The following is a 144,179-nucleotide window of genomic DNA, read 5'->3' as shown; positions in this document are numbered from 1 at the left end:
ATTTTCCTTGCTTATCTTCTAATGGTTATGTTTTTTGTAAATATTTTTAAGTTCTTTTGCTCTTTCAAACATTTTATCGTATCGCCCCATTTGTCCATTTCTTCAATTACTTTGCATTCAAATTTAACTATTCCTCTCTCTTGCATTATCAGTTTCTCCTCTCAGTTCATTATTTAATACTTTGCATTTTCCTCTTCCCTTTTCAGTGTTTACATTTTTCCATCTGTTTCTTCTTTCCTCCATTTTTCTTATCATTCCATTTGTAATCCATGGCTTCTTAATTCATTTCCCTTCCACAAAACCTATCTCGTCAGCGGCTGTTTCATATATCAAGTTTTTCAGTTGAGTCCATTTTCATTAACATCACTAGTCTCTTCAGATATATCTTCTTTATTTCTTATTTTATTCTCCGATTCTTCTCTAAATTTCTTACCCGCATCTCCTTTGAATTTTTCTAGGTTCAACCTTTTCTTGCTTTTACTTTTGTTTATTTTCTTAAATCATGTTCTTAATTCCATAACAAGTAAATTATGGTCTGAATCAATATCAGCTCCTGAATATGTTGATATCCATTTTAACACTGTTTCGATACCTTTTTTGTATTAATATATAATCAATCTGGTATCTTACGATATCTACTGGCATTTTCCATATATATCTTCTTCTTTTTGGAGGTTTGAACCAAGTGTTACTAATAATTAGTTTGTATCTTTTAAAACTCTATAAGTCTTTCGCCTCTCTCATTCCTTTTTCCAAGGTCATATCTTCCTGTTATTCTCTTCTCTACCTTTTCTCCTACCACCGCATTCTAGTCTCCCAAGTGGTACACATTTTAGTTCTGTCTTCCTCCATTCTCTCTTCTATTCGATTATATATCTCTTCTACTTCATTTTCACCATGGTCACTTGTGGGCATATATATCTGTATAATCACTATGTCCACAGGCTTTGCTTTTAGTTTAATCATAATCACCCTGTCACTTTTATATATTGTTTTTCTACTGAATTTTTAACCTTCTGTTATGGAGTAGTACTTCAACACAAGTACTTCAATGGAGTAGTACTTCAACACAAGTACTACTCCATTTTTCCCTCGTGTTCTACAGGAATATATAATTCTATAACCATCACTTTCAAAATCTCCTATCTTCCTATCTAACTTCAATTAGACCAACCACATCGAATTTATTCCTCTCCATTTCTTTCTTCAAGTTCTCTAATTTACCAGCTCTCAATGTTGTTCTTACATTCCAAGTTGCCACTCGTATAGTTTCTATCTTATTCTCTCTTGAAAGACTTATTTTATTCCTATTTTCCTCAATACTTGGGATCCCATCCTCATTGTATAAGTGATATTGAACATTAAAATCTTCACATCGACACAATTGTTGAAGTACTTTTTTCTGCTCTCTGAAGTTTTATTTTTCTCAGAACGTGTTTGTTTTATCATAAAAGCATACAACACGACCATCTGGGGAGCACTGCAGTGGTACATTACCGAGCATCTGAGTAACCATACGGCATCTGTTATATGCTTTTCTGGAGTCTTCAACTCTCTGAAGGTCAGTAACTCGAAACACACCATTCAATCCATCTCCTTGACAGTCTACCTACTTCCTCCCTCTTTATCCAAAACTTTATATTCTATTACTGTTTTGAGGAGTTCTCCTTACATCATTTCAATGTATATAAAGTATTTCAACTTTCTTCTGTCAACATCTTAAGGAACCTTAAAATACCGCCGATCCTTTCTATCACCCATCCTTTTGTCTGGCTTTTGGTATATATGATATCCTCAACAGCCTTCTGTAAGAGCACATCTCAAAAAAAACAGCTTCTTTTCCTATCAGACTTCTTTAAGTTCCAAGTCTCTCATCCATAAGTCGCATTTGGAAAAATAGCTGCATCCACAATCCTCAACTTTGTTCCTATACAGATTGATCCATCCTTCCGTATTTCAGACAAGTGTCTGACTGTTGTTTTAGCCATTCGTAATCTTCTAAACTCTTCTGAATAGCAATTCGTCTCATAATAATGGATTTCAGGTACTCGAACTTACTGTCTTCCTCAATTCTTTCTCCATTAAGGTAGATTTGTTTCTCATAAGCTTTTATCTGTATTTCATTTTCTTCGACGAAGAGAGAGAGAGAGAGAGAGAATATAAAATATTTAAAAATAACTATTGTTACTGTATGTATATTGCAAATACAAAAGCTATTTATCATTTGTCTTGGCCATTTGTCGATAAATCTATTCTCTGGCTGTAGTTTCACTGAAATTTGTTGTTTAGCGTCCCATTGAAGATAATTGGCAAGAGAGAGAGATATATATCATAGTTATACATTACAATAACGCTCGTGGCTGGATACAATCCAATAAAATTCTGGATCAGAGACAAACACAATAAGTTCGGTTTTGGTTTCATTCAAACTAATTACATTATCAAAGTGCTATTGATAATTAAGAATTATTAAGAATTTTGTAAACCAATCCGACTGGCGTTTCAAAATCTTTAAGAAACGTAAACAGTTTCTTTGGCTTTTGTAGGCTGCTACTTATATAAATTTATTTATATATGTAGCAGCCTACAAAACGCAAGTCATTACAATATATTATATTGATTTATTTCTAGTGTCTTACGTTCCGACGACAGAGGCTGTCTACTTTACAAAAAGTGCCTTTTCTGCGATTCGCCTCCACCACATTTTTCCCATTAAATGTCATCCCAGGATATTGTTTTATCACTTTTAATCGTGTCTGTAGTAACAATCCGTTTTTGTTTCTGAATATATTAGTATTCTATAAGAGTTGATCAGTAAATGTTATTTGCTCACTTCTCTAAACCTCATTGATTGACTGAGTTTCTTGTTACTCACTGATAAACAAGGTCTTTTTAAGGCCAAGGTAATTTAGTATATTTACATTTATCAATGTTGTTATTTCTCAAGCTTGACTTTTTTTGTTTTGGGAAAACAAACCTGGTTTGCTAGTTTGATAAAAGAATATCTTAGACACTCTATTCGAGATACAGCATGGTTTCAACTCAGCTTCGTTTAAAATGTTTATTCACACTTGAAATTAGCTTTATGTGAAGGACAAAGATAATTATGAATGCCATCTGTGATGTGAGTGTGTGCGTGCATGTGTGGAAATTTCATATTTTCTGTTTATCTGATTATCTGTCTTTGGAAAAAAAAAAACTAACCGGATTCGATCGATCATCTAGCTACTTACTTTTCCTGTTTAGGTAATTTAAGAATACTTGGATAAGATCATTTCCTTACTAATTGAAGCAGATCATGAAAACACGTAACCTAGCAAAAGTGACTACATGATTATTACAAGAAAGTATAAGTTACCTTTAACAATAATACGATTTTTACTAATGTATCACAGAACTAATAATAGACAGAAGATGTGAAGTTCATGTAGGATATCTTGCCACGGAACTTCATATCTTCTGTCTATTATTAGTTCTGTGATGCTTAACCGAGGATCATAATATTCTTAAAGATAACTTATAGTTTCTTGTAATAAAGCACGTAGTCACTTTTACTAGGTCACGTGTTTTCTTGATCTGATAAGGAAATAAATGTACATTATCAGAATTACTAGGGTTTATAATGCCTTTCAATGTTGCAGTAGCTTTGTTGGAATCACGTGGCATGATTATGGGTATTAGGATAAAGGAATATATCATATTCTTTTATCCTAATACCCATGCCACTTTATCCTAATAAAGGAATATATCATATTCCTTTATCCTAATATACCCTTAATCATGCTACTTTATCCTAATAAAGGAATATATCATATTCCTTTATCCTAATATCCTTAATCAAGTATAAAATTACAAATTTTATTTAAAATATTTACTTCTCTTCATAAAATATAAAAATGAATATTTGTATCTTAAAACATACTAACAGCATTTATTGCTTTATAAGTTAGTAGTGCAGTTGCATGCCATTAAAATACATTTCGATACATTCAGCTCATGTTCTTGAATCGCATTTGCTTTTCTTTTATCAAACTGTGTTACGTTTCTTTATGGATAGAAATGCTATAAATTCTGGATAAGAGAAATTTCGTATGGGAAGTTTAGACTTAGAGAGAATTTGTGCAGCATCGAAACGAAGATGATTAACTGTCGCTGAAGTAATATTATGTCAACATTTATCCACTTCAGGGAAAAAATCCACAAGTTGAACTGTTTTAGGAATAATTAAAGGAATCCAACGATTTGGCCATGCCGTTATGATAACCATTAATGCCCACTTCTGCATTAAGACAACAATTAACTCACGTATTTTACCAAACATTAGAGCTATAAAACCAGTCTGTACTTTTAGGTGCCGTCTATACAATTCCCATGGTTTACGGTAAGCTTTCTAAAGCAACTGAACATATTCCTCTAAGAAACATGGGGTGTATTTTGATTAAGTCAATTATTCTTACCTATTTCGTACCTAACTATATGCTTAGAGCCTCTATAGCTCAATCTGTTTAGACGATGCCCAGGGCATTGTCCAAACAGATCTGAGTTCGAATCCCGTCTTAGATGCGAAGAACATTTATCAGAGCTTTTCAATTGTGATTTAGTTTGTGAGTCTCAGAGTGTTTTCTACAGGAAACTAGGATTTTGTCATCCGGCGAAAGAGGCAAACAGACTAGAATACAAAAATAAGGATTAACGCCCTATTCTATCGAATTTGGTTTCGAAGAGCCTACATGATACGATGTTGAGTCCGTTAAGGTGTTTAACATGTAAGCTTAAAACGGATATAACACCAATAGTCGATGCTGATGATATGCCAGTTGTAGCCCGCAGGAAGATTACTCGCATAAAGTGGAAATAAATTAATTATATCAAGCGGCTTTAGGAAACAAACTAAAACCACACAAAAATACTGCATTGTATAAAGTGAGTATTGAATGCAACATTATTTCAAAGCCGAATAGAGAAACTACAAGAGTTTCAGAAAAACTTCAAGGCTTCTATCTATATTCGGCATTAAACTCTTGAAGTTTTTCTGAAACTCTTGTAGTTTCTCTATTCGGCTTTGAAATAATGTTGCATTCAATACTCACTTTAATTCACTAAAAGTTTTAAGCGGATCCATCCGTAAGCAAAACTTTCATGACCGCTCTTGCAGTGTCTCTGAAACTCGTGTGGTTTCTCTATTCGGCTTTGAAATAATGTTGGATTTAATATCCACTTAATTTGAATAATTTTGCATTGCCGAAGTGAAGCCTTTTGGCTCTCTATTTCAGTACTGCATTGCGTTACTGCAAGTGTGGAATGTAGAGATGCCGAACTGATTACTGAATTTCTAACTTGACCTCTGTAGAGAAAACAGGTATCTTTTTCTTCTTTTGTCTTTTACAGAAAGCAACGGATAGCTGTCAGCGTCCTCTGGTATACCATACTAAACATTTTCATTTCTCCAACACGTCCTTCTTTCAAGAAAATACACAGTGGACGATCTACCGATTCATATGAAACAACTATTAAAAAAACAAAGGGATCTGATGCTATGCCGTTCTCTTCAGAGAAGAATTCGAAAACTTGTCATCCACTGACCAGAAGATAATATGCTTTTGCATTGTGCTTCTTTTCAATATTCCATCTGAAAAACCATAGAAAAAATACCACAAAATACATCTTATTTTTCTCCACTCTACTACCTTAAGAATGGCAACGTTTCCTATGTAAGCTTTTATAGAAATTCCCTCAAAGACTGATAAGCTTCGAACTGTACACACATTGACGGACTTCCCTCCTCAAATACCCAGAAGAAGACTAACTACAGATAAAAAAACCTCTTTCCTGCATAGTAGTCGAAGAGATATTAGAACAATTATCTGCACTTAGAATAACATGAAGAATACCTTGTACTTATCAATACACATCTAAGAAGGCACTCAGTCTACAACTATTTCGTTATCATAGGGAAGGCTTTATTTACAATTTTATCTCTGACACACACAGGAGAAGACACATCAAACTCTACTCTGAGCATTAAGCGACTTCTTCACACGCATCGTCGTCATCACCAGAGTGGGAATAACGATTTTAAATTGATCCCGTTCATTCCATGAACACTGGAATGAACGGGATCAATTCCTAACTGATCAGGATAACAGCATCGCAGTTCCCTTTGCGGTGTAGCAGCAAAGCGATCTGCAGAATAAAATAGAAACAAATTGCAAATGAACAAAGATTTTGTAAACGTGGCTTGTTTTTTGTTAGTTTGTTGAACCATGAAGATCTGTTACAGCATTAAAATTTAGGATTTTAGCAATCACTGCTTTGTAAACCCTCTGCCTGAATTCAGAGAAATTTATTGCCGAATTATCTGTGTAGAGGAGCATCGAGTAATAAGAAATATTTTATGTAAAACGTTATTTCTTTCTGGTTTTCCCTTTCAGTCGTTTCCAACCGTAGGTTACTTTGTAGGCATTGGCCACAAAGTATTCCTGGTGAGATTTTTGTTTACAGGACAGTTCACCATTGCTTTCTCCAACCCCCTAATTTTATCCGGGCTAGGGACCGGCATCTGGTTGTGATGTATTCATGACTCTAATCCATGTGTGTTCAGGGGCTGCTATGTCTATTCTGGGGGGATGAAAAATCCGAGTTTCCATGTGAAACTTGGGTTTTTTGTTTCTACCTCCGTATGAGACCGGCTAACTCATCTTTAGTCGAAAGACATCAGATAAAAGTTCCTCACGTCGTTGAAGGGAATCGAACCCAGGTCTTTACAACCAAAGGGCTTCGTCGACTGAGCTACAGAGACTCATGTTATTTCTTATTACTCTAAATTCCATTATATAAGACTGTTAATTTAAGTTGAAAAAAACAACTCTCTTCATTTTAGTTATTCCTGTGCGTTACGGCCATAAATCCCCTGGGATCATGCCGATTTTTTTCTTTCTGTTTCCTAAACAGCATTATGCATCATTTTTCCATGCACGATGTCTGCATATTTGGGACACGCATTTCATAATTCTGAAAATTATACATTGGTTTTTCTCTTTTCTTAGACTAGTAAATTCTATGCAGTTGATGGCCTCGTTTCATCGCACGCGATGTTACAAATTCGCTTCAGGCTTCTCTGTGAGCAAGGTCATTCGATAAATCTTAAATGGCATATAAAATTCTTGTTTCTGGTGAAAATACTCTGTTCTAAGTTGTTAACCTTGGAAGACAAAGAAATAAATTTTCCGATCTTACTTAACTTATGCGAGACGCATGCGCAGCTTCTAGTAGTAAAAATACTACACACGTAACCCGTTGATGGAATGTGTACGTCAATTTGTTAAACAAAATGATTTTTAATTAATAATGAGGAGCAATCATGTAAATATACAAAAACTTGTCGCTCGATCAAAAAGAGATTGGGAACGTTAAGGCAGTTATTCAAATGGCTAACGAAGTCTTTTCCGACAGCATGGTCGCCTCGATCCCCGGACGTCATTCCATGTGACTTTTGGCTGTGGGGTATTTGAATTGCGTTGTGTATGCTGATGGCGTTCAAAACTTGCAAGTCTTAAAAGAGAACAAAAAACGGGCTGTTATGAACAACCAATCCGACTCCTTACGCTCACCTGTAGAGCATGTCGCACACCGGATGCAATTTATTGTGCACAAGAAAGGTCAGCACATTGAAAATCGTGCACAAAAAATGTCAGCACATTGAGATGTGCACAAAAAAGGTCAGCACATTGAAAACTCACAGGAAATAATGTTTTATGAATAAAACATTATTTCCTGTGAGTTCAATCACTACATTAATTTCTGTATCTCTCGCAAGTTGTTGTTTTAGTTTAATTATTATTATTATTATTATCATTGTAACGTGCCACATATTCAGCTGGAATGAGTGACGCGGCTATCGCTAACGCCGGCGGAATGTTATTGTTCCATTTTATCTGCTTTTAACGTAATTATCCGCTTGTTTTCGGCTCCTCAAGTGCCAAAATTTCCCCTATCGGCGACATTTGGTACTAAATCGTTTTTTGCGGAAATCATCTCTCCCATACCTTCAAAAGTATCATTAAAAAATTTGCATCATACCGTTTATTGGTTTTTATGGCCACCCTGTGTGTGTGTGTGTGTGTGTGTGTGTGTGTGTGTGTGTGTGTGTGTGTGTGTGTGTGTGTGTGTGTGTGTGTGTGTGTGTGTGTGTGTGTGTGTGTGTGTGTGTGTGTGTGTGTGTGTGTGTGTGTGTGTGTGTGTGTGTGTGTGTGTGTTACAGTTTTAACTCTCCTAATTGCTACAGCTGAGCAATCCGAAGCAACAGAATAAACCTGGGAGTCTCAACCTCAGAACACATTCTCAAATGCCTAATTCATCATTTAAATCGATGTGCTACATATTTTTATATCACAAAATCACTAGTCTTTTCCTTCTCGTTCGTACCATAACTATGCATTTCTTACGAGTTTTAAAGAACGTGCAACTGTTTCTTATAATTTCAGCCAATTGTCGTAGTCGACAATTGATTTTTTGTCGGAAATTCCATAATATACGCACCCAGCTGATAGTGAAATATTTCAGGCCGTATTCTTGAACAAGTATGTTCAGGTATATATATTAAAGTGGCACGATGCCGTCTATGGTAAAAGCTTTTATGATACCATGTGTCAGGTGTTATTGACAATATGCTAGTGGATACTCTGTTCATTGAAAAATTGAGTGTCAGAGATGATTTCCAATAAACCATGTATAAAAATATAGAAGAAAAAATTCACTTTATTTAATATTGTAATTCTATGCAACCCGGCAAAAATAATTAAAACCGCAATTGGGTTTTTGATTTTAGTGGATCTGAACTTCGGGCAGAATCAGGGTAGATGGTTGTCTGTTCAAATTTACAAAGATTACAACATTCTACTATCATTTTTGGATGCAATCGAATTAACATACACCAAATTAATAATTACGTATTTAATTTGAAGTTTGAAATATTTCCTACTGAGTGCTGTTTTAAATGAAACAACCACAGGAGCCTCGGAAGTTAAACGGCTATCGACGATATTCTTCTTCCTGTAAGAACCAGATGCAAATCCCGTCTATGACATGAAAAAATTGTATAAGAACTTTTAACCTGAAAGAGAGTAAGTCAATTTGTCTTATATAAGGGCTGCAGCATTTTAATATTGGAAAATTAGTTTTCCATCCAACAGACAGACAAATCTTCCAGGGAATCGACGTTTTGTACACATAACAAACAACAGATAGGATTACAGATCCTTTCTTGATATTTATTTGATGCGCGTATTAAGCTAAACTTACATGACAGGTCGTTCCTACACGTTGAACATTACACTTTAAGAGGAAGATAACAATAAGGGGGGTACAGGTAGGGACAAACTACTTGATATCGAAATCGATTCCGGAATACGTTGAAAACGATATCGCAGAAAAATTGTCATTTAACATAATGACAGGTCTTTACGTGAGTAGCTTAACAATGTTACTACGAGTGACACACTAGTTCTCGTAAAGAGCAATAATGATCACAGCATTCGTCAGAGTAATTGAATACTAGACATGCTAAATAGTTCAAACCATATAATGCGCATTGTGTTTAATTATATGGAAAACCATCCAAAGAACCTGAATCACTATTTAACACTGTCCAAATCTTCAGTGAAGATATATGTGGAATTTGATCTTGAAGAATGCGCAACTCTACATAGAGGGAAAATAACAGACAACAAAGAATCTCACTTGCAGATGAAAAATCTTTGATGAAATTTTTTTCCAACAAATTTATACAGTTCGGAGTTTATCCCATCTTCTCCTGCTTATTTGCCATTTTTTATTTTATTTAGGTTGTCCTTTAATTCTTTCATTGTTATCGTATCATTTAAGATATTTTATAAGTTTCTGGAGTAATTATTTTTGATACCAGTATTATCGGTCCAAAGATCTATAAAATAATCCAAGAATTCTTTTACATCTATTTCAAAATTTATATTTGCAGTTTCTTTTATATCTATATATCTACATTCATGCGTTTTAGTATTTTATATGCATCGGGTCTTATTTTGTATGTCATTTTCTAGATATGATACAAATTTTCCCCAGCTTTCTCTGTGTCTCATTTTGGTTTCTCTTTTGCCTGTTACTCACTTTTTTATATTCAATTTCATCTTCTTGCTACTTAGCCATCTTTTGAAAGCCGGCTTTTTATTTTCAATTATGGTTTTTATTTCATTGTCCCATTTTTATGATTTTTTTGTGTGTTCCTAAACTTTCCTATCCTGCAGATGCTATAATTTCTTTTACATTATTCCATTCAATGTCTTCATTTGCTTGTATTTTTTCTAAGAAGTTATTAATCCTCTGTTGGTATAAATTTCTTGTACTTGAATCATTTAGAAATCTTACTTTGTGATTATATTTTGTTTCTCTAGTTTTTTTTTTTTTTTTGTATTTTTCCTAGCCAGTTTGATGGAAATCTTAGTTTTGCCTGTACTAAATAGTGATCTGTGTCGATTTCTAGCCCTCTTCTAACTTTAACGTCTAGGAAGAGGTTTGCCTGCTATTTCATTTGCTATAAAGTAGTCTATTATTGATTTTTGTCCTCTTGCACACCGCATATTTGTGTATATTTTTATGTTTGTAGAATGTATTCATTATTTTTAAATTATTATGTATTGTATAATCATTGAGTCGCTTTCCATTTGTGTTTACTGTTGGTTTTCGAAATATTTGTATATTATTGTTAATTTTTTTCATTCCTATTCTGGCCTTAAGATCTCCGACTGTAATTATATGGTCTGTTTTATTTAATTTTTCATATATTCCTTCGTAAAAGTAATCATTTTCTTCTTCTTTTCCTTCTTCAGGGGCATACGCTCCAGCAACTATTAAATTTTCTTTATTTAATTTTAATCGCACTTCTAATATTCTTTCATTCCAGTATGCATAATGAGTGATTTTTGCTTTAATTGATTTATGGATCCAAATCATTACACCAGCTTTTTCAAGTATTTGTTTGTCCACTCGACTATATATGAGATTGTAGTTAGCTGTTTCTTTTGTTCCTTTAAGTTTCTTTTTTCTTTCTGTGGGAACTGCAATTTCTATATTTTCGTCATTTAAAATTTTATCGAATTCTTCTTCTTTATGTGCTATGCTTTCAATGTTCCATGTAGCATATTTCACCACGTTTTTCTTTTTCCAAATTTTCTTAATCTTTTCCAGTTTGCGTTCGTTTCCCATGTTTTCTGTCCGGTTTGGATTTCGTTGAGACTTGAAAATAACTGGTGTTTCGAATATAAGAGCGGATACGCTAACCACTTGGCCAACCAGGCTGGCATAATGATGATGATGATGATGATGAATATTGTATCCATTGCTTATCTGTTCATTTTAATAGAATTTTCTGCTTTTATTAAGATGACATTCATCCCATAATAATGCCTGTGAAGGGTAAAACTCCATATATAAAAATGTATGAGAGAGTTTAAGCTGGACTTCCATTGCTTCAAAGTAGAAATAACATTTCGGAATATGTATTGAAAGGCATCGCAGTGAAAATATGGTTTTACGTGCTTGCTGTTGGTATACTAACAATAACAGTAAGAATGTAGAACCAGTGGAGTGATACACAGACATCATCCTAGCATAACTGGTATAACCTGGGCAAGAAACATCTCCGAAATTACAGAAGATAATTTATTTCAGTAAAGAACAAAGACAGGAAGGAAACGCCAAGTATTTAACAATAAACTGGAAGACAATGGAAGGTAATTCCAAGCAGTATTGAGATAAGATTTGTAAATATGAAATTAAAAGCATATTTATTTTTTATCTATGTCCGCATCGATAGTTACAAAAAATAATTATGCTAGGAATTTTACAATATAAAAACAAGAAGAAAATGAAATATAAAAGTCGATTTATGTGTTGCTGGAATCAAAGTACAAGGATAAGAATAAACATTAATGCTATTGCCAAATAACTTGACGAAAAGATACAATCAAAAAATAATAATCCCCAATTTACTGAAGTGTGTTAGACTCAATTATCTGTCAAGCCCAGGTATTTTGGCTTCTTTGAAACCTAATTTATTATGTAACAGGCCAGTTAAGGCCTATCACATAATAAATTAGGTTTTAAAGTCTTCCTATTTATATGGCTGCCAGTTACAGGTGTGTGAGTGTTTTTCTGTCCGGTTTGTCTCTTTTGCAGGATGAATAACCCAAGTTTCTGGGAGACTAAATCCAATCTTCCCTGTATGAGATTGTTTAACTCACCTTCAATTGAAAAAAAAATGGCTAGGTTCATCGCACCCTGCATGGCATTTCCAAACAAAATGAGGCGAAGCCGAAGAAATTAAGAAATCTCTGATAATCATAAAATTAATAATTATTTTTTTTCAAAATGACAACATTAAATATAATTTTACAAATAATCAAATATGTAATGTCATATACTATAAATATGCATAAATATTAATAATAATCCATTGATGCAAACCATACACAAATTCATTCATGGGGAGATATTTGGCCTTATAGCACCACGCTGGCCAGACGGGTTGGTGCCTCACAATAGTGCATAAGATGAAATAACACAGCAAAATAGGAAAGAATCACCCCTAGCCCTCGAATACTCTATAGTATTGGGGGAGGAGCAAGAAGAGAAGAAAGAAGCAAGGAAGGAAGAGGAGGGACCAGTCTACAGATAATATAACAGATGTATATTACATGAAGTAAGGCATGGTCCAGCATCAGGTACCTCGGGTTTGCCATGCCCGTACTCACTAAAGTGAGTCCTTGAGGATAGATTATGGGGGAGACCTTCATCCAGCAGTGGACAGAACCAGAAGGTTGAAGAAGAAGAAGAAGAAGAAGAAGAAGAAGAAGAAGAAGAAGAAGATACACAAATTGTATTTTCTGTTTAGTATAAATCTTTAAAAGTAATAATTTATTATTTCTTCTAAAGATTACTTCTATTTATTATTATTTTTTTCACAAAATTGATAAACAGTAAAAACAGGATATCTTTCAAACAACAATTTGACTGGTGATACAGAACAATTTACATTCTACCCAAGAATAGTGTGTCAGGGTGCGTCGTAAAATACGGACTGTTCCAAGTAATGCTGCTTTTTGTAGATCATATGTGGTCATTTCGTTAATGTTTAATTGTAAATAGTTGGATAGCTTCTTTGAAACTGCACCAAGTAGAATGGTTTGGTAGAACTATTGGAATGGTTTTGGTGTGTTTAAGCCACAGCCGGCCAACCTTCGATTGCCAGATCTCGATATTTAGTCATTTTTTCCATATCTTTGTTATTAATGTTGTTATCACTGGGTACTGCGATATCAATAATCCAAACTTGTCGATGTTCGATAATGTCACGTCTGTTCTGTTCCAAATGCTGATCGGTTTGTATTCTAAAGTCCCAGAGAATGTTTGCTGTTTCGTTTTCCAATACTATCTCTGTTTTGTGCTACCACCAGTTATCAGAAGTAGGGAAGCCATGTTTTTTGCATACATGCCAATGAATTATTTTGGCCACTTGATCAGGGCGGTATTTATAGTCAGTTTGAGCTATCTTGCTGCAGGCACTGATTAGATGTTCTACAGTCTCATCTTTCTGTTCGCATAATCTGCATTTGCTGTTATTATTGATGTTCAAAATTTTTGCTTTGATTGCATTAGTTTGTAATGCCTGTTCTTGAGCTGCTAGAATAAATCCTTCTGTTTCTTTTTTAATATATCCATACTGTGGCCATTGTCACGTCTTGTTCAACTCGATTTTGTTCTCAGTATCTCTAAGAAATTGGCCATGCAAAGGTTTATTTTTCCAGCGTACATATCAGTTATTTTGCTGTTCATTTTTGTAATCAGATTTGTTCCATGTTGCTTTTAGAAGGCCCTCTTATAATTGCTTGAAGCATTTGTTCAGAGCTATTGTCGATGTAACTTCTTAAATTAATTCTTCTTCTTCCACAGTCTGTCTCACTTCAGCAGACCCCGTCCACCTATTCTCCTCAGGTACAACCGATCAACATCACTTCGTGGATGTAATGAATGATGCACAGTCATTAATTTTCTAGTTTTGCGGTCCAATTTGTCGAGATTTTCTTTTGTCCATCTATTATGTCAGCTTTTTATCGGATCACTGGTAGTATAGTCCAAGAATTCATTACTCTATGTTTAATCCATTTAGTTTTGCTTTCAGAATATTTCTAACTCTTTTGGTGTATTCTGCTGTTGCCTGTCGTTTAACTTTCGAGTGGAGAATATCACTCGATTCTAATATTCCTAGATATTTATAGTATTCGTTAGCTGAAATTACATTTATATATTTTTCTTTATCAAAATTAAAATTGCTAACGTTTTCCTCGTGTAATAGATAAAATTGCTCATTTATGTAAACCAAATTCCATTTTGATTTGACTGAAAATACCAACTGTGTTCAATAAAGAATCTATTTGCTAGGCCGATTTTCCATATAGCTTCAAGTCATCCATACACAACAGATGGAAAATTTTAATATTACATTTAGGAATTTCATACCCAAGTTTTTTTGTTGTTGTTGTTCAGCATCATAGATAAAGGGAACAAAGAAATGTTGAAGATCAGTGAGAAGGAATTACCTTGTAAAATACCACGTTTAATGCTGATATCTCCGAATTGTTCATTATTCGTTATTAAAGTTGTTTTCCATGATTACAGAGCAGCAGCCAGAAACGAACGTATGTTTTTGCTAATTCCAAATATTTTAGTAATTTTAGGATCCTGGAGTGTGGGAAGGAATCGAATGCTTTCTTATAGTCTATCCATGCCATGTCGAAATTAGTTTTTCGTCTTTTTGAGTTTTTTAGAATCATTTAATTCATAAGGGTTTGACTTTTTATTCCTCTCGATGAAATTGTCTTTTTGTTCAATCAGATAAATCTAATTATCTGATTGAACAAGGCCCATAATTATCATATAAACAAAGGACCAGGAATCGCTGGTATAAAACCTAAAGATATAAAAGCAACATGCAATTCGTTTAAGTCCTATCCTACTAAAATTAATAAATAAAATATTTAAAACAGGACAGATACCAAGTATGCTAAAGAACGCCATAATCACACCCATATACAAACATGGAAAAAGAAATTTAATCAGCAATTACAGACCCATAGCAACATTACCAATTATCAATCAAATTATGGAGCGCATCATACTGAAGAAACTCACAGCACACTGAGATCTTTCATATTACCCCCAAAACACAATATGGCTTTCACAAAAATAAGGGAACAACATCTCCCTTGGAAGACTTTACAGACGTTGTTAATGCCGTCTTAGACAAAAACAAAATTGCCATGGTAGTCTTTATTGATCTAAATAAAGCATTCGATACACTTACACATCAAACCTTGTTAGAAAAACTGAGGCATCTTGGAATAGACGGGCCGCTTCACAGGTGGTTTAAAAACTACCTTCAAAATAGAAAGCATATCACACGTATCGGGTCAAACCGAAGCAGAGAGCTACCAGTAACCTGTGGAGTACCACAGGGAGCTGTACTCTCCCCAACTCTATCCAACATTTACACTCACGATGTTAATCAGTTACCACTCCAAGGTAAGATATTCCAATACGCAGACGATACAGCATTAATATCCATACATAATAACGCAAGCATAGCCCAAATAAATATGCAACATGACATAATTCTGCTCATAGACTGGCTAACCAAAAACTCTTTAGCGCAATATATATATTCAATAATCGTAATTATAGTATCTTTTATATAGGGTTATGCATCCCAATTTCCTTCATTCGGAATATCTCCAGGAATAAAGATAGATGAATAATTGCACTTTTTGTTTTGAATAATAAGACACTGTAGCTTAATTGGAAGAACAACAGAACATTGCACCCTTCGATTGGAAAAGACCTAGGTTCGGTTCTCGTCGTGACGAGGAATCCTTATATGGACCTTTTTAGTTCAAGGTGAGTTAACCGATCTCATACGGTGGTAGCAGGTTTTTTTCTCCCGGAAACTCGAGTTTTTTCATTCCGCGTACAGAGAAATCGACCTTCAGAACACACTTAATTTACAGACAAAAAATACTATTGTTGGTGGTGATGATGGACGATAGATGGCGTTGATGGTAATAGTGTCGTGGTTGGAGAATTAAATAGTAGTGGAGAGGATGAGATGTATTTTACGAAGTAGAGTAGTGTGCCCTCCCACGATGAGTCCTTGGACTCCCTAGAGGTGTCACGTAGTAATAATATTTTATAATATTTAATCTCTTGACGCAGCTTCGTCTACATTCATTTGTGTAAAAGCACGGTGTAGTTTCTTCTTTAATTTTGGGACTTGTCATTTCTTTCAACATTTTCAGTATTAATTTTTGAAAATAAATTTGACAAAGTGATCAGGCTCTACTTCACTTTTAAGCTCTATAGATGGTTATTTTTACGAACGTTCTTTTAATTATAATATACATTATGATTTTTATAACGGTGAGCAGTAACTTTCTGATATATGTCGCTTTTTCATCCTCATTTTTATCCTAATTGTGAGCTCATTTTTAATTGTTTGTAATTCAACTGTGTTCTGAATAATACGTTTATTATTTTTTTAATTTTCCAATGGTTTACACAAATAGCATTATTATTTCAGATATATGCCAGTTATTATTGTTTTTAATTTAATAAAGTTATTATTATTGTTTAAAGAAACATAATTGATCGAATTCCCCTAGACAGAATTGTTCTCAGTAATGATGAATAAAAGTTTAAAGTATGAGCTAGATAAAAAGAAAATGTTATGGAATTTATAACGTGTAAAAATAAAGGAACAGTCGTATGAGCAGTATAAGGAGCAGATAAACTAATAACTGTGATGAGGAAAGTGCAATCACATTATGAAAAAATTAACTGAACTGGTACAAAGAAATCCAAGAGAATTATTTTACTATCTGGCAAGAAGCAGGAAAACGGATCCTAGTGGGAAAAAAAATTTCTGCGGTACACAGAGAAAAGTGTCGAGTGCTGTGGAAATAGCTCAGTTATGGGTAATTAAATAATCATCTTCGAAAGGCTTACGTTTTTAACAAACTTTTTTTTTTGAAGTTGGGTTGATCTAGATAAAATGATACAAACGGTAGGGATATTAAGAAGTTATTAAACCTCTTAATATCCTTTGTTCTTAGTCAGTGAGTTTTTTGGCCTCATCTAGGACCATTCCAAATATAAGAGCGATATTCAGATAGCTGTAAGGATTTTAATTTGTATACTTTAATGGTTTGTTCTGAAATGAGGGAGATACCATGAAAGAAAGAGAAATTACAATTTCTTTGATGCTGAGGATTATTATTATTATTATTCATAATGAGCAATTTAGCAGCAAGTGGGAGAACGCACGCTATTTCGATTATCCCATATTTTAAGTTGTAAAGTACAGTTTTACTTCTGGATGAAAATTCAAAGTGTATCAATGAATTCCGTTCGTCATGCCGACGCATTGATGTAAAAACTGTACGTAACTGTTAAGTAATAAGTACGTTATAAGTTTGCAAAGCAGACAGTGGTCAGTCGCATGACACAAGAACAAAGGAAGTCGCCATTTTAGCAATCACACCAGGATTGCCAAACCCAGAAAGATGAAGTGCTATAAATGGCACAAAGACTTAACGTGGGAAGAAACCACATAACATGCAGGAACTGCCAGAAAAATATGCATTTTCTACTGCTGCTTGACTTAACCAAAGCTTTTCATACATTTGAACATGACATACTACTGACCGAACTCAACCCAATCGGGATAAGAGGAACACCGCATACCTGATTCAGGAAGTGTCTCTCAAAGAGAACACAAGTAACAAAAATAGGCACATGTTACAGACGGGGAATAAAAATAAAATACGGTGTCCCACAAGGCGCCATATTATCACCTACTCTCATCAACATATACATTAATGATCATTATAAACTGGCTACGCGAAGTCAAATATTTCAGTACGCAGATGACACGGCGCTACTAGCATCCCCACAGACTTCAACGCGGCTCTCTCCAAAGTACAACAAGACCGAAATGAAATCACAACATACTTCTACCAAAACTCAATTGGAATAAACTGCAGCAAGACACAATGTTAATAATATATAATCCGAGAATTATGATCCATCCCCGGACGACTATCCCTACGCTATCACATATACCGCTGCATTAACAACAAAAATACGTACTAATATCCCGAAATCAAACCCTTAACACATGCAAAACCTTGTTCTTCACATAGACGGTCACCGAAACATATAGAATACCTATATATTAAACTCTGCATCATCACAGCATCTTCCAATTAAAAGACATGATTCCATCTAACATTAAAAAAACTCCTATATCACGATATTTGTGAATATCTACTCAGGTACGGTAAAACGGTGTACGCAAACAGATCAGAGAGCCACGTAACAAAATTAGAAATATTTCATAGGAAAATTGTGTCTGTTGACACAATTTTCCTATGATTTGGAGACCTTGTACACAGCAGTTATTATCTGAACGGCTTATGGCGATACACAGAATCCTGAGCATTAAAAATCTGAGATACTACATAATGTTACTAAGGAATTACTTCAACATCACCTATCGAAACAACAGAAACACATATCGTATATAACGACTCAAACAACTCTCTACATCCCTACTCCCTTCAACAACTCATATGGTTGTTTGGTGAGATCTCATTATAAGGTGGTTAGCCCAATGCCTCCCGGTGTGTCCTATGTCTGTAGCTGCGTGTGTTCACAGGGCCGGTTTGCCTGCTTGCGTGATGAAAAATCCCAGATAAACTAGGGAGAAAAACCCTGCTGTCCACTCGCAAGACCGGCTAACTTGGCTATGGCTGAGAAAAGTCCTTAAGCTCCTCACGTCGGCGACGAGAATCGAACCTGGACACTCCTTCCCCAGGCATATGGTTGCGAAGCACATGGCCACTCAGCTAACCGCGAGGACAAAAATTATCATACTGAGAAAAGATATTCATTGTGTTCCGGCAATCCAGTTTTAGTGAAAGGTAAGAATAAAAGATTTTTTCTTTTCTTTTTTTTGCTATAAAAAAGAATGGATTCAGGTTTATTAATATAACAATTAATAAAGTTTTCAAAATCCCACTGAATAATGGTTTAGAGATTAGAATTTTAAGTTCCAGAGTTTCGAATTCCATCATTTTCATATCTTGAATTTGTTTTTTTTTTTGAATTTTTTCATTGTATGATTTTTCAAATGCAAAGAGTACTGAAGCATGTCCTCAACAGAAAATAAATTCGATTGAATTTGCAGTAAAAGAAGATCATTGATGCCAGAAATTATAATTTCAGCTACTCAGGAAACATATAAAAAGATTCCTTTTTCCTTTTTTTCTTACTAACCACGTGAACCCACTCAGTAGCTTTATATGCTCTAGTGCAGCCCACAGTTTGGAAGTAGATTTAAAATGGTTTAAGAAGTAGATTTTTTTATTTTAAAAGAAACGTATTTAACTTCTATTATTTAATATTTCTTTTTTGCTATTTTTTATATTTTAATGGAAAAATTCACATATTGGTGCTGTTCACAAACTTTGCTTCCTGCGTATTTCGGCACTTAATGAATATTAGTAAATATCGCTTATTCATATGTTTCATTTCAAAGCAGTGGTTAATTGTATTTACTTCGAATGCTCTCCAGGGAAGCTCCAAATCTTCCTGTCTCTTTCATCACGCGTTCGTAATCAGGGACTGTTGATATTGACTTTATATACATATCAAAACTCGTTTTATATTATCACTGTCATCCGAGCTAGTTTTCTATTACCAATAAAAGTTTCGCATATACTTCACACATGAAAAAAAGCTTAAATAAGTTCATGTGGGGAGATAGTAACTCGCTTGCAGTGGTAAACAACACGCGCTCCCTGACAGCCACTATACTGCAGAGGCAATAAAAACAAGTACTTTTATTATGCCAGTGAATAAGATATGAGGAGACTGTGTAATATATTTCTCAACAAATAGTGCAATTAGAGACAACTGGGATAAAAACACACTAATTAATGAATCACATGTCCCCTCATACAGAAACTATGCTGTATTGACTTAAACAAAACCATATGTTGCATGGGCAAACACAGTATCTAACTAAAAACTATTGTTGTTAATTAGATGTGTGTGAGTTCGATTTCCCAAGGCAGCAATAAAATTCAACGTGTTAAAATTCGTAAAAGTGTTAAAACTAAGTAGTTAGCTATGCTTTTATCTTTCAGTTGCACAATATTTTATTAATACCGCACCAATCATATGCACGTTTTAATAACCCCTTTGCTGTCTGTTTCGCGTTAGGCTTAATTACTGTAAAGGGAGAAAAGTCACAAAAGAGAAAAAATGTTCCTGGTTTGGGGATTCCCTTATTCAGGTAATATTCACTAATTTCATGTAATCAGTCTGTGGTGTGTCAGTATCGGTAAGTGGTGATATTAGTTGATCTATTCTACGTTAAAAAAAATTTAAACCTGAGATGGATAAGTGGCTGATAAAAAAAGCCCAAGAGCAATCAGAAGAAGCAGAAACAGACTCAAAAAAAAGGACAGTATTTCATATTTTACCAGAACAGCCCGCATCGTCTTCAGAACCAAACGGTGAGAGGCAAAAAATGTAATATATGCATTTGATTTTTGCAATATTCGCTGTGTATGTTTTGTATTGAATATAAATACAATACATATTATAATAATATATCTCTCTATTACGATTTTTTTCGAGGGGGGCCCGTGAAATATTTTAATTTTTGCAAAGGGGGCCCTGACATCCAGAAGTTTGGGAAGCACTGCTCTAGTGCGTGCAGTTAATATGCGATAAAAACTGGAAAACAATCAAAACCGATTTCGTTTTCGTAGGTTATAATTACACAGTCCAATACAATTTTTGCTGACTTTTATATGAGACTTGTTTTTTACTAATTTGGGTGCGCTGATTTCAAATATCAAACCCATGTTTCTCTATCACCAGGTTTTTCTCTATCTCTATCGTCAGGTTTTTCCTCTATGGCATTTTCGTTTTGCTAGTTTGTAAGTTTTTGATAGTTTTAAGGAGGCAGTACTATTCAGAGGATCAAAAAAATCAATTTTTTAATATTATTTTCTGAAAGTATGTACTTTTAAAAATCTGTTCCTAACTTTTTATCAAGAAATTTGAAAAATTCCCGAAGATATAGCCTATTATTCAAAGCGGTGCGCAGATCAGAATCGGAGCGCTCACTGCTCTCGGTTGTTAGTAAACGAATAAATGCGTAAGAACCTGCAACGGCACGTACTGGCGCTTTGAATGCGAGAGAGGCCGATAATTAGATACATAACTACTTAACAATATTCATTAAAAATTACAAGAATATTTATAAAAAAATAACAATTTTACTTACACCTGAGTTTCAGGGAATAAATTTTTGTTTGTAGCAATTTCTGCTGTGTGTTCTGTTTTGGCAATCCCTTTGAATACTTCAACAGTAGTCGGCCATCATGTGAGAATCCCATCTTCCTTGGTACCGATCTTCCATAGTTTTTAAGTCTTGATGAAATCTTTCGCCTTGTTCATCGCTTACAGCACCTAAATTCTCGGGAAATCTATCAAGATGACTGTATAGGAAATGAAGCTTTATGCTCAGGTTGCAACCTAGGCGCTGGAAATTTTCAAGCATTGTTTCCACTAGATCTTTGTAATTGCACGCTTTTTTGTTTCCAAGAAAATTATTCGCAACCATCGTAAATGAAGTCCAGGCCTCTTTCTCAATTTCGTTCATAGAGTTCATGAAATTTGAGTCTCTCATTAAAGTTCTAATTTGCGGTCATACTGCTTCATAAGACCTAGTTTGATGTGTAGAGGTGAAAAATGATTTTTTCTCTGTCGATTAAAGGTTGATTTATAACATTCTGTTCTCCAACATTTAAGGATATTCTAAGAGGCCAATGTTTCTGACTCCAGTGTTGGTTTCTAGCTCGACTATCCCAGAAGCATAGAAAACACGGAAACTTTGTATATCCTCTTTGAAAGCCAAGTAAAAAGTTCACCATTTTAAGTTCCACACAGATTATCCAGTTATGGTCTGTATATTTTAATAACCTCAGAACCTTTTTAATGTCCTCATATGGTTCCTTTAAGTGGACTGAATAGCCAATAGAAATTGAGCCATATACATTCCCATTGTGTAGTAAGACACACTTGAGACTTCTGCTTGAGCTGTCGATAAATAAACGCCACTCATTTGAATGATATTATACAACACTCATTTCAGTTAGTAAACCTGACACATTGTTACAGTAAAAAAACCCACGCTCGTGTTTAAAATATTGTACAACATTACTTTTCCTGTAATGATAAAAAGTTATCTTCGTATCTTGCTCCAGTAAGTTTTTTTTCATTTAATCTTGGAGCTAACAATTCCAGTGATTCCTTTGATAGGTCCAAATCTCTTACTAAGTCATTCAATTCCGCTTGAGTAAAACGTTGCGGTCCAGAACTAGAAATTAAATTTTCATTGTCGAAATCAACATCCGAGTCTTGCTCCTCAAGAACATCTGGCATATCCCGATCATGCTCGTTCTCAAGTAAAGGAAATCCTTTATAAATTGGCACGGCTATTTCATTGGAATGAGCAACTGGCCGAATTGCTGAGACGAGATTTGGATACACAATATTTTTCTTTTTCTTCTTATTATAACCAGAAGTTTGAACTAAACAAAAATAGCATTCATCTACGTGATTTTTCGGTTCACGCCAAATCATTGGAATGCCAAAAGCTAATTTTTGGCGTTTTCCCTTGCTCCACTGTCGTAAATTTTCTACACATGACTTACACATTTAATTTGGAGCCCACGCATTGTCCTGATCTTCAAGTTTTACGTAAAGTATGCAAAGTACGCTTTCGTAACGAAATCAGTGATATTTGTCCTTTGACTGGGAAAAGTAAAGCTGCCACAAGTGTAGCAGAAGGAATTTACACTATTGACAAATTTTCGAGTAGTAGACATGATGTATTTTCTTCACTGCCGACTAACATGCAATTAACAAGACAAAAAAAAACCAGAGACTTTATTGAAACGTTATAAGCGCTCATCATACGTTCACGATCGATTAACGATTGACCGATTTCGATCGTTCTTTGTCCGCTATGACGCATATAGCATTCATTTGTTTTAGGCAGTTGTCATCGCCTACTTTTCATCACCTAAATGTATTAGGCCGGTTATCGTCCTCTCTCGCATTCAAAGCGCCAGTACTAATAAAACGAATAAAAGCGTAAAATAAACGAATAAAAGCGTAAGAACCTGCCGTTGCAGGTTCTTACGCTTTTATTCGTTTACTAACAAGCGAGAGCGGTGAGCGCTCCGATTCTGATCTGCGCACCGCTTTGAATAATAGGCTATATCTTCGGGAATTTTTCGAATTTCTTGATAAAAAGTTAGGAACAGATTTTTAAAAGTACATACTTTCAGAAAATAATATTAAAATATTGATTTTTTTAATCCTCTAAATAGTACTGCCTCCTTAAAACTATCAAAAACTTACAAATTAGCAAAAAGAAAATTCCATAGAGGAAAAACCTGACGTGATAGAGAAAAATGGGTTTGATATTTGAAATCAGCGCACCCAAATTAGTAATAAACAAGTGTCAGATCGTAATCAGCAGAAAAGTTTTTTTTTGTTGGCCAGTGTTATTATTTCGTAGGTATTAATTTTATTTTGCCAATTCGTATGTAGGATGCCAATGATAACCACAAAAAATCTTAATATATTATTTTATATTCAATGATAAATTATATTTTATTGCTCTGCCTCATCTGTATTCAATGTTTGTCTTTATAGGTTTTATTATTATTGCTTGCGTAAAATCGAATAGCCAGGAAACCTGTTTAAAATAGATTTTTTTATCGGTTTTGAATATTTCGAATTATATAAGTCTACAGTTACAGTAAACGTGCCTTGAAGAAAACAACATAACTGCTGTCAATTTCTGAAAGCCAATTTCTACTTTATGTATATTAACATTTTTATTTGAATTAAAAGATATTACCACGGACACTGAAATTGTATCTAAGTGATGCATTACATTTAATTAAAAATCATCCCGATTTCTCTTTTTTTCTTTAAAGGTGTAAAAAAAAATAAAAGGTGACGAAGGGGATAAGTGCAAGTTCATTCATACAGATTTACCAACCATAAATTCCTCTTGCATAGTACTAGCTTTTGTACTGGAATTTGACAAGAATGTTTGGTATTACTGTTGCAGTAACTGCAGGTAAGAGGAATGAAAATATGGAAAAACCAGAGTTTTCGGGCGGAAAACCCGGCGATCTACTTATGATATCAGAGGTGTCACAGATTTGTTCTAATGCAGAACATTGCATCACACCGCGTAACTTTTTACCTTTGGCCAACAGTCAAAGTCTGTTTAATAATCAGTTAGATAACAAGGCCATTATATTATACAAGGGTGGCCATAAATTAACTTTCCCTCTTTGGAGGTATCTGTAGCTAAAACTAATACAGGGAATGAGACGGCATTTTATATTGAGGTTTTCGAAGGAATGGGGAGATGAATTCCGAGGAAAAAAGACTTAGTAACAAACGTCGCCGATAGGGGAAATTTTGGCGCTGCCGGAGGCGAAAGAAGTCAAATATTTGCAGTAAACGCAGGTAAAAAGGATCATGCAAATTTTACTGTGCGTACGTGAGAACAGCGCCACCAATTCCACTTAAAAAGGGATTGGGAACGTTCAGGCAGTTATTCGAATGACTTACTCAATATGCGTCCTACCTTACCTCAACGTGCTTTACTTATTAAGTTGTTTTACCTTAAACAGTGCTTTAAGTGACTTTCGGCTGTGGAGGTATTTGAAATTCGTTGTGTATGTTGGTGGCGTTCCCAACTTCCGTGTCTTGAAAAACAACATAAAACGGGCTGTTATGAACATCCAATCCGCCTCCTTACGCACAGCTGTAGAGCATGTCGCACACCGGATGCAATTTGTTTTACACAAAGAAAGGTCAGCACATTGAAAATCGTGTATGTGGTCCAGGGGACCCTGATTTTGATGAATGAAACATTATTTCGTATGAGTTCAATCACTACATTAATTTCTGTGTCTCTCGCAAATTGTTGTTTTAGTTTAATTATTATTATTCTTATCATTGTAACGAGCCACATATCCAGCTGGAAAGAGTGACGTGGCTGTCTCTTACACCGTCGAAATGTTATGATTCCATTTTATTTGCCTTTAGTGTAATTATCCCCTTGTTTTCGGCTCCGTCAACGCCAAAATTTCCCCTATTGTGACTTTTGGTACTAAATTTTTTTTTCGCGGAAATCATTTCCCCATGCCTTCAAAAGTCTCAATATAAAATTTGGTCTCATTCCGTTTATTGGTTATAGCTACAGATGCCTCCAAAGAGGGAAAGTTAATTTATAGCCACCCTGTACATTACCTTCTACTCTTCAAAAAATTCACACGAGACGATTCAATAACTATAACTATATATATATATATATATATATATAAGGCGCAAACTTTGATTAAATCAAGTATATAATTTCTTGATATAATTAATTTATATTATTATTATTATTATTATTATTATTATTAAAATAATAATAAACTATGTTTACCTTTTGATAGTTAAACAAGCAAATAGCATTTTTACATTATACAATTCACCTTTTATGATTGATGTTTTTATTATAACATGCTAGAGAACGCTAGGTACGTTTCTAAAAATCAAATATATGTTTAGCATTATAATTAAGTAAGATATAAAATAACAGGAGGGTGTGAAAAAAATAATCATATGGGAATAACCAAAGGTTAGAAGAAGTTATATCTAAACTGAAATGATTCGAGACAGTAAAGAGATGATGTTTAGGAGCAATGATAAATTCAATTTGCATGAAGTCAAGAACACAAAACGATATTATACTATTCCCATAAGAAGAGTAATTTATATGCAGCCTGGCATGATATTCTTTATAATTTTAAGAAAAAAAATACAATAGTAAAGAATAGGAGTGATATACGGCTCATGTATAACGATGAAAACGACAAACGTAATACAGATTTAATTATAACATGTTTTTTATACCCAATTATACCCATTATACCCATTTTATACCCATTATACCCAATTATATATATAATTGGGTATAATATATGCTAAAGATACCAAGTTATTTTAAATATAAACCTGTTTTTTTACTCCATTTCCCAAGTAAGCAAACGGACAAGTCAGTCAAGTTTGCGCCTGCAAGTGTTGCAAGTCCAGCTGACCCTGCACGTAGTACAAGACCAAGGCAACTCATGGTAAAGGTAGTATACTGATCACTATTCTTAATATTTACCCTTAATGCAAAGCACATATCCTGGAGGAGATGTATGATGCTATGTATTAAAGGCAAGGGGCCACTACCCAGACCGGGTTCGACCTTATGAATAAGTAAAGCCGTCTCTAAAAATTCAGACGATCCCTAGGCTCCTCAATTGTGGGCGAAAGACTGTCCATCTCAGTGTTCGCTCCACTCAGTGATGGCCTTCCACCCACCACCACCACCATCAAGCAGAACCGCTCATATTCCGAAGAAAAGCATTCACCGACAAAGTCCCTCACCGGGCCGTGCCAGAAAACACTTTCCCCGGAAACCCAAATTGCTCACTTAAGGCAAAAACTTTAAGAGAGCGAACTCATAATAGCCCCCAAACGGTTTCGACATTTGTTGAGGTCTCTTCGGTGGGAGCCAGGCTAGAAATACCAAGATTTTAGTAATACAGAGCGTATAAATATTTTACTAACACAAGTTACCATAAGGTGCTTTGACCTTATTAAATAAAAATCTCTAGATGAGATATAAATGTAGAAAGTATTTTACCTTGGGTATAATAAATGTTAAAGATACCAAGCTATTTTAAACCTGGTTTTAAGTAAGCAAAAGACAAGTCAGTCAAGTTTGCGCCTGCAAGTGTTTCAAGTCTAGATGACTCTGTACGTAGTGCAAGACCAAGGCAACTCATGGTAAAGGTAGAATAAACTTTGATCACTTATATATAAAATCGTGTTTTAAGTAATTGTTATTATGAATTTTAAAGTTGTTTTAATGCCCAGAAGAAAATAATAATCCAGGTATGATAATAGTATAAAACTTATCGAAGTTCTCATTCTTGTTTCTCATTTGATCTCTCTCTCTCTCTCTCTCTCTCTCTCTCTCTCTCTCTCTCTCTCTCTCTCTTTTCTTGTATCGTTTACTGGAAGAAGTGCGGTGATATCCAGCTGTTTTCAAGAAACATATTAACATATTCATTCTTTCTTCTTCAGTATTTATCTTTCTTGTCACGTACTCATACATGGCAACATTGAAGAACGAAGTAGATGCGATTGATACATCATACAAACCTGAGAAACATTCAAAACCTGTTTTTTTTTTCACAGTTTTCAGATATAATAAAATTACTTTTGCGTTCGAATGTAGAATTTCGATGATACTCAAGATAAATTTTAATATAGTAATTAAGATTCAAGGCGAAATTCTAACTCTGCCTCATCTGGATTCAGATTTGTTTTTCTTTTTATAGTTTTGTTATTTTATTATTTATTTATTTTTTTGTTTGAAATTGAATATCCAGAAAACCTGTTTAGAAATACGTGATAGCAACAGTAAAATTATTTCGAATTCTACAACAAAATTGCTTTCAATTTCTATTAAGTATTTTTCTGTCTTATGTATATTAATATTTTTATTTGAAGTAAAGAATTTACTTGCTGAAACTGTATCAGAATTACGTATTGTATTTAGTTTAAAACCGAACCGTTAAAAACAAGAAATACAGAAATCGTCGTCTGTTAATTTAACAATAAGTGAGGAAATACCAATACTGGGAGAAAACAAGGATGTTACATTTCGTCACCACTGTTCAACACGCACATTTATCAGTCTACTGTTCTAGAAGAAACATTATTATTATTATTATTATTTAAAAATCTTTTATACCAAGCAAGGAAGACAAAGAAAAAAACTAAGTTCCTGTTGACTACGGATTCACAGATATTTATGAGAACGAATGAAAGCACTTGAGTTCAGTTAATGGCAAGAGAATCCAACCTACACAGCCTACCAATATAAAACACTAACTCTTCACATTCTTAAGAACAAGATAGAAATCACTTAAAAACTATATAATAGAGATCTCAAATAGAGACGAACATATCCTGTCAGACAATATAAACTTCAAAGTCTTTGACTCTTTGAAGAAATGGTCAGACAATATATCCACCAATACCGATTTCACTATCGTACACAAAAGCATAAGAAGTATAAAAAAACACTGGCTTACATTGATAACACTGCTCAACTACACCTTGACAAACATTGGTGTGCTATTACTGACCGAAGATGCAATAAACGATACAATGAGATAGAAGCATGGCTAAGCGACATCAAACCCCATCCAACACACAGGCTCATCCTAACAGGAGATATTAACATAAATACTCTTCACCATGCTTTTACAACCACTAACACATACTTTGATATACTAAGTCAGTACAACATAAACCCTACCATTAACTCCACAAAAAGAGAATAAATGCTCACCATTCACTAACACAATCATGCATTGATCATATCAATATACGAGCTCCAATCCATACATATACATCATCGGTAATTAACGTCAAAATTGTCGATCACGGCTTTGTCTCAACTTCGTTTTATTACGTTACCTCCCTCGCCCCACTCCCACCACCATAAACGTCGACAAAACTCAATCGTATTAAAGAGCATTATCGATAACCATGTAAAAAATGCAAACTGGAATTGCCTACTTAACATAAATGATCCTGAAACATTATATGAGAATTTCCAACTAAAGTTCACAGAAATATACAAAAAAGCAACAACGCCTACACACAAACGAGGCGACAAGCAGACAACAATCCACGGATAAATGGCGACGTAATAAACAATATTACTGTAAACGAAAATCTATGGAAAAAACTAAAAAAGTCACCTAGTAACACACACTTACAAACCTTATACAAAAATATAAAAAAGCAACTAATACACACCGACTAAACAAAAATTCGTAGGGCAAAAAGACACTACTACTTCCAACAATCCATGGAATTTAACGACAACATGAAGCAAACATGGGCTACACTCAACGAATTAGTAACCCGAAAAAAAAAACTTCAGCACAAGATTTTATTGCAAAAAGCTTCGGTCAGGACACAAACCAAGAGGAACTAGCAAACTCATTCAACTATGCTTTCATAAACAACATCACACAACTCAAAAAAGACCAACTTCCAACGATCAACAAAAACTACTGACACAAAGTCAACATCAAACTATGTATTTTCCACCCATAACAAAACAGGAACTTAAAGAAGCACTCTTTCACCTAAAACCGAAGACAACTCCAGGAATAGACAAAATAAGACTCACAGATATTATAACACACTTTGAACAAATAAATCCAATCCTTTTGAAACTCGTGAACATAATATACGATACGGGCATTATTCCACAAGAACTAAAAACTGCAAAAATTACGCTTTTTTAAATAACGAAACCTGTGGTGAGTTCATAATTAGAAGAAACACACGTATAAACCACAGTGAAAATTATTTTATTGTAAATATTTCATCCTAAGTATCTTAGGACATCATCAGTACAGTATTTAAACAAAATTAGGAATAACATACAGTTAGGGCGCATGATTACAATAGAATCTCATGATAACGTGCATAACGTGCTAAAGTAGTACAAAAAAAAAAAAAACGTTAATTATTTAACACAATTTTGTATGATAATTTCCATACTTTAGGAATAGTAAGAGCGTCATTGCGGTTTAGGTTTGGTCTGTGTAGTAGGGCTTCGCAATGACGTTCTTACTATTCCTAAAGTATGGGAATTATCATACAAAATTGTATTAAATAATTAACGTGTTTTTTTTTTGTTCTACTTTAGCACGTTATGCACGTTTTCATGAGATTCTATTGTAATCATGCGCCCTAACTGTATGTTATTCCTAATTTTGTTTAAATACTGTACTGATGATGTCCTAAGATACTTAGGATGAAATATTTACAATTAAATAATTTTCACTGTGGTTTATACGTGTGTTTCTTCTAATTAAGAATTACGTTAATTTACAAACATGGTAAAATAAACGATACTCAGACCTACAGATCAATAGCTACCCTACCAGTCACACCAAACATACTAAAAAAATAACACACACCAGACTACAGAACTATCTACAGAAGTACATCATCTAACAAAACCAATACGGCTCTCAGAAAATAAAAAACACCATCATATTATTAGTAAATAATATTTACTAATAATATGATGGTGTTTTTAATATAACAATAAAAACAATTACGCCGTCCTTATACTGCTGGACCTAACCAAAGCATTTGACACACTTGAACATGACATACTACTCACCAAACTATACTCAATAGGTATAAGAGGAACACTGCATACATTGTTCAAGAACTGCCTCTCAAACAGAACACAAGTAACAAAAATAGATACATATCACAGCCGGGGTATACAAATAAAACACGGTGTACCTCAAGGTGCCATATTATCACCCACTCTGTTCAACATATACAATAACGATGTTCGTAACATGGCCATAAGAAGTCAAATATTTCAGTACGCAGATGACACCTCACTACCAGCATTTCGCACAGACATCAACACGGCTCTCTGCAAAGCACAACAAAACCTAAATGAAATCATAACATACCTTTACCAAAACTCAATTCTAATCAACTGCACGAAAACAAAGAGGTTGATAATCAACAACCGAAGAATTATGCGCCCCGCACCACTATCGATACACTGTTACACATACCGCTGCATTAACAACAAAAATACCTGCCAATGTCCCGAATTCAAACCTGTAACACAGGCAAAATACTTGGTCTCTATATAGATTGCCACTTTAAATAGATAAAACATACAGAATACCTACATACCAAACTCCGTATTATCGCAGCAAAACTCTTCCAAGCAAAAGACATTATTCCCTCCAACATAAAAAAAAAAACTCCTATTCACGGTATCTGCGAATCCATACTCAGATACGGAATAACAGTCTATGCAAACACATCAAACAGCCACATAACAAAATTAGAAACATTACACAGGAAAATTGTGTCAAGAGTGATTTGGACACCTTATACTCAACAACCAACATATGACCAGCACATGGAGACATAGAAACCTGAGCATTAAAAACCTGAAACACTACATGACATTAACAAGGAATTACTTCAACATCACCTATCGAAACAACAGAGACACATGTCGTATAACACTACCTACAACAACTCTCTACATCCCACCCTTCAACAACGAACTGTGAAAAATATACAAACGAAGTTAATATAGCATTAACACTAATATACACATCGCAATTCACCAGCACCCAATTCCTACATCCCATCCATAAACAGTAAGAACAACATAAATAGTGAAGGCTAAATACGACTCTCTTCATAAAAACTAACCCAAGCTTCGAAGAAGGTGGGATTAATATGCCTCATTCATCTACACCTAATCCTCATAATCAAAGACCAGAATATGTAACAAATCAATCAGTAAGTTGTATAACAATAATGAAGATGCTGATAACATTATTCAGATAAGCTCTGCAAAGCTTCGAGGAAGAAGCTACCCAAAGGAACAAGTAAATATTATAATCGATTTAATAAAAAATGAATCATTCTAAATTTAAATGAATCATTGTAAATATGAATGGTGAAAAAGATGTAAAACACCTTGTTAATATCATTAATTTTGCAATTTAAATAAGATATTTTCTTAGCATTCTGTACTGAAAAAAAAAGTATAGATAGATAGATAATTGGGTAATCTATCCTGTGTAACTGAATTATAACTGATTATAAGTTATTACTAAAATGGTTATTACTACTAATAATACATGAATTGTTGAACTATTATGACTTGCGCACTGTACAAAGTATGCGATAAACTGCAATCTGAATTGAACCACAAGTGAAAAATTGTTGCATTATCTTTTCAGTTGTGTGTAATTATATTATATTGTATGTATTATATAATTTTGTGTGTGTTATATGTATTATATAAATTGTATGTATAATTAAATTGTATGCATATGTATATAATTTATTTGGCAGATAATTCAGTATTATTTGACATTGAAAAAATTATTATTATTATTATTTTTATTGATTAATTAGTTAATTGGCTAACTGGTTAACCGAAAACGGCATATATATAAACCCTGGAAAAACAAATCTAATGATATTCAAAAATCCCCAAACCCTGCCCATAGAAACTAAATATCTCACTATCAAACATTCATCCTCCTATACACAAAGGGCTAAACATAAAACCACAACCATCACACAGGTGAAAACAACACGCTATCTCGAACTTCACTTCGATGCTGATCAAAGTTGGAATAGCCATATAGACTACCTACACACCAAGCTTAGGATAATAGCAAGCAAACTATACCGATTAAAAGACATTTTAAGATACGATCACATCATACGTATTCTGCACAGACTACAGATTTAACAGGTTACAATGGTTGCAAGATAAAATGGTAAAACTAATATTCTGAGAACAACCCGCACTTATGCAGGCACCACAGGCAGAAGACAAAATATTTAAGGTGTAACACTTATGCCACTACACAGTCATGTTAAAACATTACTACAGCCCAACCAATAGAATAACCAGAACAACATATCAGATAACAAGACCACAGTCAACAAACTACATGACACATAAGTACAACAATCACAATGGTAAAGTCACCCGAAACTTATACGTAGCTGACATGATAAACAAACTGCCGTTTGATGACAGAAACCTAGCGACATACAGTGAGCTGAAACAGGAGCTATACAAATATTATAGCGAGAATTAAAATTAGAGAAATTCCTGTTTCCCTCTCTCTCTCTCCCACACACACACACACACACACACACACACACACACACACACACACACACACACACACACACACACACACACACACACACACACACACACACACACACACACACACACACACACACACACACACACACAAAAACGGAACCTATGACAAACCGCTCTCAAGTTGCAGTTTAAGTCTTCCACACATGTTCCAACAAACAGTAAAATCAACACCTGGCTTGAGACCGGTATAGAAACATAACCACGAAACCACCGCCAACTATTATCTTCCTCAGATAAGCTCTGCAAAGTTTTGAGGAAGAAATGAGAAATGCCTCCCAAAAAACAACAACAAAAGAAGCAATTATTATTATTATTATTATTATTATTATTATTATTATTATTATTATTATTATTATTATTATTATTATTATTATTAATTGTGTATATGTATATAGTCTGTATAAAAATAAGCTATGATATTGATACCGAAAAAAAATGTACATTTATTATTATTATTATTCGTGACACCTCCAAGGAGTCCGAAGACTCATCGCGGGCGGACACCTATTAGACAACTCTCCATATCCACCACTACACTGATCCTCTACTACCAATCATCTACATCAGCACCATCTACTGCCGACCACGACACCACCACAGCTAGTATTTTATGTCTGTAAATTGAGTGTGTTCTGAACAGCCGATTTGTCCCTATGCGGGATGAAAAACCCGAGTTTCCGGGAGAAAAAAATCTGCTACCTCCGTATGAGATCGGCTAACTCACCTTCGATTGAAAAAGGTCCATATAAAGATTCCTACCGTCATGAGGAGAATCGAACTTACGCCTTTTCCAATCGAATGGTGCAATGCACCTTCGTTCTTCCAATTGCACTACGGAGACGCTTTTTCTATTAAAAAAAAAACACTGTACTCTACATTTTGTACTGAACAGAAATTGTAATAGTATGCTTTATTGTATATATGTAAATACTCTGTATTATGATAAACAAAATATTATTACAGTTAAAAATAAATAAATAAATAAATAATAAAATAATTATTGATATTAAACATATTTATTAAACATATTGGATAGAGCCATCTATCCAATATATCCATCAAAAACTGTTCATACCGCATTGCCCGTCGCGGGGGTTAGGAAGGGACGCGTTCTGGCTTTAGGCAGAGGGGCCCATCCGAAAAATATGTTACAGTCTTCCTTAGACACCACACTGCTAAAGGAAACTTCATCAATGGGTCCGCTACCTGTTTGAGGAGGTGTTTAGGGGCAGCGCAAAGAAATGGTTCTGCAAAAGGACGGAAATGGCGACGACAACGCCACCAGACTATGGCTTTAGACAACTGGAACATCTTCTCTCTGACAGGGAAGGTGTTGGAACTGGTCGAGAAAGCCAAGCGCTACCGGCTAGACTTAGTCAGGCATTCTTCGACCAACAGAAGAGGCTCTGGAACTGTCAACCTGGATAAGGGGTGGAAGCTCTACTACTCTGGTGTGAGCCCGACAATGTCTGCTCAGGCGGGTGTGAGGATACTCACAATCCCCCAGCTATCAGACTGTGTTGCTGAGTGGATCCCATTGAAGGAACAGGTATGTGTGTTAAGGCTTCAGATGAAAAACCATGATTAGGCTGTGGTGCAAGCCTATGCACTTAATCTGGAGTCAGAATACTCTGCCTTCCTAGAGGAAGTGGATGCTGCTTTTTACAGGGTGTCAGGCATGAAATCTGTCCTGCTAATGGGTGACTTCAATGCACATGTTGGAACAGATGACCAGACATGGAGGAGTGGGTTTGGGAGGAACGGTGCCCCTGACCTTAACGCGAATGAGTTGAAATTATTGGACTTCTGCTGTACTAACAGCTTGTCCATAATGAATACCTTCTTCCAGCACCGAGAAGTCTATTTGTTCTAGTGTATCCCTGTACCAGGGATACACTAGAACAAAGGTCTCTGATTTACTTCTTTATAGTCTCAGCAGACCTATTTTCCTCAGTGTTGGACGTTCGTGTGAGAAGAGGGGCAGACTGTCAACTGACCACCACCTTGTTGTGTGCACTCTACGGCTTCAGAAACCAGATGCTACCATCAACTGTGGTAGGCCTAAGCAGCTATACTGCGTGAAATGGGAGACATTGGAAAATGAGACTGTGAGGAAGAATTTTGCAGATGATATTTCCTCCGGGTTCAAAGAGATTCCCAAGCATACTGCAGATGTTGAGGAGGAGTGGAAGCTGTTCAGAACAGCTGTCACTGCCTCTGCACTCTCATGGTGTGGCAGAAAGCGGCTCTGCGTGGCAACGGGCATTGAGAAAAGGACACCTTGGTGGAACCAAGAAGTCCAAAAAACTGTCCGGGCAAAAAATGAGTCCCACCTAACATGGCTTAGAGTCAGGTCACCTGAGATGCGTTTGCGGTATGCTGAGGCACGAAAAGCTGCTGCTCAGGCAGTAAAGACAGCAAAGCAGAAGGCTTGGGAATCCTTTGGAGAAAGATTAGACTCATCCTGTGCAAATGCAAACAAAGTATTCTGGCAGCCATCCGCCGCCTTCGAGGGAAGAAATCGCGCACAGCAACGGCAATTAAGGCCTCTGATGGTGCACTTTTAACAACCGAGAAGGATATCCTCCACAGATGGAGGGAATACTTTGAGAGCCTTCTTAACCCCGGTGGCCCAGCAGTTGTGGACATCCAAGAGGTGCAGATCGGGGAAATGACTAGTCTCACAGCAGAAGAGGTCCATTTAGCAATAAAATCTCTAAAATCGGGCAAGGCTGCTGGCAATGATGAAATTCGGCCCGAAATGCTAAAAGCCTTAAATCGAGACGTTGTTCTCTGGCTGACTCGAGTGTGTCAGGCTGCTTGGATATCTGGGCGAGAACCAAAGCAATGGCAGACAGGCATAATAATACCAGTCTTTAAGAAGGGAGACCAGAAGAGTTGCAGTAACTATCGTGGCATCTCTCTGCTCAGCCTGCCTGGGAAAGTGTATGCTAAGTGCTTGGAAAGACGGTGCATGAGCATAGTTGAGTCAAAGTTCCAGGAAGAACAATGTGGCTTTCGTCCTGGTAGAAGCACAACTGTCCAAATCTTTACTTTAAGGCAAGTCTGAGAAATCTTGGGAATATGCCAAGAATGTCTACACATGTTTTGTGGACTTGGAGAAGGAATATGACCGGGTTCCTCTGGATAAGCTTTGGCACGTAGTACAGGAGTATGGTGTGGATGGCCAACTATTAGCTGCCATCAAGTCCCTGTATGAATGCCCAGAGTTTTGTGTCAGGGTAAACAGCACAAAGTCTGAACCTTTCACAGTCTCCGTTGGCCTCCTCCAAGGGTGTGTTCTGTCACTCCTCCTTTTCATAATAGTTATGGACTGGATTGATAGGCACAGCCGAAGCAGTGAGTGTGTCAGAATTGGAAGATGTAGCATTTTACGTCTGCTTTTTGCAGATGACCTAGTTCTGCTTAGCTGTTCCATAGATGACCTCCAGCGGACCCTGGATAGGTTTGTAGCTGTTTTTGCAGACGCCGGAATGAAGATCAGTGTGACCAAAACCGAAACATTTGTGGTCTCAAGACAACCATCCCAGTGCACTCTAAATGTGCATGGAGTCCCAATGAGACAGGTGGAGAAGTTTAAATACCTTGGGTCCATATTCATGAATAATGGAAAATGGGACGTAGAGCTAGATACTCGAATTGGCTTAGCAAGCACAATATTGCCGGAGTTTGGCCGTTCGGTAGTATTGAAGCGGGAGTTAAGCAAGAAGGCAAAGCTTGCTGTCTTCAATACAGTCTATGTCCCCATCCTCACCTATGGTCATGAGAGTTGGGTAATGACCGAAAGAATGCGGACACGAATCCAAGCGGCTGAAATGAGGTTCCTTCGAGGCGTTGCGGGGATGACAATACTCGACAGTGTCAGAAGCTCTGCAATTCGATAAACCCTCAATACTCAACACTGCTTCTCCGTGTTGAGAGATCATAGTTACGTTGGTACGGGCACCTGGTCAGAATGCCACAAGAGAGGCTCCCTCGGCAGGCCCTCCTTGCCAAGCCAGAGGATGGGAGGCCAGGTGGAAGGCCAAGGACTCGCTGAATAGATTTTATCCAAAACCTTGGGTAGACACGTTTGGGAATCCCACCAGAACACCTGAGCTTGGTGGCGGAAGATCGTGACCATTGGAAGTTCCTCTTGCAGCTGTTGCCCCCACAACCCAATCAGGAAAGATGGGCCGTGTAGTTGTATGTATGTATGTATGTATGTAAACATATTTATATATGATTCATATGAATGACCATATTATGTATATAATTATATATATGACCATATTTTGTCAAACTTGAAAAAAAAAACCTTTAAATTTCAATATGCAATGTGTAGTTTACATTGCAATAATGATATTAATTAGAAATTGTTCTTGAAACACATCAAAGAAAATGTAGTATCATTGCTTAAATTCTGTATCATGTGCATGCAGTTTATCAGAGACAAAATAAAGTATTAAACTATTAAACTAAAATAATAATAATAATAATAATAATATTTTTTTTTTTACATTTTATTATGTCTCAATATAAGTTACATACAATAATATTTACAGTAATTACAATAAGGATTACACAGAATTTTTTTTTTTTATGTCCTAGATGAATTGCATACATAGTTGCTGTAGTAATTATATGTATATAATATTTATAACGCATTACAAGTGTGTATAACAAATACTTGCAAGTTAGTAATTTTCTTCCTCGAAGCTTAGCAGAGCTTATCTGAGGAAGATAATAGATGACAGAGGGTGATGGTTTCATGGTTGTGTTCCTATAGTGGTCACAAGCCAGGTGGTGATTTAACTGTTTGTTGGTACGTGCTTGAAAGACTTCGTCTGCTATTACAATTTAACTTTTTTTTTTCTGTGCAAATAGGGTTGGATTTAGACATGGTGTGTTTGTTTCTTTGTGTTCTTGTAGTGGTAGTTTTTTGAGAGGGGGGGGTTGTGGTAAGTTTGTGTGTGTGTGTGTGTATGTGTGGTGGGGGAGAGAGAAACAGGAATTGCTCTAATTTTCATTCTCGCTATAATATTTATATAGCGCCTGTTTCAGCTCTCTGTATGTTCCTAGGTTTCTGTTGTCGAACGGCAGTTTGTTAATCATGTCAGGTACGTAGAAGTTTCGGGTGGCTTTGCGGTAGTGATTGTTGTACTTATATGTTATGTAGTTTCTTGACTGTGGTCTTGTTATTTGATATGTTGTTCTGGTTACTCTATATGTTGGGCTGCAGTAGTGTTTTAACATGACTGTGTAGTGGCGTAATTGTATCACCTTAAATATTTTGTGTTTTATCCATGCTTCCTGCATAAGAGTGGGTTGTTCCCAGAATATCAGTTTTATCATTTTATCTTGCAACCATTGTAGCCTGTTAAGTCTGTAGTCTGCACAGAATGCGTATGATGTGATTGCATATCTTAAAATGTTTTCACATAATGCTTTATAGATTAGTATTTTTATGTGGGTTGGGGCAATGTCTTTTAATCTGTATAGTTTGCTTGCTATTATCCTAAGCTTGGTATGTAGGTAGTTTGTATGGCTATTCCAACTTTGATCTGCATCGAAGTGAAGTCCAAGGTAGCGTGTTGTTTTCATCTGTGTGATGGTTGTGATTTTAGGTTCTGCACTTTGTGTATAGGAAGATGAATGTTTGATAGTGAGATATTTAGTTTCTATGGGCAGGGTTTGGGAATTTTTGAATATCATTAGCTTTGTTTTTCCAGGGTTTATATATATGCCGTTTTCGGTTAACCAGTTAGTGATTTGATTGATGTCGTGTTGCATATTTTTGTAAGCGATTTTTGCAGTTTTGTGAATGGATACTATGGCAGTGTCGTCTGCATACTGGAAGATTTTACTTTTTAGGGGGAGTTGGCTTATGTCGTGTGTGTATATGTTAAATAGAATGGGAGATAGGACAGCTCCTTGCGGTACTCCACAGGTTACATGTACCTCTTTGCTGTGTGCTGATCCTATACGTGTGATGTGCTTTCTGTTTTTCGTGTATGCTTTAAACCACTGGAGTAGACGACCTCCAATTCCGATATGGGTAAGTTTCGTTAACAAGGTTTTATGTGTTAGTGTGTCAAATGCTTTTGTTAGGTAAATGAATACCACTAATGTTATTCTGTTTTTATCCAATGCAGCGTTTATTAGATCTGTGAAATCTTCCAGGCGTGTTGCTGTTTCTTTATTTTTTTGAAAGCCATATTGTGTTTTGGGTATGATTTGAAATTTTTCAACGTATGTGGAGAGTTTCTGATGTACAATGCGCTCCATGATTTGGTTGATTCTAGGCAGCGTGGCGATAGGTCTGTAATTACTTATTATGTTTCTTTTTCCCTGTTTGTGTATGGGTGTGATTAATGCAGTCTTCAGTGTTTCAGGTATGTGTCCCGTTTCGAAGATTTTATTTAACAGTTTTTGTATAACCGGAAGTAGGTCGGTTGAGTGTTTCTTGATGTCTTTTGGTCTGATTCCGTCTATCCCCGGTCCTTTGTTAGGATTAATTTGTTGAATTGCCAGTGATAGTTCTTCTTTTGTTACTGTGGGGAACCACATCGACTGGGTTGCTCCTGGACCTAGTGGAGAATGTTCGTATGTGTGAGGAAAGGTTGTTTCTTGTAGCTTTTGGACAGAGTTCACGAAGTGCTGATTAAAGTTGTTTGCCAACTGTTTGAGGGATTTGGGGTCGCAGGCAAAGCTGTGTTTTATTGTTTCTGTGGCAGTGGTTCTGTGTATATTGTCCAGCATTTCATTAATCAGGTGCCAGGTTTCCTTTATGTCATTCTGTGCTGTTGTTAATTTGTTGCTGTAATAGTTTCTTTTTGCTGTTCGAATCTGGGTTGTTAGGAGATTCCGTTTTCTTTTGTATTCAGCTTTTAAAGCGATATTGTTCGGTGACTTCTTAAGTTGTTTCCACAGAGCATCTTTTCTTTGTATGTCTGTTAGTATGTTGTCTGTTATCCATGGATTTTGTTTCGTTTGGGGACGTATTTTTATTTTTGTTAATCCTTTGTTGTATATTTTGTTAAATGCAAGTTTAAGGTTATTATATACAGCTTCAGCAGAGTCTAAAGATGCTATCTGCATCCAGTCTGTTTTTCTGATTTCATCGTTCACTATTGCTTCGTTTACAATGCTATCATACTGGTTTGTAGTCTCAGTGATTTTTATGGGTTCTGGTTCAGTGTGTAAATGCAATGCTGTGAAATAATGGTCTGCATGTTATGACGGCTGCTGTGTGGCTGTTTGGAGGGGCCCTTATATTTATATGATCAATGCAGGTTGAGGTTGTTGTGTTTCCGACTATCTCTTCTCGTGTATACGACTGTATGGATGGGGTTATGTTATATGCCGATAATAGGTCTAGGTATTGTTCTCTGTTGTTATTTATGTTCCTAATGTTTATATTAATGTCTCCTATTATTATCAAGTATTTTGAGGTGCCTACTTTCGTGGCTGAAAGCCATCTGTTTAGTTCTTCTAGGAATTTTGTGGTGCTTAAGTTGGGTGGTCTGTATATTGCGTTTAATATCAGGGAGTTTTCTTGTTTGATGTTTTTAATTTCGATGCATATGTTTTCTGCGTATTCTAATTTATAGTTTATTTCTGTTACTTCTAGTTTATGTTTGGTAAATATTATTATACCACTGCCTCGTTTTGTTTGTCTGCAGTGTTTGTGTTGTTGGTAGTGTGGCATTTGGTAGGAGGATGCCTCTTCGTTTGTTGTAGATACTTCAGTCAGTATTAAAATGTCTATTTCGTCTATATCTTCCTTCAGATAAGCTTGCAGGGTCAGCCAGTATTTTTGAATGCTTCTGATGTTGATGTGGAGAATAGATAGTCCTTTTTTGGGGATTGTCAGTTGTTTCCATTCTGATATTGATTTCAGAATGTGGCAATTATCATGTTCCAGGGTGATTACGTCTGCTTGATGGTGTGCATTCATGTTGGTTGGGGTGCTGGTCCTTCTTTACGAGTTTTCAATATTCCTTTCAATGTGACAGCCTGTTGAGGTCATCTACGGATTTTATTTCGATTGGTTTTGAGTCTTGTGTCTTTCTAAGGAATATTTTGCTGTCTCTTATCCATATAATCTGGTAATTGTTTTCTGTTTTTACTTTCCTTGCTTAGTAGAATATTTTCTGATAGTGTGCAGTAAGGTATTCAGACAAGTATATTGGGGTATTGTCGTGGTCTCCTTTCAGATCCTTTACTACTGGATAGCTTTTATAAGTGTAGTTTTTGTTAGGCTGTTGGTGAGTCGCACTACGACGGGAGAAGCACGGGTATTATTTTCTCTTTTCCTTTTTTGTGGTAACCGATGCACTGACTGGATGTCTCTTGGTTCAATGGAGGAGCCGATTTTTTGGCTTAGTTGTATTACAGTGTCTCTTAGAGGTTCCGTAGCTATTTCTGGGAGACCATTTATGAGGAGGTCATTTTTGTGCTGCTGTTGGTTTGAGAGCTCGTACTGTTGCTTTAGAGAGTTTAGTTCTTGCCGTAGGTCCGTTGTCTCTTTAATTAAATTATGCTGTCTTTCAGTTAGCTCTTTGACGCAGTTTTTAATTTCTCTAACGGTCTGTAACATATCTTCTATCGAGTTATTATTAAATTTAATAAATGCCTCGTATTGGTTAAATTTTTCTGTAATTTGTGCGGTATGTTTTTTAAATAGTTCTCCAACAAAATCGATTAAACAGTCTTTTAGGTTTTGTAATCTATTTTCAAGTAATGCATTTAAAGATGGCTCACCTGGGTTTCCGTTGTTGTTTTCTTTGTTTTTAATTCCCTCTGTTGTTGATAGCTGTTTACTGCCTGCGGTTGTTTTCTGCGTTGGCTGTTTTCCGCCTGCGGTCGAAGGCGACGTTCCTTTGTTATCTCTGCAATGGGGACACTTCCACTCGTCACGATTCTTGTTTGATTTTCGCTGCCAGGTAGTCTCGGACAATCCTGAACATAAAAAATGCATGTTTCTTTGGCAGTTCCTACATGTTACGTGGTTTTCTTCCCCCGTTAGGTCTTCTTGGCATTTGTAGCACTTCATACTTCTTGTTTAACGATCTTGCTGTATTTTCTAATATGGCGTCCTCCTTTATTCTCTTCTCGCGTAGTTGACCAACGTATACTTCGAACTTTGAATACTTATATTTTACTTATTACTTAACAGATACTTACAGTTTTTACATCTATATGTTCGTCTTGAAGAACGGAGTTCACTGATGTACTTTAAATTTTAATTCACAAGAAAAGATCTACTTTGTAAACCCAATTTATCCACACAATCTATTCTACCTCTCCTTGATTTTGATTCTACTTTTCTCGGATTCTGGCAACCCATTTCTTTTATTCACAACTTTCCAAGTGAAAAATCTAGTTCTCACGCCCGTACTAACACAGTTGGACTCAACTTCCAGTGGTGACTTCTTGTTCTGCCCCCTCTAGCTAAGTGCTGAAATATTTCCCCTGCATCAATCCTATAAAACCCTTCAAGCAACTTAAATGTTTTTATTGTATCCCCTCTTTTTTTCCTATCGATCGTTTTTCCAATCTATCCTCTCCACTACTTCCTCTTCACCAAGAAATCCAGGAGACACCAGACCTAAACACAGTACCCCAGATGTGGATGTATGAAGGCCTTATAAAGAGGAATAACAAGTTCCTTATCTCTACTTGTTAATGTGTTCTTCAATAGCCACGTAATCTTAGGGGCTACCTTATCACCTTTAGCAATATGTCCTCTAAATTTTAACTCTCTGTCTACTACCCTCTAAATCTCTAGATTCATCTATTTCTTTGAGTATAGTTTACTTCCATTTAAAGTGGTACGCAGTTTGTAATCTGTTTATCCAAAAATATAATAACTTTACGTTTCTGCACATTAAACCGATATCCATTATATTTTTTTCATGTTTACAGCCTATTTAAATCATCCTGCAAATTTTCCACATCACCTTGATTGACTATTGCTCTATCTAATTTTGCTTCATCAGCAGTCAAATGAATATTTCCTTTTGTACAAATTAAACAGTAGTGATTTGAACACTGAACCTTACACCACACCACATCAGTGGTCACCAGCTTTTGCTTGGATTCTGTCCCACCATATACCACTTTTTGATATCTGTCCAGCAGCCACCCTCTTATCCACATAACCAGTGTCATATCCATCTCCATTTGTTCTAATTTGCGTAACAGAGTTCCATACGGTATTCTGTCAAATACTTTTGTAAAATCCAGCAAAATCGTTGTGTAGTCCTTCCGTATTGTGTTATCCTTCCGTGGTCATTCTTCCTCTCATTTGCCACATAGAAAAAGGGTTTTCCCTTGGCCTGCTCGTGTAGTTTATTCTCGTAGCATGATTTACTCTTTCTTACCATACTGGTTATCTTTCTTGCTTGACTCTTATACAGTTCATGAGTTTGCTGGCGCCTTTCTCCTTATATACCCAGCACAGCATTTTCATTTTCTGAAGCCCATGCTTAATGATATTATTCATCCATCTAACTCCTACCTGATTAATCCTCCTTACTTTAGTTATGCAATTTAATATAGCTTCCTCTAGCTTTCTCTTTAACTTTCACTTTAACTATCTCCCATGCACTACTAACATCCTTCCCTTGAAGGGGGTTCATGCCATGGAACAACTTCAAGTTTTCTCTCAAGCTTGTCATAATTACCTGCCTTGTAATTCTCCATATAAAATTATAAAATTCATTCATTTCATAAAATTCGTTGATTCTTTGATTTCTGCAATTTTCTAAAATAAATCATGCTATGTATTCTGTACTACCATGAGTAATTTGAGTGAAAGAAAAGAAAAATCCATTGCAAAAACAAAACAAAAAATAACTACTTTATCATTCAGTAATTGACCATAAAAATCACATGACTGAATATCTGCACGCGATTAAAATACATCACTCCCAAATCATTATTCGAAATTCTTAATATACTTGTTGTTGTTGCTTGCAAACAAAAGGCAAATAACAATAGAGATGAGCGATTACTTTCGTACAGTGCGTCACTCAGCCAACGAACGATGTCATAGCTAATTACGTGTAGTTACGATAACGGTAATACAAAACAATAGAAACAACACAAACGGAACAAAAACAGATAAACAATGAAGGCCTGTTCTTGTACACAATAACAGTTTTACTGATAATATCTATTATATCATTATTTCTGAATCATAAAGTGCATACAATGATAACATCGCTTTGAGTGAAAATAAATATCCAATAACACAATATAACAGAAAGCATTGTTTCGGGTCACACGCATGCACAATGAAACAATTCTTTCTCTCAATTTATTTGAGCAGTTGTTTGCCTAACGTACTGGTTACACATTGCAAAAATGGCAATAAATAAATAAACTATTTATAATTCATAATAGTGAAAACACTTTCAGTCTAATTAGATAATAAATCATGTTATTTATTAATGTATTTTTGTAATTCTCACAGATATTCTGCATAAAAGCCTGGGATTGTAATTTACAAAGGAGCTAGCGTAGTAAGCAGGTAGTGGCAAGTTTGGAGAATAGTAAAATTATGTTTTTTCCGCTTTCTTTTCTTTTTCTTTAATTCTGTAAATTTTATTGAGGTGGAATACAAACCTAGCAACAGTTCTGATAAGAATACATTCTTCGAAAAAAAAAAAAAAAATCAACATTGTTCTACAGTTACTTCTCAAATCAGCTGTGCTTAATGTCATGATCATATTGCACATTTTTTATTTTTTCTTGCTTATCTTTCCTACCAGGGTGGGCGGGCGGGCGGGAGGGAGGGATGTGGGTGCGCGTGCGTGCGTGCGTGCGTGTGCGTGTGAGTGCGGGCGCGCGAATTTCTCAATCATAGATTCCGTAGCATCCTAAAACAGCAAAAAAAAAAAAAAAAAAAAAAAAAACATAATAACCAACTGGTGTCATCCTCAGATGAGCATACATTTAAGCTTCGAGGATGAAAGGAAAAAAAAATTAATTCTCATCCAAGATGTATCATATTTAACCAAATGCATGTAATGTACGTATCACATGAAAACCAATGTATGTATTATATGTAAACCAATGTACGTAATGTAAATATCACATGTAATGTAAGTAATGTATCATATGTAAACAAATGAATGTAATGTATATAATAATTGTAACAAATGTATGTAATGTATATAATAACTGTAACAAATGTATGCAATGTAAAAAAAAAATTATTGTTATTATTATTATTATTATTATTTATGTTGGGCCCATATACAGGAGGTTGGCTGGTCAACCTATAGTACGTTAGTACCGTATACGGGTGTGGGTTGCGAAAGGAGAAACTTGTTTACATTTGATTTCAACACATGTATATTGTATTCCTTGGGAAATACGTCTGGGGAAGAGTGTTCCAAAATACTGCAGTAGCAGGGATGAAGGAGGAGGAGAAGAAACTTGTTCTGTGGGTTTCGAGGTGTACTGTGAAAGGATGTTGGGCGGCAGCTGTACGTGTTCCAATTGGCTTAGTACAGGGTGGGGGATTTATCGATGCTGTTTCAGATGAACATTTCCCATGGAAATGTTTATAGAATATATACGAATTACGGAGACCAGGCGTCTATGTGAAAGTGGGGGGAGTGAGTTGGTGAGGGATGGGTCATTTATTAGTCTAGTTGCTCTCCTCTGTATTGAGTCAAGTATTTTGAGGGAGCTTTTTGGAGTCTTACTCCAGATGTGAGATCAGTATTCGAGAGCTGGGCAGATTTGTGACTTGTATAAGGTTAACAGCTGCTTAGAGGTAAAGTAGCATATTGATCGAAAGAGAAAACCTAATTTTTTGGAAGCTGAGGATGCAATGGTTGTGATGTGTTTATACCAGGAGAGGCTTGATGTCAGGGTAATTCCGAGAAGAGAAATTCCATCTTGTCTGAGAATTTGAGTGTTATCGAAAACAATGCTGGGGGAAAATGGTTCTTTTTTGTGAGAAATAAGAGAGAACTGGGTTTTACTAGCGTTGAAGTTGGCGAGGTTATCTAAGCCCTATTGGCGGATGGCTTGGAGGTCGGAATTAAGGGCGGTGGTGGTTGATGTTCTGTGGGTTGAAGTGAGTTGCATAGATTAGCGTTGAGAGAGAGAAGTGTAATGTGCTGTCGTCTGCAAAACTGTGTATTGGGTTAGAGGTCAACTGAAATAGGTTATTGATATATAGAAGGAAGAGGGTCGGTGAGAGAACTGAACCTTGTGGGACCACAGCATTAGTTGGATGGTGAGAGGATAGGGAGCCATCTACCATCACACATAGTGTGCGTCCATACAGGAAGCTGGCAGTCCATCTTCAGGAGTCCTGCGTCAATCAAAATGATGGGAGTTTGCTTGTAAGCCTTTGTGCCAGACTCGGTCAAAGGCTTTGGAGATTCAAGTGCAACTACTTGGGATTCGCCAAATTTCTCCATGACGTGTGTCCAGTGATGGGTGATGTATGAGAGTAGATCTCCTGTTGAACGGCTTTGACGGAATCCGTACTGGTGTTCGCTTAATAGCCGTGTACCTTCAAGGTAGATTAGGAGTTGAAAGTTGATGATTTTATCCATTACTTTAGATAGGACTGAAGTGAGTGAGAAAGGGCAGTAGTTAGATGGTAGTGACTTGTCACCCTTTTTAGGAATGGGTTGAATATAGGTCAGTTTCCAGGTTTTGGGATATATACCAGTGGAGTAAGAGAGTGTGTACAGGTGTCATAGAATAGGAGTCAGTTCCGATTCGCAGACCTTGAGGATAATTGGCGGAATGCTGTCAGGGTCAGGTGACTTTTTTGTGTCTAATTTAGACAACATGTTTATGATGTCTTTTTGGCAAAAGGATACAGGGGGCATTGTATGTTGGGCAGTTGGAATGACTGGAGGGCATTTGCCATTGTCAGTTATGTGTGCATTGGAGGCAAAGTGTGAAGCCAGGAGGTTAACGTTTTCTGTGGATGATGTCATTATTGAGCCATCTGGGTATGATAGAGGTGGGAATAGTGTAGGGAAAACGTTATGGCCAATTGCCTTGGCAACAGACCAAAAGGCACGACTGCCGTTTGGACAGGCTGCAGGCTTTCTGCTTTTCCCCCGTTCAAATTCTGTTTTGGAAGCATTGATAATTTTCTTGCATTTGTTTCTGGCTTCAGTATAGGCATCGAATGAGGATGGGGTTCTTGATTTGAGCCAGTTGTGGTATGCCGGATTTTTCCATTGGCACATTTTTTGGAGAACCAGGGTTTAGTTAGGGGACGGCAGGTTTGAGTAGTGGGGAATATATGTTTCCATGCCTGTAAAGATCACTTTGGTGATGCGTTCAGTGCATATGTTTGGACTGGAAGACCGGAAACAATAGTCATTGTTTAAACATGGGAATGAAACATAGTAATCTCGGAGACTGTCCCATTTGGCACTGTTATAATGCCAAACTACTCTTGTGTAGGAGTAACTGTGTAAGCGTTGTTGCATGCGGGAGAAGATGAGCACTAAATTGTGGTCAGAATTGCCCAGGAGGCTCACTACATTCACTGCATATTTGGAGGGGTCATTAGTAAGGAAGAGATCTAGGATATTTGGGGAGTGGTTTGGGTTATCTGATATTCTGGTCGGTTTTTGAACAATTTATGTGAGGTCATTAGTGACTGCAAATGTTTCAGCATCTCTGCCTGCAGGATCTGTATGACTGGAAGAGGAAAGCCAATTGGTCTTATGGACGTTGAAACCCAGGAGGATGATTTCGCTGTTTGGGGAGTGGGACTGGAGAAAATCAATTTTAATGAGAGGAAATGAAAGAACTCAGAGTGATTGGTGGCATTAGGAGAGCGATAGACACAGCAAATGAATATGACTGAGTGGGGGAGGGATATCTTCAGTCGATGTCTAAGTCGGGCGACTCTAAGTTAGTTGCTCTCTGGCAGGGTATGTCAGAGCGGATATATGCACAGGAGTTATATAGTGTATAGTTAGGAAGGTTGAGATGAATAGTGCTAGAAGAAGGTGAGATTTGAGTTTCTGTTAAAAAGAGTAGGTTGGGTTTGGTGGGCTGCAGATGGTAGTTGATGCTATTAAGGTTGGCGTTCAGGCAGCGGATGTTGGTGAAGTGGATATGCAAGGATCTGTGAGGCATGGATTTGACCCCAAGTATCTTGCACGCTTCCTATGCAGTGCCTGCATACTGGTGTCCTTGGTGGCATCACTTGGTTTTTGTACTAGTTTGGATTGTTTGTAGTCTATCATACAATTGTCTCCATTTTGGCGTTTTTCTTCTAGTTGTCTTCGGAGTTGACGTCTTTGTTCTCTCTGGGCAAAGTTAAATTAGGTCGAGCACGTATGCCCGACTGGGGGCAAATGTCCTTTAGCTTGTTATTTATCGCAGTTATAAATTTGCATGTGTTTGTTGGTGTGTCGCAGGTCACTTTCACGAGACGTGGAAAGTTCGTTCCGTCCTTTCTCTTGTTTATGGGTCCAATACGATTCCATTTGACGATATTTCTGCCATCGAAATTGCATTCACTTGCTAGTTTTCCGACGTCTTCTTTTAAGGATTTACCGTTTTCTGTCGGAAAGCTCAGGATAACAGCGTGGAGTTTTCTATTTTCGGTCTCGAGCGGCTCGTGTACCGATGATGTGATTAGTTCACGAAGTTCGTTAGCAGGCACTGGTGCACTTGCGGTCCAGCGCTGGTCATTGAGCGTGTCGAGCTTAATTTCCAATTTTCCGATTTTGGAGGAGAAGGTATTGATCACGGTATTAAGCTGTTGCTCGAGGTTATTGACTATTTTGCCTAGGTTTAGTATTTGTTTTACGGAAGGGAGGCACGTCGTACAGAAGTAGGGCTGGTTTAGATCGGTAAAAAGCTTGTGCGCCGATTCATTTATTTTCGCGCAGGAAAAAAGTAGCTAGTTGAAGAAGAAATCGCATATACCTTCAATATACCTTTTTCCCCTTCTTTGACTTCGGTTTCACAGCTGCGGCACTTCGTAATAATGTCATTCGGTTTGCTGGTGATCGGCGACGCTACGCTGACGGCACTCGAGGTAATCTTCCGTTGTTGGCCTTTGTTGCCGCCATCTTTACTTCGCACGGTAGGCGACGTTTTGAAGGTTTAAAGGAGAAGTTTTCATAGGATGTCTTGTTGCAGGCTATCTGTTCGGAAAATTGTTTAAAAATTGGGTTATCCCAGGTCAACAGTGAGTGGTTCAATACTGAGATGGAAGCGCAGAAAATCAACTGTAAGTGCTATCCCAAATGGACTACTCATCACACTCACCGAACGTGACCGTAAGTTGCTACGAAGGCTAATAAAAGCCACCATGCGTCGGCGAACGCATTAAATACGTCGTTCTAGGCATCGAGTGGAACACGAATCTGAAAAAAAAAAAAAAAAAAACATTCAGAACGAGGCTTACAACATCGGTTTCTACGGTAGATACGCAATATGCAAGCTCGATATAACCGAACCAGCGTCCTCTTCAGAGGTGCAAAGAGCGTGGACAATGAGATGCGGAAGGTTGGAAAGCTGTGTTATGAATCAACGAACCACGCTGCACCGAGCAGATGAATGGTTGTAGTTATGGGAGATGCCGAGTAAGCGTCTCTTGCCGGAGTGCGTAACCCGAACGATGAAATGTTTTACTGGCGTGGCCTCAGACCTCTGTTTGTGGTGCCACGAATGTTCAAATCCGAGAGGTATATGATTCTGCGTAAAGCAAATTACTTTGTGGCGTTTCTACTGGCCATTGTCTCTTTCAGAAAGACCACACAGTTTCATAAGGCTGCTACTCTAACTGAGTGGTTTGTGGATATGAACGTATCATGCCTACAGGAAGAATGGTCCAAAATTCCCATTGATGGTATCGTGTGATTGCGGAAACTATGCCCATAAAAATTGCTGCAGTTATCACAGAGAAAACAAGTCCTGCATTTTACTGCGGTGGAGGTCTTAGATGTTTGTTCCTCACACTATATCCGTTGACTTCTTTCCAAGTTCTGTGTTCTCAATAGGAAGTTATCTCACAACATTCTTCTAGATTTTCTAATTGATTTAATATTCAGCACAGTGATGGCACTATGTGCACTGTATGTGTTTGGGAGGGAGAGATGATAAGGCTTCCAGCTTCAGTCTCCATCTCTTCTTATATATAGTGTAAGAACATCCAATACCTATTTTAATTAGGTATTGGATTTTAAATAGGCTGCTCCCTCAAAAATACCTATTTTTGAGGGAACAGCAGCAGAAACGCTCTTCTTCAGATAATATCCATGGTATTTAATCTGATGGGAATCCATCACGAAGTTACCCGATCAGATGGCGAAGGATCTAGCTGTCACATATTTCACCCGATCGTATTAGGAGCCTCCGAGTATAGCGCTGTGCATGGTTCCCTGAGGAAGTCATTCAGGGGATAGAAGATTAACAAACTGGGGTGAGAATAACCTTTATTCTCACCCCAGTTTTAGTTTATTTTTTAGTTATTTTTTAGTTATTCCATTTCACACAAAGGTAATCAAACTCTCCAAAAGAAAAGTAGGCTTTTCTGTTGGAGAGTTTGATTTTTTCAGGCCATCAAAACAAACATACGGTCAGAACAGACATATTGAGACATTACTGAAGGTCTGCAATAGCTGCAAGGTTTTGCGATACGCATTTGCTAACTATCATAACCCCGTTCGTTGACACTTCGGTTACGACCTCTTCCCATTATTATATACAGTTGAATGATGATTCATTCATCATTCATCTGTATATAATAAAGATGAATGATGGTTCTGGCGTTCATTTGAAGTTTTCTGTTTAGAGCCAGAGAAAGTCATGATTCTTTAGTAGGATAATTAGCGGATTCGGTTTAGCGAACGAGTATATATGTTTTGCAAATGATATAAAAAATCATTAATAATGTTTTTCCAATAATTTATTTCGTTGGAATGACATACACACCGTTCTAATAAATAATATTTGAATTATGAGTTCAAAATCTTCCAGATAACATATCTGCTTATCTGTTCAATAGCAAGCTGGTTCATCTATGGTACAGCGCCAGTTCATTTTTATGGCATGCTATTTAACAAATTATTGTTTAATGAAATAGCAGTACAAATCCACACTTTATAATTTCCTTCGGCAATGTACTGTTTGACAAACTTTAATTCAAAAAAAAAAAATCATTTGGTAAGAATGTCGCATGCGCTACATTTTCTGATAAAACTGCATGCGGTTTTTACTGAAGTCATGAGTTGTCAGTGCGTTATCTTTGCTGGAGTGTTCCAAGAGTGGTTTAACAGTTCCAAAAGAGAAATGTTCCACAGTTCGTATGATTCACATGAAATCAGCCTCTGTAGACCTAGACGAGTCTTCGAAATATTTCTTAATACTTTGATGACAAATGAACCAAGGGCTTTCAAATGTTCTTTGGCCATTTTAGAGAAGATTAAGAATATGAAAAATTAAATAAGAGTAAGTGTAGTCTTTTAAGCTTTTTTCTCAAAAACGATTCTATTTCCTTAACATGTAGCACTGCATAAACAACTCTGATTGACCTTCAATCCTTTATCAAAATTCAGAATGGAAGTTTTTCCTTCCTCATTTTGATTCTTAACCAGAGTACAAATATGCTAACGTAACGATTCATGAAACCTGTTCTGGTGTGTCACCTTGAAATCACAATTAAATCAGTAGCAGGAGATGCATCGATTTTCAGAATTATAGGAACTACGACTTGAAGATAGGACTAATTTTCTCATCCACTGTAAGTTTTTCAAAATTTTACTCATTTAAAAATGTCATTTCAAGGATAATTGCAAATATCTGTTATTATTGTTGCGCTAAATTGAATCTATTATTATGTTTGCGCTAAGTTGAATCTATTATTATAGTTGCACTAACCAACGAAAACACTATTTAGTAAATTAGTGATCAGATCTACACATAGTAAAATACTAAGATTAGATCTAAAGGCAACCGAATCAGATTTAAAGGTTATACATATGAACAAGTATTCAAGCAATTGTAAATTATAATTTACTCTTTACATGTGTTGCTGTGTAGTATTTAAATGTGGAGGTAATAGTAATGTACTAATTACAATGATAAATTTTTATTTCTTGAACAGAGCCATATGGATAAACGTGAAAACACGTAATTGATAGTTGGCGTTGAGTACCTATTACTAACGTTTTAAAGTATTCAGAAAGTTCTCTAATATACCCGCATATATTTTTCTGCATTTCTCTTAAAACATTTTTCGAAAAAATCAAGTGGACATCTTCAAACTTTCTTTATGAAGCAATACCTTTATTTCATTTGACTAAATATTGATGAATTGAATTTTTCCTCCCTTAGAGGAAATGAGCGAATAGCATTATCGAAAAATATTGATTAATATCTAAATCAGCCTTCTCGTAAGAACTAAAAGAAAGCGAAGGAATACTAGCAGCAGTGGATCTTGCATCTAGGAAAGGACACATTTTCTATGGTAATCCTTGAAGAAGGGATTTTTATGTGTCAGTTGTATGATTCACAGATTGCAGGATTTTTTTATAATAACCTATGCACACACAGGAAGGGTTGAATTCGAATTTGTTTTTCCACTGGGAATACCTGCTTCGAACACGAAATTTCTTAATCATCTCTTATTAGAAGGTCTAATGTGCCACTGAGTATTACTTTCCACTTCGCATATTACGGCATGACGTGCTAGGTGTTACTTTACTAATTGGTATGGTGACATTAATGTAGAACACAGAAACACATACCAACACTAATGCAAATTAAATATGTAAACTCATGCTAGCCACAAAAATTAGTAAAGGTAACTCATAATGAGAATATTAAATATCCATCATTTTTATAGCAAAATTAAATGAAGCTTAAAAGTTTTGAATTTTGCCAGAGAGTTCATGAAGATATAACCTTTGGCACAGAGGATGCCGTGGCCTTGAACTATTTAAAAGACATAAGCTCTGCCCAGTAGCACGTATATTGGCTTTTAGTTAGTGCCTTGATCAGGTTTCACTGGCCTAACAGCTGTTTTGAACTATGGATTCTCATCAGAGACAAAGCAGAACCTTAAAGATAGCAAAATCTCTTCATCAGTTCCATGGAAGTCCCATTTGAACTTATCTAGAGATGTCACAATCTCTAGATAGTGACAGTTGGAATCTTCTTCAAGTGAGAATTGAATCTGAAGCCGCCGGAATTCAAAAACAATAAATTGGAACTTATTACAAAATTCGAAACCCTTAAACAAATGCAAAGAAATTCAACTTCTTCGAAACCACACCTCCATCCCGACAAAGTTGTTATTAACAAATCAAATTATATTTTTTCCGATGCAGAGAAAAGTCCTCAGTAAAGTCCTAAATTTTGTTTTATCTCCCAGATCTATTTCTAAAGAATTATTACTTACAAAGATCGAAAAAGCTACCTCCGTTCTTCCTACCTACCCAATAGGCAAACCTACTCCGCACTGAATCCATTTTCATCATCAATAACGCCAAACCCCCTACAGACAATATCTCTTCATCAGAAACGACAGGCTATTAAGAATTTACAAAACAACAAAAATATAACTATTCTTCCCGCGGATAAAGGCAACGCCACAGTTGTTCTTAACATTGATGAATATCATAACAAGATGATGGAATTGTTACGGAGTGACACTTTCTCGATCCTAGAGAGAGATCCCACCCGTGAACTTCACAACTGGACCAACAACCTACTGAGATCTACCTCTTAACTACCTAGAAACATACTCCTTTCTCTCCATCCGCTTATTCCACGATTATATGGATTTCCTAAAATTCATAAAGTAAAATAACCTTTCAAAATATCTGACTAAATCTCTCAAAAGTTTTTCCGGAAAAGCATCGTCTTTCATTAAAAACTCGCAGATTTTGTTTCATGTATAAAAGATATTATTATTAAGGAAGATGAAATCATGGCTAGTTTTGATATAATCTCCTTATTTACCAATGTTCCTACGGACGAAGTTCTTGTACTACTCAAAGATAAATTATCTAAAAAGATCATGGCCTTACTTACTCATTGCAATCCAATCATGATCTTGCAATGGCTTATCCGTTGTCACCTGTACTTGCGAACATCTATTTAGAAAATCTGGAAGTTAAAGCCATCTCTTCTTATCCTTTAAAACCAAGAATTTGGAAAAGATATATTGATGACATTTACCCGATTTACAGCCATGGCCGGGAATCTCTCTTGAACTTCCTAGAACATCTAAATAATCAACATCTGAACATGAAATTTACGGCTGAGCTTGAAGCTAATGGTTCTCTTCCTTTTTTTTGGACATCAAACTGACCCTTTCCTCAAAGAAATTAAAAATCTAGATTTACAGAAAAGCTACCCACACTAACAGATATCTCCACGGTCAATCCCGTCATTATCCTCCTCAAACGTTTGCAATCATTTCTACACTAGGACATCGTGCTCGCTCTCTTCTTGATGATGAGATAGAACTTAACAAAGAATTCAATTCCCTCAGGTCTACTTTTCAACTAAATGGTTATTCACAAAGAAAAATTGAAACAAATTCCTATTAAACCCACTCGCTCGTAATAATGAAGTGACCAGTAGGGTGAAAGGTAATATTTCTATACCATACATAAGCTCAGTCTCACCTAAATTGGCCAAGGTTCTTGGGAAATATAGCATAAGAATGAATTTTATTTACTCCTGTTCCGAAAATCCGCTCCTTAGTGAGCCGTCCGACACCTAGACATCACAACCTTAAATATCCCGGGGTTTACCAGATTTGGTGCAACTGTGATATACCATACTTTGGCCAAACAGAGAAATCGATCCAGTTACGCATTGAAGAACATAAGAGAGACGTCAGTTACAGGAGAACGCGAGCCAGTGCTTTGTCTAGTCATGTTCTGTTCTCGTCCTATTCTAATGAAGAAAACCTTAGCCATACAGTCCTATGGGACAAGTCTAATAACATTTTCCGTTGCCACGATGAAGTAGAAAGGAAGATAATAGAATCAAAGGAAATCATTCTCAACCCTCCCCCCCTAATCTCACAACAACCTGAGTTACAACCTTTCAGACTGTCATTGTGATACGATCAAATGCTGGCGTTCGCGAGATGCATACGCCCAATAATGACGCCAACGAGAGAAGAGTTTTGACTTCGCAGACTTCAACGTTTCTACGTTGAATACATATACACTAACTTTCCGTGATGTTTACTGGTTATTTCTTTTTTAATGTGCACCTGAAGAAGACTGATACAAGCTGAAACTAGTTGTGCTATTAAACTTTGTTTTAATTTGTCTCGATTTCTAGTCATCCCTATTTTTTATGATATACATTTTTTAAAAAATGTTTTTAAAAAATGCATATGTTTTTTAAACTGAATAGAATTACGCGACACAACAGGAAAGAGTTGATTTTTAAAAGAGAAAGAAGAACAATATTTAAAGTATAATTGCTTAGCATTATTTGCAAACAATATATAACAAAACTTATAAACAGTATTTAATTTAAGGACTAATATTTAATTTTTCCAGTTTTCATCATCAAGAACTCTTGTTCACAGGTTTAAATGCTACAATGTTGTGATAATTCTAATTGTATTTTATGTTTCAGGTTAAACATCGAACGAATATGACCATAATAAATTCCCGATCTTTTCCATTATAAACAAGGTATTTAAATATTTTTAAAAGAGTAATAAAATTAACTGCCAAATACGTTGGCAATTTTGCCCAGACTTATTTTAGATGGATACCATTTTTATTGTGTTCGAAAGCATTTTGTGTGGAGCCTAAAAGATACTCAGTGACTCTATGCTGTCGGATTGCTGACAGCTGCATTTAGCTATAAATATATATTTTTTTATTTTTTGCGCTTTTCATAATAACGTGACAAATGCGTTGTATAAGGATGTTGCATATACAGTGGCATATTAAGATTTTGCAAAAGCATTTGATAAATTGCCACATGACTTGCTGGTAATTAAATTGGAAAGGATCGGGCTGAACAGTCGACCAATTCTCTGGATTGGAGATTGGCTCTGCTAGGTATCAGCGAGTTGTCTATGGAGGAGCGATATCCCAGAAGAGGAATGTTATTACTAGTAGTGTAGCCCAAGGGTCTGTTTTGTGTTCATTGCTGTTTAATTTGTATGTAAATGATACTTAAAGAGGTCTCAATGGTGATATGCATTTGTTGTTTGCAGATCGTGCAAACTTGGGGAGAGATCAAGAGTAGAGTGGATGCTATAACTTTGCAAGAGGACTTGAATACACTGGCTGAATGGATAAATGAGTGGGGATATCAGTTCAATGTTACAAAGTGTAAGGTTTTAAAATTTGGGAAGCAGAGATGGGATGTAGAGTACTCAATTCGTGGAAATATCATGAAGGAGTTTTCCACAGATACAGTTTGAGTGATTGGAATGCATTGCCTGAGAGTGTGGTGAGCGCAGAGACAGTGAATATATTTAAGGCACGGTATGATAAACTGTGTGTATAACAGTGAACCTCCCACGATGAGTCTCACTCCATGGCGATTTTTTGTAATAATAATATTTCTTTATTTTCCTCTTTTATGAAGCATTTATAATCAGTTCATTGGAAACATATTCTTAGCTGAGAAATATTTCCATGGGTTATAATTATTTTATTGATTGTTTTGATATAGGGTGAAGTGTCTTCCAGCCACCAGATATGGATTCAGTATTCGGTACACCAGGTAAGAGATTTCCATCGAAATTAATAACAATAAATTCATTAGTTAATTATTTCAAAATGTTCAAAATGGGCCAAAAATATACAAATTAATGCAAACAGTTGTGAACTGGAATTTATGAAATAATATATACATTTATAAGTGCGTTGATAAACTTGTCAGTGATTGGCTCATTGTGGAAGTCTGAATCCCGTCAGTCTTCTGTAAGTTAGGGCTGAAAGAGCATCGTCTAGTCGGAGAAAAAATTACCTTAAAAGATTTATTTTATTTTATTTATTTATTCATTAAAATATGCGATATCCAAGATTAGGAAACATATTTCAGTCAAAACGATCATATCATCCTTGAATTGGTATCATTTAGCATAACTAGAATTAGGTCTATTTTTTATGTTAATCTTCTGATGTTTATATGTTATATACAGAAATTAGAATCGTGTTCAGATATAAATTTTTGATCTCTCAGAACAGGAATAGAATTCGGGACACTCTTTCCCCAGGCATATGATTGCGAAGCGCAAAGCCACTAGACTAACGCGTGGACAGTTTAAATATCCTTTTAACCCCATAACCATTCGAATTACTTATAACCAAATTTTCTTTGGTCCTTACACAGTGTATTTTGGCTGTTATTCCTTCTTAAACATATACTGTTTTCTTGAATGCGGGAAATTAAAATAAATAAATAAATAAAATAAAATAAAAAATACTCCGTGTATCTAGAAGTCGCAAATTTTTTTTTTTTTTTCAAAATGGTATTGAAATCGACGAACAAGAATAAATAATCATCATTGGCTGTTTCTGGCTGTTTTTTAACCAGCCAGAAACGTGAGAAATGTAGGACGTCAGAATTGTAAATATAATTGACAGTACGAGTAACGAAGTCTGTATGAATACAACATGAGAGATCATTTGCCTACGAAGTGAAAATAGAGTCCGTTGTAAGAGAGGAGGCCAGGATTAATAAGAATAGCTAAGCTCCTACATAAAAAAGCAATATATCGATTGATAGTACCGAGTATAATAATAATATTATCATCAGGCTCACTGGCACATCATGGAAGATGTTTTCTACCAGGTTGATTTTTTTTCGATGTTTCGAGTGGTGAATAATCTGGATTTTGAATGACACACCGGTGACCAACTGGAAATCATAGATCTGAGTCGATTTTATGTAATACCTTCACATAACTTCTTGAAAAAATCATATTTTAATACATTTCTACGTACATGAATTCTATGCCACTATAAGGCAGAATTTTCTTAGTTTCCGATATTCTCGTGATTCTTCGTCTATCTTCTGATTTGTTGGTATAGGAACTGTGCTACGCTCACGAAGACTGGTAAAAACGGGGAAGGTTCGTTATAGAGCATGGAATTCGAGGATCAGAGAACTCCTCTTCATAAACCACCCGTGGTGATATGCATTTGCGTTTAACACGTCCCTAATAAAAGTGTACATCAGTCAATTCGGCAAACATGAACTCACTCTCCATTGAAAAAATATCGATGTATACTTAAAAACACTGAAAGAAGTAGCTTCTGCAACTTTCTCAGGACAAACCTATTAGACACTGAGCAACTCCAGCACCTCTTGCTTGTGGTGTGATTCTGGTAGACTCGAATCATGTGACATATCGAGTTGTTTATCTGATTTGCATGTTCTTGGCTTTCGTTCTATATCTATAAACGACTCAATCTCGAAATGCAAGGCTTCCGGAACTTTGGGGACTTATTCTTTGAAATATGCCTTTAAAATATTTAAAGTTATATAAAATATAGTAATAAAATAACAGTATTTAGTCTCAGTACTTTAAATTGTTTCTCTTTTTTTTTAGATAAAACAATGGCAGCTTGGCCTCTTATTAACAACACAAAAACAATATTTTTTATCACCATTTCTTATGTGGTGTTTGCTACGAAATTGGGTAGAATAATAATGAAAGACAGGGAACCATTCAACGTGAAAACAGTAATGATTATATATAATTTCTTCATGGCTGCTGTAAATGGATTTGTATTCTTCCAGGTAAGTATCTTTTCCTTTAACTACATATATTCAGACGATCAATTTTAACATATAAATTCGGTTTTGCTGTAGCATTCAACACGCATTCGTAAATGACGATTATGGTATAATTTTAAATAACATAAGTACACGGACATTGAATAACCTTGTTTTCAGTGATGAAGTCACATTTTCCCATCTCTGGAAAAGGTAAATTAGCAGATATTCTCATCCGAGAAATGAATATCAGCATGTCAGCAGAAATTGTAGTGTCTAGTCGAAAATCAACGTGTTTTGTGGTGCTACAAAGATAAAGGTTGTTGTCTCCTTATTTGTAGAACGTGTTGTCACTAGTATAACATACACAGACATGTCAACAACACTTGTGGCTTTATTTAAGAAAAGGTTACCGGGACCGACTCCATTTTCAGCAGATGATGAAATGATGAACTAGATTTTCATGTAGCACTTTGGACATTCTTAGATGTAAACTTCCCATGAGCTTAAACAGGACAATCAAGTAAACCTTGCCCAAGTAAACCTCCAGAAAACCCTATGATCTTTTTTGAGGTGAGATTCAAAGACTAGTACACACTATTAGCAAAACTGTAATCCACTACAGAGAATTTCAGCGGAATTTCGATATTTAGGCTTATTGATTCAGCAGACATGGAAAGAATTCAACTATTGATAGCATTTTTAAATATTTCTTTGAATTACTGATGATTAAACCTGATGTATTTTTATTTCACTTAATTTTATCTGATTTTCATATTTTATAGTGTTGTCTGATATTCACATATGTGTCGCAAGTAAACTTATTTCTTATCACCAAAGTAATGTTGAATATCATTTCATAAAACAGATGATGCATGTAAGTAAGTATATTTTCTTGTACCTATTTATTTAAAAATTCATTTTAAAAAATTCTCAGTAGCACCATTCCCCCACGAATGGGTATTGTGGAGAATCGAGGTGCAGGTTCGATGTGTTTTAAGTTGGACTTTGATTTTTCAAATTTGTATAGAATAGAGATGAGAAGCTGAAAAGAACCAACCATCTATGTGACAGTGCGTAAAGTGTGCCAATGAGAGAATGATCATTTTATCATCCAAACTTCCATCCTGTGCTCTCTATCAAGTATTTGTGAGGGGATTTATTGGTGCCTTGCCCCAAACGCCTGAAAAAAGATAAACGTATCTCTTAGGTGTTGTGAATTTGAGATTTGTTTAGCTTTATCTGAAGGGTGCTAGTGTTGTGTCCCAATTTATGATTTTTATTCTATCTAGTAATTTCCTCTTATCTATGTTCTTCTATTATCTACGCACGAGATATCACCAAAAATTTTACTAATACTTAAGTTATTTCTCCCCTTAGTACCCTAATATTTGTATTTATACTGCGCCTTTTGGGATATTTAGTTTGAGATATTATATACAAAAACAAGGAGAAAGAACTCAAATATGTCTGAAAGTGAAACAATGTTGCAGTCGTGACACTTTATCCGTTTCTTTACACATTAATTTCCCGCGTGATTAGGTTCGTAATTTTTCAAGTGGTGCATTGGATAGCAATTTCAGACAACTGTTTTATCATTGGAGAAAAGATTTATTAAATTCTTTAACATGGTACAATTCGATTTTTGTTATTTCTCAATTCAATGCTAAACTAAATACTTACAAATTAACATTAACTTATTACAAGTAATTAGGCTATGATCCTATAATGGGCATTACGATCATGTCGCCATAACAATTCAACACTTAAATTCATTTGACACGGACAAATAAGATTAATTCACACTATTTAACTATTCAAACTTAAGTAGATTAACTAAACCTTTTTCTGCACTAACACACAACTATGACATTTTAACTTTCCTATACATTACAATAGACATGCAAAATTCTCAGGACACTTAATTATTCACATAACATTAACACTAGCCAGCTTACTTTTAATATATTCTGTCAGATACTAAAGTCCTAGTATAAATTTTCCTTGGTCACTTCAACAGTTCCGTATTAGAATAATGATACTTATTACAGACAAATTTTAGTTAACATTAGATATATTTTACAGTGCCTTGCTTTCTTGAGTTTTTCATATGGGCCTTTATCTTCTTCTGATTGAACTAGCTTGGTATAACCTCTCCGATAATCTGCTACTCCTACGTTCCTTTTGGAGTTGAACTATGCTTACACGGTCTTAAACTTTCGTAATTCAGGACACACTTTGAATCATCTATATAATGGCTGTGCGACTCGCGACGTGGATATCGATATCTTTATAGCTTTCCCTTTCTCGTGGTTGTCACTGAAGTTGAAACATAAAGAATATGTTTCCTTTTCTTTGACCGTATGGCATTCTTCGCTTCTTACATAGGAAATCCGGAATCGAAATCCCGCTCACTTTTGTTTCCGTGTTGTGACGAAGGGAGATATAACCCCAATCTCCACTCAGGAAAACCGCGTGAACCCTATGCCACAGAGCTCGTAGAGAACTCCTCGGGAACAGAACCAAAACAAAACCCAAAAATCTTGTGGGGGGAGGGGTTTCCAACCCTTTTATACTTGCTCTCCTAACGGCACCCTCTTTAACTTCTTTTCTCCGCCCCCTACTTGTTTTTACTTCACCGATCAATTAGGGTGGCGTTTTTTTTCCCTGCCAAACGATGTCTCAATCCGGGAATCGGCCCTGAGCGATAGTCTGTTGTTTTTCTTCCGCTTGCCTCTAACTTAATCCCCTTTCCAAAAGTTTTCTATGAATTCACTTAATATTTTAATCTCTAGCCTCTCACATACCATCTCTTATGACTAATCCTTTTCTGTCTTATTTAGTTAAATTTTTTCTTTTATATCATATTACAACATTAATATATTCTTTCTTTTTGTTAGTTAGTTCAACAAACACCTTTATATTTTATATATTTTATTGGATGCAAGAATATTTCTTTTTCTTTTAAATAATTCATCTATCATTTATATATATATATATATATATATATATATATATATATATATATATATATATATATATATATATATATATATATATATATATATATATATATATATATTTTTTTTTTTTTTTTTTTTGCAGGGTTTTTAATTTATTTATTCTTCATGTTACACCATGATAGCTGAGAATTCTACATTCTTAAGATATCAGGTGTAACACTAGGCTATTTATTAAAAGGTAGCCTGGTGAGTGAAAGTGATGGCAAGATTTTAGAGTTTGAAAAAGTAAATGAAAGGATTTTTTACAAAAAAAGATTATGGTGGAATGTCGGTTGGAGAGAGAGTAAGTTTTGATCGTCTTCGGCGATTTGTGTAATCACCATACAGGATTACATAGTGCTTATGCAAATCACCATCACACAAATGAAAACTGCAAAGCAGAAAATTGTGACTAATTGAGGGACATGCTGTTGTTTCTTATGATATCTTTGCAAGACGAGAAGGATATCGTGCAAGTGAAACATTTAAAATTACTTAAATGATGCATCGAAATATATCCCTAGAGTTAAAGAATAAATAACGTAATAGCGAAATGGATGTGCAATCTTATCAAGCAAGAGATACTTAAGAAATGGGTTATGAAATGATATGAGTTATGAAAATTATAAGAAGCAGTCCAGAAGAGTTGAAAGTATTGTACCGAAAGCTAGGTCTGAGTATATAAAAAACCGGCCATGCATGCTAAAGACAACTCTAAAGAATTCTCTCGTTATGTTGCAAATAAAGAAAAGAGTGGATACGAAAGAACTCTTCTGAACGTAGATGGAAAGTGTAAGAGAGAGATGTAGAAGTTTTGCTCAACTAATGAGTGGCGTTGTTAAAATCTTCTATCGTGGATGAGAGGTGCAGTAGGTTCTATCTCTTCATCCAACAGAAACACAAGAAACTCAGGCGTATCAGGAAGAGATGTTAGAGTGGTTGCACAAACTGAATAAGAGTTCACCAACAGAGAGTAATGGGATGTCACTCCAAATGCTGAAACAGTGTTCAGCTGAACTGGCTTGTTCCTTTGACCAGACTGTAATTTGAGCCTCAGAACAGAGAAGATTCCATAGGTGTGTGTGTGGAAAGAATGGATGATAATTCTATTAGACAAGGGTAGTGCAGAGAATGATTAATTGCCTAATTATCGTTAATGAGTATCTCCATAGTGCTGGTTATCTATAAAATAAAATAGGTCTCTGTCAACCTATTTCTGTTTTGAATACAGAAATAGGTTGACAGAGAATCTATTTGCTGAATAGAATGGGTTTACTAAGAGAAGGTCACCTGATTCTTATAGCTATTTAGAAAATTTCCAGTACACAACGTTTTAGTGTTTGTGGGTGTGCTGGACGTATGATGCTCTTCAACGCACGTTGGAATGGCAAATATACTTGTAGCTACAGCTTTCGTAAACGTTTAATGGAACACTGTAATGCGAAAGAGCAAGGCTAAAAATAGAAACTAGGTTTTAAATAACCTCATTTTCCAAATAACGTAATTATCTACCATAGATATTGGCATTATTGTTTGAATTCATGTATTAGTATTAATGTATATTAGCAGACAAATATATTAAAAATAGTTTCAGAATGGTTGAAACCCATGAATGTTAATGCCATACAAATATCACTCACGAATGTCAACTGCTTTGTTCTTGATATATTTCCAAACTTACTGTACAATAAATAAATATTTATAGGTTGCAGGTAACTGAATGCAGCTTGATTTGATTTAGAATATCCCTCAGACTATAAAATGAGTTACTTTAAAATCATCTTTTTTAAATGAATTCAAAATTAATAGTACGTTATTAATCTCTAAAAATCATCGCTTTCATATGATCACAGAAGCGCCTATAAGAAGGGGAAAGAAGTGAATTTCAAAAGTGAATCGCTTACGAACTTTGGCAAAAAACGATTATTATTATTACATGACACCTCCAGGGAGTCCAAAGACTCATCGAGGGAAGGCAACTGCTCTACACTCTGTTTCCACCAACTCACCCAACTACACCAACGCCATCTACCGACCACCACCACTAGTATGTCCATAGGCAATCACCAACGTCCATGCCCACTGCGGGATTCGAGCCCACAGACTTTTGGCTGGAGAGCGGATATGCTAACCACTCAGCCAGCCAGACTAGCATTTAAAAATTACCAAAAATAAAAATAAAATTACCAGTATATTTAAAACATTTTTATTATCAGGTTTTATTAACAAAAGTCAGTATAGTTATTATTATTAAACTAGATTACATAAATATGTTATCTGTATTTCATTTATATTTGTGCATTTTTATAATTCCTAATACAAGTTAAAAATGAACAATAACTAACTTTCCGAATTTTGCAATAGTGTTAATTTATTTTATTTTTTCACAGTATTTCTCTCTTTATTCCGTAACACTGAATCATTTTTTCTGCGCGCCTGTTCATATGAAGCACCCTGAAGGAGTTGAAAAAGTAAGTAAAATACCGATTTGAAATACATATGTTGAAATTACAGTAATTCATTCTTTGTGTGCTCCTATACCGGAGTGCGTATATAAGCTAGTAGTATTGATCTAGATCAATAAAACGTAGAAATCAATAATAGTTTCCTGGTCATGTAACGGACTTTTCATGCATGAATTCAGGGTTCATAAAGTGCGATATTTATTTTTTCTTCTCCATTGCTAAATATTTGACCTTCTCAAGCTATACTTTCCAAAGATAAGAGATGGACTTCTCTGCACATCAGTAAATATTCGCAAACCTCAACAAAAATAATATTCGACCAGAAACATTCAAAAATACGAGAGAGTACGGCAAAGCTCAACTCCTGGATTTTTTATTAAAAACAGTTGCTCAAAAGTAAATTTGAATAAAATATGAATAAAAGCAACAAAAACACACCGAGTGATCATCTAACGTTCATACAGAACGTGTATAAGCTAGTAGTATTGATCTAGATCAATAAAACGTAGAAATCAATAATAGTTTCCTGGTCATGTAACGGACTTTTCATGCATGAATTCAGGGTTCATAAAGTGCGATATTTATTTTTTCTTCTCCATTGCTAAATATTTGACCTTCTCAAGCTATACTTTCCAAGGATAAGAGATGGACTTCTCTGCACATCAGTAAATATTCGCAAACCTCAACAAAAATAATATTCGACCAGAAACATTCAAAAATACGAGAGAGTACGGCAAAGCTCAACTCCTGGATTTTTTATTAAAAACAGTTGCTCAAAAGTAAATTTGAATAAAATATGAATAAAAGCAACAAAAACACACCGAGTGATCATCTAACGTTCATACAGAACGTGTGTGTGTGTGTGTGTGTGTGTGTGTGTGTGTGTGTGTGTGTGTGTGTGTGTGTGTGTGTGTGTGTGTGTGTGTGTGTGTGTGTGTGTGTGTGTGTGTGTGTGTGTGTGTGTGTGTGTGTGTGTGTGTGTGTGTGTGTGTGTGTGTGTGTGTGTGTGTTAATATTTCAAGGATTTGAAATCTATTCCAGGAATGGTCTTTGGTTACAATTAAGACAAGCATCACAAGCCTTTTACAAGCATCCAAGTTGGATGCATGTGAAATGGATAATCGATACAGCATCTGGTTATTCAAAATCTGGACTGCCTGAAAGAAGCTTTATTCCATAAGGCTTGTAGTCCAAAATAAGGCATGATTCCAAATTGTCTAGTCTCTCAAATACAAAATGTAAACATATTCTTCATGTTTAGGAGTAAGCATGGATTCTCTGAGTGGTCGTTTCATCTCATCCAAAAAGAAACCGAACTTTTCGAAAATAGAAGAAATGAGTGGCGCCACCTGTTGTATCGTCTTGTTATCGAAAGCGGCAACCTTCATTAGTGTTGTGTCAACTATTTATGACATGTGTTTCATTAGAAGCCGAGTTATAGTGCCAAGAATGACATTGCGTTTTGACGAACTGTCGGGAAATGAGTTTCAAACAGAGAGCTTCGATTGACTTTTGTGATAAACTCGGTAAACGTTTTACCGAAACGCATCAAATGCGTATTTGATGAAATAACGCACATCCAAGAAGTGCGTTATTTCATCAAAGAAAACCCCACATTGTCCGTAAGATTGATTGAAGTGAATTAGGGATTCCAAACGCAACTGTGCACAACATTTTGACCGAGAGTTTGGGCCTTCGTAAATTGAATTCGCAATTTGTTCCCCACAAGTTGACCACCAAAAAATGTACCGAATTGAACACTGCAAGGACCTCATTAAAACCGTTCGTAAGGACTCAAACCTCCTTGAAATGATCGTGACTGGTGGCGAAACGTGGTATTTTGAGTATGAGCCCGAAACAAAGCGTCAGAGTACTGAGTGGAGACCGCCAGAAGAGGGGCATCTGAATAAACTGACCTTGGAGAAGTCAAAAGTAAAGACAATGCTGATTGGTTTCTACGATTCCAAGGACATTATCCACAAAGAATGCGTTCCTTCTGGCCAAATGGTCAATGGCGAGTTTTATCTCGAAGTTTTGAAGCGACTGATAGCGATAATTCGTCGTGTACGGCATGAATATCGTGACGATCGACTGTTCGTCAAAACACACTGTCACTCTTGGCGTACACGAAGAATTATCGCTGTGAATCGCTTCCAAACTTCGTATCTCGGCTTCTAATGAAACAAATTTCATAAACAGTTGCTACAACACTAATGAAGGTTGCCGCTTTCGACAACAAAAGATGCAACAGGTGGCGCCACTAGTTTCTTATATTTTCGAAGAGTTCGGTTTCTTTTTGGACAGAGGGTGTAGAAGATAGAACGTTGTGTTTGGCGGGGTAAAAACTGCATTTCTTTCCGTGGTTAAACTCCAAAATCATTTCGGAAATTTTCGTTTATGGCCTTGCACACAAGGCGGGAATTGATTCATCCCGCCTTGTGGGATGAATTGATTTTGTGGGATGAATTCGCATTTTGGAACACTAACTACTGAACTCCGCAAACAGCCTAAATATTGTCACATTTCTGCGATTCTTCACTTGGTACTTAAAGGTCAGTTTCAAACCCAGTGAAGTTGATTTAAGGCAGAGCAAAAACTACTGAACACGTTTTGTTTTCATGAGCGATTTTATGAAGTTTCTTTATAAGATCAACACGAGTAATGTCAATATTTAATATTTCCCGATCCGTAACGCTTAAGTGGGTTGGATCGTTTGAAAATAACAGTTTGATCAACTAACTATATATGGCTAGTATATTTATTTCTCTTAATTTAAAGTGGTCTTTTGCGTGGTGTAGTTGTTTTGCCAAAAGAAGCGGGCTTTTCCCCTCGCATTTCCTAGAGGAAAACCTAGCTATGGTATTCTGAATAACTGACCTTCAGTTCCATGCCTCTTAATTTTCTTTTACTTGGCTCTCTCTCTCTTTCTCTCTCTCTCTCTCTCTCTCTCTCTCTCTCTCTCATTCTATACTTTTTAACAAGTTGTTTTCTACTTAAGTTTATTCAGGAAAAATAAAGTTAAATAACATTCATGTTTTCATGTCATACCAGTTCCTCGCTTTACGTCCTGAATTTCAACTTCTTTATCTAAGTTGTAATTTTATTACTCTGTTTTTAAATTTCTGGATGATAACATGATATCCTTGAAGAAGACAAGAACATCAACTTGAAGCTGTGTTCTCTGATTGTTATCGGCTTGAGTGGTTATAAGCTCTGTTTGTTATATTCAGTCAGTAGCTGGTGTAAAGTGTGAAAACAGTTTTAATGTGCAGTTTGTTAAACAGAGAGACATCCTGACTATAAATAAGTGAATGAGATGTTTAATTGTAGAGAATAATGTACATGAAACACATACTGGAAAAATTTCAAATCAATGAACAATAGACTAAAAAAGAGGGCTTTTCTGACACTTATGATATGCTGAAATGGAGTGAAAGAATTTCCATTCTTAACGCTGGGGAAAAAACAAGGCTTAAATAACAGGAAAGAATATTGAAATTAGCTAGCGCCTGTAAAGATTATTTGATTAACTAAAATAGTTAATGAAATAATCTTTCATTAACGTTTTCAGTGAGGTAATGAAAAATTAGGTAACGATTTACAGATACTGTTTTCCCTAAAACATGTGGCAGAGGACTCCTTTGATTACTGAATAGAAATTTTACGAAAACAGCTTTCTTAGTACACATGTACACGAGTACATGAAATCAGGTGAAGTTGTTGTAACATAGCATACTTTGGTCAGGCTGGACAGTCTTATGAAGTACTCGAACAAGTGCACCATAGTGATTTTACCAAACATCGAGGAGAAAAATTGACTCTTTTTGTCCATGTTTTAGCATGGAGCAATTGTACCCAATGTACTTCTTTAGATACACAAAAGAGTTAGTATGCCTTATACGCCAATGTGTCTGATACGTCAGCTATAACAGAGTCATCATACTGTTCAGGAAAAACTGAAAATTTGAGCTATTCCTTGATAGAGTCCTAGAGAAAAGAAGCTATTGATACCGGACGTCAAAGGTTGCTTAAATTTACACTCAACCTTAAGATCCATCTTGGACATCTTGAGGAATAAAAATATTCTTAAAAGTCATATTTGTTATAATGCCTTGATATTCTCTTGCTTTATGGTAACTCCCTAGACAGTCACTTGATCTTTATTTTGTGCTGCTGCGTAGATCCATCTTGGACCTCTTGGAGTTTTGATAGAATTTTGTTGCTTGTTTTTCATTGAACATGATAGAAATCATATTTAAATTAGCATAGGAGCAACATTATTCTAGTAAAATTCCTGTCTACTTAGCAGTAAAGTGACTATCTAGTCAATTACCATAAGTAAAGTAAAGTAAAGTAAAGTGAAGATAAAGTGACTATCTAGTCAATTACCATAAAACAAAAGGAAAACAAGAAAGCATTATAAGAAATAAATTAAATTAAATATTTCAAAGTTTACTAAATGATTTAATTGCAGAAAGGAGTAAGCAATCATTATCGCCAAATTTAATTCTAAAAATAATGTTGCGTTGCGTTAGTAAATTATAAAAAACAATGGAATGAAAGAAGAAAACAAAAGAAAAGATTAATTAAATCATCAGGAAAACGAGAGTAAAATTTATAAGATATCATTTACGTATCAAAAACGCTTACTATAATACGCAGGCAGAATGCACAACAAATGTATTGGGCACGCTAAACCTATTTCTAATTCCAAAAAAAAAACCCTTTAATCTATCTCCACTTATAACATTTACCTGCTTCATTCTTAAAGATACTAACACATGTATCCACAATATTTAGGGGAAACCATTCCATAAATTTTAAATTTTAATTTTAAAAAATAAATTCATTAATAACTCCTCATTATATTTTTATTATGCTTCCTAGTAGGTCCAGACTCAGCCCAGTGCAATAGAAACTGGATATCAAGATTATGCTTTTTTTTATGGACTAATTTATATGCTCAAGATTTCTCTTCTTCTGCTGTTAGGGATTCTTAACAAATGCCAATTTATTAGCTTATTTTCATAACTTTCATGATTTTATCCCTGAACATACTTATGGGCTTTCCCTAAACAACGTAACAATACAACTGTGTAACAATACAATACTTCCTGTGATCCTACTTCCTGCAAAAGTGAAAGTTATTTAAATTAAACCATTAATTGATAATATACGAGTATATTATCAATTAATATACTCGTATATTAATTAATAGTTTTTCAAAACTCATTTAATACTGTTATAACCATCGGCATCTATTTTCCCTTTCGGTGACAAGAAAAAAAAAAAGAAGGAACAACGGAAACAGTATAGCAAAGCATAAAATAAATAGAAAATTTAGAAAAAAAAATAGCAAAGCTTATTTAAAAGGAATGGAGCTTCCCGTATTTATCTAATAGTAGGAAACGTATTAATAGTTTTTTATTGAATACGTGTTACCACTAATAAAATAGCCATTAATTTGAAATGAATATATGGATAAGAGTAGGAACATACCGGAATTTGGAGCTATGACTTATAAGAAGTTTGGTACTGCATGTGATAATTGCTACCAAAAATAGTATTAGGTTGGAAATAATGAGTATGGAAGCAAGAAATAAAAATATATGAATGACAAGATTGAACATAAATAAATAAAAAAAGGACATAACCAATGAATAAATTACTAGCTAACAGCTCGAGAGCATCTCGACTATTTCTGAATGATCGTCATTAACCAGAGCAAGCTGAAAACTTGCTTACCTCCTGGTATAACGAGATAATGTTGTTAAGTAGAATTGGGTTAGTTGAAAGTAACGGAGATTAATTTATCTTATTTAATTGGCATGATGACTATATTAGATAGGGTATATTTTGTGTTTATAGCGTAATATTTGGCTATGTTTCAATCTTGTCATTTCAATCTTGTTTATTGGTTATTCATTTTCACATAATTTCAAATATAATACTATTTAGACTCCATTAGCAAATTCAGTGCCAAATGTAGCTTCATACTTAACTAAAAATTCAAGAGTGTTTTAACTGCTTACTCTTTCTAAATACATAAAATACAAATTAGTGAATATTTCATTACTAGTAATTTATACTCAATAATAAGCTGTTAACACGGATGCAGTAACTGTACCTTCATTACATTTAAACTGAGTTCCATATTTTTATGTAAAGTTGTGGAGCGACACGCTATGTTTTTCAAACTTTTATGTTGTATATCAAATTTAAAATAATTGCACGTGATATGTTTGATATTTTAGGGTTCATATTTTCAAGATATGTTTGATATTTTAGGGTAACCTCATCGGCTGGGTTTTTTTCACTTCAAAGCTGGTTGAATTTGCAGATACGGTGAGTATTTCCTTTACTTTAGTTGATTATCTTAATATTTCTGCAGCAAGCATCCCCAAGATAGCACAAATACACGCCTAAAGCACAATGTCAGTTCTCTTCAAATTAGAATTAAAATATATTATTTATATGCAGGCGAAATGCATCATATCTGGCATAAAGAATTTTCCCTAACATGTGGCATCGGCTTTGTATAGTTTCTGCAACCTTCCTTGTGTGGTAATGATATCACACGATAAATATATAATTCATTTTCTAAACTAAACTGATATTCTTATTATAGGAACAATGCATTATTTTCAGACACTGAAATGACATAGCTTTTCTATCATAGAGATTTAATGCAATATACTTACCCTCAATAACTTATTTTTCGTCGTAGTCTGAACGAATTTAGGTTAGTTTTACTTATCATCTCTTTATAATAAACAGAATAGTACAATAAAAATTCTTAGTGAATTGTAGATTATTATTATTATTTGTAAGAAAATACATTTATTTATTAAAACAATATTGAATATAAACATACTTTTCAAGATATCTTATTAATTTCAAACCATTAATTTACGATCAAATCCAAATAGCTGTCGAATCGTGTTATATTTCTTAAGTCATAAAATGTGCCAGAAAAAATAGGAAATAAAATAATAATATAATAAAATAAAATAATAAAGAAAAAATAATAATAATAATTATTATTATTATTAACAGAGACATTCAATAAGTCGGGGACACATCGAGGATGGTTATATATCACCACACTAGGGTGCATACTTTTATATACTGCATGCTACTTGCATACAATGCATATATTACATATAGCTTCCAAGTGATTAACATTTATATTTCTAATTTTGTATCAATATTCATATTTATATTTATATTTTTACAACTATATGTACATATTCCGACCTTTACATCTATATTTATATTTGTATATATGCATACAGTATATTTACATTATAAAATTTACAATATAAGTAATTTATGTTACATTACAACGACTGGAAGTTGATCTTATTGGCAAATTTAATTAGCTCCGAGTAATACTTTTCGATAAATCTCTGTTTTGACACTGGCCACTTGTCTCTACTGTATTAGGGGCATCAGGATGTAGTCCAGTAGCTGGCAGTCGTAAAGTATGTGGTCTGTTGAAGGTTGGACTACAAATGCACGATGGATTCCAGGATATGGAATCTGTGTAAGTAGTGTCTGTTTTCCATGTCCCGTTAGTAGCGTAGTTAAACCTGGAGAAATAGTGCATTTTTCATACGGAGTCTGCTTCTGATATTGTACGAATTTTATAATGTAAATATACTGTATGTATATATACACATATAAATATGGATGAAATCCAACAGACCTTGATTTTCCATCTCTCTAGAGTGAGATTCCAAATTATATTTCTTGTCTGTTCTATTGACGCTATATGGTTGTTCTGGTTTTTATGACGTCTATAGTGCTTCTACTATCACTGTAAATTGTTGCGGTCTTTTGATGAGAGGTGCTGACTTCTAATTCCTGGAGATATATAAGTGAATGAAGTATAGCAAGTTATTCTGCTTGGTTGTTGGAACAGATGGGATGAGTCTAGAGCAGCGTTCTTGTATAATGAAATGTCTGTTATATGCAATGAAAGAGCAACCGACGTTCTCTTCGGTTTTGCTTGCGTTAGTATATTTAGAAATCGTCGCTTTCAGAGCTTTCCTTCTCCTTAATATATGTTCTCTTTGCTGGGTGAGGCAGGTTCGTAGCAATTTTGATCGATGTTGTAATTTTCGCTATATCTTCCTGAAGTGATTTTATATATAAGAGATAATTCTTGTATTTTTAGGCAGATCGATGTTAGAGCTGCAATAATGCAAAATGTAACCTTTAATTATACGTATGGCTCTAAGGCGTTGAACTCGTTTTAGCCTTTGTCGGTTTTTCTTAGATTTTAGTGAATGTTTCCAGGCAGGTGCAGCATAAAATATCAGAGGTAGTATAGCTCCGGTATATGTTTTCAGCGCTCATTGGTCTAATCCCCACTTAATCCTTGCCGACCTGCTAGAAGGTTTACAATTTGTAAATTTTTTTTCGGCAACATATGAGATGTGCTTGTTACATCTCATATGTTACAGGTTGCTTTTGATTTACAGGTTGATTTGATTTTTACAGGTTGATTTGATGTTACGTGAGATGTGGAGCACTTTAGACTTGCTGCTTTTGAAGGTAACGTTCTTCTCGCGTGCCCACTCTGCAATTTTAAAAAGTTCTTCGTTGGCCGTTACTTCTAGTCCTGAGCCGTCGCATCCACGATTCATCGCATCATCGGAGAAAGCTATGACTTTTGTTTCAGTAGTGAAAGGAACTCTTAATTGTGAGTCGTACTGGATGCTCCAGAAACCTGGCCCACATCAGGAGCTTTGCGGACAGCCTCGTTTAAATTCCTTCGTTACGGATGTGGTGTTTAATGTCATGGTTGCTCTTATCTCTGTAAAATCATTTTTTGTAAGATAGCGTAAGTCTTTTGACATTTTAAATCTCTTAATTGATTTATTATGTCTGGCTACCACGCAGCATCGAAGGCTCCTTGTACATCGAGTGAGATTAGTAGTATGTCTTTGTTTTCCTGTTGACTCTTCTGCGAACTATTTAACCTCCATAATTGCATCTACTGTGCTGGACAGAGATCTAAATGCATATTGATTGCTGCTTAACAGGTTTCTTGAGTGGACATAGTGAATTATTCGGTTAATCAGAAGTTTTTCTAGCAGCTTACAGCAACGTCGATGAGACTGATTAGCATGTGTTTGCTAATTTCGTCGGGTGTTTTATTTCCTGGTTTGAATATGGGTATAATTTAGTGGGTTTCCATACTAAAGGAAATCTCCCTCTTTTTAGGCATTCGTTGTAAACTGTTGTTATGAATTCGGGGAATTCAACAAACGCTCTTAGGAGTATATCGTTGGTTTTCTTGGATCCATTGATCTTAATACTGACTCGATTCATTAGTTGTAAATATGTCGTCGTTAGGAGTATCTATGTCTATTTTCATTCTATGTCTGTAGGTTTTGTGGATTTCTTCATCTGTTGATTCATTTTCATCGGGAATAAACTTGTTTATCATAATAGCTGCAGTTTCTGCTAAGGTTTTAGTGTAGATGCCGACTGTTTACTTAATAGTTGATATTTGATTACTTAATAGTTGATAATATAGGTATTGTCTTATTCTTGCTTGCTGCTAATTTATATAGGCAATTCCAATGATTTGACACGATTGAAATAGTACTGAGTTTTTTCCATGATTCTATTTCCGCGTTTGTAATTTCGGACTGATAGTTATATTTGGCTTCTTAATAGTTCTGTCTTCTAGTCGCTCTTAAATATTGGTTATTGTATATTCTTTGATATAGTCGTCTAAGTGTGTTAACATGTTTTCTTAGTACCGTTACTTCGTCATTCCACCAAGGTAGTGATTTTCTTCCATCGATGTTTAACTTCTTGTTTGATCTGAGTGTTTGGTCGCTGGATTTTTTCAGACCTGATGAAAGCGCAGAAGCAAGGAAGCCTGTATCAGCTTGTGCTGATGCCCAGGTGGCTAAGCGGAGCTGTTGTTCGCTGATCCCGATAAAGTGATGCTCTGAGATTAGGCATGAAAATTCTCTTTTTAATGCTTTTACAAATATCTGTATATTGGTTACTTCTGTATTATTTGATGTCATTGCGATGGTATGTGATGTGTGTTCCGTTTAAATTTTATAATGAAAATGAACTGATAATGAAACTTAATATGCGATGATCAGAACAGCTTTACTCTTCTTCGCATCTGCATTCAGAAAGCCGAGGTAAAATAGGTCTGACAATTTGCTATTGTCAGATCAATGAAGCTGCTTCCACTGGTATTTTGAAACAATTGAGAGTTACAGTCATCATTTAGTATGTGTAGGGAATTTGATGCTAAGGACTCTTCCAAATTTTTACCTATATTGTTTGTGCCCTTGCTAAACCATAAAACCGAATGGACGTTGCTGTCTATTCCAAGAATTAGGCCAAGATTGATGGTAAAATCCCCGATGTGGCCCATTTTTTCTAAGTCGTATTTTATGTCAGTGTGATACTTGCAGCAAAAGTTTTAATTACTCTGTACCTAATCTCGATAAGTACCGAGTCCTCGTTGCTGTGCTGAGAAATTAATATTGCCTCGACTTCAGGTTTGACCACGAGTATTGCAGCTCTCTTTCTTTCTGATCCTTTGGAAACTATTTTGTAATTAGCTGGAAAGAAGCATATTTTGTTGTTGATGTTGTAGGGTGCTTGTATTCATGCTAGTGTGTGTGTGTGTGTGTGTGTGTGTGTGTGTGTGTGTGTGTGTGTGTGTGTGTGTGTGTGTGTGTGTGTGTGTGTGTGTGTGTGTGTGTGTGTGTGTGTGTGTGTGTGTGTGTGTGTGTGTGTGTGTGTGTGTAGTAAGGTTCTTATGTATATGTTTACTTATATTTACATAAACAAAGACAAATCACTACATTTGAAGAATACTAAATGATATTAACTGAAATATTTTCTAAATGTGAGGATTCATTTTGTGAAGATGTACTTAGGCGTAATATTCAATACAATAACCAGCTAATATCGAACTAAACCTTCTTTTTATGAGAAACGTATACTGAATTTTAATATTATGTATGAATTGATATTTTTGGAGAATATGATTTAGACAGTGAAGATTAATACATAGTATTCTTGTACTTGTTTTTGTAGGCTTTCTTTATTCTCAGGAAGAAATTTGACCACGTAACTGCATTACACGTCATTCATCATTCTGCTACATTTCTATTCACTTGGATTGGAACTAAATATGCTCCAGGTAACCGTATACGTTTTCAAAGTAATTTATTAAATAAAAAACTTCATAAATATTATTTGATCCACTAGCGACTCTTCTTATTTCCTTAGTTTGATGTCTAACTTACTTTTTATGCTTCCAATCTCACTTATTAGGATTTCAAGTATAGTAAAAATAAGGCGTAATCTCAACTACCAGCAACAGGAATCAGCATCTATTGCAAACCATTATAGATCTGAGTGTTTACCAAGTAATGCGAATGAATAATTATCTGGGAAATGGAATCTCATTGACTGACTAAAGTCATGCGTTTTGATCGATAGCAGATTTTTTTTTTAATCTCGATCAATGAAACATTTGAACAAAAAACTGTACGAATTAATGTCCACTCAGTGCACAATATTTAAATACACTGTTCATTACTAGGTTGCTTTTACTCTCAAGATCTACTTTTAATTCTATTCCTGTTCACTCGTTTAATGATTTGTAATAATTAGTAATATATAATAAAAATAAATAAATAAATTCATCTAAAGAAATTCGTCAGGATTTTTTTTTGCAGAAGCAATCAACATTTTATTACTCTTCGATGAATGTGTAAAAAGAGTAGATGGAAGGAAAATCCTTTTTTTTTTTCTGCGCAATCGCGAGTAATCCGGGATCTGTATAGTTCGCGCACTCTATCGGTATTCGAAGAATTCACCGAAAAACGACTCCTTGAAAGACAATTTATCTAATACAATTCATAGAACGACAATTCATCGAACAGTCAATTCGCCGAATAAACAATTCATCGAAAATTATGTCATCGAACAACAGTTAATCGAAAAAGCAATTCATCGAAAGGCAATTCCCCAAAATAGAAATTCACTGATCGACAATTAATCGAAAACACGATTCATCGAAACGCAGTTGATCGAAAAACAACAATTCATCGAAAAATCACAATTCGTCGAAAATACAGTTCACCGAAAAATGAATTAAAAGCATGTGGAGTGAAGATGTGCCTGTATTTTTTATTTTTATTTATTTTTTTAATTGTTTTGAGAGATATTTTCCGGGCGATATAAACGATTGTTAACTAGCTGTACTGTGGTTGCAGTGAATGATATCCACTGAGATGGATGTAGTAGAGATATTAAATGAACGTTTCATGAAGGTATTTGATACGCGTGAAAATAGCATCCTGCAGAACTTGAGGTCAGTGGAGAGGAAGGAGGAACACTGATAGTGAGTGACAGATATAACGAGGAATTGAGCAAACTCGATATCAATCAGCATCTAGGATTTGTTGATATATCACCATGTGTTTCGAGGTACCCTCATTAATGAATGGCATGGGTTTACTATTTATTATAACAGCCAAACAGGTAAATTGGGAAAATGAGATGTGCACACTGCAGTATATTTAGATTTTGCTAAATCCTATGATAGATTGCCAAATAATAACCTGGCATTTAAAGTCGAACAGATGGTATTGGATAATACATTAGTGCACTCGACTGGAGATTGACTGTCTGACACGTATCGGCAAGTTGGGTATGGGGGCGCGATATCCCAGAAGAGGAAGTCACTAGTGGTGTGGCTGAAGGATCAGTTGAACATAACAAGCTGTCCTGGGGGGGGGGGCTGAAAAGTTCTGATAAACACCTACTAGAACAAAAATGATATTAAAGCAACTGGTATAAACCAAACGTAAGTGCCTATCTCAAAATACTTTAACGCCCATGTTTCCTAATTCGTAATAATTTATTATTTTTTCATTTAGCATATATGTAAGAAGACATCTTAGAGATTTTGAAGAAATTTGAAGACACACAAGTGCCGGCCATCACATTTTTCGTGATGCAAAAAAGTCCTCACTTTGTGTGGACTTTAGGGAACGGTGCCCTCCACTATAACCAACAATTGCTAGATTGGTGGCCAATTTGAATTCTGTTCAGAATGCTGGCATCCTGAGACACAAATGCTCCTAGGTCATCCCTGAAATTTGAATTTGGTTTTTTCTTGCCGAAAAATAAGCAAACCGCATAGAAAAACGCACGCGTTGATTCAAGGCCAACTGCTTCGGCCTTAATTCAAAACAACTCAACCCAATCCTATTAATTCCAACCGCTGCTCATCTAAGTATAGCATATAGCAATAAGAACAGATGAGAATACTTCACAAAGCTTTGTAAGTTTTTTTTTATTTTCTGATTCTTTATTCATCTTTCTCATTTTATTATTTTTCGAGAAAACATTTTAACATTTAAAAAAAGATACGTCGATCACCTCTTCAAAACTCAGAAATATACCAACCTATATCTGTATACTCATCAGTACTCTTAGTTTAATTCTCCTTTTATTAACTGCAATTACTTGCCTACGAAGACCTTTGTGAGATAAGGGCATAAGGCATTTCTTGTCGTTCGAAAATAACAGAAACAAGAGTGAATAAGTGAAACATGACTGTAAAATCTTCAGGAATGATTTCTTTTTAAAGTGTTTTCCAATATTTATTATGAATTCCTATATATTTTATTATTAGACTCTGAGAAATCCTTTAATTCAAAGGATTAATTAATATAATATTATTATTAATAACAGATGCATTATCATTAGTAGTAGAAGTATTAGTACTAATAATGATTAATGCTATTCCCCTCATCCTCCTCAACTTAATGATTTTTGCGATAGCAGTGCTACTTTAATAGGGAATAACTACAGAACAATATGGTTTCTTATTGTCTTTCGTGTCCGATAACTGTTTGATGTCGGTATTGTTGTTGTGTTCATGGAACGTATTAGGCCTGCTAACTCACCCTCAGTTGAAGAGGACTGGTAAAAAATATGCTCGTCTTATATGGAATTCCAACCCAGGTCTTTCCGATTAAAGAGCTTCGTTTGTACTGACTGAATACGCAAGCCCTATTCGGAGCTACAAAGAAACAACGTGCCGAAATCATGTATTACAATAACTCTGTGACATAACGTAATTCGCAGAAGTGGCAAGTACAAGAAGCTGCAAAGAAGTTTAGTAATTATATTAGTAATTCTGCTCTGGCTGCATGAAATTTTACAGTTAAGATATATATGTAATTTTAATTTCAATCTAACTAGTGTTATTATGAAAAAATTTGGTAGAACGAAATTTGTTCCATAAAGATAAATCGCTATCTGTACAATAAAATAGTGTGCACACTTACATAAAATGTTATAAATAAAATGCAAACAAATAATTATTACGTTTCATTCACCACTTCCATATGTTGTCTGTATCTTGAGTAACGTTATGTATTATTATCGAGCGCTTATAAACAGTAGTTTGCAAGAAAAATGACTTTTCGATTAATTCTTTCATAATTCATCGAAACATTTTCGGTGAATTGTTTTTTGGTTAATTGCATTTTCGATGATTTGTCGTTCGATGAATTGTTCATTCGATAAATTGTCTTTCTGTGAATTGTTTTTAGGTGAACGTTCATGTAACTCACGCTATCACATCTAAATTCCGAGCTGGTTCTGTTTTTACTGCTCAAGTAAAGATTTCGCATTCTTAATTCTGTTGCATCGATGATTAGTTCAGATAAGAAAACCAAAACATCCTTATAAATAATTCCAGATTATTAAGTATTATTCTGTTAACTGTATTTTCCGATATATTTGCCATTTTATTACCATATAAAGCGCCATTTGGTAAGATTTGCATATACTCTTCACAGCGCCACTCATTCATAGATGATAGCCAAACTCACCTTCACTTTTTCAACTGGAATTTCGTTTTCTTTGTTTTTTCCCGAGTAATTACAAATTTTCTCTTTGTTCTTTAATTTGTGGTAACCAGTGTACGACAAGGAAGATGGCTAAGCCCTGTTCCTCCTTCTCTTGTGAATGGCATCAAACAATTCTGGTGGCTCACTGAGATCATCACATATACCAAATTCGTAAGCAATGTTCCATATTTAAAAGGTTTGGAATTTATGCAGTGTTAGTAAGTATATAGGTGAAAATGAGTACCATGCAAGGAAAAGTACACCTAAATTTTGGGGGCTTCAGAAACTATAGTTGGTATGAGTTTGTGCCAGAAAAGGCTGGAGGTGCAAATGAAGAAGAGAAATCAGATGGTATTTTGATCTCTGAGTGTCATCGATAATAAGCTTGTGCGAAATATTTTTGCTGAAAATTATAAAGAATTATCTTTTTGATACTAAAAAACTTGTCATATAAGAGGAATAGTATAGTGGCTGTCACCATAGCTATAGATAGATGAGGTATTGCTGGGATACTCCTGCATTGGTGCGAAAACCCGAGGAGAGAAAACAATTTAGGATGACGTGTAGTGAGCGACCAAAAGGAGGCTGGCGAACCAGTTGCAAAAGGGCGAAGGTAGTTCATAGGATGGGCTTGATGAACAAACTTCTGTGTCAATCCCGATCAAATGCCTTAAAGATATCAAGAGAATCCACGCTAGATACTTCAAACCTTTCCACGACCTGAGTCTTGAAGTGGATGGTGAATGCCAGATCAACTTTGGATCGGGAGTGACAAAATGAATATTCTTGGTCAAAGATTAGCTAGCATACCTCCACTTGGTGTAGAAAATGGATGCTGATGACCTGTTACCTTACCATTTAGAACGAAGAGCAGTTAGTCAATAGTTTGTTGGCTAAATTTTATCATCTTTCTATGGAATGGGACGAGTAGACTTTATTCTATGCTAAATGGTAAATAAATGTCATTCGTGTAGGAAAGATTGAAGAGGCGATATACGTTACGCGTTGATTCCAGTAAGAAGTTTGATTAACTGCTATAAGGAGCTACTCCTTCGAGATAACTAAAAGAACAACGAAACGTGATGTTCGTAGCTGTCACATGATATAATGGTGTCGGTTCATTTACATAATGTTTATTCAGATGGTCTGTCACATTTTCTGCTGAAGTTGCTTGTGTTATTTTTTCATGGTTTATTAATAAAATTTCATGAGGTGTTGCTGATTGTATAGATTACTATTGTCAAGTTATCTATAGTGGATTATTATAATGAGACTGGATTTTTTTTCTTTTTTTGTTTTAGTATTATTTATTTCATTTTGAAGAAAAATTGCTCAATATTATATATATATATTATTTTATTTACTAGGTGGAAGCAGCTCTTTTATTGTTTTTTTGAATGCTGATGTACATTTTTTAATGTACACCTATTATGCCTTGGCTGCGATAGGACCACACATGCAGAAATATCTTTGGTGGAAAAAACATCTCACTAAACTACAGATGGTAAGTGTAATAAATTGAATGTAATGTAATGTTTCTCACACTGTAAGCATTAATGAATATATTATTAGTGACCAGAATTTTATTTTGATAACAATAATTTTAAAAACGAAAAAAAAAAAAAACAGTATATTTAAGTAATTTTTATAAGGAAGATGATTCAAGTATTCTTTTGGTATTTCCTCTATTTGAAGTAATGTTTTTCGTTCTTTCTGTAATATATGCTCAATTCGATATTTTAGGGTGTTTACCTCTTTCCTGAATTCTTTATTTTTGCGCTTAATATTTTCTTGCGCTTCTATCACTACCGTTAGTTTCATTTCTTTGTCTCTCACAGTTCCAAGTACTTCTTGTAACCTATATTATACTGTATATAATGTTCGTACTCCTCGAATTTTTTGTTAATTTGTTCCATGTGAGTATTAAGCAATTTTTATCTATGAGTTTAAAAGTATCTAAGTTGTCAGTAATCTTAGGATGAGGTAGGTACTTGCCTTGCTGTTGCTTTTGCTTGGTGTCTGTTTTTTTTCTTCATTTTCTCATGGCATTATAGACAGCATCATTTGGTACGTTTTGCAGCTCCTTTTGCTTTCCACGTGCTTTTCCCGGAGCACTGGTAGTTTTGTCTTCAACTACGGCCATACAATAGGGCAGAGTTTTCCAAATTGTGTTCAACGGAAAGTGAATAAGTGTTCCGTGATGTTAGTGACCAAGTCGTGTATTTTTAAACATGGAAGTAATTCGGGAAAGGGAATACTGCTGTTTATGAACGGTCATAAAAATTGCCTGCAACCGGATTACAACAATAGGCGGCGTATTCTCTGTTCTCAAAACTGAACGAAATAACATCTGTGTTGCAAATGTTAGTGACCAATCAGCAAGGAAGTATAAAGAACATTTTTATTTTCTATATACTATATAATAACCAGAAATGTTTGTTCTGTTATTTACGGATGGTTGTTTTGATCTTTTATGTCATGCATGGTGATGTCACTTTAAATTGCTGCGATCATTTGATGACTGGTCTTGAGTTCTATTGCTTGAGATATGACAAAGAATAAAGTGTGGCAAATTGTTCTACTTGATTGTTAGAGCTACGAATGTAGTTTGAAACAGTATTCTTCGATAATGAATTATCTCTGACGTACTATAAAAGAGCAAGCCCACATTGGAACACATTATTGGGTGTATGTTGTTTCCTCGTTGCTTTCAGCCCTTTCCTTCTTAATATGTATTATTTTTGTAAGGATAAGTCCACTTGCTGTATTGGTGCGAAATTTCGTAAAGGCTTGGACAGATATTGACATATATGTCGCACCTTCCTGAAGTAATGTCATAGATATTAGGACAGCATCCTTATGTTGGTATTCCATGAAAAGCTATTGAGAAAATTGATGCATTAATAACAATCTGTTAATATTCATGAATTATTGATACAACATGTAGAGCTGGACTCACTTTGACTACAGTTGCTGCTTAATTTGTGGAAATTAATTTTTTTGTAGATATATCATCTCACTTTTGATTATTGACTTCTGCATTTATTCCTTCCTTGAAAAAATATTCTTCATTCCTACCTTTGTTTAGAAGTTTAAGAAATACAGCTTATGAAATTAACGAAAAAAGTATTTGAATATATGTGGATAAAATATCCACATGTGGATAAAATATGTGGATAAAACGATGTCCAATTGTGCTGATTCTATATAATACTTTTCTTCATGTTTTTCAGGTACAGCTTTTCTGTATATTCGTATTCTACCTGCAGATTCTGTTATTCCAAAATTGTGGCTATCCTGGTGTGTTTTGCATAATAAACATGATGACGAGTGGAACATTTTTGGCACTTTTCGTGAACTTTTACATACAAACATACATCAAAGGTACAAATATATCTTCAAATGTGAAATCGGTTACATCTGCTTGTGTAGGAGATCAACTGAAACTGTCAGATAAGACACATAATTCAGAGAATTCTGAATTAGTTCATCGACATGGTGCAAAACGGAGTATTTCGAATTAATTCTTAACCGATGTTTCAAAAGAAAACAGCGCAGAAGAGCATACTCTTACATGGAATTTTCAAAAAGTATCGAGACTGAAGAATGAAAACTTCGAAGTAGTGTACTTTTAAAGTGTGATAGTTAATCTCGCCTGCTTTCATTTTTTTTTCAACTGTCGTGCCATTGCTGAAAGGATGTTTAAAATGTATTTAGGAGCATCGTCAAATCCTAATGTTTTTTTTAAATTGCTCAACACATGAAATATTTTTCATTTCAAGACTTTGTGACACTTTTTAAGAATTTTCATTAGTATATTCGTATATGTGGAAGAAAATTAAATTCACATCACGAGAAGTTTTTGGATTGCTTTCCAGTTATGAGCAGTAGACTGCCGATGCTGTTATCATCTTATAACCTTTGATTAACATTTTTACTAACCTTCTTTACAAAATTCTTGCTATCTCCGGTATTTGTCAGATGGCGTTTCTTCTATCATTCGCGCTTTCATTCTATCATTCGCCACATTTTAATACTGAATATCCTCCAGAATCTCTGTTATTATTGCGTTACCTAAAAAAATAGATTCAGTATATGGGTTAATAATTTATCTTACTTTTTATAAACATCTTAATTCTAATATTTTACAATTTTTTCTAAAATATATCTACAATTCTAAGATTTCAGACAGAAAATAAAACACCAATTGGTGTTATTTCTTCTGTTTTGGCGCAATAAAATATGATAGATTCTAATTTTTATTATTTTCTGCCATTTTTAGAAATATTCAATTCTTCTTCTCTTCGTCTTATTCTTCTTTTAGTTTTACAAACCAACTCGAACCTTGAGCACTTGAATTTCTTGCCTCCATCCCTCTCTGCCCACTAGCTTACTTCTCCACTTCGGACACTTCGTTGTTGCTTTCATGACCTATAGAGTTTATCCATATTTAAAAATACGGATAATATCTTCCGCCGTAGTCCATATTCATGTTACATCAACACTATCTGTGCACTACACAATATATGTTTTAGTCGATGGTTACCAACGACAAGGCCTGTGACACTCGTAACAACAAAGTTCAAAAATGATAACAGATGCAGTAGAATAAGATTTATCTGTATTCATGGAGTGGCCAGGCAGTATAGATTAAAACTTGGATATATGTTGTGTCATATGTGGCACTAGTACAGCATGGAATGAATGTGTTATATTCCAGTAACCCGTGGTTTTGTCCATAGTCACGTAGTGTCACAAAGTATATCACGCTCACAGTCACAAAAGAGGAGGAAAGAGATTTTCAATCTACTGAGTATCTATACTCGAAGTTCAATGGTCAGCAAAGTCAAGTTTGCTTATATGGAACAGAAAATCAGCTGTGCAATAACGCTGGCGTAACCAAGTCAGTCTCTATGCTTTTTGATCAGACTCCCTGTTTGCTTATGTTATAAGCAAACAAGGAGTTCGCTTATAACCATCATTCGAGCTATATCCCTTGTACTTAATTATCCTTTAATATTTCATGCATATTTTTATACTTTTTTTGTTTTTTTGTTATTTTTAAATAAATTTTGAAAGTATATCATATTGTATATCCCAAAATAATGATTAATGAGAAAATTTGGTTATCAAGAAGATTCCACAAGGACTGAAATTATTGCCAACGTCTCAAGGTTTCGATATTGGCAGCATCTCAAGATTTCCAAATATCGGCAGCACAAGTTTAAGATTTGAAGATACTGGAATTATTATGAAAAGAATGTTACTGTGCTCTTTATGACTTTATGACTGTATGACTTAGTTTACATAAATCATGTGTATTTAGATAATTTATTCGTTAAGCTGAGGATGTTTTTAAAATATTAATAATCTTCCTAACGTTAGGCTTCCATGAGTCACATCCGCAATAAGTAATACTTTCTGACCATTCTTTAGCTTAAGAGCATTTTAGTAACAATTTTAGCAGAGAGAGAGATTGTAAACCCAAGCAGGCGAGCGAGTTTTGCAAAAATCCGGTTCTATACTGGAAAGACAACTTTTTGGCATTGGGCTGAAAAAAAATCTGAAACGTAATCATAAATATTCAGAAAAATAACTATATTGTAACTCATTTTGTATATTAATAACTATAGCTGGAAAACATCATCAGCGAACTCATGTAAATATTCTCATGTTGCATCATGTATTTAAAATGTTATAAAATAATAAAAACATGTTAACATTATTAAAATATATTTGATATTCTTTTCATTGAAATATACAAATAACAGACGTCTGACTTAAAATTAACCCATTAACAATCAAATAAGAGAGAGAGAAGTAGAGATGGAACCACACACTATAAAAATGAACAAACAACAATCTAGCAGATTTAAGAATTACTATATCCATTTCCCGTAGATGGATAGAACGTTTTGTACTGGTACAATAAGGCTATCTAGAGGACGATTGCTAGATAGCAGGGAGACGACGCGGGCTCTGCTATGGTCCTCTAACTGGATCTGCTCTTCTTCTGCTTACTATGATTCGTACTCCTTTCTTTTACCTGTTCTAATTGTCTTCTCTTTACTTACCCTTATTTTTTTCTAACCTCCGTTTTTAGAGTATTCGAAGACTCAGGGTCTTTTAGTCTATGAAAAACTCTTTCGCCTTGGTCGGTGATATACTTAAGAGAAATATAATCAAAATCTGGTGCACCAGGTTGGGGATTCCACAACACGCCACCTCTCTGTTTGCATTAAAATAATATTGCTCCGAAACTCAGAAAAAAAAAAGGAAATATATATCTTATTGGTGGTGGCATGGCAAGTAACGGACAGTTTTAGCATATGGAATACACGATGTCTAAATGCTAAATATAATGAGGTGATTCAGGCAATCGAAAATTTAAAGGTAAGGGTTTTGAAATGCTGGATACTTATCTTTATATATGGTGGGATATTGATTAAAGTAGAAGGGTTACCTGGCATATGTACAGTATACCTATCAGCCGAAGGGAAGAAGTAAATGAAAAGTCTGTAACAGTAATTATTGAAAAAATGATTTCGCAATATTTCTTACATCTTACGTAAAAGATAAAAAGGACGTTGTAGGTTAGATTCTTATGTAATGCTATGAGGCAAGTAATATGTCTGTAAATTGTGTGCGTGTTCTTCTAGCTAGTTTACCAGCTTTGAGTGATTTCAATTTTTTCAGTTAGTTATAAACTAGATTTAGGTTTATCGAGCAGGAATAAATTTAATTAAAAATATACCGGGAGTGAAAATTGATACTCCCAGTATATTTTCAATTAATGATTTACGTGCTTTCTCTATAATTATGAAGCGATGCCTTGTTCGATGAAAAGAAAGAAAATTTTAAAGATGTAATAAAAATTATGAAATCAGCAGGTGTATCCAAAAATTATTAGTTTTAGGAGACTTTACAAGATGAGATGGTTGAAATGGTAATCATTGTGTGTGGTAAGACATCATGCGGCAGATCATGTTTAATATCAACATGATAATGCACCATGTACTGCAAGATATATGACGCCATGATTTGTAAAAGTCACCTTGAAAGATTGTGTTTCAATCTTCTTGAATCCGCCTGATTTCCACATTCCATGTGGTGGTAATATTACAAAAAAAAAGTAGCATGTTGGTAAATTTTATGCATAAGCTTCGCAGATTTTATGGGTTCTTTTTCTTTATCGAAGTCTAAGAAACTTCGCACCTGCAAAACAAGTACGAGTATAAACACTCGATTAAGAGAGATAATGAAATGGACTCATAGCTCGAGCTGCTTCAGGATTAATTAAAACCAACTGAAATCAATTATTGATGGGTAATGATTTATTGTGCCTTTTTTAAATTGAAACTGTCGAAAATGAGATTTGCCTGCAATTAATATGTAATTGTGTACTCCGTGACTCTTCTGTATGGAATATACACCAATAGTTTTCCTGTTGAGAGTGATGCAGTGTACAGAATATATATTGATTAATCACTTTCTTTACATGATGTTAGATAGCTAGGAACCAAGAAATGACAGAGGACAGATAATGATCTAAATCAATGAGTTTCAATACGTGAATTTTAGTGCCATTGAAAAGCTAACGTGTTCCAGAGTCAACCGAATATTCCCAAATGAGGTATGCTGTCTTCTAGGGAAGTTTCTACTAGAAATTCGATGGAACATATTAGAAGAATGCAGTTATATTGATGGATTGATATTGTGAATAAATGACAGAGCTGGAGAGGTATCGGATCACAGAAGCTGGGGGAAAATTCAAAGAACAAAGAAGTGACCAGTTGCAAGTATGGAAATAATTTTAATATTTAAGTGTTACTAATAAATATTTTGGTTTTGATCTTGAGTTTTTAGCAGACGTTTTAGGATTTCCACTTTTTGATCCGGATTAGGATATCCTCCAATGGTTCCCATTACTTACTCTCATGTAGGGAAGAAAAGTTATTGTTCTGCGAGTAAGTGGACAGTTGTTTAGATATTGTGCAGGAGAACACATACTACCATTTCACTATATGTATCTGCTTTTATCCCGTGTGTTAAACTTGACGAAAGCAGTATTGCATTTTCCGAGAATTTTGATAAAACTATTGTATGTTCTAACTGATCATTTCAGTATTTTACGATCAGTCTTTCCATGTCTTTCCAAAAAAAAAGGGTTTTCCTCAAAACCGAGTGAGCTATGGGGTCTCTTACAGAACAATATTCGACATAAAAACACCAAATTAGTGGATCGCCATTCAAAATTCTACCCCTTAGCCAATCTCATAAATGAAAAACCGAAAATCACACTGGAAATGGATTATTCCATTTATAGGACCTTTCGGTAATAGGAAAACAATGCTGGCGATGACTTTTCGCAGCGTACCAAGCCATTTAGCACGTTGCTCAGATAGCTTTACCTCCAACAGGAGGAAATACATTAAAAAATCAACTGAAGCTATCATGTATACACCAACACATGCAAAAAATAAACGTCAACAAACGGATCCCCTGTTAACTTGAAATTATAGGTAATATTAGTCTCGAAAATTATCAGCAATGAAGCAGTTTAAACTGCTGAAAGAACTGAATGTGAAATTTTATATTTGAATGTTTCAAAGGAGTGGGATATAGATTTGACCATGTTTGTTAGTTTTGGTGATTCAATAAAGACTTCATCACGCGGATTGGTTAATTGTTGATTAGATGTGTTTTTATATCATTGAAAGCATGTATCTCTATGAGTCAAGTGCTTTATGTCGATAAAGTGGGTGTTTTATTTTGTGGGATTTCAAATTTTTCAGTTAGTAATAGGTTTAAGGAACAAATTCAATTTTAAAAATATACTAACAAGTGAAAGCCGATAAATGTATTTTTAATGAAAATGCGTTTTCACTGTAATAATAAAGTTTTTTTTAGATTACTCATTAATGCATTTCTCTCCTTATGAATTTTAAAACAGCTACTCACTAATAAAAGCATATATCATTAAACCTTGTTATATTTTATAATTCTTACTAGTCCTTTCTGTTCTTGATTTTCGTATATCTTCTTAAGTTAAGATTCTGAAATCCATGGAATGCTGAATGCCCTATGTAGGAACGTCATTTCCGACACACTATCGGAAATAATGTAGCAATAAATCACTTACAACCTTTGCTGTCTCCTCGCTTTTTGTCGTAGTAATAGCTAGTAAATGTAAGTGTACTTTTGCCTTACCAGCTGCCCATTTTCCATCTTACCTCCCGCCGCATTGATACCGGTCAACAAAAAAGTGGAACTTTTTAGCAGCTTTCGAAAATAGCGTAGAAGGAGCACAAGGTCATGAGAGACTCTACTTTATTGCATGGCATATTGCTCTCTTTTGCTAAAATTAATCGTGTGAAATAAAAAAAATCCTTCATTATTGTGTGAATAATTTAATGCAGCATCTGATAACATAAAATAGAAAATGTTGTTTACGTCCTTCGCGAAATAGAAGCGAGGCCTTCGAAATGTTCATGCAGAATGATTGATATCTATATACTTACTTTTCAATTTTACCTTATTCTCTAATAAATTTATTAGCATTCGAACCAGCGCTAACTATTCTAAATTACCTTCAGAGAAGTTGGTTTTCTGCTGATTTTAATTTCGGAATAGGTCACAATGCATATGAGAATAATTACCACAGAAACCTGTTCAGATCGTAGAATATAATTAATGTTCTTTGACTTGTAGAAGACGAATGTTGCTACTGTGTTCACTAGTTAAGAACAAACGATGACGACTTGTTTGCCAGGAAATATTTCCTCTTCTTCTTCTACTTCAAATGTAAACTATTTATACATTGCATACATAAAATTATTCAGATACAAAATTTTGCATCAGTCATAAACTATCTACCTTGATCTCAAAAAATTATGAACTAAATAAGTAAATTAATAATGACATAGTTTCAAATATTGCAAATTAAATCACGAAATCTTAGAATGTGATTTAATTTTCAAATTTAATTAAATTAAATTTTCGATTAAATTCGAACCCGGGAAGGAGTGTCCCGGGTTCGATTCCCGTCGAAGACGTGAGGAATTTGAGGATCTTCCTCAGCCATAGCCAAGTTAGCCGGTCTTGGGCGCGAGCAGTAGGGTTTTCCTGCCAGTTTATCTGGCGTTTTTCATCCCGCAAGCAGGCAGACCAGCCCGGTGAACACACACGGATCTACAGCCATAAATACTTAACCTCCCCATGAGGGGGCTCATACCCAATAGGTACTGGGGAGAAAAAAGGGAGAAACTCCATACGAATAAATAAATAAACTGCAATAAATTATTACACCTAATGTTACGCTGACACATGAAACTAGAAGACAGCAAATAAAACAAAGTGCTTGTATAAAACAGAAAACTGTAATCAGGTGGCAGGTCTAAAACGTTCGTGTTAAGTGAGCTAAATTACTAAATTACAGCTGTTCAAGATTTCAGAACCCAGAAAGACAAAAAAACGTTGTAAACCAAATCTGGCATTTGATGAACGAGATGATAGACTTTATTTCTAAATTCACTGCTTGGAAACCATAAAAGAGATTCATGGAACAGACCAATTCTTTCTAAACTTTTGTAATATTTTGAAACTTTAACCAATAGACTGATCCTCATCCTAGAACTAAATGATCGCTTTGTTTTCACAAATCGGGATTCTCCACGTGGATAGAACAGACCATGGAACAGATCAAATCTTTCTAATAGTTGGAAAAGAAAATGATTTAACCACTAGACTCATCCTCATCCTAGAACTAAATACAACGATCGCTTCGTTCAAAAAACCGGGATTCTCCACGTGGATAGTAAACAATAGACGTGTTGGTTTCCAACAAAAGGGATCCAGAAATTGTTTTCCGCTGGTAATAAAAAAAAATCGAAACAAAGGTCCAGAATCAGTGGCATCATACCAAAGATATGAAACTGCACTCTGCTCCTGGTCGGATTATACTAAAAGTAGTAAATAAAATATTTGAAGATGGATATATACACAACCCACTAAAGAACACACTAAACAAACCTATATAGAAAGAAAGGTAAAAGACATTCCAGAGCCACTACAGACCCATAGTCACACTATGGGCCCATCAACCAAATAATGGACTGGATCGTTCTTAATAAAATTTAAAAGAAAAATGTGGAGTTACTCCTAAAATGCAGTGCGGTCTCCAGAAGAATAAAGAAAAAACAATCCCCCTGGAAGATTTCACAGAGCTAATCATCTGCTTTAAAAACAAAATCTTTCTGCCTTAAAATCAAAATCTTGGCGATCATCTATATTGATCTGTCGAATGCAATTGATTCACTAAAACATGAAACACTTATAGCAAAGGCAAAACGTATTACAGCAGACATATAATTGCATTTTGTGAAAATTTGGAGAAAAAAGCATAGCCAATAATAATGGTAAGTATTTGCTCGATTTATGTTCAGGACATGGACTAGTCATTAGTAATAACATGTTCCAACATAAAAATGTTCCACATCTTGCGTCTTCTCTCCACATGCACAAGTTTACGTGGAAAGAAAACATGACAGAAAAGAAAAGCCTCATTGACCACATCATTGTTGATAGTAATATGTTCTTGCTGGTTCAAGATTGTACAGAGTATTTGAAATTGGAAGTGACCATTACTTACTGATAAGCAGGATAAAAATTTATATTACATTGAAAAGATCACTATGTAAGATATTTTTAAAAGAAGAATTAAAGTCGGGCAGCAGTTACAGGTAAATTGTAGAGTTGACTATGCAAACATTGTTGAAGAAAAATTGAAACAAATTGGATACAAGGACCAACCTTGGAGTCTCGGTGACACACTCTGAAGAAAACATGGGTTTAGTCAGCTAAAGAGGTACGTCGTGACGTTGTCTCCAAGAAAAATTAGAACCCCATGGTGGACACAAGGAGTTAAGGAAGCAGTTTTGGAAAAAAAGAAAGCATACCAAAATTTCCTGGCAAGTAAGTCGGTATTTAAAAGAATACAGTCGGTATAAAAAAGAATTAAAAGAAAAGTGTAACAGAGCTAAGCTATGTGTAAAAGTAGCAAACCAAAAGTCATTGAAAGACTTTGGGAAGAATATAGAAAGATGGCTAAATGTTCTGGATGCTATCGGAAATGCTTAGAAATTGTAAAAGGAATCAAAGGTGATAAATGTGACATAAACACTGGAGATAAGGATATCCTAGATGTCGAATTCCACATGATAGGAGTAGAGCTCTCACAGTACCCATCTATAAAAAATGGGAATAAAGATAAATCTGAGAATTACAGAGAAATTTCCTTGGAGAAGAATATCTGGATTCATACCAAGTAGAAATTGTCAAGATCAGATTTTCAATATATGACAGATAATTGAGAAATCATGGAAAAATGACAAGAATCTTAACTTAAGTTGTGTAGATCTGGAAATGTAAACTGCATATGATAAGATGCCCAGAGAAAATCTTTTGAAAATACTACAATTATATGGGATAAACAGAACATTATTGTGAGCAATACATAGTCTATATCTGAGTTGGGAGTCAGCAGTTAGTATTAAAGGAGATAGAAGAAGATGAATTGTTGTAAAATCAAAGCTAAGACAAGGATGCATATTATCTCCACTCTTATTCATTCATTTATATGGATCACATTATGAAACAGTGGCATTAGGCCTGATATTAGAATTGGAGATGTCAAATTTAGCTCTTTATACTCCTGAAGACATCTTGTGCAATTCTCCATGATTCTCTGACTAAACTAAACTGTAACAAATTTGGCATGAAAATCAGCAATAAAAATACCCATCAGCTGCATTCTGAGTGAAGAGCGTTACTGAAAACTGAGCAGCTATTACTGCTCAGTTTTCAGTAACGATGACAAGTTTAATCTGAAAATAGACAACAGAATAAGAAGTGTATGGTGAGTAGCCAGCTGAATACGTTTATGTGCAATAAGATAGAAATTTTTCAAAACACTAAACTAAACTATCAGTATACAAGACTGCGTTCGAACTAGTTTGAAGTTATGAATCTTAGAGTTCGGCTAGAAATAAAGCACGTGATCAAAGACTAGAGACCACAGATATGAGGATTCTGAGAAAAATTTGGCAGACGGCATCAATGGCGGAAACATATTAAACTTAACATATTATAAAGGAACTTGACATTTTTATCATTCAAGGATGTGCGAGCAGTGATAATCGAACGTGGTATAGCTACTTAAATAGAATAGGTTAGGAAAGGATAGTAAAACAGGTGTTTGATACCAAAATAGCAGGAAAGAGTCCCAGAGGAAAACCAAGGTGGTTGATTCAGTCCGAAGTGCCTTAAAAGCACGAATGTTAGATACAACAATATTGGAGTGCTGACAAGTAACAGACTAATTTGAAGGAAATTGTGGATAGGAGATTAATAATGATGTAAACTTATTCATGTAGTGTCGTCATACTCTCCTGAACACCACTTGACTGTACATATCAGAAAATTCAACATGATGATGATGATAAAAATTTCTAGCAAAGGTAAGACATATATTAAAATAGATGTCCGTATGGTTTAAAAATTACCCACAAAACAGAAAACAAATAACACGCATTGGATCATTCCGCAGTGTAAAATTACCAGAAACTTGTAAAATTCCACAGGGAACTGCATCTCTTCTCTTAACACATTTATATGCATTTAACTATCAGTGATCACTTTAAGGCAAGATCCTCCAACACGTAATGGTTATAACTATGATATCCATTGACACTAACGTAAAATTGCCCAAGCAAACATGGCCTTACCTTTGCTTTATATCATGATAGAAATCTGATCGCAATGCACACCATCCTTGTAAACTTCAATTCGAAAAAATCAATTATGCTCAGAGACCCACTATACCAAACAATAAGCGTCACTACATACAATGAAAGATCCATCCTCCTAACTTACATACGAGGCACATATATCTGTGAAAGAACTACTGCAACAAGTTGAAACAGCATACGATACCCTGTAGTGTCTCTTGAGGCAGTTATGGATGAGAATAGCACATAAAACAGCCACAAAGAAAACGCCGGATAACACAACTAAACTGAAAGAAACTGAGCCCTACAAAGTTAAACACACTTATATACAATGTATTATACAAAAACACATTAATCTCACTATAACAATGTATACATTCTTCTGAAAAAATAGCTGAATTCGAATCCAACCTTGTTCCTTTAAAAATTAGGTAGCAAGAAAATCTTACCAAATTTGTAGAAAAAAGAGCCAACCGTGCACATCATAGAACAAGTGAACTTTTTAAAAACTGTAAACCAACAAATAGAATAAAGAAAAAATCAACAATGCATGAAATCATGGAAAATAAAATTCCCTTGGATTGTCCAAATAAAATAGCCGGCTACCCAGCATTTCCTCCAAATCAAGACACAAAAAATATAGTTATCAACTCTGAAATAGGGAAACATGAGAAAAAAAAGCCTTAAAAAACCCTGAAATCTTGAGATCATTAGCCCTTTCAAAAATAATGGAATATGAACCTGACTCAATAAAGATCTACACAAATGACTCCAAAAATCCAAATGGCAATTCTGGGAGTTGCGTACTCATTTTTGGCTCTCATAATATAGAACTAAAAACAACTAACAGTATTGGATGCAACCCATACCATGCATAATTAATAGTCATTATCACAGCACTGCAATATTTGGACAAACAAAACCCGAAGGAGTTTGTATTTTTCACAGATTCCTTAGCAGCCCTTCAAGCTATTAAGGACTGTTACATTAGCCATCAAGAAATACTTAGAGACATAGCAAAAAAAAAACATAAACAAACTACATAAGGATATCGAAATAATCTTCCAATGGATCCCATCTCATGTGGGATTAAAGGGAAACGAAACTGCAGATAAAGTAGAAGAAATGGCCGCAACATCAAGTGATACCACAGATTCGATCTTTTTAAAACCACCCAAAAAGAAAACATAAAAAGATCAATTCTTCAGGACATGACTCACCACTGGAACTTAGCAGAAAATCCAGGAGCTACTATCAACTCCAACTTTATTCGCAGTGCCAGTACCATGATCTCTCGCCTCAAGACCAGCCACACAAAACCAATCAAGTTTAGCAATGGCATAAAAGTCTTCCCCACCTGCAAAATCTGTAACATTGAGGAAGCATCACCAATTCATTTGCTAAACTGTATGAATATTTCCAAATGTGAACTCTATAACAACCCAGAAAAGGTGCTGTATGAAATACATGAACTTGACCTTTATGATCTGGTGTAATAATACCATGGGATAATTTTTAAAAAAATGTAAAAACATACATTCTATACAAGCGATAAATAAAGTAGAACTACTTATCGTATAAAAATATTCCAGACAGCTATGTCACATAAGCACAACATCCATTACGCTAAAAGACACGTGGAATTTTTATATACCAGAAATGTTAAAAAAAACATTTGAAAAACCTAAAGCCTTGCGTACTATAATATTCTGCAAAGAGTCTTAACGTTATATTATGAAAGTGAAATATTTACTGTACAATTAAACATCGACAGTTTTGAATTATCGAAATCGCTGTATCGATGATTAGGCCATCCTGGTTGGCCGAGTGGTTAGCGTATCAACTCTCCAGCCAAAAGGCTGCCGGTTAGAATCCCACCGTGGGCATGGATGTTTGTGATTTTCTGGGAAAATACTAGTGATTGCAGTGGGCGGTAGACGGCTTTGGTGTAGATAATGATCGTAGTTGCGGTTCGTTGTACTTGGTGGAGTGGCGGAGCCTGAGAGTTGGAGAGTAGGTGCCATCCCTCGATGAGTCCTTGGACTCCCTGGAGGCGTTACGTAATAATAATAATTTTAATAATAACAATATTAACAACAAAGAACTGGAAAAAATTACCAAATATCGAGATCTGGCAATCGAAGTTGGCCCGCTGTGGCTTAAACACACCAAATTCATCCCAACAGTTATCGGTGCACTGGTGCAATTTGAAAGAAGCTATTCAAAATTAAGCATCAATATAGTGGCCACCATATGATCTACAAAAACAGCATTACTTGGAACAGTCCATATTTTGCGATATTACCTAACAGACTATTCTTCGGTAGAATCTGAATTGTTCTGTATCTCCAGTCAATTTGTCGTTTAAATGATATCTTGTTTTGACTATGTATCAGTTATGTCAATAATGTAATAACAATAATAATAATAATAATAATAATAATAATAATAATAATAACAATAATAATAATAACAATGATAATAATAATACGTTATTTGATCAAAAATATTTGGACTCCTGCTCAGCCCATCTCTCACAATAATATGAAAGTCATTAATTTTGCGTTTCTCCACCCTTTGCTGCTAACAGCCAGCAATTTACTGAAAACTATTTATACTAGATTTTGTACATTACTGCGGAAATTCCCTTCCATCCAAAAGAGCATTATGGGATCGGTAATGATTGTTGGACGATTCTTCCAAACAATCCGCGTTCCAGATCATCCAACAAGTGCTCGATTCGATTGAGATCACGTCTCTATGTGTAGGCCAACATCCATCACATAAAACCGTTTCTGCGCAGACCTGATTGGTGAATGAGACTGGAACATGGTCACTTTGATACAGAGATCAGAGCCTTTGTCGAACTTTTGTCATGAAGTTGGAAGAAACAAATTGTCTAGAATATAATTACATGCCACAGTGTTACGATGCCCCATCATTAGAACTAAGGTATCCAAACCACACCAGTAAGCTGCCTCCTCCAACTCAGGAGGAGGCAGCTTACTATACACCACCATCACCACAAGAGAACTCATGTTTTTCAGCTCCCAATAAACAGTTATGATTATGGCATTCTTTGCAAAGGCATTTCGAAACTCGTACTGAGAGATTTCAGAGAACAGGTGAGTTTTTCGCGTAACACGCTTGAGCATGCTATCTTGCTCTGTTATTTTATGTAGCTTATCATTTCGCGAGTGCGCTGTTTTCTGCTACGCGTTTCTACCTCCCAATAACATTTACAGTTGATCATGGAAGCTGCAGGTCAGAAATTTCGTTAAGTGACTTGTTGGTAACTTGTGTCCTACGATAGTGTCTCATCGAATATCACTAAGCTTTCCAATGAACACGTCCATTTTACTGTTAATGTTTGCCTATGAAGATTACAAGAATGTGGACTTCCTTTATCCATAATAAGCTATGGTTGCCCTGTACATATAGCAGTAACGACTTCTATGAAAGAAGCATCCAAATATATTTAATCAGATGCATGCAATAAATGATAATCTCTTCCTCAGATAAGCTTAAAACAAGCTTTTAAGATCAATGAAATTGCATTATACTTCATCCGAAAGTAATACCGCTGAAATAAAAAAGATCATGTTTTCTATAGCATTGAAAATACAACATTGTAAATATAGTCGTAAAAATGTAAAATTTTATTATTATTATTATTATTATATAAAATATTTATGCGTTTCCATCTACTGCATCTCTAGTGTGAACAGATATCGTAATATGGAAAATGTATAAATATCGGCATATATGATGAAAATATATGATGAGATATATGATGAGCTCCTTTGGAGAAAGATTAGATTCATCCTATGCAAATACAAACAACGTATTCTGGCAGACCATCCGCCGCCTTCGAGGGAGGAAATCGTGCACAGCAACGGCAATTAAGGCCTCTGATGGTGCACTTTTAACAACCGAGAATGATATCCTCCACAGATGGAGGGAATACTTTGAGAGCCTTCTTAACCCGGGTGGTCCAGCAGTTGTGGACATCCAAGAGGTGCAGATCGGGGAAATGACTAGTTTCACAGCAGAAGAGGTCCATTTAGCAATAAAATCGCTAAAATCGGGCAAGGCTGCTGGCGATGATGAAATTTGGCCCGAAATGCTAAAAGCCTTAAATCGAGACGGTGTTCTTTGGCTGACTCGAGTGTGTCAGGCTGCTTGGATATCTGGGCGAGCACCAAAGCAATGGCAGACAGGCATAATAATACCAGTCTTTAAGAAGGGAGACCAGAAGGATTGCAGTAACTATCGTGGCATCTCTCTGCTCAGCCTGCCTGGGAAAGTGTATGCTAAGTGCTTGGAAAGACGGTGCAGGAGAATAGTTGAGTCAAAGTTCCAGGAAGAACAATGTGGCTTTCGTCCTGGTAGAAGCACAACTAACCAAATCTTCACTTTAAGGCAAGTCTTTGAGAAATCTTGAGAATATGCCAAGAATGTCTACGCATGTTTTGTGGACATGGAGAAGGCATATGACCGGGTTCCTCGGGATAAGCTTTGGCATGTAGTACAGGAGTATGGAGTGGATGGTCAACTATTAGCTGCCATCAAGTCCCTGTATGAATGCCCAGAGTTTTGTGTCAGGGTAAACAGCACAAAGTCTGAACCTTTCACAGTCTCCGTTGGCCTCCGCCAAGGATGTGATCTGTCACCCCTCCTTTTCATAATATTTATGGACTGGATTGATAGGCACAGCCGAGGCAGTGAGTGTGTCAGAATTGGAAAATGTAGCATTGGACGTTTTCTTTTTTGCAGATGACCTAGTTCTGCTTAGCTGTTCCACAGATGACCTCCAGCGGACCCTGGATAGGTTTGTAGCTGTTTGTGCAGACGCCGGAATGAAGATCAGTGTGGCCAAAACTGAAACATTTGTGGTCTCAAGACAACCATCCCAGTGCACTCTAAATGTGCGTGGAGTCCCAATGAGACAGGTGGAGAAGTTTAAATACCTTGGGTCCATATTCACGAATGATGGAAAATGGGACGTAGAGCTAGATACTCGAATTGGCTTAGCAAGCTCAATATTGCGGGAGCTTGGCCGTTCAGTAGTATTGAAGTGGGAGTTAAGCCAGAAGGGAAAGCTGGCTGTCTTCAATACAGTCTATGTCCCCATCCTCACCTATGGTCATGAGGGTTGGGTAATGACCGAAAGAATGCGGACACGAATCCAAGCGGCCGAAATGAGGTTCCTTCGAGGGGTTGTGGCGATAACAAGACTCGACAGTGTCAGAAGCTCTGCAATTCGGGAACCCTCAATACTCAACCGCTGCTTCTCCGTATTGAGAGATCACAGTTACGCTGGTACGGTCACCTGGTCAGAATGCCACAAGAGCGGCTCCCTCAGCAGGCCCTCTTTGCCAAGACAAAGGGTGGGAGGCCACGTGGAAGGCAAAGGACTCGCTGGATAGATTATATCCAAAACCTTGGGTGGACACGTTTGGGAATCCCACCAGAACACCTGAACTTGGTGGCAGAGGATCGTGACCATTGGAAGTTCCTCTTGCAGCTTTTGCCCCCACAACCCAATTAGGAAGAGTGGGCCTTGAAGATGTATGTATGTATGTATGATGACGATAGCAAACGTTGTCATTTGTCAAAACACACACACACACACACACACACACACACACACACACACACACACACACACACACACATGCAAATATTCAGGGAGTGTCTGTATAAATCTGATTATAAAAGGTGGGATGTGCTGCATGTTTTGTACTCGACGTCAAAATGCCACATTCAGCTGAACTTACAGACTTCCAATGTGGGATGGTAGTCACATCAGTGCTCATTTCGTCCTTGTTTTTGCTCAGTGTACCGGAATCCCCAGTTCCTCATGTAATTCGTAGATGGAAAGTTGATGATGCTACCACAGCAGGAAAATGACCTAGGAGCCCACCGATAGTAACTGACATAGATCCACGAGCTCTGTCTCATAATGTTCGAGCATCGGCATGTCTTCAGCGACGGACCTCGAAGTCAACTTGGAACATGCTGCAGAGACATCTGTCAGCACTAGAAGGTTCACAGAGTTGCATGCCTTAGGTTACCACGGCATTGCTGCTGTGAACAAGCCATACATCACTCCCCTCAACAGCAATCGACGTTTGGACTGATGTTTTTCACACCCTCTCTGCATCGTAGATGATTAGAAGAGAGTTTTGCAGAACGACGAATCATGATTTCAAAAATGTTTCGCTTTGATGATCGTGTTGGGATCAGAAGATTAACAGGGGAACGGTTAATCTTCATGGTTAATAATGGCACTGGGGATGTTTAAATTTCACTATCGATTAGTGGACATGCCCGAAACAATGACGGCTGATGGCTAAGTAGACACTCTGGACAATTTCTTGCTTTCAATGCTTTGGAAGTACTTCTGCAGGAACCATTGAATGTGTCAGCACGACAGTGTTTTATGCCATACTGCTTTGTGTATCCGAGAGTGGTTTCCACAAAATAACGTTGGAGTGTTGGACTGTCGGCTCAGAGTTCAGACCATATCGAACATATTTGGGAAGAAATATAACTCTAGATTCTCTACAGACTATAGCGGCCGTCATTCACATCAGCAATGAGAGGGGGTGGATATCTTTTTACGATGAATGGAAGAATAAATAGGTTGGAAATGGATGTGAAGCAAGAGAACCACAAGAAGAAGATGATGTGGAAAGAATATCGTGAGAATAAGAGCCAGAGAAGTTATGAAATATATAATCTAAGGCCAGAAACGTAACGAGTATTGTGCGTCAAGCTAAATCGGAGTAGGAAACGAAATTGGCCATGTAAGCTAAAGACAATCTGAAAGAATTTTATCTTTATGCCACAAGCAAAAGAAAGAATGAATGTGAAAGTATAACTTTATTGGGTGCAGATGGTGCTCTGGTGTCGGAAACTAATGAGATTGTTCAGTAAATGAATGCTGACTTCCGCTAAGATATATCAACCAGGTGTATGTAACATGGTGCACAGTGTTACTTACATGATGAAGAGTTAGAGTTCATTAAAATGAGGTAGAAGAACTGTTGCATAACCTGAATAAGAATTTGACAATGGGGACAGATGGAATAACTAGCCCGTTTGCTAAAATAATGTTTAGCTGATGTGTCGAACTACCGACGTCTCGTTATATCTGGTGTGGTAGTGAAGATTTTAGAGAATTTTGTAAGAATCCGCATCCAAAAATGAGTACACAAACAAGCTATACCCTACAAGGAGCAACAATGGTTTTACTAAAGGAAGATCAAGTTTTAACAAATTGCTCATATTTTATAACAATGTTACAGCCTAGTTGGATAAGGGGAATGGATACACTATGATAATGTTGGTTGTTTCTAAGGCATTTGATAGGATATCACACGAAAGGCTGTTGCGTAAAATGGAGAATATCGGATTAGAATATAAGCTCTTGTCTTGGATCAGGGGAGTTGACAGACAGATATTAAAAAGTGGTATAAAGTGGGTGTGAATCTGCCAGATTTAAGGCGACCAGTTGTGTACCTCAGGATTCAGTCCTTGGGCCATTATTGTTCAATCTATACATTAATGATATCAGACCGGGTTTGATGTTAGACCCGGTTCGATTAATCAAAGATAAGCAAGACAATCAAGGATGATACTAATATTCAGCACTTACAAAATGATTTGAATAGGCTGAAAATTTGGCAAACAAAAATGGATTTTCAGTTTAATGCTAGTAAGTGTAAAGTCCCGTCTATGAAATGAGGAACGTTTATCTGGTCTCTGTCGAAAGGTGAGTTAGCCGGTCTCATACGGCTAACTCACGTTTAGTCAAAAGTAGGTAGAGGGTTTTTCACCCGGAAACTCGGGTTTTTCGTCCCTCAGAACAGGCAAACCTCCCCCGTTAAAACACACGGATTGCAGTCATGAATACTTACGACAATATGTGGAAGAGATAGGGTTCTCACCACATGTCGTTACGGCTGTAGTTAACCATGACTCACATCATGGTAGTCAATCTCCTAGATAGAAGACGGCAAATGAATGAAATGAATGAAGTGTAAAGTTTTGTACGTTGGCGTTATGAGAATTCCAGCAGTATATTAGAGGGGGCTATGCTACAAGAAACGGAGGCAAGGGATCTTGGCATATTGGTGGATAGGAATTTGAAGTTCAAAGCTCACATAACGAACGTTGCAAATACAACTCAGAGGATAATTACGATGTTGAAACGAACCTTAAAACCTAAGGAAGTCACTTTGCCTCTTTATCAGTCTTTTATAAGACCACACCTGCGTTATTGTGCGCAGATTTGGTCTCTTGGACTCCAAGAGGATGATCATATCCTGATTATGGGATTTAGATTATGATGACAGATTACGAGTATGTAGATTGCAGACTCTGGTTAACAGGAGAAAGAGGGATGAGATGATAGTGGTCTATAAACTTTTGATTGGGCGTTAAAGGATATCGTGTGATGAAATTATTCTTTATATGGAAGATGGAGAAAGAACATGGGGGCATCCGTGTAATTTACGATTGTTCAAAAACGGGGTAAGAGCTAGGTTTTTCAGAGCAGTGAGTGAGTGGAATAGTTGCCTTTAGGGATAGTGTGTGCACCTAGTGTGAATGAATTAAAAGGAATAAGTCTCTCTATCAGTATTGATAAGGTAATTGCCATGAGGCTCGTATGGAGAGGTACGGCGCCAATACGTTGCTACTGGTTGGAATGTTAAGGGCATTCTCTATCCGGTGGATCTGCTACCAGACAAAAAAGCAAACGTTTCTTGGATGAAAATGCCAACTTTTGCATTCTTCCACGAGAGACCTAATAACTGATAAAAGTCCTTGTAAAGATTCTTCCAGTTCTAGATGAGATTCAACTCGGGATCATTCCAAACATTGGGAAACGCAGATGACAAGTGAGCTACGGATGCTCTGCATGCAGCAAGCAATACGTAAATATTTCAACGAAATAATTAATGGCTACCTAATGTGAATGTATTAGTTGTTGATTATAAATCAACAACTAAAGTTCCAGTGTCTCTAAGGATAGTACATCCAGTACATTAAAACAAATTAAAGTATACTGAAACATGACATAGGCGACGTTTTCCAGAAATATTTAGAACGGAAACTAATGTCGATATTTCTCTCTATAAATATTGAAATAAGGAATTCAAATGAACTTCTAATAACGTCATTAACTTTATAGTCGTTAATGTTATTCTGCTATGATATGAGGCTGTAATAAAAGTAGCAATAAAATACAGATAAAATGGAAAAATAAATAATATTCCACTGTAAAATATAATCTCTTACAATAAATATTATAAGTAGTAATTGAAGCAGTGCAAAAATCAATCAAATGGATTTAAGATGTTATGATACTTTTAAATATAGTAAAAAACAAAATATTGTATTGTAAATGATATGCGTGGAAAATTTATTCAGAAATCAACTCATCCAGACCTTAACAATGTCAAAAAATACAGCATAGATTTAAATGAAGAGAAAAAAACGATAATTGATAGACTTCATATTACTTCGTTACAGTTAGTACAAAATGTGTTAATAATATAAATACTCCATTAAGAATTAAAAATAAACAAATTCTTAACGCAAGAAAAATGAAACAGGATTGAAACTATATTAAATTAACCCTCCATTGAATTTCATGTCTTAGACCGAGGACTGCATAAATAAAATTTAGAACAACTTAAACGAGGTTACTCTTAGGTATTTTCAACGCGATTTTAGGACAAGTACGCGGTACTTGTCCTTCTGCTAGCTGCTCAACCAAATTGCTTGTCTCTAAAAAAATCCATATTACTTCAGTTTCTGTTCTAGCTGACCATGACTCGCTTATTTAGTATTCAAGTAAAGGCTTGCTTTGTTTATATTTTAATACAAATTCAACAAAAATGCAAAAGCAATTATTAAGAAAACCTGTTCTAATAGACTTAGATATAACCGCAACTAAATAAGCAGAAATATTTATTTTCATGACTACAATATCTAGGAGTAACACAAAAATAAATCTTGATTTGTGAAAGAACTTTCAGCCTGGTATGTTTAAATATTTTTTAATCTAAGTGTAGCACTTTTAATGCATTTTTGTAGAGCATATCTGTATTACAAGTAATGTCTGTATAAACTTTCAATGGAAGGAATAATTATCCATCTAGCATAAATTAAATCAGTGCCGCATATTCTTTTAATCTTCAGTCCATGAACGACAAGCGGTGAGTATATCTCAGTGTAGTAGTAGTCAGTGAAGATGAGCAAGTGATTGGGATTCAGGTCATTATCGTGAATTCCTGAATGCTGAGAGTTTGTTTCGTGTAGTCTACTTTTCCCTGTTCACCCTCATCACTTGACGAAACCAGCGGAAGCAATGCTTAACAGGTCGATGCTCTAGTCGGCATGACATTCCATCACGATGTACAATCGTTTTTGTTTTGGGGTTAACCCATTACAGTACACAGTCCGATCGGCGAAGTTATACGCAGTCAGCAAATCCATATTTAGTTAGTATTCCAATACTGATCGAACGTTCTACACCCGTTTGAGGATACATACATGGAATATGATAATGATATAAGTGTAGCTGATGCTGTTTCAAGAAGAAATCACAGCATTTTCAGTTGGAAAGACTAAGGTTCCAACGCTGTTTAGGACTACACATGGATAGCTTTAAGCGATTTCAAGTGAAGTTAGAACTAGCCGTTCTGAGTTTGCTCAACTCAGCTACAGCTGGAGTTGTCAAATCGAAGAGCAGGATTTGATTTCGATTGTGTGGAATTATAATCGAAGCAAGTAAGCTATGAGACCAGTGTATCATGGGTTTTAATTGTATGTGCACTCCGGCTAGTCTTGCATGATGAAAAACCTGAGTTTCAGAGAATAAATGCATGCATATTGTTCTGGAATGAGACTAGAGCTGCCCAATTAGTCTTCACTGAAGAGGTTCTTATAAACGTTAATTGAATCCTAGGGATCTGAACCTCTGCTTTTTAATATAACAGTAAATGTCACATTTTCCTCGCCACTGGATTACCGAAGTGCATCCATCAACCAGGATGAAGAGCAAACAGACCAGAAGAAGAACGTGTTAAATTAAAGCAATTCTAAAGAATTACTGGACTTGAACTGTGTTGCGAATCATAAACGAAAAGTGTCACATTTGTTATTTTCTAACACTCCAGAGAGAAAGTTTTCTGTGAGATCGCCTGTAGCTATGGATAACCACACGTCAATTTTTTCCTTTGTTTTTAATTGATATAAAAATTATTACAGGATTCTAATGTAGTAAAACATGTAAAGCATTCGTTGTTTTACATTTTTTTACATTTTTACATGCTAATTACTTTTATTCATTTATTTAGGCAATCATTGATGTGTCTTCTAGCCATAAATATGGATTCCATATTTGGAGCACCAGGTAAGAGATTTTATAAAATAAAACACAGTAAACAGAAATCACACATATATTTTTTGTTTGTCTCAATACTTGTACGTGTAGATAGTCAAAAAAATGGTAAACCAATTGTTTAAAATAAAAGTCTTAATCAACAAAAGTTTCAATCCTCCCTTGGAAAAAATTCTGTTCGCCCGGAAGCATTTTATGAAAAATTGCAAACAATTGTTTTATTTATTTATTGAAATTTTCTTACCTCTCATATCTAGTCATCATAATATGGCAGTAAATGGTCATTGAAATTCGCTGTTTCAAACAGTCAGAATTCTGTGTTATTTATAGATAGATCGATGATTGTTCTTAACAGCTTCCTGTTCTATACGGTTAGGAGTACAGAAGAAGCAAGTAAGCCTATGAATCAGTATACTATGTCTGTTAACTGAGTGGTCTCCTAACTGATTTGTCTGTTTTGTAAAATATAAGGGAAATCTATATAAAGGAAAGATATGCGGTTACAGGGCAATGACCCTTCTCTCAGGAATTTGCATAATATACGATTCTGAGTCCGCTGTAATTAGCATTTATACTTTATTGTTATTTATTACTACTGATTTATTATAAAAATAATCTACATTAAAAATATTTAGGTCACACAATGTCGTTTACAGACGTCAATGTTGATTTTTGGTACATGTTTATAGTAGTACAGTACAATCTGAGCTCATATTTCTTACTTTTCAATATTAATTTTCCTAGTAAGAATTAGCAATGAAAATATCGCCATTCTTTGGTATATATCAGGAGTGGCCAACTTCATTCTATACGAGGGCCAATATATGATGAGTGGTAGCGTCACGGACCGCACACTTTTAGACAGAACTTAAATAAAAATAAACTCTGCATTTTTTCAAGGCAATAGTTATATATATCGAATTACTATATTTGTTAAATCATTTTACTACTGAGAGAACAATATAAAATACTTGAAACTGAGTCTCTGAAACTGGTCACTGTGACCAGAGAAGAGCAAGTGACTTTCAATGATGCGTTAATGTGGAGCGCATAGAAATCTACCACTCCCACTACTACAACTCGCACAGAGAAGCAGTAGATTTTATAAATTGAGTAATCTTTTTAAAGAAATTTTGATTCCGTGTTGAGAATTTAGATTGTTTCCGTCATCAAAAATAGTGAATATAACTAGCATATCAATCAGAAAATCTGCTGTCGAAACTAATGGCTTAATTGATAATACATATAATTTAATATAGTTTTTATCCTGCCGGGGGTCGCATAAAATCACGGTGCGGGCCGTGGGCCTGCTGTTGGCCACATATGGTATATATCGTACACAACGCACATACACAAAACCTTTCAAAGCGTTTAGTGGATTAATTTGTTTTTCTAAAGAATACGGGTTGCCAAACATGAACAAAGTTGCAGGATTTTTCCGAAGCAGAATACTCCTGTACAATTATCGGAATATCTGTTTATCTTATTAACATTACACTACATCCGTGTGCTTCCTGTATAAAACAATGGATGTTCTCTTCTCAAATAGCTTTCCAGTTATTGGAGAAGCTAATTTAATCATTTTGAACGAATATTGGTAGCGTTCCTTCTATAATCATTTGAAACATAATTTCATCATACATTAATGAAAAAGCGGGGCTTAATGAGAAATAAGAAAAAAAAAGAAATGATAAAATACTCAATGAAATTTTCAATTGTTAGAAATTCAAAATGTGGTATTCGATTCTCAATTCGATTGCTAGTGAATTAGGAAAATAATTTCACAGTTTAATTTTGTTTGTGATTGATACTTGATTTCCTGTTATTGACATACAAGAACCCTTTTTAGTACAAATGATCTCTGTTTTCAGATGAAGTGATGGAATCTTGGCCACTTGTTTCAAACACAAAGATGGTAATTTTCCTCGCCACATTTTATGTAATTTTCGCTACGAAACTTGGTGCAGTGATGATGAAAAATAGGAAGCCATTCAACTTGCAAAGAGTAATGATTCTGTACAACTCTCTAATTGCCATCTTTAGCACCGCTGTTTGGTGCGAAGTAAGTATTTAAATCTTCTTCATTTCCTTTTATATACCGATGGTATTCATTTTAGCTTATTTTTAAGTTCATTCTATTTTGTAACCACCTACAATCTACGTTCGCTTCACAAAACTTTCTTCAGAGCAAATATTCAGACAAAATATTTTAATTATATTTTTCCTATATCCACGGGAAAATAATCATACTATCTAGTACGTAGTCGCAGCAATGAGATTTAATGCTGTACATGATTATTTGTGTGTGTGTGTGTGTGTGTGTGTGTGTGTGTGTGAGCGCGTACGCGCTCGCCATGATGAAATATTTGATTATTTTTCTATACTATATGTGTCATATATGAGAAACTATGTTAGTATATTTTTCAATTATTAATGGTAATTGAAGAAATATTTTTTACAAAGACACGTTTAATTAACGATTCGTTCTTATTTTATTTTATTTTATTCATCTTCAGAAAAGTGTCAGTAGATATATTTAGCCAAACTATGAAAATGATTTTCAAAGAATTTCCACAGCGCCGTCACAGACGAAGAGAAATTTATAACTCCGTAAAAATAACTTTGTTTCCCTTCTTTAGACCTGTTATTTAATAATTAGAGAAATATGAAAATAAATTTTAAAATTATTTAGAAATATACCTTCAAAGGATACATACTAAATTATATACAAAAAAGTACAATATTTTATATAAATTGATATATATTTCAAAAACCTTTATTTTTATCTTCTCTTTTTTAAATATATTTTTCGCCTGATGCAAGAATGCTTTTCATCATCCCTGTTATCTGCGGAGAACATTGTAAGGATAAGGTGTTACTGCGCTATTAAAGCTTTGAATCATGGCAGGAGGGTAACAGCAATAATTAGAACTTCAGTGGCTACAGCATTGCCATCCATTACCATCCCAGGGTTTTAAATCCTCGCCTACCTCACAAACCTAATTCTAATGTTAATAAAAGGCGAAAATTATATTTAACAAAGAGAAGATAAAAATAAAGGTGTTTGAAATATATATCAATTTATATAAACTATTTTGGAGAATATTCTAAACTTTTTTTGTATATAATTTAGTATGTATCCTTTGAAGGTATATTTCTAAATAATTTAAAAATGTATTTTCATATTTCTCTAATTATTAAATAACAGGTCTAAGGAATGGAAACAAAGTTATTTTTACGGAGTTATAAATTTCTCTTCGTCTGTGACGGCGCTGTGGAAATTCTTTGAAAATCATTTTCATTAGTTTGGCTAAATATATCTACTGACACTTACTCACTGATGAGACGCCAAACAGGGTTGAAACCGGTGGGGGGGGCTGGCCCTTCTTGGGGATAGCTTGGTTTTTTTTTTCCTGTCTCTGAGTGGGGCCACCGCTGATACTATGGCTCTGCTTGGTGGTGCGGTGAGCCTGCCACTAGGTAGAGCCAATGCTGAGAAGTTCTTATCGGTGACGGGTTAGCCTGTCACTGAGTGGAACAACGCTGAGATGGGCGATCTTTCGGGATCGCCTAATTTTTAGAACCCGCTTCACCTATACAAAAGTTTTTTTAAACTCTGCTGTTCGTTAATTGAAAAACAGTTTCAAGAATCAGTATGTTATGAGATACGTGGTAGGTATATTCTTGCACCATGTGTAGTAGTGAGTGACGCTTCGTCCACCTTTCCTACAAGTTGCCTTAATGTTAATACATGCTCAGTATTAGAGTGCTTTACGTACTTTTAGTTCCTCTTCTAGCTTATTTTCATGCAGAAATATTCTGCATGAAATTTTTTATTTTATATTTCGTTTTGTTTTATTATATATTATAATATATAATAAGTCCCTTTTATTATATTATTTTATATTTTGTTTTATTTTTATTTTTCGTACGTTAATGCATAAACATGACAACAATACACACTTTAAAAGCTCTAAATGAGATAGTACGGATACAGAAGTGAAAAAAGAAAATAATCAAACTAATTACATCTGAAGATCCTTGGGAAACGTTGCTTGTTCCATAAAGTTAAACCGCCAGAACAACGGCCGTTATATGTTTGTTATTTTGTTCTTTTAATTCTGCTTGCCGACTAGAAGACCTTTACTGGGTCTTTCTTAAGTCAATTTCCGAATTAGTTGATTACTGGCGGAAGAATGTATACTTTTATAACCTAGAACTATGGGTTTTTTTCATCCGACAACTCAAGAAAATCGACCAAAGAAATCACGTTTGAAATCGTGTTTTCGATAACAATAAGAAGTTAGATTAATGAGATGTGATGGATTAATTTGCTATACTCTTGCACTGAGATCTTACAAATCATTCATAGCCTTTGTCATCGTCATCTGTTTCGTTTTTCGCGAGTATGGTCTGAAAAGGTCTCGGCCTAAAAATGAAAAAACGAATTTATAATTGCAAACTTATTTTTATTTTTCAACATAATCTCCCTTAAGACTAATATATTTATTCCAGCGATGCTTCAGCGCCATTATCCCGTCCAAGTGGTTCAAAGTAATATCTGAAAATTACCCCCTCTACAGCCTTTTCTCACGAATTTTTTCCTATAATCTGGTTAACAGATCGGAATAATTCTCCGGTTATTGTTTTACCCTTTTCAAGATAATTAATAAACAAAATGCTTTTAGCATTACAATACACTGATTCTATTACCTTTCCTGCTGATGGAACCGACTTTGTCTTCTTTGGCGCTGAAAAACCTGCTTCTGTCCACTGTTTTGACTGCTGCTTGTATTCTGGTGTGTACAAAGTCGCATTTTACAGTAATAAACTACGCATAAAATGAGTTTTATTCTTGTTAAAATGCTCCAAACACTTCTCAGAGATTTTCATGCGAGTGCATTTTTCATCTGCTGTGAGCAAGCGCGGCACCCATCTTGCGCAAAGCTTTTTCATTTGCAATTCTTTATGCAAAATATATCCTGCACGTTCTTTTGAAATGCCTATATTCTCAGCAATTTCACGTACTTTGACTCGCCGGTCATCCAATACGATATCGTGCACTTGATCGATGATTTCTGGTGTTGTTACACTTTTTGGACGTCCTTGACGTGGATCATCATCAAGGCTGGTACGGTCACTTTTAAACTCGGCAGCCCATTTCTTAATTGTCGACAACGAAGAAGATGAGTGCCCATAAAGCTTTATGAACTTCGAATGAATTTCTTTCGTTCACACAGACATCACTTTTTCTTCAGACAGCTGTATAAAACAAACTACTTGATAGAATGACTTGCAATTTAATGGATGCTTATGAGAGATGTACCAACTTAGAAAAAAAAAAATCTTGCCGATAGTGTCGCCATCTATGGTCGAGGCCAAGAACTTTTCAGACCAACCTCGTAAGTACAATGATAAAGTTCGTTCCTTGCATTTTTCTCTTAGCTGATTCAATATCTGCGATTCTCGATTGTGTTAAATTCCTTTCTGAATCCAGCTTACTAATATTAGTCTGAGCATGATCTAATAATCTCGTGATACTATTTGTTATTATTTTAAAGAATAGCTTATATACTTGTGAAAGCAGACTTATAAGAGTATAATTTTCTATAATTTTTATCCTTGTTTAGCCAAATGTATCGTTTTACTCGTAGTAGCATTGTCCTGCGATTTGGTATAATCATCATTTTAGACCTTTAGTAAATAAATTTTTAGTTGTTCTGTTAATATTTCTAATGCTCCTTTCATTATTTCCATTGCAGCTCCATCTTTTACATTCGTTTTATTATTTTTCATTACATGTTCCACATTATTTCGAACTTTGGTATGATTGGAGTTCTTTCTTCTTCTTCTTCTTCCCGTTCTTCTTGCTTCCACGTACGAGTTATGATATTGTACAATTCTGAACAATACTGTCTAGCCTTTACTACTATGTCGTTTTATTTTTATATTTGATAATTCGTTCATTTTTATTTTCCATTATTAATATCTTTTTTTTTCCTATTGCAATATTATTATGTAGTACTTCCATATTTTGGTGCTGTTTGTTATTCCTTATATAATTTTATCTTCCCTTTTCTTTTTATCACATTCCAGATTGTTTTATTAATTTCTGCAAATTCTATTGTATTTCCTTTTCATTCTCCATTTAGTTTTCTTCTCTTCTGCAACAGATATTTTTGTTTTTTTGGATGAGATTTTTCTTTTTAACTTTCTTATATTTTGCAATCATAAGTGCATTTTTTATAATGATTACATTAAGATTTTCCTGTATATCACCCGTTTGTATATAAAGTTTTTCCTTCTTTTTAATTAATTCATTTTATTGTATTTTTTAACTGTATGATTTTTTGCAATTTTTTCTTGATGAAACTTTTATTGGTTACTAATGTGTCTTATTATGTTTCATTCTGTAATTTTTTTTTCCTTTTATTGATTTTATCCCTCTAACTATTCTGTGATCGTTGGTCACTGGAACATCTTTAAATATTCACACGATATGCTAAAATATAATTTATTTCACTCTTTGTTTATCTTCTTGGGTAATCCATGTCCATGTTCGGTTTGGTCTTTTCTGGTAAAATATGATTATAGCATTCGACCTCCTCATCATAAAATTTAACATCATATTTCCTCTTTCATTTTTCCTATACCATTTTTCCTATATTCTTTTCTAGTTCATTTTAATTTTCCCAGCAGTGCATTAAAATCTCACAACATTTCGGAGTAGCATGTCCTCTCCGATAGTTCTATTTATTTCTCTAAACTTAAGTTCACTGGGGATTTTATACCGTGGGTTCGTTCTTTACGTAGCATATTCATGGTTTTAATGGGAGGATTATCTTTTCGCCCACGATGACGAATGGCTTGGGACAGTATTGGAAGTAGCTAATATAACAGAGCTGTGAAGCGCTATTGTTGATATTGTCACACCACTGGCCGCCCTAAAGGAGAGGTACTTGCCACTGTTCCTAACCAGCTTACATTGCTCTGCCTCAGAATATGTTCCGGAAACCAAGTAAGCTCTACAGTCAGTTGTCTCCACCCTGATGGGGTAGCAGATGCTTTTAGGAAGCTGCTCCTCTGGAGTAATATAGGGGATGATTGGAATCCCTCTTAATCTGGTGCTACGGTATTAACCTGTCCGGCATGAGAGGCCCTGCATTAGAATACCATGCCGCCGGCATAGCTGAATATATCCTCGATCACTTCATGTATCCCATTAATCAAATCAAGGTGATGATTCCGGGAAAGGGAATTTATATCTATATATTTTGCTGTGTCTGAACCAGATGAAATAATCTCGTAATGCCAACAGTAACACATGTGGTGCTGGTGATGCTTTTTCCGTTCAGTCGATTCCGACCCTAGGTGACTTTCTAGGCATTGCCCATAAAGTCTTCCTGGTGAGAATTTTACAGGGTAGTTCACTATTGCTTTCCACAATCCCCCCCCCCCCCGAATTTTATCCGGACTTGGAACCGGCATATGGCTTGGAAGTATTCATGACTGTAATCCATGCGTGTTAACGGGACCGATTTACCCAGGTTCCGGTTAAAAAAAATCTACCTCCATGTGACACCTAACTCGCCTTTCGTCGAAAGAGACCAGACAAAGGTTCCTCACGTCACTGACGGGAATCGAGTCCAGGCCTTTACTGGACTAATCTATACTGACTGAGATACGGAGGCTCTATAGTAACTAGCTGTATAGTATGTTAAATATTTAGATGGCCTGTGCCCAGAGATGGCTTAAGTAGACTAAGTGATCTACCGTGGATTGTGAGCGGTAGAATCCTTGGGGAGATATCAGAGTCTCTATCAATGAAAATGTTTGGTGTTGGCCATATTTTTCCGTTATTTTAGAAAAGACATAAATGAGGGTAATGCATTAGCAGCTTGATGATAAACTGTTTTTAAGAGTCTGTTGTATATGATGACTTGATTCCATTTTGTTTATTTGCCAGTCCAGTATGAAAGAATTAACAGGCAATCTGGAAGAGGAGTTAATTCTAGATCAAAAGTTTTCATTGCAATTAAGGACATGCCGTCATTTCCATAAAAAAGTTTGTTGACTGTATGCACTGAGGAGAACTACGCTCCACATAGTGTGTGTACACAGACACCCAATTTACTTGCCATATGCGAGTAGTAGCCTCAGTGGTACTTCCCATGTACCACTACATGGATTCAATGGATTCCTCCTCCAGTCCCGATCTGGCAGTTATGTGGCGGGGAGATCGTACACTAGCAAGTCAGGAAACATCCCGATTCGTTACCATGAGGTTTAGGGCTCGTATTTATATTGGTTGACCGTCTCTTGAATAATTTGTTTCTGATATGCTCTCAAATGGAAGAGATTTTGGGCCTACCTATCTTGTCTAATGCACTGCATGAAAGTTTTCATGCATAGTACATTTAAAAGTGAGAGGTGGAATAGAAGCCAGAAACTCTTTACTGGAGACCAAACATAGCATTAGCCTGACCGCTAAATGAGAAAAAATACTGTTGGTTGTGGTTCTCTGGAAAAGGACAGTATGCCATCTAGTTGGGCGGGTTGAATTTCTGCTCACTCACTGAGTTTCATCACAGTCCCTTTTGTGAATTCGGGCTACACCACGAGAAGCTGGGATTTACAGCAGACAAAGCAAAGCAGTAGGACATTAATCTACTGACCCTATTGCTACGATCTAGTAGTATAGCCCTACGCTTGTGCTGTTGCCACTTTTTTTCCTACCGTCTGCATTAAATTAGAAACCGGACATCATCACTTCATTCGACCTTCGTCTAGTCCTGTAATGACTGACGAGGATTCTTCACACACCTTAGCCGTAGTTGCTTTTTTTCAGGAGGATGCTTGACCATGTGTGTACAGACCCACAATCTTGTAGTCATTGATACAGTCATTTGACTAAATCTTGAAAGACTATTGGAACTGAATGATTAATTCGATTGTATTCTGTCTTGCATCGATCAGCTATTTCTGACTTACGTATATCATTCATGTCTACTTTGTCACTTATCGACTGCACGCGCGTACGCCCACACACACACACGCACACGCACACACACACACACATACACACAGAAGTCAAGTTATTTTTTCCTTTACGAAACAGGATTGGAAATAAAATGCATCAGACTCTGTAAGTTGGACGAGATTAAAGATCAGTTCAATATTCAAATAGTCATTTAGTGTGCTAATCACATTACTGTCGCATTAACACTGTGGAGATAAGACATCGCGATGATGAAGTAAATTTCATAAATAATTTTTATTTAATTTATTTTCATAAGGATTTCCAGAAAAATTAGAAATGTTACTGACACTTAATTATTTTCAACTTTTGCAGTATTATTAATATTTTGTTTTGTTTATTTATAGTATTTGTACGTTTTGTCTGTTCAAGGTAGCCGATATTTTCTGTGTGCACCAGTTCACATAAAGCACCCATTAGGAAACGCAAGGGTAAGTAGTAAAATACTGTTTTTAAATTATAAAAAAATAGATTATAAGTTATACTGAAAAGTCCATTGCATCAGAGACAACACCTTTTAATTAGAAATGGCTATGATTGAACTCCCGTCTACGACTCTTGAAGCCTTTATAATTGGAGAGTTTTCTAACAGAAAGTCAGTATTACGATGGGTGAAAGGTTATTTTACCTCGGATACTCCGGTTATCTTCCCCTTATCTACCCGCCAGAGAACACTACCATTAGCAAACCCACTGGAATATGGATCAGCCGACGTATAGTAGCATTATTTAGTTCATATAAATAATCCTTAATAAAAAAAAAGCAATTGATTTAATAAAATTAATCGAAAAATTAATTCGTTTAATAACAATCAGATGAAAATTCAATTAGTCAAAAACATTTTTTTTTTATTTGGCACTTTACAGAAAATATTTAACCAAATAAATAGTTAAGGAAATTAATTGAATAAACTGCATGTGGTCTCTCATTGGTGAAAATCATCTACGATCTAAATATTTCACAAACAGCCAAGTTAGTCATTTCCATAACTACAGTCTGTAATGTTGGAGAGCGGTGACGTTGTCCAATTGTTAACTAGACTAGACAGTTCATAGCTAAAAAAAATAAAAGAAAAAATATATTTCAACCAATGAAGCCTGTTATACAACTCACGCCACGTGTGTAGTATTCTGTATGGGTAACAATTTTCTCTGAAATCCTATTAATTGAAATCATTAAGTTACTAATCTAATATTTGATCTCTGAACTAAGATATAAAGTATATAAAGCTATGTGGCAATGCTGATAGCGAGAAAAAAAACTGACACACACACACACACACACACACACACACACACACACACACACACACACACACACACACACACACACGTTTAAAATATAGTTAGACCCAGCTTTAAGATGCTAAGATTAAAATAATTAAATTTAGTTACAATGGTATAATATCGTACACTGATACCAACTCTCTGTAACAGTTGTCACAGTAATTTTAATTTACAAAAATCATTGTCATTTTTTTTTCTTTTGCGTAACTGATAAATAAATGCTTTAAGTCAGTTACACACATATTTTGACTTCTTATAAATATTAAACCATTACCTGCATCTACAAGTGAATAAAAAATCCCTGTCGTATGACATGGATAATCCTATAATCTAATTCATACTCATGAAGCCTGTTTCTTAACTCATTCATGCTCTTTGAACCCATTGCACGCTGATTATTATTAATGAATATTATTAATGAAGGCGAAAAATATAGGCAAGGCTGAAAAGTTTGGCCTACAAAATGCAAACAAAATGAACAAAAATAAAGATATATCGTCACTTAATATTTGGATGTATAAAACAAATATTTGATTACAATTGTTTTATTTATTTAACTTCTGTTGAGTTATCTATGTTTTTATTTCATTTATCTTTATTTATGTTCATTTATTTACTTATGTTTCTTATTTATTTCTTCTTCTATTGGCTTCGCGTATTAGCCAATTGTTTGCCTGTAACGTTTTCGAGGGTTTAAAAAGTCTTCTGTCCAACTCCTCCTGGGTCTTCTTCTTGACCGATGTCCCTTTGGTTTATATGTCCAAGCAATATTTGGCCATCTGCCTCATTCATTCTTTCTACATGGTTTTACCATTTCTTTCTATAGTTTTTGTAATGTCTTCTGTTATGTTAATTATAGATAATTGTTTTATTATTTCTTCATTTCTTATCTTGTCTATTCTTTTATAGCCTGCAAGCGGTCTAAGGAACTTCATTTCTGCAACTTCCACTTGTCTATTATCTCGTTCCCCCCCCCCCAAGTCCATGTTTCACTGCCATATTTGAGAATTGGTTTGGCTATTATTTTATATAGTTTCATTTGGGTTGTTCAATAAACATCTGTTTATTGAAGTTTCTGTTCAGAGTTCCATTGACTGGAACTCTGAACAGATATCTAATTTCCTAGATATTTAAATTTGCTCACTAGTTTGCATCTTTTAATTTCTTTACCTTTGAAATGCTGTTGATTTCGTTCTATTTATTGAGATTTTCATGTTGATACTGTTCTATTGTTTAGTTCAATATGTGTAGATTTTTCTGTAATTGGTCTTAATTTTCAGCAAAAATAACTTGATCGTCAGCATGCAAAAGGCTGGTTAATTCTTTATTTCCTCTTTTAATTCCTATGATGTTGTTTTTCCTCCACTCTCTTGAAATGTGTTCCATATATGTATTGAAGAGTATTGGTGATATCCACTTCCTTTGATGAGACCTCAATTGGTTTCAATTTTTTCGGTTGTTTCATTATTAATTTTACTTTTAATATAGCTTTCTTCCATTATATTTGCTATTTCTTTTGTGGTTTGAGGTGGAGCTTTCAATTCATACAGTATATTGATTAATTTTGTCTGTTGATTTGATCGTATGCTTTCTCATAATCCAGGAAGGTCATATAAGTTGGCAGGTTAAATTCTATTCTTTTTTCCATAATTTGTTTGAGTGTAAATGTGGAATCTGTGCAGGATCGTCCTTTACTAAAGCCGCATTGTTCTTCTCCAATAATTTCCTCAGCTGATGGTGTTAATTTATTGCTTATTAATCTAGACATATTTAATAGCATGCATTTAATAAGGATATTCCTCTGTAGTTTCCGTAATCCTTTCTGTTTCCTGTTTTGAATATGTTTATGGCTATTGCTGTCTTACATTCTTGTGGGATGTTTCTTCTTCCCGTATTCTGTTTAGGGATTTAATTAATCGTAATTGAAATGATTTAGAGGTGTATTTGTATAGTTCTGGATTTATTCCATCTTTTCCTGTAGCTTTTCCATTTTTTTTAGTTTTCCCAATATTTTCTTTAGATCATTTAACTTATTGGTTCTTCATTTGTTTCTTGACTTATTACTTGTTTTATTTCAATTGCATTATTATTGTTTAGAAGCTGGGTGTAGTGATTGGTTCATTCTTTTGTGGAGGGGTCTTCTAATTGTATATTATTCTTTGTTTCTTGAGTGATTTTTTTATGAATTTATGGCTCTTTATTTGAGGCCCATTTATGTCATGCCCTAATCTTGATATCATTTTTTCCCAATCTTGTCTTCTGATTTTCCTGATTTCTCCTCTTGTTATTGCTCTGATTATTTTATATTCTAGTTCATTTCCTATAGTTTTGTCGTTTAACCAATTAAGGTACATTTCTTTTTTTTTCTTTCTTATTCGATGTCTGGGTTCAGGTTCTGTGTTCTTTCCTTTTTCTTCGCAGTTTTTTTTTTTATCATATGGCTTCATATTCTGCTTGTTTTACTATTTGTTTAATGTTTTTCAATTCCTTTTCTATATCTTTACCTTCATTTATTTTCTTTGTATGATTTATAAGTCTTCTTTGATATAGTTCTCTGATACTATCTTGCTGTAAGAGATCGATCTCAAATTGCTCCTGCTTTTGTTTTTGTGTTCTTGTATTGTTTCTTTTTCTCTGGTTTAGGACCTTAATAGTACTGATTAATAAATGGTGGTCTGAGTCAATATTGCATCCTCTGTATACTCTGCAATTTCTTACCAACTTCTTTAGTTTCTCGCCCACTATTATATAGTCAATGATGCTTTTCTATCCTCTGGTTTCCATGTATATCTATGTACATCTTTATGTTTAAAGAAGGTGTTGATGATTTTCAAACTATTATAGGTCACCAATTGCCTGAGTTCTCTTCCATTGTTATTTATGGTGTTTTTTCCTTGATTACCTATTAAATCTTTAAATGTATTTGATCCAATTCTAGCATTGAAATCGCCGTAAGATGATCAAGTAATCTTGATCATCTTACGGAGTTTTGGAGGTTTTCATAGAATTCTTCTGTTTCAGATATTTTTCCTTCTTCGGGTGTACATATTCCTATGATTGTAATAAATTTTTTGTTTAGTTTAAGTCTAGCCGTTATTATTCTTTCAGAGATCCAGTTATATGATTCAATTTTGCCATTCCATTTATCATGATCATGATGGCTATACCTGCAGCTGCTCGTTTTTCATTGGGTACCCCACTGTATATTAAACGGTAGTCCTGAAGTTCTGTAGAGTCTTATGAGTTTTTCGTTGTTTCTGAAATTACTACTATTCATATTTTCATTTCTGTTAGGGCTTTTTGTATTTCTTTGGTCGTGTGATCAGTATCCAGTTTATAGTCCTTTTTTCCAATTCCCTTTCATTATCCGTTTAGGCTGTCGGGTTTGTATTCCCTTGAAATTTGTGAGGATGAGAATTTGTCAGCTGGGCTGGTTGCCAATCATCCGCAGCCTAGTTTGGGGGTGAGGCTGCCATCTTAGAGCCTCCAGACATGACTGCTTTGGTCCTGGACTGCTTATTGGGTATTCGCAGCCAACCACCATTTTTGATGGCTATTCCCTCTATCCGCCACCTGGGTACCCGTTTGATCGCAGTAGCTCTGCTGCAAGTTTTTAATTTTCGTTTTTTCTATTTTTTTATTTAATTTTAATTTAATTTTAATTTATTTTTTCTATTTTTAATTTATTTAATTTATGTACGTTTATTCATTTATTTCCTACTTACTATTTCATAAAGACGCACTCGTGCTTATGGGAGACTCCTATTCGTGGGCATAGGGAATAACAATTCTCCAACTGTCGCGAGGTTCATAAGGTTATTCCCAAAGGAAGAATGCTATGAACGATATTGAGATATACACATTAGTAACTTTTATTTAATACAGTGGTTTCCCCATAGCTACGCGACTATCAATACCGATCCTCTTCAATTCCCTGAGCATAGTTCAGTGAGATATTTGTTGGGAACAGTCTTCGTTAAATGTTTTGGTCCATTGCTGGAAGAGGAAGTTTTGTTTGTCCATACAAGCTTTCTCAGACGAAGGGTATTTCCTTCCAGACTGATTGGTTTAGGACCACAATTACGCGCTTCTTAGACAAACAATATAGGTTATTTTTACACTGATTAAACATCCGAAATCTCTCTTTTTTTGAGAACCAGTCACTTCTGCTGTTTCCGAAATCATGGCTCCATACAGTAAGCCTTTTAAAACTTCAAAACAACCTTTTGTTTATTCCACTGCGATCAACTATTGACGATTATTAACTAGCAACATTCTTAGATAGTTGTCTAGAAGACGTTGTGATGCACATGACCAAGTATTCTGCATATATATGCTGACTGATTGATGCTTACGTAAGGGTTCTAATTCAGTTGCCTATATATGTATTTTTTGTACTTAAATACAGAAGAAACAACTAAGACTCTGAAGTGTATATCTGTTAATTACGTGTGTTTGCAACTGAGAGAATAATATGAATATTACATTTACAATATCCATTCAAAAAAAGAAAAAGAAGAAGAAAGAAAAACCTGAGTATTTTTTTTGGTTGAATTTTTAACTAAAGATGACTTACTGAAATATTGTTTAAGATATGATTAAAAAAGTAACTGTGTATGGGGGGGGGAAATTGTAAAACCTTTATTTTACATTACTTGAGATTCATTTGTAAACTTCCTAATTGGCAATTATCAGGACCAAGGAATTTTTGCCAAGAAAAAAATCAAAGAGAATACCAGAAGAAAAGGAATTTTTATAAGTTTCACAAGAGTTCTTGACACTTGCTTTACCATAACAAAATATTATCAACACGTCGCCATTCCACCAAATTCTAGTGCTGATATGATTTTTTTTCGCCCTTCGCAGTCCACTTAGAAAAAATGAAAAATTTCAAAACCGTAAGCTAAACCTGACCGTTGAAAGCTCTTGTTATGGAAAAGAAAATGCGACTCAAAGAGTCCTTTTACTAGGAATCATGCAACTAATTTAAACATGAGTGACCAAAATCTTCATTGAACAAATCATTTTGGTGACTGTTATTTATGCTAGAATAACATCAGAAATTTAAGTTCATATAGTGTGAAACCTCGACATAGTTAAATTAGCTAATCGTTAACTAAATAACCACACATGAATAATATAAGGAAATTGAAAATATTAACAATGGCATCCATACATGTAACTTATTTGAAATATTCATACACGCTTTTCATTTTCAGGGTCGTTTCTTCACATGGCTGTTTTTAATTTCAAAGCTGGTTGAATTTTCAGATACCGTAAGTATGTTAGTTAATTTACTTTATGTTTTCCGCTGTTAATCCCCAATTATTCAGCTTTATCCTAATCTTAGGAAAATCCAATTTTTCATAAGGTGTGTGTGTGTGTGTGTGTGTGTGTGTGTGTGTGTGTGTGTGTGTGTGTGTGTGTGTGTGTGTGTGTGTGTGTGCTCGCGCGATCAGAAAAGCCCAAAACACGCTGTTTTAGCAATAAGCTACTTAAACAAACATTAACGCCACAGTGTAATTCAATCCTACATTCTGTTTGAAAAGGAGATATGCAGAGTGGCCATAAAATAACTTTCACTCTTTGGAGGCATCTGTAGCTAAAACCAATAAACGGAATGTGACCAAATCTTATATTGAGACTTTTGAAGACATGGGGAGATGATTTCCGCAAAAAAAAAGATTTAGTACCTACTTGTGGATCCGAAAGTAGTCAGATATTTGCAGTAAGTGCAGGTAAAAAGGATTATGCAAATTTTAGTTGCAAAGTTTTGTTTTAGTTTAATTATTATTATTCTTATTATCATTGTAACGCGCCACATATCCAGCTGGAATGAGTGACGTGGGTGTCGCTTACACCGTCGAAATGTTATTATTCCATTGTATCTGCCTTTAATGTAATTATTCCCTTTAATGTAATTATCCTCCGCTAGAGCCCAAAATTTCCCCTATCGACAACGTTTGATACTAAATATTTTTTTCGCGGAATTCATTTCCCCGTGCCTTCAAAAGTATCAGTATAAAATTTGGTCTCATTCCGTTTATTGGTTTTAGCTACAGATGCCTCCAAAGAGAGAAAGTTATTTTATGGTTACCCTGTACTTCTACTTGGCCAGTAGAGTTGGAAATGACTTATGTGTTCAGCGCATATATTTGATGGGCCTCATTATCCATTTTACAACATTAAAAGGCGAAAGAAATGACGTCATTAGTTTCAAATTCACTGCTAGATCAGCACTGTGTATACAATATCAGTATGACAGTTCCAAATACTGCTGTTATGTTGGGTTTTACACATTTTATGCATATTTATTTAATATGCATCTTGTTCTGATAATTTTTTCCTGTCCAGGCTAAATTTCGTTAAACGTTTTTTTTTCACGTTTTACAATTCTTTGGTCGGTTTCGTAATAATTATATTTAATCAGGATATTTCCGATACCTTCATCACTGATGCAACGATTCTGCTTTTCTGGACAAAGGTTTTCCTCAATGGTAGCTACTTCAACTTGTGCTTCAGACGATGCATTGTTGTGGCGAGTATTTGGTGCCATCCACACGACTACTAAAAACTAACAATATTTTATAATTATGCTACTGAACTCACTAATGCAGTAAGCACACCAGAAACTAATTATGAAAGGCCTGTTTATCCCTATGGAAGTGACGTCTGCGCCCAAAGCGCTCTGGCAAGGCAAGCTCTTCTCGGTTATTTTTGTTTTCTTTTGTTTTGAAGAAAAGCGAACATAGAACTCACACTATTTCAGACAAATAATACCATGTGTTAGGGATAGGAACCACGGGATAGCCACACGTTTCTGCCTCTCTTCCTTTAATATAATACAATTGTTACTGTTTCATGAATAATAGTTGTTGGTTCAACATGAGTGAAAAATTAAGGAAATTTTAATTGTAATAATATTAGTATGTTTTCTTAAATAGGGGATATTTAATATAACAATTTACATAATTTTCTAAATTAAATTTCATGTATAATTTTAAATCAAATTTCTGAATATTCATATTGTTATGCTGAATGCAAATAACTGCTTTTCTTTCCTTATAGGTTTTCTTCATTCTCAGGAAAAAATTTAACCAGGTGACTGCCCTACACGTAATACATCACGTTGTAACCTTCCTGTTGACTTGGCTAAGTGCGAAATATGCTCCTGGTATATTTAATGATTTTTCTTTTTAAAAAAGACATGTGTCCTAAATAATTAATGATATTTTAAAGTTTTATTCTGTCAAGTAATTATTTAATTAAATTTCTCTATTTAATTATTAAGCTTGTCAATACACGATGCATTAGTATCATTCGAATTAAATCATACTAATAATTATAGAATAAGAGAATAATAAGAATAATAGAATTTTAATGAACGCTTTCATGACATAAAACTAACAGCAGCTAAATTCACATTTAAATTTCTAATTATACAAAAAAATTCGTTTGAAGTTTATAATTTTTTTTAATTTCTTTTTAGGTGGAAGTGGAATACAGGTTCTCTTTCTGAATAGTTTTGTACATTCCTTGATGTACACATATTACGCTTTGGCAGCGATAGGACCACGCATGCAGAAGTATCTATGGTGGAAAAAACATCTCACTAAACTGCAGATGGTAAGCATTGTGGGTTAGTTAAATCCATTCGTGATATCTTTACTAAAAGCAAATTTAGTAATTTTATTCTGTTGTGTAGGATACTTTTGCGTAATTCTTTCAACTCCTGTTTGAGAATTTCATGAAAACGAGGCACAAAAGGAGAAGAAAAAGGAGCCTTGATTTTATAAAAAAAAAAATAAAAATCATCACTATTGAATGTCTCTAAAACTAGCATACTGGAATATTCACTGCAAGCGACTGAAGAAGTTTCCAGAAATAGTGAGACGTGACCATTTTTGACAAGACTTGAATATGAAGCCTCATATCATCGCAAGTCAAAGTAGGCATCCTTCAATTACTTGACGTTGCCAGATTTAGTTGAAAAATTAGAAAAGTGGCAGATTGTAAAATTTCTTCAAAAATGAACACAGTGAATGAAAAAAAAAATCCTTCGAACAATACTTTTTTTGCACTAAGTAATTTCTTCGAAAAACACGAACTCAGGGCTCATCGTGATTACATAACTTTGGTTTTTTTTCTGGAGAACTAGATAAAATTGCTAATGTTGTCACAATTAAATAAAATGATTCATGATGCTGAAAACTAAATCGGATAGATTATTTTCCAGCAATATTGAGAAAACTGCCAACCGTATATGATGAGTTGAACTACTTAATGCTCATATTAACTCCATAGCAAGGCATAGACTTCATAAACATCCAAAAATACTCCTAGATATTCTACTCAAGTGGGCACGAAGTGTATCGTCAGGTTTGTTGCCTTGGGTCCCTGTTAGCACTGCTTTTTTCCCACTGTATTCTGTATTTTGAAGTTGACTCAGGCTAGAATCAACAAAACATTAACTTTCAATGTTACGACTATCAATGATGTTGATCACACATCTGAAAAGACAAAAAAAAAAAAAAAGACGAACTAAAATTCTGATCATTCATTTCTCAATAATGATTTTCCCAGCGTTACCTGGTACATTACCTTTTTTTCCTTTTTGATGGAAATGCTGAACAACGTGTTTTTCTTTTTCTAGTAGCAATTACTTGGAATTTTTCTACTTGATAGGTAGTTAAAAGATCTTACCTGAACACTATTTTTTACTCGACGTGTGACTTGTTTTTTTCCTTTTCTGTTTCATATTTTCCTTCACAAAGAAAAACAGTCGTTAAACACTCTATCAATAGTTGTTAGTTGTACATAACATTTTATCAATCTCCCATACGAGCAGTATCACGTCTACCATATAGCAGAATTGTGCTATGTTCGAGTGGAAGGTGTTAGGGTGGAAAGAGAGAAACCAAAAAAGCAAGCCTGTTCTCTCAAATAGTGGCAGAGCAACAGACTCTGTTTCTTGGGATGATATTACCGTTATGCTAGAATATTTACGGATTCCAGTTCTGTTGATCGACCACTTGATGCACATCTATAGAAATTAAGGGAGAAATGAGTGATTTCATATGAAAGGCACTGAAGACATCATAAAATATGCAAAAAAAAAAAAAGTATGGAATCATCTTTGCGAATTTTTCATTTCTGGAATAAAAACCAAGTGTCCACGCACCCAATGATCCACACTTGCTACTCTAAATTCGAAATCTTTCTTGTTTAACAAACTGAAGGTTTGGAAATGCCACAGTGTGAGGAACTGTTAAGGAAATAGGTGAGAATATTATTACCTATTTCCACCATCTCTCATTTCCACACAAAGACCTGAAGAGGATAAATTGATGATAAATTGTTTGAAGGCTAAAGAAACTTTAAATACCATTTTATATATATATATATATATACAAATCTGTTAGGTCTTATCCAAAAACATTGTCGTAGTAGTGTACTGCATCTCCTTTATTCGTGTATTATGATTAAGCGAATGTGAAAATTTCCTCCGTAACTAAGTCGAGAGCTTGATGGAATATTTGGCCTTCAGACAGAAAGAATTACGTTTGAAACCATTCTACTATGTGAAATTTGTTTATATGGTATTTAAAAATAACATTTAGCTAACTAGTTTCTGTTAAGGTCTCAACAGAATTAGTATGCCACTCAGAAACATCCATTGTGGTATTGGAAACGACAGATTATTAGTTGAAGATCAGATACGCTACTAATCGCCAATCAGGAAGGCGGTAACTCTTTTGGCAAAAATCTTCCTGCATAAAAACAAATAGTTTTATTGTCCTTTTATTTTTTTAAAATCTCTTTTAACTGTATTATTCTATTCTGCGAAATCACTGATAAAATATATCAATACGAAGTGACTTCAAACTACAATTCAACTGGAATGCCTTTATACACGATTTTATTTTGCATACAGAAATCATTCTACTGTGTAATCGTTACTTTTTTATAATCATTATCGTCATTGTTCCCTCAAGAGTTAGACTTCAATGGAAAGTGGATTGGCTTTATGTAATTTTCTTATTATTAGTAGTATAACGCAAAGAAAAAATTAATAGTTCGTCATCGTATGTATATCTAAGCTCAAGAACAAGATGAAAGGTACCCATTTTTATCCAGACAACCGTGACAGTAGCCATAAACCAGCTAACAGAAAACTCCTGATGTTGGCTATTTACTGTATACAAAAGATTCAGTTCAATTTAAAATTAAACTCAATTTAATTTTCGACCAGTTTTCAATTTTCAATTCAGAATTGAATGCGTGATTTGATATACATTTTTGTCTCATTATTTTTCTGCTATAGATCTCGTATTAACCATGTAGATAAATCTTTTGACGTGAGTTATCATAAATGATCTTTGATTTTTCTTAGCTTGTCAAAGTAAACAATAAAGTGTTATAATATAATATAATATGAATAAACTTTGGCCCACTATAAACATGCTCATTGCGTAATTAATTTTGTGATGATCTCAAGAGAAATACGGCATTCAGAAATACCTTCCCTGGGTGAAAGATTTCGATTTCATTAATGAAACTGTGCATCAAATACCCAATTATTTACTTTAGCCAAAATTGTTTAATTTGAATTATGCTGTTAGCTAAATGGATTGAAATTTTTAAACAATTAATTATTTTGCAACATGAGTTTAGTAGTCTGAACGAGTTACATTTAACTTAAATGGATAAATTTGTCTTACAAAATAATAAATTTCCTTAATAAATAATAAATAATATTAAATAAATGCAAGCGTTTAAAATGTGCTCATGAAAATTTTGACATAATCGCTAATTATTGAGAATGTTTTAATTCCTTATGTGACAAAGCTTGCCGTTATTTCTGCCTATTTTGATCATTCGGAACGTGACGTATATATTGTTCTTACTCCAGCATTATTCCATCGATCAATAAACTGAGTTCATGCTTGCATTTACCAGCGACTGTTTTCAGCTTTGGTGGATTTCTTCCAGGGTACACTTTTTGAGTTACTTTCATTTGAATAAGTATGAATTAATACCATCAGCATGCGATCATAGTTCCTGCTAAGTCAAAAAACAGATTATGTCTCTTTTAATATATCCAGCATCTTACAATGCCACGTTAGCTCACGAGATTATAGGTCTGACGTAGATTTTACTAATCGATAATTATTTCTCGATGCTTGATACTGTTTCTTCTTTACGGAAGAGTTTGAATAGGAGGCTTCATTTTATAACTAATCTTTGGTCGTAGAAACATGGATTTGCCCTGCGTAATGAATTAATGTTAATAAGAAATGTTTCAACTCATTCTTAGGTAAGTCATCCATTGCATGGTCTTAAAGATTAACGAAAACATCAATTGTTGTTTTTATAGTTATTATTTTTTTTTATTTAATTTACTACAATAATGCATACGTTTGAACGATAATTTTCCATATTTTTCAGGCACAACTCTTTGCTCTGGTCGTGTACTATGTTCAGATTCCCTTATTTCAAAACTGTGGCTTCCCTACGATATTCTGCCTACTGTATGCAACTGGAAGTGGGACCTTCCTTCTTCTGTTTGTGAATTTTTACATTCAAACATATATCAAAAATGGAAAGGTGTCTTCAGTTGTGAAATCTGTTACTGATTCATGTATTACAGACCACCAGAAAATCAGTGAAAGAATGTATATCCCAGGGAATCCGGAATTTATCCATCGTCATGTTGCGCCACAGAGTATTTCGAACTGACGTTTCTTAAGAAAAATAGAAGACAAATTTGCTTCCAGGATCTCGTTAAAACATTCAGGTTATTCAGCTTAAAAATTCTTATGTGTTGAAATATTTTAGCAACAAGTGAATTTTTATGTGGCTTCTTCTTAATGTTTCATACATCATTCATCAGTGCTTGATGTGTACAAAAAGAGTAATGAAGACATCTAAGACACTATCTTGGATGCGATTCATTTTGCAAGGTCTATAGAAGCAATACGTTCTTAGCACAGGCTTTGACTAGGCAAGTTATTGGTTCAGCAAAAAAAAAAGAATACTTTTTAATCATCCTTCATTTTAAGTACTTTATTTAGAACCTTGCTTAAGTACGTTACGTAAATTTATCTCTCGTTAAAAGAGAAGCAATTAGCAGATTAGTACGACAATAATATTTTCGTCTGCGATCACCTCATTGTACTACAAAATATTGTGTTCCCTGTGAGACCATCTCTCACCTTAATGGAAGTCTGAAGTGGTTAGGAAACTTCCATGTTCAGTCTCCAAAACAGTTCCATGATAACTCAATTTAGTCCTCCGAGACTCAGACATACACCTCCAAGTTATTAGGGTTTACTGTCTTTAATAAAAAGGATTCACAACAAAAATTAATATAATATTATGTAATTCATATATAAGATAATGATTAAAATAAACTATTATAATCATTACCTTATGAATTTCAAATAGGAGCAATGGCCGGCATGTCATTTAAAATGACTGATGTTTAACTAAGAACAATAAATTAATCGTTCTGTCTTTTCTCAGCTCATATATATTATCGAAAGTAATAGACTACAGCACACCAGTGTCCATATCCATCTGCGGAGGTCTGTCAATTTTACTCAGTTTCTATAAAACAGTGACGATAAAATATTTACATTCGTACTATTAACAAAGCAAAGAAACAGAAGTAACGATGGTGATATTTCTGGAAAAGTACATTTTTCTATTTGTTAGACACCCTTCGGAATCGTGTTGTTGCCAGGAAATATTGGTATTGCCAAAATGGATGTCTGGAGTGGTTTACTGGTATGCTAAGTCGTTTTAGACCATATAACCTAGAGACTTAAGGCTGTCAACGTCCACCCTTAGCCAATCGGGGATAGCTGACCTAAACTATCAGTGATAATAATCGGCATATATCTAAGCCTTTCTTCACCACTCGTTGAAGAAAGGCTTAGGAAAATTTCTAGTCGGCGACTAAAATCAAGCTTCTGACGATCTTCATTCGGGGGCCTATCGCGATGGATGGAAACGTAATTTCAACAGGCCTATGTGTATTTAAACTAAATAAAGATTGCCTTTATTTGTATTTCTTTATAACCAGCACATAGATCTTTTTAATAGTATTATTTAGATTTCTTTGTGCGACAGAGGTATTGAGCCAAGTACCTTAATGAGGAGTCCCACAACGCAGATCCTTGGGAGCTAATGCGAGTTTATGAGGGGCGGGGGTACAAACACTTTAAAGTCTCGAAGGGGCCCATTAAAGGCCACTCTGTCAGTAGGAACCAAAAATTGTATCTAATCGGTATAGAAATGGGATTCACGAATTACAAAATAAAGTTTGAATATAAATGTGGGGGAAAAGATCATCAAATTAAAGTTTATATTCAGTTCAGAGATTTCTGAGTCGATAATCGGCTGCGTTTTTTTACGGATATTAAAAGCAGTTGATGTCTAAGTTCAATGATCGGTAAATGCAGACAATATATAAAAAGATGTAAAGATAATATAATTTAGACCTATGGCCTGCACATGCATTATGTCTAACAAAATTTGAAAATGTTATTAGTGTCATAAGGGGTTTGTACTCAAGAATTATCACGAAGTTCGCCTATTTCATGTTTGCACTTTTTTGTAGGTCTCTCCTTTCAGTCAGTTTTCTTTGTTAAAACATCCAGATATAAAATATCCAACGTCAGCGAATTACTTTACACAGATACTTTTTACACTACTAATCTCTTACACTACCAGAACCTGGGATTAGGATTCATTAACTAAACTAAATGAGTGCTCTAACAAACTTGGCAATAAAATCAGTTATTAAAAATACAAAGACAGCGAAATAGGCAGAAACATAGTAACCACCAAATTAATTCTTAACAGAGAACTTATATGGCAAATAAAATATTTCAGCTACTTAAGCACACCTTTAGTGAAGATAAAAAAACTAATGCCGAAATTAGACAACGGAAGAATCAAAGATAGTATTGGAGAGTGAGGTGAATAAATTCACATGGAAAAAGACAGATATTATACAAAAATATTAATCTTCTATATGTATAAAAGGGTTGGTAGTCAAACCTATTTTAACTAATGAATCTAATCTAGGGGTAGTGGAGGAAGAAGTGACTACAGAGTACCATAGCTATAATTGAGCAGAGTGAGAAGATGACAACAATGGAAAAACTGAATGAAAAATGAAGATGAAGATATTATATTACAATGGAGCTTGCCATTGTTAGCTTTCAGGAATGCTTGAGCAGAGCTAGTATCGTATGGTTTGGTATGGTAACTTAAACAGAACAGAAGAGTGAGCAGATGACAACAATGGCAAAACTGTGTTAAAAATGTAGATATTATACTACAATGGAGCTTGACTTTGTTTGCGTACAGGAATGCATGTGCTGAGCTAATCTCGTATGGTATGATTAATTGAACAGAACACGAGTTTAAGATGAATAAAACATGGTGCCAAACAAACATGCAAATAAAACTAACTCTGAAAAAGGCAAAGATCTGGGTGGGGCGAAGAGGTTGGAAGTACTTTAGAAAATCGAAAATTTTGACGCCCTCATTTGGGGTAAAATGCTTAAAAGGCGTTATTAATAATGTTAACTTAACTTCGGTTCTATCATTGACCCATTAAGGAAACATTCCGAATTCATAATGATCGTAATCTCAAAATGGTTGCTGCACTATCCTCCAAATGATAGTTGCTAAGAGATATGTAACTAATTCAGGAAAGTCTTGTTTATGCAATAGAGGACGTCTGGTTTATGTAAAGGAAAGTATGGCATTGTTTTACATTGCGTAGCATTCACGTTAGTTAAACAAAGATCAATTTTTCCATTTTGATTGTTGAAGTGCACACAGATTCACATTTCCTTTCTCTCTAAACAATTTAAATAGATCTCGATGCCGGAAAATTCATTTCTGATGTTTGCAGCTTTGCTACCTGTTGCAATACTTTTCTTTATCGTAGCCTTTCTATAACAACTTCAAATCCAATGTTATCAAATTTGTCGTTGTTTCTTCACTTCTTTCCATTTAGGGTTTAGATTATCACAAAATGAACAGCACATCATATCCGGATTATCATACAAAAAGAAAAAAACTAAACTTTCGGACCTACTCTGATGTAATTGGCATACCCAAGCCTGAGTTCTTCAGAAGTCATACAGGGTTATTCATGAATCTGTTATTGCCTGTTGTCAGCTGTGATGCCTGCTTGATCAAGATATATTTTGAACTGCAGAGGAATCAAAATTAAAGTATCCCTCTTTTAAGATCTTGTGGAGCGCCACTCAGTGATCCAAATGCTGCCATGCTTTGCAGGAATACATTCTGCGTCGAATGCATTCGACCTCTTCCAGGTCGAACTCCCAACTATCCCGTTTCTTCAAAACAACTATGCAGTCGTTGCAGAGCACATGAAGATGGTGGACCTCGTGGACATTGTTCAGGCGACGAAATTCTCGGAGTTTAGCAAGAGCATTGCAATAGTTTAGGAAGTATAACTTCACGAGCGAAGCACGTTGCGGCAAGGTTTCATCACCGCGGACAGTATTAATAACCAGAACGAAGGTTAAAATTCCGTGTCCATCTTTATAAACCCTCCTGGCACTTGCCAAGTTGCACGAAATTCCATTCATTTGGTGTTTACAATACGCCTGATGGTGAATTTTGGAACTACTTTTTGTTTCCTTCAGATATCGCTTCCCCATGAAGTGGAATGTTTCCCTGTAAAGTTTCGCACCACTGGAATCACTGGATGACGCTTTAAACAGGGATACTTTAATTTTGATCACCCTGTGTATTCTCATGTTTTACTTTGCTGATTCATCTTTACACCTTTGTTCATATTAACAGTTTCTGCCCCATATTATTATTATTATTATTATTATTATTATTATTATTATTATTATTATTATTATTATTATTATTATTATTATTGGCGACTCCAGGGAGTCCTTAGACTCATCGAAGGAGGCCATAAACATCATGTCCACACAACTATACGACATTTTCACAGTATCTATCGTACGTTGCCTTGAACTCACTCACCGTCATAGCACCCACAACAGACTCAGGCAGCTTATCCCACTCATTTACCACTCTAAAAGTAAAGAAACCAGCTCTAACACCCTTGCTAACCACACTCTTGCCCAGCTTCCATAGGTATTCCCCTAGTTCTCCCACCACCAGTCCTGATCTCAAAAATAATCAATCCTATAGAAACCCTTTAGCAATATACAATAAACCCTATATACATTGGACAGTTGTTGAATTTTCAGACAGTTTCCTTCTGATTGACTAAGAACTAAATAATAACGATCCTGAGCCTAATAGGCTGGCAGGGTATTATTAAGTAAATATACCAAATGCAATATCTGATTTTTAGAAAAGAAATTTAAAAGCATATCGTAAACACTATGGAAACGGGTATGATATTCATAAGTAGCAACAGTATGTTTTAGTTTCCCTTTGTTTCATCAAAATAAATTTGACGGTATTTCACTAGAGAATGTGGTTTATAATAAGCTAGTTCACACTAAAACTATCTAGATTAATCACATTGCTATCTACCTTTGAAGGAGATTTAATTTATAAAAACATCAGAAATAAAGAAATTTAAAACTGCTATTAAAGATAAATTTATTCTTTATCCTTCCTAAAACATTTAATTTCGAATTTATTTGAAAAGAATAAATGTGAATGGGCTAAGAGTTGGATAATCTTTAATTCCTACCTCTATCGAACTTTTTCAGGCCTTCTCAGGCCTCCATTAAGGAGGTTATTGGTTTTTCATTGGGTAATACAAATAACATAATGATATTCACAACCAGTGATATAGAATTCAATACTGCACTTTGCTGTTTTTCGAAGAGTGGTTCTGTTGTTGTTCTAATACGTCAGAAGAAGCATAAGCAAAAGCATTTCACATAGGAAATTAGTTTGCTGCATTACATTTTAGATGGTAATTTTTCATATATAACAACACTGGAGAATGGCTTTTAGTTTGGATTTTGTCAATATTGATCTAAAAAATCTCTGTTTTAATTCGAATGTAACATAGAATTATGCCTGACTCTCATACAGAGTGGACCACAACCAGTCTCCTCCAGCATAAATTTATGACCATACCTAGCACAGTGAATATGGTAAATGAGAAAATCAAAGTATTACGATTGCAATCATGAAAATAGAATGATAACGTGGTGTTCGAAAAATGGGTACGGTTTTTGGTGTTCAAGCGTTTGGTGTCTTCATCCCAGAATAGGACGGAATATCAATGCTCGTTGTGAGCAAAGAAGTGCAATAAGAAGTATTTCCTATATTGATTTCGACTTTCGAGTACAATGAGGACCAGGAAAATATCACTGATGGCGATGCATTGCACTTTATCACACGTGTAAGATTTAATTGGAGAACATTTAACTAAAATGATTCATAAATCAGTTATTACATTATTTAATGTAACGAGTAATACACTGTTGTGCTTTATGACACGTACATGATTTCAGAGCTTATAAAGAACAAAAGACGTCTCTTCTCATCAGAAGAAGCTGATCCCATGAGTGTCAGCGGCAGACTGGTTGGATACTAGATGAGCAGAGGAACGTGTAATTATCTGACTATTCGTAGTTTATACTTTACTACTCGCATAGATAACCCACGATTAACATGTATTGATAGATTTTCCTTGTGCATGATTTCCACTGGAACTTTTAGCATAATATAAGATGCAGTATATCTTGCTCGAACGAATGAATGAAGACTCCAGTTGCATACTGTAGAATGTATGATCAGTTTGGCATATTAGCAGCTTGTAGAAGACTGTGTACATCACCCTGCCATTATCATGTTGCAGTGTGGTTGCTGTTGTTGTTACTATGTTGCTGGTAACATGTTATTGTCAGCCACATAGGAACAGGTTCTTGTTTTTTTGGTTCTCGTTTTGGAGTTTTTCGGACGATAATGTGCAATGCTGTCAAGTCCACGTTATAAAGAATTGGTGTCAGAAATATACGAGGTTTATAACCATCTCTAAAGGCCTGTACATTTCCTGAATATCAAATTAATTGAACACATATGCGATGTTCTGTAACGGGCTCTGACGTATAGACAATGTACCACCTCTATTCAGAGAATGTGAAAGCCATGCAGATATTATCGTTATAGATGAACACTGATATGGCGAAATCAATCACGGTATGGGCACAGCTTTTATCATTCGGAAAGGCCTCCCAATAGGACTTCACAGAAGTCATAAATCTGCGTTATGTATGTGCATATCTGAAGAAATATAGTAGTTGCATCGTATATGGGTAATAAAAGTTCTCTTGTTCTTTCTTTAATATTAATGTAAAATTTATGTATAAACGAACAATAAACAAATGGAATTGACAGTGAATTATTTATTGCGGTACATAACTTCTAGCTTCATCAGTATTTTCATGGAAAACTATAGTGAGCAATTTCTCTTGTGCAAAATTTAAAATAAGACCACGCACATTAAAAAAATTAAAAATCTTTAATACATTAAAAACACACACACACGCGCACGCACGCACACACACACACACACACACACACACACACACACACACACACACACACACACACACACACACACACACACAAACCATCACTACAAGAACACAAGGAAACAAACACACACCATGTCTAAATCCAATCCAATTTGCAAAAAAAAAAAAAAAAAAAAATTAAACTGTAAAACTGCAATAGCAGTTGAAGTCTTCCAAGCACGTACCAAGAAACAGTAAAATCAACACCTGGCTTGCGACCAGTATAGAAACATTACCATGAAACCATCGCCACCTATCAACTATTATCTAATTACTATCTAAAAAAAAAAATATATATATATATATTATTATTATTATTATCATCACCATAGGATCATATCAGAGGGCACTGTTTATCGCTGCTCTCGTTTGCATAGGTTTGAAATGATTTTAACTCATGTTTTTAATTTGAAAGTGCTGCTATTTAATTCCACTAGTCAAGCTGAAGACAGAGACGTTTAAATCACCCAAATCGGCTATGCAACATCCACATTTTATGTGCTGAAAAACCATAGAGTGAACTGCTGTCATCTACCAACAAAGATCAAAGGACCTCGCCATTTTAAAAGTCGCACTACATTCGCTAAAGGGAAGAAAGTCCAAAGGTCACCGAGACAGCGAAGGTCAAGCACAATGTGCTGTAACAAGTGCAATAAGCCATTAAGCAACTAAGGGGATGGGCCGTATTGTTCTGGATGTGGCCAAACACAACACTTCTAATGTTCTGGGATCTCAGAAAGCACATGAAAAACAAAAGAAGCCGCGAAACGGACCGAATGGCACTGTCTACAATGCCGTGAGAAAAAGAAGAACAAACAATAGACCAAAGAAAAGTTATGATGCACATCAAAGTAAGTCCCTTCCCGATCCTAAAATTACAGACAACTTAGACTCTTTCAAACTTATTGTTAAAGATTTGCTAAATACACGCATGGAACAAATTAACAAAAAATTCGAGAAGTATGAAAAGTACATACAATACAATAACATGATGGTTGAAGAAATGTTAGGAACAGTGAGAGAAATAAAGACGAAATTAACGGTAGAGATAGAAAAAAAAGAAACAATAAAGTGGAAAAACGAAGAATTGCGGAAAGAGGTAAACACACTCAAGTGTCAAATGGAGAAAATGCTTCAAAAAGAAAGAAAAAGAACTTTAAATTGAGGGAATGCCAAAAGAAAAGACAGAAGATTTAAGCAGCATAATGCAACTGATCGGCAGCAAATTTCGCATTCAAGTCGCAACCACAGACATCGCCTCTATTAACGGAGGCCCATAAAAAAACAAAGAGAGTCCGCTACTAATCATCGCTCGTTTTACCAGCGAAAGTCTGAGAGACTCTATTCTTGCAGAAGCAAGAAAACAAGGCCGACAACATCGATCCTAACTGAAAAGAAACTCCCAACACCAATCTGTATATCTGAACAATGGATTCCATGCTTTAAAAATCTTTTATACCGAGCAAGGAAGACAAAAACAGAGAAACACTACACGTTCCTGTGGACTAAGGATTCACAGATATTTATGAGAAAGAATAAAAATACTTGATTTATTAATTGCAAAAGAATCCGAGCTGTACAGCCTACCAATAGGAAAACACTAACACTTTACATCCTTAAGAATAAAACTAGAAATCACTTAAAAGCTATATAATGGAGATCTCAAATATAGGCGAAGATATCCAGTCTGACAATATAAACTTCAAGGTCTTTGACTCTTTGAAAAAATGGTCAGACAACATTTCCACCAATACCAACCTCACGATCATACACACAAACATAAAAAAAAACACTGTCTTATATAGATAACACAGCTTAACTACACCATGATAAACATAGATGCGCTAATACTGACCGAAGTTGCAATTAACGACACAGAAATTTACGTATACAACATTAATAATTACCAAACCTACAACTTATGAAGACCAAACAAAACAGGAGGTTGTAGCGTGGCATTTAACAAAGAAAACTACAATGTGATTCAAAAACAAACTCATTTCGAACATGCGGAAACACTAATTTTGAAAATTGCAAATAGCGTCAAAAATAGTATCAAATGCACAATAAACATAATATACAAACCCAAATAATAATTCACTCAGCTTTCTGCATGAGATACAAGCATGGCTAAGAGGCATCGAGCCTTGTACAACACATTAACTCATCCTAATAGGAGATATTAATATAAATACTCTTGACCACGCTTCTTCAACCACTAACACATACTTTGATATACTAAGTCAGTACAACATAAACCCTACCATTAACTCCCCAACAAGAGAAGAAATACCCAATAACTCACTAACACAATCATGCATTGATCATATCAATACACGGGCTCCCATCCATACATATACATCGTCAGTAATTAACGTCAAAATTGCCGATCACTACTTTGTCTCAACTTCGTTTTATTACATTACCTACGCTCACTCTAACCACCACGAAAGTCAACAAAACTTGATCAGATTAAAGAGTATTTTCAACAACCTTGTACAAAATACAGACTAGAATTGCCTACTTAAAATAAATGATCCTGGAATATTATATGAGAATTTCCAACTGAAGTTCACAGAAATATACAAAAAAGCAATAACGCCTATATAAACGAAGCGACAAACAGACGATAATCCATGGAGAAATGGCGATATACTAAATATTATTACTGTAAACGAAAACAATGGAAACAACTAAATAAGTCACCCAGTAACACGCATTTAGAAACATTATACAAAAACACAAGAAATCAACTAACAGCAGACATTTGTACGACAAAAACACATCACTACTACCAAAAATTCATGGAATATAACGACAACATTAAGCAAACATGGGCTACACTCAGCGAATTAGTAACTCGAAAAAAAGAAAACTTCGGCACAAGATTTTATTGTAAAATGTTTCGGTCAGGATACAAACCAAGAGGAACTGGCAGACTTATTCAACCATGCCTTCAGAAACAATATCACACCACTGAAAAAAGGCAATCTGCCGACGATGAACAAAAACCTTCCGACACAAAGTAAACAACAAACTATTTATTTTCCACCTGTAACAAAACAGGAACTGAAAGAAGCACTCTTACAGCTAAAACCAAAAACCACTCCATTAGTAGAAAAAATACGATTCACAGACCATTTAATACACTTTGAACAAATAAATCCAATACTTTTGAAACTCGTGAACATAATATTCGACACTGGCATTATTCGACCTAAACTAAAAACTGCAGTAATTACGCCAATTTACAAACATGGTAAAAGAAACGGTACTCAGAACTACAGACCAATAGCTACCCTACCAGTCATTTCAAAGATTCTAGAACAAATAACACACACCAGATTACAGAACTATCTACAGAAGTACAACATCATCTCACAAAACCAATACGGCTTTCAGAAAACAAAACGCACCATCACTTTATTATTCTACTTGACTTAACCAAAGCATTTGATACACTTGCTCATGACATATTACTCACCAAACTATACTCAACGGGTATAAGAGGAACACTGCATACCTGCTTCAGGAACTATCTCTCAAACAGAGCACAAGTAACAAAAATAAGCACATGTTACAGCCGGGGTATACAAATAAAACACGGTGTTCTTCAATGCGCCATATTATTACCCACTCTCTTCAACATATACATTAACGATGTTCATTACATGGCCATAAGAAGTCAAATATTTCTGTACGCAGATGATACCGCACTACTAGCAATCCACACAGACATCAACACGACTCTCTGCAAAGCACAACAAGACCTTAATGAAATCACGACATATCTCTACGAAAAAGCAATTCTAATCAACGGCACCAAAACACAGTTGTTGATAATACACAGCCCAAGAATCATGCGACCCGCACCACTATCGATACACTGTCATACATACCGCTGCATTAACAACAAAAATACCTGCCAATGTCCCGAAATCAAACCTGTAACACAGGCAAAATACTTGGTCTCTATAGAGATTGCACCTTAAATGGATGAAACATATACAATATCTACATGCCAAATTCCGTACCATCGCAGCAAAACTCTTCCAAGCAAAGACATTATTCTATCCAATATAAAAAAACTCCTATATCACGGTATCTGCGAATCCCTACGCAGATACAGTAAAACAGTCTATGCAGACACATCAAACAGCCACCTAACAAAATTAGAAACACTACACGGGAAAATCGTGTCAACAGTGATTTGGACACCTTATACGCAACAGCAATATCCGACCAGCACATGGCGATACACAGAATCCTGAGCATTAAAAATCTGAAATGCTATATAATATTACTAAGGAATTACTTCAACAACACTTATCGAAACAACAGAAGCACATATCGTATAACACGACCCACATCAACTCTCTACATCCCTACACCCTTCAACAACTCATACAGTTGTTATCTTCAGTGAGATAACATGAGATACTCACGCTACTCAACAATCAACAAAGAAATTTAAAACACATTGACAAATACAGAACATTAAAACACGAACTCTGGAAAACAAACCAACAAAATTAATATAATATACCATTAACACTAATATACACATCACAAATCACAAGCATCCAATGCCTACATCCCATCCGTAAACAGTAACAACAACATAAATATTGAAGGCTAATCCAACTCTTTTCATAAAAGCTTACCCAAACTTCGAGGTAGGTGGAATTAATCTGCCTCACTTATCTACACCTAAACCTCATAATCAAAGACTGCAAATTTTGTAACAAAACAGTCAGTAAGGTATATAATAATACGGTATGCATATAATCAGGTATGCATTATATATATATATATATATATATATATAATATTCATCAAAGCTTTATTTGCTTCCTCAGTCTTAAGAAATGGCTGGTTATATTCCGCTAATTCGAGCCCTACCCAAGGGCCTATGAATTGTGGAGATATACTTTCTGTAAATGAAAGCTGTGCCGAACAAAGCGGCCTTTTGCAGCTGCCCAATTTTTAATCCATCTAACTCGAGTGTTCCAGATGTTTTTTAATGTTTCAGGGATAGCGCCTAAATGACCTATTATTATGGGAACAACTTTCGTTTTCTTTTGCCAGATTCGTTCAACTTCGATTTGCAGATCGCGATATTTTGTAATGTTTTCGTTTTCTTTGTCGTCAATCCGACTATCTCCTGGTACTGATATTTCGATAAACGTAACACTCTTGTTTTAACTTTTTTCAAACACTGTAATATCGGGTGTATTACATTCCAAGCTTTTGTAGGTTTGGATTTTGAAATCCCAGAGTATTTTAGCTTTTTCATTCTCAACCACTTTCTGGTGAACTTTATGCTTCCAATAGTCTTTAGATACTTCAAACCCATACTTTTTATATAAATGCCAGTGGATTATCTTAGCTATGTTATCGTACCTTTTACGGTACTCAATTTGTGCGATTTTGCTGCATCCACTTATAATGTTGTCTAGCGTTTCTTCGTTTTCTTTGCTCAATCTACATTTACTGTCTTCTTGAATTTTTGGTATTTTTGACTTCATACCGTTGGTTTTAATGGCCTATTCTTGTGATGCAAAAATTACCGATTCTGTTTCTTTCTTTTGTGCTCCATTTCTCAACAATTGCCAGGTCAAGTTGCTGTCAGCGCTGTCTTCTATGCTGTGAAGGTATTTTCCATGCAATGCCTTATTTTTCCATCTTTCAGTTCTGACTTTTACTTGGTTGGTTTTGTATTCCAATTTTGCCTCCTTGGGTTTAAATAAATCCTCATTTCTTACATCAATTAGACATTTTCCGTTGTTTACTGCAGATAATCGTTCAAATTTCGTTTTTCTTCTTCAATAACTTGCTTTACTTGTAATAATCCTCTACCTCATCTTTTGCGTGATAGATAGAGCCTATCAACGTCACTGCGAGGATTGAGGGCATGGTGCACTGTCATTAATTTTCGAATTTTTCAGTCTAAATCTTCTACCTCTATCTGGGTCCATTCAACAATGCCTGCTGAATATCTCAGAACAGGTACGGCCCAAGTATTAATTGTTTTTATCAAATTTCCAGCATTAAGCATTGACTTAAGGAGTGTTCTTAATCGTCTTATGTATTCTGCTCTAGTTCTTTCTTTGATCTTATTGGGCAGAATTTGTGATGCTTCTAAAATTCTTAAATATTTGTAGCTGTCTTCGAATTTTATTGCGTTGATTATTTCACCATTGAGCAGCAGCTCAATTTCGTTCATATCTTCAAACTTTACTCTTGTTATTCCAGCAATTGCACATTTGTCTAAGCCAAAATCCATTGATATATCTTGGCTGAATATGTGCACAGCGTTTAGCAACGATCCGCGTTCATTCTCTGATTTTGCGTACAACTTCAGATCGTCCATGTATAAAAGGTGAGATATCTTTGCACTCTTTTGCGCAGTTTGATAACCATGAGCAGTTTTATTTAAAATTCTAGTCAAGGGGATCAATGACAATATAAACGATAGAGAAGATAATGAGTCTCCTTGAGAGATGTCCCTTTTGATGTTTACCTCTCCAATTTCTTCTCTATTTATAACCAACGTTGTTTTCCAGTTTTTCATGCTGGATTGCAAAACTTTTTGCAGGTTATCGCTAATACCGAATAGTTCTGTGCATTTTAAAATCCAACTATGAGGGACCGAATCAAACGCATTTTTATCATTTATCCAAGCCAATTTTGCAATTTTTAAGAATCATTTTATCAATCAGCAATTGGTCTTTTGTGCTTCTTGAATTTTTGCTGTTACCTTTTTGTTCAATTGGGAGAAGAGAATTTGCTTTAAGATAGTTGTATATTTTATCAGCTAGTATGCCTGTGAGTAGCTTAAAGGTTGTTGGCAGCAGGTTATTGGTAGGATGTTTTCTGGGTTTTGACCGTTTTCTTTATCCTTTATGATCAAAAATGTTTTCCCTGCTGTAAGCCACTCTTCTTTGCTTTTTTCCTTCTAAAACATCATAAAATTGGTTAGCAAGTCTTTTGTGTAAGCCTGTTAGATATTTCAACCAGTAGTCACGTAATTCATCCTTCCCGGGTGTTGACCAATTTTTTATTTTTTTGCTTGATTTAGAACATTTCAGTTGTTATTTTCAACTGGTCCATTTTTCGTTCTTGAGATTCGTTCTTAATTTGTTTAATCCACTTTGCCTTGTAATTGTGCCTCTTAGAGTTGTCCCATAGGATTTTCCAAAACGTAAGTTATTTTCTTTGTCTCTGGTATTTATATTTATATTTTCTTTAAGGTTATCATTCCTGCAGCAATCAATTTTCTTGTAAAACTGGTGCTGATTTGCGCGAAACATCGAATTTTGCTTGTACTGTTCAATCCGTGCACTGTAGCTTCTTATTTTAGCTGCAACTGCAACTATTTTTAGCTTCACTTCCTCTAATACTTCATCAGTAGGTCGTATTCCAGTATTATAACTCTTTATGAGGCTATTTCGGATTTTCGTGTTTTTCAGCTTCTTTTCTTTAACGTTTTTCAAATTGCTCACGTGTGCTCTGAGTTTAAGAATTTTATTCTCCAGTGGATGCTTCCATTTTGGTTCCTGAGCCTTACTGCTTTTGGGTTCACTAATCTTATATCCTAATTCAGATGTTACGACCTAGGCTATTGAGTACATAAGTTGATTCGCTTGCACAATAGTGGCAGTAGGAATATCCCTTGCAGCTTTATTGGCCTCTTAGGAGTTCCTTCAGTTTTTGGTGAGGTACTTATCTCAATACTGGAAGCCTAACTCGTTCCAGGTTGCTGTTCATTTGCTCGATAATTTTTCGTGCGAGTTGTTGTTCCTTCTCTGATAGCTTCCTTTCAACTATTTGTATATTTTCAAATTTTTCAGCATTCTGCACGTTGGAATCTGGTTCCCCTCCATTCATATTCTTGGTCACTTCAGGGTCAGTACGGTCTCCTTTTACAGCTTGAGGTTTCAGTGCTTCCAGCTATAGTTCACTAAATACCTTGCGTTTGATAATGAAGCTGCGTTGCTGTATCAGCCTTTCGAATGAAATTTCAGAATTTGGGTGTCGTTAAAGCTAAAGTTGGAACATTCGTTTTGAAATCCCCTAACTGATGGATTTGAACTGTAGAAGCACTCCATGACTTGTCTGTTTTCAGCCATGCTCCACGTTTTCCTAGTAAATACTTTCGAGTTCTGTGGATCTTGCTCCTGTAGCCCATTTGTCACTGGCTGTCCAGGAAGTCTAACATCCAGTGCGGTCCTTGGTACCCCGCGCGACGACCGATGCGGTATAGAGTTTTGATTTGTCTGCACCATTTTTAACTCGGGATGGACGGGTGCGTGAGATAAAAAAATAGGTAAATAGGACAGAATCACCTCTAGCCCTATAAATTAATACTCTAATAGCATTGGAGGGAAGGAGCAAGGTGAAAAGAAATACAGAGGGAAATAAGAGTAGGGACCAGTCTATAGATAATATAACAGGTGTATATTACAAGAAGTAAGGCGTGATCCAGCTATATATATATATATATATATATATATATATATATATAAAGTATACGAATTTGTATCCAAAAAATACTGAAAAGAAATAATGCGCCTTAAACTGCGTCCAGTATAATGTACAGAGCATCAAGTGTAATATGCATTAATTGTAAATATGTAAATACTCTGTACGATGAAAATAGAAAAATTATTATTTTATACATAATGTGTAAACATGCAAAAAATGTCTGTAATAATCATCTGTAATAATCATATGTATGTAATTTATCTCAGACGCTTTATCATATTATTATTATTATTATTATTATTATTATTATTATTATTATTATTATTATTATTATTATCCTTTATTTAAAAATTCCCTGTAATCTTCGTTGTTAATTTTAGCAGAACACGTGTTGTAAATACGCAAAGAAGTATTATTATCAAAATTTTAATTGAAATGCAATGTAGAAAACGAATCACATATGCAGCACTTTGTGCTAAATTTTGTAAAAATTACAAGCTGGAATGTCAATAAAGACGATTATTGTAATTGTGTAAATATTTCAGAAATCCATAAAAAAGCATCATCGTCATATTCCAAAGAGTCAAAAGACCCATCGCAGATGTTGCAGAATTTCTGAATAAGAGTCATTTTCTTATTTGTGTGATTTTAAAAGCTTTATATTTGTTAAACTAGGGGATATTTTAGTTTCTGTCCGATAATTATAAATTTCTTCAACCAATTGTTATAAATATTTGAAGAAATTTATAATTATCCGACAGAAACTAAAATATGCCCTAGTTTAACAAATAGTCAATTAGGGTGTAATTTGGATAGGGTGTAATACGTTTGTCAGAAGTGTTTCTAGAGAGGGTGCCAGAAGCGTGTGAAGGGTAAGAATGATAACGGTGAGATGAACGAAAAAATGAAAGAAATTTCCATGATGAATGGCTTGGTTAATGTTGCCTGCGGTAACAGCAAGCAACATTAACTCACGATACAAGTGACGGCAGGACTGCAATGAGAGAAGACGGCAGAGTAACAACAAGAATGACATTATGGAATGTGAAGAGAATGACCAGATGGTAATGAGAGTAATAATTTTATCTAGCACTGATTGCACATGATGGCAAACCAAAGCGTTCTGAAAGGTGTATGATCTAGGCAGTGATACTGCAATGACTAATGTGACCTTGACTGATAGGATATAAAGGCTGAAGAAACGGAAGTGCTTAAAATATTGCAAATCCTCGATGCATCAAACACAGCCATGGGATTAGATGACGTGTTAGCTTCTAGCCTCTAGTTAAACATGTAGATATTTTACTTACATTTACAAGGGGATCTGCATCTCCTCTGAGAAATCTGTTTAATTTAAGCCTCAGTACTGAGCCGATGACACTGGAGCGAAAAGAGAGCAAAAATAGTTCTATTGCATAAAATGAGTGACATGATAAAAGCATGCAAGTTATTAATGGGTTTTATGGGTTTGATACTCTAGATTTTGTTTCAGTATACTACTCTACAAGAAGATAATACGGCTGGAAATTGTATAAGAGTGTGGTTAGAAAGGGTGTTATAACTATATTTTATGCTTGGAGGGTTGTAAATCCTATCCTATCGTATCAGTGGTCGTAACAGGCACTTAAGTGAACTTTCCAAGTATTCTAAAAATTCAAGTATTACGGTGGCAACTGCCACCGTCGAGGATAAGGTGGTTAGCTCTATGCTTACCGATGTGTCGTATGTCTATAGATGCGTATGTTCACGGGGCCGATTTGGCTGATCTAGGAGACAAAAAACCCGAGTTTCCGGGTTAAAAGAATAAACCTACCTCCATAGGAGACCAGCTAACTCACCTTTAGTCGAAAAAGACCAGATAATGGTTCCTCACTTCACTGACGGGAATCAAACCCAGGTCTTTCGGACAGAAGAGGCTTCGTCTATACCGACTGAGCTACGGAGGCTCGGAGGGTTGTAAATAGGGAATATATTGCCTAAGGTCACTGAGCGATTCGTCAGTGAATTTCTTTAAGAGGTATGGTAGGTGTTATTTGAATAATGGTTACTTTGTGAATAATGGCCTCCCGCGATGAGTCATCTGATCCCACGGAGATAGCGTATAATAATAAAAATAAAGAAATAAATAAATAATAATGATCCAATAGTATGTCTACCATATTTTATTTCTGGCAATTTGTGGTTCGCAGAACAACAAAGTATATTTGTTGTGAAAATTCTTGTAATGATACAATAACTTCTAAAATTACGAGATGTGCAATACTTCTAGGTACACGTTCTGAAAGTGAAAAAAAAACAAGTACATGGCGTTCATATTAGTTTACTAGCTGCACGTCAGGTTTAGAAACTATGATTTTACGTCATTCTGAATGGGTTTTTTTTTTTTTTTT

The 144,179-nt window shown here is 35.2% G+C and overlaps 2 protein-coding genes across 2 annotated transcripts; both read left to right on the top strand.

The window, feature by feature from the left end:
* Positions 1-56,761: 56,761 nt before the first annotated feature.
* On the top strand, positions 56,762-84,869 carry LOC150093063 (very long chain fatty acid elongase AAEL008004-like). The gene is made up of 7 exons (XM_090413508.1): positions 56,762-56,806; positions 58,641-58,831; positions 64,200-64,280; positions 70,563-70,619; positions 75,360-75,465; positions 80,566-80,702; positions 82,432-84,869. Exons 1-7 carry the CDS (start codon positions 56,782-56,784, stop codon positions 82,720-82,722), a joined length of 888 nt encoding a protein of 295 aa, XP_090269634.1. The 5' UTR covers positions 56,762-56,781; the 3' UTR covers positions 82,723-84,869.
* A 10,991-nt stretch (positions 84,870-95,860) lies between these two features.
* LOC150093062 (very long chain fatty acid elongase 7-like) lies at positions 95,861-126,598 on the top strand. Its single transcript, XM_090414137.1, has 6 exons — positions 95,861-95,937; positions 104,361-104,416; positions 113,814-113,872; positions 121,796-121,901; positions 122,217-122,353; positions 126,566-126,598. Exons 1-6 carry the CDS (start codon positions 95,861-95,863, stop codon positions 126,596-126,598), a joined length of 468 nt encoding a protein of 155 aa, XP_090270263.1.
* Positions 126,599-144,179: the final 17,581 nt, after the last annotated feature.

This window comes from Typopeltis vanoorti, chromosome 24 (genome assembly GCF_054136105.1).
Source record: "Typopeltis vanoorti isolate ZY-2024b chromosome 24, IOZ_Tvanoo_1.0, whole genome shotgun sequence".
Taxonomy (NCBI): Eukaryota; Metazoa; Arthropoda; class Arachnida; order Uropygi; family Thelyphonidae; genus Typopeltis; species Typopeltis vanoorti.
The sequence above is the reverse complement of the archived record's forward strand: the minus strand, read 5'-3'. Positions and strand labels throughout refer to the sequence as shown.

What these genes read in the sequence shown, in the direction of transcription:
- LOC150093063 (XM_090413508.1), top strand. Translation starts at nt 56,782, where the DNA reads ATGGATTCAGTATTCGGTACACCAG. An exon ending in ATGGATTTGTATTCTTCCAG is followed by an intron (nt 58,832 to 64,199) that starts GTAAGTATCTTT and finishes ATTTTTTCACAG; the next exon opens with TATTTCTCTCTTTATTCCGT. An exon ending in TGGAACTAAATATGCTCCAG is followed by an intron (nt 75,466 to 80,565) that starts GTAACCGTATAC and finishes TTTATTTACTAG; the next exon opens with GTGGAAGCAGCTCTTTTATT.
- LOC150093062 (XM_090414137.1), top strand. Translation starts at nt 95,861, where the DNA reads ATGAAGTTGGAAGAAACAAATTGTCTAGAATATAATTACATGCCACAG. An exon ending in ACCCATTAGGAAACGCAAGG is followed by an intron (nt 113,873 to 121,795) that starts GTAAGTAGTAAA and finishes CTTTCCTTATAG; the next exon opens with GTTTTCTTCATTCTCAGGAA. An exon ending in ATCTCACTAAACTGCAGATG is followed by an intron (nt 122,354 to 126,565) that starts GTAAGCATTGTG and finishes GAAATATTTTAG; the next exon opens with CAACAAGTGAATTTTTATGT.